The sequence below is a fragment of the Homarus americanus genome, unplaced genomic scaffold (assembly GCF_018991925.1).
Source record: "Homarus americanus isolate GMGI-L3 unplaced genomic scaffold, GMGI_Hamer_2.0 scaffold11022, whole genome shotgun sequence".
Classification (NCBI taxonomy): Eukaryota; Metazoa; Arthropoda; class Malacostraca; order Decapoda; family Nephropidae; genus Homarus; species Homarus americanus.
In genome coordinates, this window is record NW_024737068.1 from 15,872,451 (window position 1) to 16,016,629 (window position 144,179).

Sequence of the window (144,179 nt, forward strand, 5' to 3'; positions counted from 1 at the left end):
GATTTTCATTGTTATATTATAGTGTGGAAATATGTTAAAATGGGTATTTTTAAAATAAACGCTACTTAAAATTTGTGGGTATGAAGAATAGACCCAACCAAACCTACATAACCTCTCCTAACTCCCCCGGTATATTAAACAGACTGAACTGACTATGATATGGTATGGCACTATCTGGGCGAGTGGTGATACAGCCCTGGCGGGTTAGTCCTATATATTAACTTAAAATATTATCACAATAATCGCTAAAACTGTTCTGAAACACGTAGATCACACCTAAAGTATATCCGTGCGTAGTTTAGCAGGGCGGCCTTCAGTTTCACCATATAATAATCCAAATTCTCAACTTTATTAACTTTACGTGTATCAGCGCTGTACTTGATACATAAACAGCGTAAACAATATTTCAACATCAGCAATAAACGTACCATATCAAACACAGTTAGACCACCTTATGTACACTTTAAAAACTGAGTTGTTTTACCTGGTGTGATGTACAAGAGACACCGTCCGGGTGCTTGTGCTGCCCCTTGGTAGGGCTCGACCTGGCTCCAGCCATCTTAGTGGTGCTGCTCTCCACGACGATTCTTGTGCTTCCAAAATGGCTAAGTCTTATTAGCGATGGTATTTTCACTGGCTGCTGATATTATATGTGCGGCTCGAACATATGTACACTTCAGTGCTGGGGACTGTTGAACCTCCACAAGATGGCGTCACTATGACCAGCAGGGTGAACAGCACTCCAAACCTTCCGGAGCACTCGCCACTCTCTCGTCATAAATGAACAAATCTTGAGTTTCTCCCTGTGTTACCGACACCGGCTGTGGAATATGTACACGGCGATTTCTTGCCGAACCCAGTCCAGAACTGTACTACTCAAGCAAACTGCTAGAGCGGCTAAGAGACGTCTCCTCCCTCTCTCCTCTTCCATTGAATCACAACAAAGGTGGAGAGTCGTGTGTGACGTCAGAGGCGGCAGCCAATCACCGCCAACCTTCTGCTACTTTAGATGGAGAGTCGTGTGTGACGTCACTGGCAGCAGCCAATCACCGCCAACCTCCTGCTACTTTCACCCTGAGCCCAACTGACACTCATTTGTTTTCCTCTTTTAAGAATTTACTTATAAATGTATAGTATGTATCTATTTTTTATTAGCATGAAAATATTTATAAATATATGAGAATTACTGCATTAAGTACAATTCTTGCGAAGTTGAGAGCGTTCGTAAATAAATCGCAGTGGTTGTGGTCCCTCGGCACTGGTCGGCTCCGCTCGGCTCCCCTCGGCTGGTGGCGTCTCTGGCGGCCCCCTTGGGTGGCAACAGCTGGATCACGGACCCCTTGACTCCACTGCCTCTAAGTTTGGTTTTAGGACTACGCTATATTTAAGATAACTAAGACTTAAAACATCGCTGAAGTCAGTGAAAACCTTAACTTTGTAAGCTTTGATTGTATGCATATTTCAGTACGATAATTTAAGCAACGTAAATAGCTTTATTTGTATAAAAAAAATCAACGCAGATACGTAACTTATTAAAAAACTTCCATACTTATAAATGAGAGTAGTTAATCTCATGAGGCCAATATGACTTAGTTACTAGGTCGAGGTACGGTACATACGCCGAGGGCCAGGCAAGGCTAAATATAACACCAACAACGCACTTCCCAGACGCTTGGGAGCACCGCGGCGTCATGTTATCAATATGTCCTAAGAATAGTGGTTAGTGGAGGACGTTATGATAATGTACAAGCTAGGGATAACATTGTCAAGGGAGGACAAAGAACTTACCAAGTATCTCTCAAACTAATGGGTGTTGTTCCGTGATGTAAAAAAAATCCACAGCAATATTTATAAAGAAATCTGTATTTGGAATAAAGGGATGATTTATATGAACAAATGCGACAATAAATGTGTACCGACGAACTCAGTAGAGTCAGTTGGCAGCAAGCCAGTAAACCTTGGTTGGTGAAGCTGAAGAAGTTGGCGGTATTTATTTTCGCAATTCCAAAATTAATGAACTACATTATTGATACATACAATCAGAAATAAAAATATCAAATCAGAATATCGTTCTGTACTTAATATACATAATAGTATTATATAATATGTATGCCTATATACAAGAAATGAGAGAAATAACTGTTCAAAAATATTCTCCCTCACCAACCGCGGGTTACCAAACTTGCTACATGTGCAACAATCACAGGCACTATTATATTCAAGAACATATTTATTATGTTGCATCCACATTTTATTTTGTGGTGTTACCATTATGATAAACTAGAAACCATAAACAGTGACGAAAAAAGGCGGCTACATGTTAAACGAAATGCTAACGCGAACTTTAAGGAATATTCCCAATAACCTTCATAGTTAATTTTTTATCTGTGATTCGTAAATTTCGTTACATCACTGTTAAAGCACGCAGTGGAAACTTTCAGCCACAAGGAAACGTACAACTCTGAAGTAATAACATCATACAAGTCATCCCGGGGTTGGGTAATATCTGACTGGGGTCGACCTGGCTTCGACCAGTCAGTCACAGCAGCCAGCGTTTCTCTAACCTAAAGTTAAAAACACACTAGGCCTGGCCACCACCTAATTCGTTATTTACTCTTCAATACTTCTCTCGTAGATAAATATACTGAAGTATTTTGCTGATACCGTATTTTACCGAAAAATATTTATGGATCTCAACTAGTTTTAAAATCTGATACAGGAGGTATTTCATCTCACATCATCACTAAACAGTTGAAAAGAGGTTAATGACATTTTAAGGCTTTGCCAAAGGACTTATGAATTAGCTTTAATTGTTGGATATTTTTCCCCATCCAAGGAAAAAAATTACAAGTTTAACAGTGAACATGGGAATTTATAACTTTTATATTTGTTATCAAACTGGAAGGGTACGGAATTCGGGGAAATGCCCTAGCGTGGATAGAATATTTCTACATGACCGCAAGCAGTGTGTTGTGATTAATGGCACGAAATCGTCATCTGTACCTGTCACAAGTGGGGTACCACAGGGCAGTGTATTGGGCCCACTGTTGTTTGTTTGCTTCATAAATGACATGCCTGTGGTTGTACACTCCTCCACACAAATGTTTGCCGATGACGCCAAGTTATTTCGGGAAATTAAGAACCAAGCGGACTGTGGGCTTCAGGAATGGTCGAAGAAATGGCTGCTGAGATTCAATGTCACGAAGTGTAAGAGGATGCACCTGGGGTGTACCAATGGTAAGGAGGCGTATCATATGTCCCAACAGGAGGAAGAGACTGCACTATTTGAGACTGAATGTGAGAAGGACCTCGGTGTGTATGTTGACAATGAGCTGAAGTTCTCGGGCCATTGCGAGAAGAAGGTAAATCAGTCAAATAAATTATTGGGTCTTATAAGAAGGTCGTTCAGATATCTAGACGGTCCGTCCCTCTCGTAACGATCTTCAGGATTGAAGTGCTTCCCCATCTGGAGTACTGTCACCCCATCTGGTCCCCGAGATATGCTAGGGACTGTCAGTTGGTTGAAAATGTTTAAAGGAGGGCCACCAGACTGGTGCCTGCACTTCGGCACCTCAGCTACCCTGAGAGATTGGAGCGCCTGAACTTGCCCAGCTGATACTGCAGACGGGCAAGGGGGGACCTAGTTGAGGTGTATAAGCATCTCAGAGGGCACTACTCAGTTGAGTATCCTTACTTGGAACTGGCGGACGCTCGCCCCACAAGGGGTCACAGCTCAAGATTGAAGAAGTCGCAAGTCCAGAAAACTGTGAGGGCAAACTTTTTCGGAGTGAGGGTTGTAAACTCTTGGAACAATCTACCAGAGAGTGTTGTGACGGCACCGAGTGTGAGCTCTTTCAAGACAAGATTTGACCAACACTGGAGCGGGTTCAGGTACATTCAGGAGCCGGTGCATGGAGGATAGCAGTGGATATTGCGGGACCTCTGACCCTCTGACCTGACCTGACCACCAACCGTTGTGTGCTATTTAAAGATTAGTAGGGTCATTACCTAATACCTGACCATTGTGGACCTGGTCTCACCCTCCTCTGTAAATATACACCTTGGTTTGTATTTCTCTTTAGTCTGTACTCACCCCTGCAGATGTGAATTACACGAAAGCGCTTGGGAACTTCGTGTTTTCTTCTTTCCTTGTGGTTATCAGCATATACCTAGATCACGCGCACCTACAGTGATTTACTTGCATATATATATATATATATATATATATATATATATATATATATATATATATATATATATATATATATATATATATATATTAATATAACGTAAGTTGGTAGATACTGACACTGATGCATCCAAGGGAGTGTTCTCTTTTGACCTTTATAAATGTAATAGCTTTACATTGTGCTGGAGGCGTAGAATGTACAAAAGTATTCCCAGCATAAATAGTTGTAATAATAGTGGTTCGATACGGAAGACACATAAACTGCACGCGGAAGGAGTATACGTAACCAGCGAGGACACGGAAACGCTTAAGAAAAACTGGCTGATCCCAGATTATGGTGAAGAGCAAACGGCGTGAAAGGCGGACGGCTGCCATAGTAACGTTCAGTTGCCAGACCGAGTTTATAGTATACATGAGTTTGATTTTTTATATTTTCGGCCAGCAACATATAAACGATAAAAAAGTCACCATTTCTATTTAGGGATACTTTCCGTTGCCGAACAGTCTTTTCTTCGTTTTATTAAATATTTCAAAGTTGCCAACGCGTATTCATATAAAGTAGTACACAAAGGTGGGGCGTCAAGCGAGAATATATATATATATATATATATATATATATATATATATATATATATATATATATATATATATATATATATATATATATATATATATATAAAGATGTGGGTAAGCTTTTAACAATGAGATTTTTCTTTGTGCGTATTCATCCTAGGAGTGGGCACCACGCATCTCTCCTTGAGTAAGTCGACTCTCCCTCCCTACCTGCCTTCTACCCCGGATACTGAGGTATTTACCCGGCGCTGGGGCTAATTGGAAATAAAGTCGTCTCAGCCTTCGCCTTCCCCGGCCGACCCCAAGAGTGCAATGTGCACCCGGGCTGGCCCCAGACACACCTCCAAGGCTCCAGGCTGTTCCAGTGAGTGCACTACCCTCGGATGTTGCTGATGCCACCACAACATCCTTTACACTTACAGCACTATCCTTTGATCATGACGATTATCACGAGAGCTCTAAGAGTGAGTTGCTTACGTTATGAATTCATATCCAAATACTGGTCGAATAAGTAATTTAGATGCATATAATCAAGTTTATAAAATCAAGTGACAAGTTATACTGAATACATAGTCTAAGTCTATAAGGTCCTTACTGCTTCTTAATATAATTGTTTTCGACAAGTTAATGTATCTTACAGTCGTATAATTCATTTGGATGTGCACGTTTTGTTACACAAGTAATGCGAATTTATGATGTACGTTCCTCGTTTTGTGATATACAGTAGTGCATTCTTAAAAAGACTATAAACAGTATATTATCCTTGGTACACAGTTACTGTACTATTGAAAAATGAATATCGGTAATTTTCTGGCCAAAATTGTTTTAGTTGACTTAAATAATATACAGACTAATCTTCATTCTGAGAAGTTCGTATCTAAATTTTCTCTTGGTGCTTTGTGTACAGTAGTAGGACAGAGTCACTCGACTGAGGAAATATTTGAAAACAAAACCCAGTTTTTTATACCTGTTGTTTTGATTAAATATTTCTATATACTCGCAGCTACTAGAGCGTACTAGAGGGAACATTATTTTCTGACCACAAGACATATGAATGTTTTGGATTACGAGTCCAATCCTTCTTTGTCTTTAAACGTTTTGAATTTTGTTCTTTTCCCTAATCTTCAATCTATTTTTACTTTTAATTCGCAAAAGAGCTAACAAAAAGATTTATCTTCTGCAGCACAATGTGTCGGGTAAAATGCACGGATGGCTCAGGAATTTAATTAAATTACGAGTATATGTGCGTTCATTTTCTTTCACTTCGTGAAACAAAAGCAAGATATGAACAGTTCACTATACCGATTATAGCAGCACCACCAGCCCGCCCGATTATCACGAAATTGGTTAATTAATGCCTTCCTAAAGAAACCATCAACATGGGACCAGGTTTGTTCCACTCTACGAATTTTTTGCGATTTTTCCACCAAGTTTGATGAAAAACGATTGTGCCGTTCGGCTGCCCAGAACAGACACACACGGCTATTCCTATAGTATATTAGATACACGACCCCCATAAAACAATAACAAAGTTGTGGCCTAACTTAATATAAGCCGTCAGAAGACATCAACGGTTATTAAAAGTGGTCAAGACAGCAGGATACACAGATGGTAAAAGTGGATTAACACGGGAGAGGATTTACCTTCACTTACACGACGCTCCTAACTCACGTCTTCCTCTTGGCATCATAACACCCCCCCCCCACTAGCTTCTTGTATCCTTTCTTGTTGTCCTGTAATAACCTCTTTGTCTTCACTCACACGTCCTGCCCCCTCCCCCCCCCCACCAACCCCAGAAAAACGCCCTCAGGTTATATTCAGGACGAGAGTAAAAACCTGTTCCAGCGCACTCAGAAAGTGAAGTCTCCCACAAAGTGAAGTCTCGCCTGGCCAGCCACTAGTCTCCTCCGTGCTGTAGATGTCATCAATCCTGTACCAATTTCTTAAAGGTTCTTATATGAGTTAAGAAGATGTGTTCTTAAGTCTCTACTTACGAGGAAAATGTACCTTCAGTGAAAGCACAAAACGTTCAGTCCGACAAAGATAATTTAATAATTATGTTAGCACCCAGTATTAACTACAAGTGATCTTGGACCCTTCGTGCCCTGTGGCGAGTCCGGTGGTACAGTTTACCGAGGATGTTATAATCATGGTCGTGGTTGTTAGAATCATGGTCGTGGTTGTTATAATCATGGTCGTGGTTGTTATAATCATGGTCGTGGTTGTTATAATCATGGTCGTGGTTATGATCATGGTCGTGGTTGTTATAATCATGGTCGTGGTTATGATCATAGTCGTGGTTATTATAATCATGGTCGTGGTTATTATAATCATGGTCGTGGTTATTATAATCATGGTCGTGGTTGTTATAATCATGGTCGTGGTTGTTATAATCATGGTCGTGGTTGTTATAATCATAGTCGTGGTTGTTAAGGTACGTGTACACTGTAGATTAAAATCTAGCTAGACTTGGCTTTCTCTAGCGAGACTAATCTAAAGTGTGTGTACACTACACCAAAATTTGCTCTCTCTAGAGCTTTGATAGAGTGGTACTAGATTAAATCTAGCGAAATTGCTCTACCGTTTGTGTACACTGGAGTGTGTTTGACGAGGAAGTCTCAGTCAGACTTGAGATTTGTGTGTGGTGAGATGTCACAATCAAGGCGCCTAGTTGCTGCAGCTGCGACATTAGTTATAATGAAGGATTTGAAGAAAAAGAAGAGAAAGAAAAATGTGTGGGTCAGAAAATGGATAGCCAGAAGAAATGAAGAGGGAGCACATGCAAAACTGTTAAGAGAATTGCTTGATGAGGATGCAGTAATCTATAAGAACTTTCTACGTATGTGTCCTGAAGATTATGATTATTTACTGTAAAAAGTGACCCCTAAAATTAAAAGACAAGATACTCATCTCAGAAAAGCAATCACCCCTTCAGAAAGGCTAATGCTTACACTTCGATTTCTAACATCTGGTAAGTACTATGAATGAATAAAACCCTTGAATATATTTGTAAATTTATTACAAAGCATACATGTACATGAAAGGAAAAAAATATTTTAGTAAATAATGCCAAACATGAATTTATCAGACCTGTAATATTTCTTTCAGGGGACAGTTACCACTCACTGATGTACACGTTCCGCATACCAGTAACAATTATTTCGAAAATAATCCCCGAGGGTTGTAAGGCACTATACGAAGTTCTGAAAGAAGATTATCTTAAGGTAAGAAATAATTGTAAGTCGGTAAAATAGCATTGCAACCCGATATTACTGTCACTACTTTAGGTAGTTGTTCCATGGCCTACATTAGCGTCATAATTACTATAAGATTCAGGAGATGAACATGGGGGAATAGGGGTCGATGTAGATGATGAATATTCGAGGTCTTCCTTTTCTCCCATTTCAATGATAGCTTTCATAATGGTGCGTTTCAGTATTTTCCTATTTTCATCGGAACGTAATTGGCGTAATTCCGAAGCAACATAGTCTCCAAACACTGAGTAGTCGTCTTGTGGTTTATTCAATACATCGATTGCTTTTTTCAATGCAGCCTGTTCTTCCAAATGTTCAACTTTTTTATTTTTACCACTACATTTCTTTTTGTCGTGTTCTATACCAGAAGTAGATGGTGTGACAAAGTCCTGACATTGCTCTGAAGGTTGTGTGAACTCTTCCTTAACTACGTTTTGTGAGAAAGACAGAGCCTGAAAAACAGAACGATAAAATATTGTACAAAACTATATGACAATTAATGGTTAATTAATTAAGTTCCTTAAGATTAATTTGAAATCTAATGCTTTTAAAAACCACAATTCCTAAACTAAAAGCAAGTACAGGTGACTCCCTCGTATCCGGCACCTATGGGACTTAGGCCATGTCGGATATCTGAAAATTCCGGTGAAATGAGAGGTGTACATACATCACACTCCCTCGCTTATGGCAGTACTTTTTTCTGAATGAAAGTTGCCAAACCAGAATCCTTGTAAAATCCTCTTTCAAATGAGTATAAACACCTATGAAAACAGAGAATCTATGAAGAGTTTACTGCCTCAGTTGATGTACAATGTTACAAATAGTACAATATTAATACCCGAATAAAAGAGAAAATTATTAAAAGATTCAAAGTAGAAATTGATTCTTTGAATCTTTTAATAATTATCTTTGAATACCGGATACGAGGGAGTACAGTATACTGTAACAATATTTTTTTTTCTGATTCACATCCAGGATAATATTTGTGAACACGTAATGTTTTTGTTTTTGCAGATTCCCAGTTCGAATGAAGAATGGAACAAAGTGGCCCAAGATTTTGAATTGAAATGGCAGTTTCCTAATTGCATAGGAGCACTCGATGACAAACATGTCGTCATGAAACAGCCACAAAACAGCGAAAGCTTATACTTCATTTACAAGGGTACCAACAGCATTGTGCTATTGGCATTGGTTGATGCAAATTATAAATTCATGTACATTGATGTCGGTTGCAATGGGTGAATATCTGACGGAGGAATATTTATAAATTGCTCATTATCAACAGCTTTAGAGGACAATCTTTTGAATATACCAATTGGACGACGGCTAGATTACACGGATAACGATGACCCTGTACCATTCGTTGTTGCTGACGATGCGTTGCATTGAAGTCATACCTCATGAAACCGTTTCCTTTCACAAATCAACCTGCTCCAAATCGCATTTATAACTACAGATTATCCAGAGCACGCCGAGTAGTGGAAAACGCATTTGGATTGGTATCTGCCCGATTCCGCATCATAAGACGGCCGATGGAGGTGGCCCTAGAAAGAGTGAAGCAAATTGTATTATCCATATGTGCTCTACACAATTTTTTATTCCCTCGAAATAACTCAGCCCGTGTTTATGCTCCCTCTGGAATGTTCGATAAGGAAGATGATGGAATTTGTACTGCAGGAAGTTGGAGACAAGACGGTTTGCCTGCCAGCACTTTGCATTCCTTGCAACGTTCAGTTACTACTAAAAAGTCTACTAGGATGGCTAAAGATATTCGTGATCAGTTTAAACAGTATTTCATGACAGAAAAGGGTGAGGTTCCATGGCAATATAAATATTTCTGAATAAATAGGCTGCATGTGAAATATAAGTAAGTGTTTTTGGTCGTACTTTTGATATGTATGATTAAAATATATGATCATATGATTACAAAATATAGTTTGTTTTACTTACCATATTAGCACTGGTGCTTCCTTGCGGTTTATTACATCCAATCATGAAGTGGAGAGTGTCGAAGAATTCCCATGTACTTTTCAAAACCACATCATCAGCCCCGATGCTCCTTTTCTTCTTTTTTAATTTTCTAATTTCGCTGTTCATTTGGCAGCGCAAATTGTGCCACTTTCGTGTGATTTCTGATTCTGGAATATTTAATATCTTTGCTATTTCTTTTACAGCATTTGCCTTCTTTTCTTTATTGCGGTACTCCATCAACGACACATTCCACAGTTCTGGGAACCTTCCATATTGTTGTATTAATAACATTGTCTTTTCACTATCCCACTTCCATCTTTTATTGGACGACATTTTACTCGCGTGGTAAAGCAGTTCTTTAGATAGAACAAAGAAATCTATTTAAATCAACAAATAGGCCTAGAGCAGTCTCGGCACGTGCTCTCCACCTCGTGTCCACCACAACACTAGCTAGACTACAACAACCCTACGGAGATCGGAGACTAAGTCTAGCTAGAGCGCTCTCACTTCTGTTTACACTATTTAGAGAGCTCTAGCTAGAGCAAATCTAGCTAAAATGTCTACAGTGTACACGTACCTTTACAGCAACAGGCCAGGATCCAGCAACAACAACAACAGCGGGTGACAGGCGTATATAATAATAATAATAATAATAATAATAATAATAATAATAATAATAAATTTTATTTCAACAACAGCGCATACAAAATATTGTTTAGTATTAAAATTTGTAGTACAAACTCGCAATGCAGAGAAATGCAACTCAGAAAAGGTCGTTAACTTTAGTCAGCTTTAAAATATGGAAGAAATCTTTACTGACACATTACTAGGAATAAACCATGACCGGGAAAAATAATGATAAGATGACTGAGGATGGAAATTTTCCTGCAACTCGTGAGTGGTGGGATCACCAAGGATGTAGTGACGTCAGCAGCGTGGTGGCGTGCGGCGGGGAGCCATGGCAACTTACCCCACATCACCAGAACCCTCACCATTTTTTCCTAGGATGAACACACATTGGAAGAAGCGACATCCAAATTTACTTTTATTAGCATCCAGAAATAGAAGGTACTGTACAGTATATCATATTTTCTCTTCTCTCCATTTGAAACATATTAACTTTAATAAGCAATTTCTATGAAGCTGTCTTTAGATGCGCTAAACTATTAAGGAACCCCAATCAGACTTCAGGAAAAAATTATAAATTATTTACAGAGCATTGCTAACTTAAGGCTAAATCTAGAACGGACGACTGTTAATGGAAAAATAAATCTGGTTCTACAAGATCATGCTCTTGTTCGTACTGAAGAAAATAATGGTCCCCGCAACGCTGCCTGACAACAGGTTGGGAGGACGCGACCCTCACAACAAGTGTTGCCACCGCCCACAACACTTATTATACCTACAATTACAGCACAATAATCAATTCAATCCAATTTCAATTGTTTATTCCTTGATAGAGGAAGCGGGATCCTAGTGCTGTCACTAGGTACCCCTGTACAATGACACCGGAAGCATCTGGCTAGTGTGACAAGTATATACAGTATAAATATTATAAAGGGGCTTACTAAAGCCTAAGGAAGGAACACAATAATCTCCACAAACTAGTAGTATCATAATATGCTGCCTCGAGGTGTAATTAGACAGGCTACGTTTGTCTTATTCATATCTGAACAAGAGAGTATTTTGCTTCAAGCTAAATATATATGTATCATTTACATCACCCACGAATGTGCATAACTTTGGAATTAAAATATTTACTGAGAACATCATTGAATATTACTAACTGTATGCAATGAATTGATTACTTGTACTTAATTAAAACTAAATTTGAAAAAGAGAAAAGAGCGAAGATAGTATTTTTAAATAAAGATAAATAAGTATGGGGTATTGATAAACTCAAGTTAGTTTTTAGTTTAACAAATTTATTGGCAAAGCTTGTAGTACAGTTTGCGTATTCTGAGTAATTCAGTCAGGTCTTGACACTGAGGGTGGTATCACTTCTCACTGCCACACAGGACAGAGGTTCATACACAAAGAAATACAACATATTCATTGACAGCTATGTATATAGAGGTCAGATTCATGTGGGTAATGTCACTGTTAATAAAAGGGTTGGCAAACAACGGCTGCCGCTTTAACCTCCTGCATCAGGCTGGACTTTATTACCTCCAGAATAAACAATTAGGGCCGCGTTTTCAACTCATTTGAATTTCTCGCTTTTTTAATTGATTTATAGTTGAGTTTGAGGTACAGTTATTTAATATAATATGTCGAGTGTTAGAAATATCGAATTACACAGTGTTTTATATAAAAAAAAGTGTTTTATTCATATATCAGTAATACTAAATTATGAAATAACTTACATTTTCTCGTCAAAAACGGTCATCCCAACGATTATGAATAAACTCATTTAGAAATGTATCATTGTTCAGGACGAAATCGGACAGATTTGCAACCGCCAATCAGCTGAACTCTTGAGGAGGGGCGGGGCATCTTTTCTCATCAGAGAAAAAACGCACTATAGGCACCTAGGTGACCCTTGGGCTGGCTATCCTTGTACACGAAGGGCAACTATTACATACAGTAATCTAGACTGGGATGTATGTGAAATTTGTACAGTTGAAGGAACACCTTCCAATCTTTGTATTCGATGGTACGCTTTATAAATTTATAGTTCCCAAATCTCGGTTTGTTTTTCTCACTGCTGTCCCCACTTGTTGTGCAGCATTCAGTAAATGATCTACCACAACGCCTCGATATTTCTCCTTATCGACAGTTTCAGTTAAAGAACATTAATATTTTTTCTTATAGAACTTCACCTAGTTCAGGTGAGCACATACAGCTGAGTCACCTCACGCTACACCAATATAGAAGTAAAAATATTCTCCACTAGTAGGCGAAGGAGTGACTTTTTCTCCAGGCAGTTTGACACACACACACACACACACACACACAGCTGGCAGCACGTCTAAAAATATTTTACTGACTTTATAATACAGGTTAGTTTTGAGAGAGAGAGAGAGAGACAGAGGGGGGGGGGGGGCTACCAGCTCTCGCTTGGCCCCATGCCGCCAGTTGGCAGTGTGCTACTGTTGACAAATCTCTCCTCAGGTTCACGTGACCTAAACTCAGCCCCCTTCACTACCACCTACTCCTATACCCCTTCACCACTCTCTCCCTCCTGTGACCCGAGGCGCACCCCTCCCCCTTCACTACCACGACCCCGTGTGATCGTCCAATAAACTAGCTCTCGCACTGCGTAATTTTTGTTTTCTTCAGATTTGTCCTGCGAGGGGATGAGGCAAATATGAAAATCTAAATCTGGCACCATATGCACCATAGCCCACCCCTTCCCCATTCCCTCCCCTTCACCACTCCCTCCCCCTTCATCGTCTCTTTCCCCTCCTGTTCCCCGAGTTCCACCCTTCTCTCTTCACCACCACCTCCCACTGTGCCCCAGGTCCCAGCCCTTTACTTCTGTACCCCGAGACCCACCACCTCCCACTGTGCCCCGGGTCCCAGCCCTTACCTCTGACACCACCCCCTCCCCTATGCCCCAAGTTCAACCTACTCCTCCTGTGTCCCAAGGCTCTCCTCCATGTGTCCCATCCCGTGTTGTCCCATGCCAGGAAAACCCATAAAAATAATAGAGCCCCCCCCCCAGCCTCCACCTGGCCCCGGTTCACCCCGTGTTTGGAGGCCCCCGGGGGCTAGATAGTTGCTTCTCTGCCAAGTTTCTCTGTTCTCTCGTTCTGAGTCCTTCTTTTGCTTGTATAAGTCCATCTTATTCGGAGTCTTTCTTCTGCCGTTATGAGTCCTTCTTCTGTTGTTATGAGTACTTCTGTCATGAGTCCTTCTTCTGCTGTTATGAGCACTTCTGTCATGAGTCCTTCTTCTGCTGTTATGAGTACTTCTGTCATGAGTCCTTCTTCTGCTGTTATGAGTACTTCTGTCATGAGTCCTTCTTCTGTTGTTATGAGTACTTCTGTCATGAGTCCTTCTTCTGTTGTTATGAGTACTTCTGTCATGAGTCCTTCTTCTGTTGTTATGAGTACTTCTGTCATGAGTCCTTCTTCTGCTGTTATGAGTACTTCTGTCATGAGTCCTTCTTCTGTTGTTATGAGTACTTCTGTCATGAGTCCTTCTTCTGCTGTTATGAGTACTTCTGTCATGAGTCCTTCTTCTGTTATGAGTACTTCTGTCATGAGTCCTTCTTCTGTTATTATGAGTACTTCTTCTGCTGTTATAAGTCCCTTTTCTGCTGTTATGAGTCCATCTTGTTCTGTTGTGAGTCCTGCTGTTATGAGTCCATCATCTTTTTTTAGTCCTTCTGCTGTTATGAGTCCTTCTTTTGATATGAGTCCTTCTGCTGTTATAAGTCCTTCTGTTATGAGTCCTTCTTCTGCTGTTATGAGTATTTCTTCTGCCATTATGAGTCCTTCTGTCATGAGTCTTTCTTCTGTTGTTATGAGTACTTCTGTTATGAGTTCTGATTCTGCTGTAATGAGTAATTTTTCTTCTGTTATGAATAATTCTTCTGCTGTTATGATTCCTGTTTTTATGAATCTTTCCTCTTCTATTCTGAGTCTTTCTGCTCTAATGAGTCCTTCTCCTGTTATGAATCTTTTTTTCTGCCTTTATGAGTCCTTCTGCTGTTACTAAGTCGGGGAAGATTTTTGGTTCTTGCCCGGGCCACCCGGGGGTCCTTGGTCAGTAGAATTACCAAGGGACCCATGTATTATGTGTGTAAAGGTTCAGGTCTCTAACTGGTTTCCGATTTGGAGCTATGACTGAAACAGTAAGTGTGTGTGTGTGTATTGTGGATATGTGTGTGGATATGTGTGTGTGTGTGTGTGTGTGTGTGTGTGTGTGTGTGTGTGTGTGTGTGTGTGTGTGTGTGTGCTTCTATTTCTCTTACCTTTTCTTTCTTGCTGTGAAAATATCCTTAAATCTTCCTTCATCCTCTGCACCGCTGGAGCCACTCGACACAGTAACAGGGAAAGACATCTCATAAGTAAGGATGGAAGAAATAATGAAGATAAAACGGCAAATGATAACAATAACAAACGACGTAAGACAATACAAACACCACACACCCTAGGTCACGTGTTTAAGGCGGCCAGTCTTTTTTATATTTTTAACTAAGTAAGTAAGTAAGTAGCTAACTAAATAACTTACTAACTAATTAACTAACTATATATTAATTGTGTTTTAGTGCCAGAGGTGAGTGTTGCCGGGTTACCTGTGTAAAACAAAGGTGTGATCCCTCCAGTCAGTCCTCACACGTAGAGTACTTAATTAGTAACCTCAAGAGTATTATAAAAGTTATTTTCAACAGCCTCGTGTGCTTGTTTGTGTCTGTCTGTGTGTCAACGTATCTCTTTATCTGTGTGTGTGTGTGTGTGTGTGTGTGTGTGTGTGTGTGTGTGTGTGTGTGTAATAATAATAATAATAATAATTAACGGTATATTGAAAGAGCTTGGCAGCCAGAAGGCTGAAAATATACAGTTACATATTTGGGGAATGGGTTACGAATTACAAATAATATACAAGTGACATAAGTGATATAAATAAGATATATAATAACTAGATGGGGAAAAGCTCAAACTACAGTTCATTTCAACATAGTGACAGTGCAAGGAGCAGTGTTTACTGGGAGTGAATACACTGATTTATTACAAGTTATTGATAATTTTTACAATGGTTGGGACTGGGCTGTTCTTATAGCGATCAGTTCGTGCACGTATGGGCTGGATGCGGTTGTGGTGTCGAACAGCAATTCTCGGACAAGGGACACTCACCTGGGTAACGTTCACCTGGGGTGACACTCACCGGGGTAACGGTCACCTGGGGTGACACTCACCGGGGTAACGGTCACCTGGGGTGACACTCTGTAACGTTCACCTGGGGTGACACTCACCTGGGTAACGTTCACCTGGGGTGACACTCACCTGGGTAAAGTTCACCTGGGGTGACACTCACCTGGGTAACGTTCACCAGGGGTGACACTCACCTGGGTAACGTTCACCAGGGGTGACACTCACCTGGGTAACGTTCACCTGGGGTGACACTCACCTGGGTAACGTTCACCTGGGGGTGACACTCACCTGGGTAACGTTCACCTGGGGTGACACTCACCTGGGTAACGTTCACCTGGGGTGACACTCACCTGGGTATATGTGGTAGCTTTTGTCTCCTCTTGATCCCCACCCTCCTCCTTTACCTCCGCCCGTCCCCCGTGACCACCCCACCCCTCTTCCCCTTTATCCTTCTCCCATCTATTATCGGACGATTTGTGGTCTTACTTTAATGTCCTGGCCTGTAAATAACTTCCCACTTTGCCCTCACTGAGAGAGACAGAGAGGTGGGGGGGGAGCTATAAGTTGAAGAGGGTGTAGACGTGTAGATGCACAATGATCACAGGGTGGGATCGCACCAACACGTACAGGGGACAAACAGAGGACACACACACACACACAGCTGCTGATTCAAGTCTCGATAATCCCACATTTACTACGCCAGCTTGATATTATGTACAGTATTTGAACATCAGTGTTATTACCGTTATATATATGGTTTGTAAGTGCGATAAATGTAGTCTCTTGATTACGATCACTTTCCCCCAAGGAATATCCGCGCAAGGTGACTGTAAAGAGATGTCTCTCTTTAATACTCTGTAATTTATATTTTTTATGCTTTCTTTACAAGTATTGAGTCCGATATATCCCCCCCGAGTACAACTATTTGGTCTGCCAGTATGGTGATTTAATCTTTAAGCTCCATACCATCAATTTTGACGAAGGACAATCCCTCTGCACCTCTAGCTTTGGCACGATAACTCCCACCAGAGAACGAATCTTGCCAAACGCATACGAAAAACGCAGAGGTCGGCTTGTGCCAATACCTCACGTGACAAAACTCTATTTCGAGAGTAGCTGCTCCTGAACACCGCTGATATGACTCTCCATCATGCAATAGAAACATCTATTCAATAACCTTCGCGGTTGGGCTCGGCTCATCGGGTTAACGAAGGTCGAATGTTTGATAAACCATTGCTGTTTCTGATGTTTCCTAAATTTAAAATTAATTATATTTTTCTAATAGATATTTGTCACTACACTATTAATAACTTCCTTCTAAAAGCCTTTTGAGTCCTGTTCGAACATACACTTTTATTGATAAATCTATCTACCTTATGAAATATAAAACGGTGGGCCATCTGGTTTAACACTTTTTCTTAAATGAGTTTTTTGTGTCTTTATCAAGTTCATTGTTCACCCCCCCCCCTCCCTCCCTCATACTGTCGTCAGGTCCCAAGCGAAGCTGAAGCTGAAATTTGGGCACACTAGTGACCAAATGTCATACCATGTCATGGTATGACATGGAAGGCAGTGTAGACTGAAGTTACCATTACTGGTTTTTATACATGTGTGTGTAATAATAATAATAATTAACGGTTTATTGAAAAAATTCTGCAGCCCGAAGGCTGAAAATATACATTGGACATAAATGACTTATTACATACATTGGTGGTTTAACAAAAGCCTTAATTAGAGAAAGGTAAAGGAACATACAGTGAACATACAGATTAATGTAGGTGTGTGTGTGTGTGTGTGTGTGTGTGTGTGTGTGTGTATCTCAACGGCTTTGAAGACACTACTTCAGCCAAACCTTAGATCTACTGTATGCTGTTAGTTCAAGAACTTCCAAGTATAAGGTTCTTTGTGTACACCGAGTGAGGTGAACACATGATAGGAGAAGAAATTTTACTGAATAAACGTTACCCTGAGACATAAAGTGTTGGCCACACTTTCTTGTCCTTCACAGTGTCGTGTGGACATTAGGTCATTAATTTTCTTCACTAAGGGAACACAAGTACTGTAGTTCTCCTGATGAAATGTAATAAATGAACACATACAGGGTACAGCGCTGGTGGAACAACACAGTAGAGGACACAGACATTGTCATCAAGTACTGTAATGAAATGTAATAAATGACACTACAGGTGAGCTGGTACAGTAGAGGACACAGTGTCATCAGGTAATAGTGACACTACAGGTGAGCGGGCACAGTAGAGGACACAGTGTCATCAGGTAATAGTGACACTACAGGTGAGCGGGCACAGTAGAGGACACAGTGTCATCAGGTAATAGTGACACTACAGGTGAGCGGGTACAGTAGAGGGCACAGTGTCATCAGGTAATAGTGACACTACAGGTGAGCGGGTACAGTAGAGGGTACAGTGTCATCAGGTAATAATGACACTATAGGTGAGCGGATGTTTAGTAAGGTCACCCTGTGTACTTAAGCTTCTCTCCGCCCATGTAATTCAGTTGCCTCTGAAGATGTCTTGAATAAAGACGAAAGCTAAGGTGCTCCATTGTTTCCCTTTTCCCTGTGTGATTTTATCAATATATATATATATATATATATATATATATATATATATATATATATATATATATATATATATATATATATATATATATAACAAAAATATGTCTGTGTGTGTTTGTGTGTGTGTGTGTCCACGAGAATCTCGGAAATACTTTACCGATCTGTAGTGATGATGGATGGTGTTATAGTAATACCACAACGCGTTGGTGATTAAACTATATAAGTATGTGTGTGTGTGTGTGGGGGTAATATCTTCAATCAGTAACTATACTGCAAATATATAACATGTAATAGTAGTAAATAAGATAGTATGGAGTGACGTCTGTTAACAGGTATGTCTAATGCAAACTATATCATGTTATATTCAAATTAATCACTATCGTATAAGAATTCCAGCAATGTTAATTATATTCTCCAAGGTCAGTTTAGTGACATTTTACAAGAGAAAAACTTAAGGACAGATAAATGAATAAGCACTAGACCTTGGCATCAACTGGTAAACATATCACCTCACCTCACCTCCCTCCTCCATCTTCCCAGCCAGTAAACAGACCATTTAGCTTCCCTTAATTTTAGCTGTGTTGATTTATGAGTGTTTCTTTTAACATAATACTACAAAAAACAATGTTTTGTTTATTCTAGGTGGGCTGAGGTGCATCTGGGTAGATTGTCAGCCTTTTTAGTATTTTGTGTTTCTCTCATGTACCAAACCAAATTATTCCATTGAAACAACACTTCGATTTAGTGCGAATTCGGTTTAAAGCGACCTCTCTTGGAATTGGAATGTATCACGTTATACCTGTATCGACATTCTACTGTACGAGTTTTAGCATTAAGGATAACCAACCACACTGCAGTCTACAGTAATAATTCCTTGGGGCGTCTCATATTCTGGCAGGTTTATACACTTAACTGTGAGTGTGTAATGCTGGGAAGAATTCGTTGTTGTGTGTATGTTGAATTGTGTCCTGTGTGTGTGTGTGTGTGTTTTGTATGAGTGTTTGTCTCTCTGGTAACTGATGATACTTGCCCAACTTCAGTGGAATAGTTCTGAAAGTCTTTTGAATTTTCACTGCTATTTTCTCCAGATGTTGCTAAACTCCTTACCTTTATCTCTAATTGTCGCTAAACTCAAAACTGTTATCCTCAAATGTCACTAAATTGAAAACTGTTATCCTCGGATGCAATGCCTTCATCCGCCTGTGTAGTTGTTGGGTTCCCTTGTTGATCACCTCTTGTGCATATACCACCATTTGGGTATTATTGGAGCTCTGTGAGCATGTCTGCCTGATGCGGGGCTCCACCTCAGCTTTTTCGTTTGGGGTTTACTCCCGTAGCCTTATACCTATCAAAGTTAATCCACAAGGGAGAGGGGCAGTGGTTGGCAGGTGCCATGACGTGTCCACATGCCAGTAGGCCTATGCACCGTCCATCTGGGGCCCACTGCTGTTCCGAGATCCCTTGCTGGTCTACCCTGGGCACAACAGTAGTCTTGATGGTGAAGAAGCTGTGTACTGGCAGGTGAAAACTTGTGCAAGTTGCTTCCCTGTTCACCACGAGGGCTTGCCCCTCCTAAGGGCTGTCTTGCTCTCCAAGGAAAATTGTAATTATATTCCTTTTTCATATAGACAAATTTGGATTTGGTGAGAACATCTCAATGGTATTTTTACCAAGTACTGTATAATTAAACAAAATGATAAGTATTCTTCTATTTTCATTGTTTCCTTTGCCTATCATTTATAAACTGAATAGCAGTAAGGAAGTAAGTCATATTGCTAGCAGCTACACCGGGCAGATGCAAATTGAAAAAATAAAACGTGTTGGAACGTGTTCCGTCTGTTACAGCACTACCCGGTTGCACCACGGTGGAGCAGGATTTTGACCCCTACTCTTTGCATGTAATGGTGTTGCCCCCCCTAAGCAAAAGCTGAAATGACGCCCCTGCCCACAGCCTCATGTTTAAGTGAATTTGGTAGATGTACTGTACTGTATGTTTTATGTATAAGTGAGCTATTTTAGAGATACACAATGTCTTTGAACTTTGGTTTTGGAATGTTTTTTGGTGAGAGGGCAGGGGGGGGGGGTAGAGATCCACCTGCCATATCCCCTATTTCCCCATGTTATAATGGGTTTGCTCTACACGGCATCTTTTGGGAGCGCAACTCATGTGAAGCGAGATGGCAGTGTACTGTATTTGGTAATCTACTGTCTGCCAGATACTGATACAGATACTAAAGTACCGGTATGTATACAGCTCCACCACTGAGTTTATATATGGTTACTCTGTTGTATTTGTTTTGGCGTTTCTTTTGTAAGAATGCATTTACAGTATAATCCACTCTGTGTTCTCATGGTACAGGATGTGCTTTATTAACCATTATTGGGTCGATGAATACCCTAACTATTTAGGGTAAAAGGTCCGACTGTAATCAATTTTATTTTGAAGTTTTGTTGCATTTTATTTTAAACACAGTATGGTGACAACATTTTTGTTTGATTTTCAATGTTTTGGGAAAATAATATACCAACTTAAAATGGACAGATTTAATGGGTATACACAACAATGAAAAAAGTTGTATACAATATATACAGTGCTTGGAAGTATTCACAGTCATGTGAATAACAAGTTTGTAAATCAGACCCACAGTGAAAGAAGGAAACTTTTATTTCAACAAAGATGTTTTGATGGACAGACATTCAATTTCATATACAGTACTGTACAAAGAATAAGGTTATAGAGATATACTGTACAGTATAGAGACAATTTAGTAGAACCAGAAGTAAGGACCGCAAAGATTTTTACAGCTAGCTTGCTTCCCTTTTAGTCTGTTGTTTGATATCGAAAATATGAATGGCTTGCACCTCTAGTTATACAGAACTGTTTCCATATACAGGTACGTATAAGTAACGTTATTTTTCCCTGTAACCTTATTCCTCCATGTTCAGTCAGTAAAATAATACCGACCATCCCGAGGTCGGTGGAATAGAAAATGAACGATAAAAACTAACTGATGCCTGTAACCACAGGTATTTACAGTTATTGCACATTGTTTCATATTGTAATGCATAGCAGGGTGGTCGATACTTTTTTTTTATTGACTGTAAATACTGTACAACTAAAGAGGATGCCACTGAACAATAAGCTATGCTGCTGATAGAGGTCTCCATTTTTTAGTGTGGGTCCGATTTGTATACAAGATTTAGCAACAACAGACATTTTTCCTAGGGTACAAAGTTTACAGCGGCTCGGACTATTACAAAATATTAAACACAAATGGAAGAACTCAAAGGCAAGAAGATCTAAATCCCATGGGATTCCTCAGATCATAGATTCATTTACAGTGAAATACGGATATTAGACTATTTTATTACAGGTGCTCCACTACTTAAGAACGTTCAACTTACAAACTTTCAGAGATACAAACATCATCACTGAGGGGAGTTACCTGCCAGAACAGGTGTTTAATGTGGATGAGACTGGATTATTTTGAAGAAAATTACAGAAAGAACAAACATTACCTAAGAGGAGAAGAGTGAGCCAGGTTTTAAGGCTGTATTAAAGGGTATAGCTGTACTAAATATCCATAATCTTTTCATTTTTTACAATATGTTTGGTATCTACAGGAGTAAAGTTGGACTTAAAAACAAGCCTCACGAAACGTAACTAGTTCGTAAGTAGAGGAGCACCTGTATTATACCCCCCCCCCCTCCCCTATTTACACTTGGGATAGGGCGAAGATGTGTCGGTGGTTGGCTGATACCCCCAGTGGGCTCTAAGGGCAGTGATACCATCAAGGGGTAAATCATGCTTCGAGAGACAATATTGTGTTTTAATTTTGGATTATGTTAAATGACATCACAAATATGTTACATAAAGGAATTAAAGATTATTAATTTGAAAAAAAAGGGGGGGGAGGGGGGGGGAAAGATCAAATTTGGGGGAATTCTCCCCGTCCTATAAAAAAAATAAAATAAAATAAAATAAAAGATTAATGCAATGCAATTCCAAAGATGATTTTCACCTAACCTGACTTCAATTTCTTTTTGTACCCAATTTTTAAATATTAAAGATCATTATGCTTGACTTATAAAAGCAGCTTATTACATCCAGATGAAAAAAGGCCATTTTTCAATTAAAAGGTCCCTTGTAAAATACTAAGCTTATTTTTGAATTGTCATGTAAGTCTGCAAACTCAAAACTACCTGGTACTTTACCTTCACATGTAGTTCTGTTTTTGAATGCCAAATATACATCCAATACATTGTAGACTACAGTTTGATTTATTTGACTTTGGTATAATTTAATTTAGATACCTTTAGTATCCTTAATATGTTCATACAGTACAGGTACTGTAGAGAAAATTCCCATAAATAATACCCTGTATTAATAAAAATTAACATTACTGTACCTATAAAATGTTAACATAAACTACAGCAGTTTTGTTTGTTACTAAGCCACACACTTTATTTAGGCCTCAATTCATTATATTAAAAGTTAAAAGGAATGCTTCATTATATCACTGATTTAGTTTTTGCTATAGTTGTGGTTTGTCGCATGTCTTTCCATGCTTTCCTGTTCAAGTACAGCAAGTTGAAAATCACATTTACAGGAAGAATATAGAGGTTGCAGTTTGATTATTAAAAGACACTGGTCTGGTCAATAGTATATAAGCATACAATGTACACCATCATGGTTTATTGGGAATTAAACACCCAAAATTTAATAAATTATTTTAAAACAAACTATATAATTTCAAGTAACAGTAAACTATATATTAGTGATGACCTTAAATTCACTTAAATGGTACCATTGTCATTTTTTTATTAATCAAATTGAAATACTGTACTGGGTAACAAGAAACAATTTGACAGTGACAAACTATTTCTCAGAAAGAACACCCAGGCCAATTGCAAACAAGTACAATACAGTATATGAAAAATAAACCCTGAAATAACACTACATGATCTAACTTATGCAAACTTTGTAACTGTTCTTACAAAAAAAAATTTTTCTAAGGTTTATTCCCATGATAATTTTTAGTGGAATAAGCAAGATCTTTTAACAGGAAATGCAAGCCTGCATTTGAAGGTCATTTATACCTACAAATGAGACATGTTTTCTTACAAATGTTTGTGGCCTTTCTACAACCACAACATAAAGTTAAACGGAGAATTATAAGACATGGAAGGAACTTGAAATAAAAGGGAAGATATCTCAATATATCTCTGGTGTAGACAAACTTAAAATCCATTTCAGGGAATGGGAAATTTTAGAAACTGAAACTAGTGTAAAATACATATACAGTACAGTACAGTATTTAAATATAGAGTACAGTATATTGTTTTATTACCTTCCAGTGGCCACCATCTGCTGAGGGCTCAGAAGGGTAAGTTATGTACAGTTCCATTCAGAATTTCATGATACACTCACGGCAGAGGGCACATAGCCCACTGTACCCTTCCCTTGGATGGCAGGTCACTATGCCGAACCTTCCAGAGCACACAGAGTGAAACTGGCAATGGAACGGTTTGATTCAAAGAAGACTCATCAAAATAAGATGGGAAGGATATTAATATGAATATCGACCAATGTTACTGCTGATGGACGACGAAGACGTGTTAATACATGTACAGTATCCTGCTTATAAGAAGAAAACCAAAGCAATAGAAGTATCCATTCCAATACAGTCTCAGAACTGAATGGGAAAATCGTATGTGAATCAATGAGCATGATTACTGAACATCATAAAACAGTAAGATTGGTGGACCTAACATTCATTCATACCAATATAACTGGTTGTGCTGTTGTACACCCACACACAAAGGCATGTGTAAGTTTTGTGTGTGTGTGTGACCTATATAGTTATCGGAACTGCTATAATGACGGCACCTTTGGGTGTATACGACAGGGCTCTACAACATCTTGTTTTCTATTTATTATTTCTTTTATTGACCTTATCAAAATTATAAAAGAAAAATGTCAAACATTGTAGATTTAAATTTTAGAGAGTTTACACATTTTACTAATGATGTCAATACTACAGTAATTGTAAAAAGTAGGAGCAATACGATTTCAAAGGTTGCAGTATGTACTATTTTCAGGACAATGGTATGAAAATAAATCGAGATAAAACGTAATTTTTTTGGTGATAAGTGGTAGGGCTGGATATGCAAAGCCATTTGGTAAGAATGGCCTGGTGATTGAACACTGCTGAAGCTACATATTTGGGCTCTCCTTTCACTGTGGAAGCTTGGTGTTGACAGTGGTCAAACTTCATGCTATTAACAAAATGTGTTATGTACTTAAATTTTTATTATTTCTCAGAACGAACAATGCTGTGCCTTTTATTTGTAAACCTACAGCTAGTTAATGCATCACTGAGGTTGGCACATATGTGTGTAAGACTTGGGTGGGTAGGAATTTAAAACCAGTGATAAAGATTTATAGAATTAGAGACATTATAATTAATAGGCATGAGGAGAACAACACTGAACCAGTTGTGTTTTGTTGAGTCAGGTTACCTTTTGGCAAAAGATAACCTAAGTGTGGAAGCGAAAGGCTTTTGCTGCCACACAGTTAAACTCAAACAACATAAATGTTTCTTTCACATGTGGTATGAAAGAACAGTCCTCGCTGAAGGCCCAAGTTTATTTGTAATCACTGTCATAACCAAAACTAATACCTGTACACCAAATGGATTAATACAAGAGACTTGAAAAAATGGAAACATGGATGCGATTACTGCTCGGGAAAATTTTCACATTATCAGATTCTCAAGCAAAATCTGCAAGATGTAATGTGCATGAAGAAGTTAATCTGAGGATGGTAGCACACGATCTCTATCACGATAAACACTTTATAATAAGTTTCAGAGAAATTTGTACATTAGTTTCAGTGTCTGGTTACTTGTTGACGGTCAAGATGGAAAATTAATGGCAGTGCTTGTGAGAAAAAGAAAAAGTGCATACTGTGAGAACTTCTGAAAAAAAGAAAAAAAAAAAAGATATTGAACCTCCCAAAGAGTGGCGTATCAAACTCTGAAGTTGCACGTCAGTTGCCTTAGTATAAAAAAGGGTTTATACATACAAGTACAGTATATTTACAGAGAGGACCTGAATATAAAGTATACAAATTTGCACTTGCGCAGATATCCCAGGAATGTATCCCTCACGTACTCTGAGGCCCTACTAAATAATCATTATTACCCATTAATTATTCCTTACAGCGGGAATGTTGGTGTCCATCAAGCAACTCACAAGAGGCCATGAACAATACTACCCCCAACAACCATCCACATTATTGTGAATAGATTATAAACATTATGGTAATTTCTTCCTCTACACACTGTAGTGTGTTTGTATAAATTGTAGTCTGTGTATTATTGGTTACCAATGTATATTTAGCGATAATAAAACACTCACACTTTAAAAAGACAAATTAAATCCATTTTCCACATCATTTAATACTTCATCCAGCCTATCTGGCATAGAAGACACAAGGTCACAAATAAACTTTGGTCTACACTTACAAAGTTCCCATTGGCATGGACGTGGTTCAGGAGTTGATGGCTGGTCTTCTCGTCTAGTTAAGGAAGGGTGTAATAGGCTATGCGCCCTCCACCACGAGTGTATCACAAAATTCTGAATGGAACTGTATCAAAGTATGAACTCTGTTTATAAACTGAGTGGGGTTTAACACATCTTTTCCTTTATGAACTCTTAATTGGTTATAAAATGGTTCATGCCTAATAAAGGAAGACTGTGCATATAATTTTCACACTGAAACCATGGAGCATATTATACAGTACTGCGTTAGACTCAATATTCGTCCATTTCAGACGGTGTACTCCTGGGTTTAAAATATGCAGCCTTCTTTTATAATGCATGTAACACACTGTACCTCCAAAAATTCTTGTATAAAACATCTTGGCTAACTCATAATTTAATACAGGAGTGGAAGCTCCAATTCCTGGTTAGTTCTAGTTTCTAAAGCTGCTTCAACAGAGTAAAAATATCGTGGGTAGACCAAAAATATTTTAATCCAAAAATCCACAAGTGAACACCTAAAATGCTCACCACAATTTTATGTACTGTACTGTCATAAAATCCTGGGAGCCATACCTGATACTTGTCCAGTTCCCATATAGTATGCAGTATTATTTTAATGCTGTGATATTTGAGTATTACAGCCAAGAAAGAAGTTAAGAAACCACATATCTGAACACAGAGTAAACTTAATAGTATTGAGATTTAATAAAAAGTGCATCTTGGGGACACTGCAGCACCTAACAGGATGCATATATGCCAACAGAAGGAATATTAAACATTGAAGGAATGAACTACAACCTTCACATGTAGCTTAATTTTCCGAGCATGACCTTACAAATATGTCTTTCTGAAACCCACCTTCTTTCAAGTTATTATTTTAATTTTTTTTCTCTATTTGCTCTTCCCATCTCTGTATTTTCCTACTTTCCTACAGTACCTTCTTATGAATAACTTGCTAATAAAATTTCCAATCTTTCCAACATTGTACTGTAATTTATTATTATTATAAGCCAAACATTTTAATTCAGCAAGTATAATTCTTTTTATCAAATGAATCTTCCAACAGGGGTTAGAACACAAGTGGGGTAGTAAACCCATTCTCACTCCCACTCTCCTTCCCTTCCCTTTCTCTTGCACTCACTCTCAAATAAATGTTCCATCATGAGCTACAGCAATGTCTTTAAAACTTTAAATATTGTACATTAGCATTCTGCATAAAGATAATGATTTTAAGACTAATTTAGTATTTCTCTCCTTAAGGCACACACTACATATATTACCATTTGCAAGTAAATGTCTTTCAGCATATCTCACACATCACTTCAACACACAAGTTAACTACAGGACATTACTTAGATTACATATTTAAATGATAGGTAAAGAAGAAACTAGTTTTAGCTGTCAACAATATAAAAGAATTCTGCAAGTAAAAATGAGAACCTAATGTAAATACACCCTTAATGATTTACACAGTCAATGTTGTACCTCCAAGTACTGAAATGTTAAGTACAAAAATTTGGGACAATGCAAGTAGCACTGACAATGATGGCATGTCAAATTCTAACATATAAACACCCATTCACATGAATGATGATATCTTGTAAAGTACTGACTAGTAACTCTAGCTCCTCAGTTGTCACACTGGCCATCTGAGTAAGAATCAACATCCAAATAATTTTCTTTGTTTTTATATCATAAACTAATCTATAATATTAATGACTCAACTAATGTTTATAAGTTTTTACAGCTACAAATGTAAGCAAAAATATTTTGCAAGACAGGTTGTATGCACTTGTCAAATATAGTAAAATATAACTGTTTCACCAAAAATTACAAGTATTGATACTCTTTAATAAAATACAGCACTTACAAAACAATATTCTGCAGTATGTTAATAAAACGGTATGATAATAACTGCTTTAGTTTATGAGAAACAATACTGATGTGTATCTCATTTTAATACCGTAACAGACAGAGGTAGTGGTAATAGTACAGATCCAGTTTCTAATACTGTACAGGTATCCCTCAAGATATGGAAGCTTGAGATTTGGAACTTCACATTAACGTAACTCAAAAGAGTATAAAATGAGTTTTGAGATACAGAAGAAAAATTTGCATTAGTGGTAAATCTTCCTAAAATTTCTTGAGATAAAAAAGGGAGGGAGACATGTATAAATTTTGCCAACTTCAGGTACTTCACTATACCCAAAATAAAATACATAAACTGTACTGTACACATGGACCTAAAACCTATCAGTGATCTTAAATGGCATAAAGTACCAAAGATGTTATAGCTATCTTAACTGACATGGATAGTAAAGGAAGGCTGACACTGCACCATTTCCAATTCTATAAATGACATTTATGGGAAAATAGGTTTTTACCTATATAAATTAGATATATGGATAAATTTTAGTAATAAAACCCTTCTGTATCTCAAGGGATACCTGTACAGGAAGATTTTTCCATTTTGCAGAATACTGTCTCTACATTGTCTTTAGAATTAATGAAATTTTGGGGTTGAATTAAAAGCCAACCAACAGCAGTACTGTATATGATAACCCCTTAGTACAGTACTTCCTAAGCCCCAGATACTTTAATAACTAATGCCCAGGCTACTTTAATACTATTCAACTACAGTTCAGTATACACATACATATTAAACAAAAGAGTTTATCCATCACAGTGCTGTTTATATACTATAGCAAAATATTATTACATCTATTTACTGAAATGGTACAGTACATACCATATCTAGCAACGGTCATGCATTTGATTAATACCTGGTGCAAAGGACTGGCTTCCTTTGTTTTACACTAGCCCTTGCTTACTTTGCAATATATGAGTGCCGTACTCTATTGAGTACGCTTTTCAATGAAGGAAGAATCCTTTGGTTGACTAACATCTTGCTACAGGGGTGGATTAACTCACTAGCTCCTAAATGTTATGAATCGAGATACCAGTATGTGCCCAGCTGCCCTGCATCATAGTAGGAATAAGCTTTTACATATATATATATATATATATATATATATATATATATATATATATATATATATATATATATATATATATATATATATATATATATATATATATATATATATATGCTGTATATATACTGTATATATATGGCATACTGTATATACACAGAAATTTTACATATTGTAATTGGGAAAAAATAATCTAAGACTCCTGGATAAATACTTTCTAAAATTTTGAGGTTGTACTGTACTTATATTAGTAAGAGAATAATTACAGGCCCCCCCCCCATATTTGCGGAGTTTTGTTTCACGGTCCTCTATTATTCGCGGATGACACCCTGGATGTACCCAAGAATGTCTGTGGGCAGTTTTAAAGTTGCCGACATTTTCGCGGCTGGGACAGGGAGCCATTCATTCTAGAGATTGTAATTTCCTTTATCTGTATTGTATATATGTATGTGTGTGAGTGTGTGTGTAGACACACACACACACAAACCACATACAAATAAATAATAATGGGAAAATTCTCTCACAAATAATCAGAAACACATTTATTAATAAAGCACGAAATTGAGGGTAGACTCATATTTATAATAAATTTGTTTCTGATTATTTGTGAGAGAATTTTCCCATTATTATTTATTTGTATGTGGTTTGTGTGTGTGTATGCAATACAGGTGAAAGAAATAATTGTCCTCAGGGCAAACACATAAAGGGAATATAAATTTCTTTGTACACAAGTAAAAATGGACACCCCGGTCAGCAAATTTTATTCGCGGATTTGGCAATTCGCGGCCATTTTGAGAACGTAACCCGTGCGAATTTGGGGGCCCCCCGTATCCCCCAAGAGCACATCACAATCAATAAACAGCTCGTCTACAATGACCAAGTGTTTTGAGAGCAAATTATAACTTTCTTACACAGTAACCCTTTTACCACTTTAAAGTCAATCGAAATATAATGACTATACAGAATTAACCTTTCATGTTTATATTGTATTCCAAGTTGAAGCCAAACAAAAATTTAAATTAATTTTAAAGTACATTTTCAACTACCATGTATACATTATAAAATATATTATCTATTACACATTATAATTCAAGACTGGTGCATTTTACCTTTCATTAATGAGACTATAAATTTTGTGTTCTATCTCTTACTAACCTCACTTTTACCATAAAGAATACTAGGCACAGTTGAAGGACTTCTATATTTTGGTGTAAAAATTATGGAATAATCATGAAACCCCCATTTTGGACCAAAATTGTGAAGAGTGGCTCATGTATAAGCTTAAGTATATGGGTTGGGCACTCAAGGAACCCTAATCTAAAGTAACTATAGCTAATGTGAAGATCTGTCAACTCTCTTATATTAACTCTAGCCCTTAAAACTGTATCTCAGTCGCCACTAAACGCTGACGGGTAGCAACTCAAGAAGCTGCACAGCAATCCACAACCTGTTCTTCACTTGAAAGACCTGGTCACAAAATAAAATTGTAGAATCAACATCACTTCCAGTCAACCTTTTAAGAATTCATGGGATAGGGGGAGGGGTGAGAATTCAGGATCAATCCTTCATTTATGAGAGAGGCAGAAGAAATGATCCAAATGCTGTGACCCACACCACAAAATGAGTACTGTGTAGCTATTACTACTACAATAATAAAGGCTAAGAAGCCAGGCAATAGGAAAAACATTACCTCTTAACATAACATGAAAAACTGTGTACATCAATCTAAAACATTTCCTAAAGCACAACAAAAGAAGCCATAGCATTCACCTTCTTCTTTAAATAGAGATTAAGTCAGAAAACCCACATGTGTTCTGGACTAAAAGGTACTGTTGGAGTTAAGGTGGCTCTATGTTCACTTTGTGGCTGGGGTTATCAAGCAAACAGAGCAAGCTGCACAATGATGAGCAAACTTTTATGAATAACTATTTTCAGCCTTCACAGGTGACTGATTTTTTAAGACACCTTTTTAAGGGCTCAAGTTGCTACAGGGGAGTTGGGGGACCTTCACATTAGCTCCAACCACTTTAGTTTAGGATTCCCTAGGTTCCTAAACATATACAGGAATCAGAATTGAAAGGCATTAGGATATAAAGACATGATCAATGCTCTTGTTGTACTGATGCATTAGATCCAATATCTAACTAAATTCTAGCTTCTAAAATGACTTGCTCTTCTACTTCTCTGGCATAACTTCTTGAACTAATTAACAATATACAATCCATGAGTGCAAAAATTAAAGTACTAAAAATAAGTTTCTGCATTTTAAAAAGCTAGAATTTCACTATACTTTTTTGTAGAATATAATTTGCATTGATAGTACTTGGACCCATTGGTTACCCAGTTCTATTATATGTGTATAAAGCCGTCAGTTTATAACATATTGTAGCCAACAGTTTACTACTCAAGAGATTCATTAAGAATACAAACTACAGATGACTGCAACTGTCCACATGTACACACACACACACACTTAAAAAATAGTTACAGTATTTTCTTGATTTAACTAACTAATTCAAGCCACCCCTTTCCGTTAAATCGAATTTCCGTTATTTTCACTCGATTTAGCAAACTAGTTTACTAAATCGAGAGTAATTCCATTATCGCTCCAAATGCGCCACTTGGCACACAGGGTTTGTTTACATCAACTCAGTCTGTGTCCTGCCACCAACATGTATGTTGTTTACTGCTACCTCTTGGTCAACTAACTACTGTGCTTAGACATCATGCCAAAAGTCTCTCAGAAGTCTTAGAAAGGAAGTGGTGTGGGGGAGAAAGTCAAAAGAGTGCAGCTATCAATTGGAAAAAAAATTGGAAATAATAGAAAAAATTTAAAATAGAAAAATATAGAAAACAAACACTGAACCCCCTAGTTTAAGGTAAGCCATGAATAAAGTTTCTAAGGACTCTAAGTACATATCATGTGTTTGAGGTGTCTCCGTAGGTGTGAGCGTATTAACGGAATTGATCTCGATTTAGCGAACTATTTTACTAAATCAAGCGAAAAATAATGGAAAAAATTCCTTCTGCTAAATCGAGTTTGTTATATTGTATTCTGTTAAATCGAGAGTACAGTATACTGTACTGTAATACAGATGCAGAACATAACTCGAATGATAAAAACAAATTATTACACTAACTTAATGCACAATACATGGTATACATAGATATACAGAATACAGGTATACAATACATTTCTGCTTCCAGCCAAATTATTCAGAAGAAACACGATACAAGAGGAATCTAAATGACTTCTCAAAATAAAGACCATAAATCAGGATAAATAGTTGGCCAATATTATTATAACAATTGTTGTGTGAGGGTAATGAAGCTTGCACTAAAATGTTGCCTTCCATTTGTTAATGCCAATACAAACACAATGAGTATGATGCCAGGATAGGGTTACAACATCTGCAGTTCAGCTAAAAATGAATTGCAGTATTAGGCTACTACTGTATTGCACAATGCTGGTGGGAAAAGTATCCAGTCCCAATAACTAAGAGTAAAAAATTATAGTATTACCCTTATACAACATAATAAAAACATTTACTGGTAACAGTTCAGAAAACAACATTAGCAAATAGCATTGTTTCCAATACTAGTAGAAATGATAGTACTGTACTGTAGTAAGATACAGAGGAATAAAAATAGATATAAAACTTAATAAAAAGATCCCACAAAAATCTGACCACAAAATTCTGGTTATCTCATAGATAGAGGGTATAGAGATGAATACAGGTACAGTATCTATTAAGTAGTATATAGAATGGAGTAATCACAGCACAACAAGGGTAGAAACAGCGCACATAACACACAAAAGAAAAGAATTATTTACTGGACAGTTTTCCAGGAGATATTTTGTCAGCAAGCACTGAACTACTGCACTGTGCAATTTTCTTGACAGTAAAATGTACTCACATTAAAAGAATACAAGTTCCCAACTTCTAAAATCTAAATTACTTGGACGCTCCTAACTTATGACCCTTACTCAACAGATGCCGTTATTACCATCTGTAAGAATCTCTTGTATCACTACTCAAGGAAGTCGTGTATGGCAAATTTAAAAAAGACCTATAAAGAGTACTGTAGTTGTAGTTTGACTACAAGACTGAGACACAGTCTGAACACCAATGACGAAGGCACTCTACTTGAGGCCTAAACCATCCCTATATCACATTATTTGATCGATAGTTAGGAAGATTAATTTTTAAGCAATGGATAATCTTAAACCTAGGTTTCTTTTTGGTTAATTATACATTCTTATTCCCAAATGTGAACACAGTAAGCATCTACCTTCTTATGCAAGGTTCTTCATACAAAATCTTATATTATTGAAGTTAAAAATTATCTCTGTATATTTCCAATTCTGGAAATATGCAACAATAATGCAGCCACCTTGTGTTTTAATTCAACACACTTACAATAGATCACAAAGATATATACTCTGTCCATATCCTAATTAATCATGTCTCATTTTTATCGAGGCAATATAGTAGTATCACAAAATCCTTCTTTCACACACACCTGATGTGTATACAGTACACTTCCACGAGTCTCACATAACAGAAAAATCATACAAAAACACATGAAAAACATGTTTTTACAAAAAATCATTGTACCTTAACCCCGCAAAACTAAATACCCTGTATTATAAGGTTGCTTGCTACCACCATGGTTTACATTGTAGCATCACAAATCTCAGAGAAAATGTTAAACCTGTCCATGGTCACTGCTGATGTCAAACACCTGGTCCTTAAGGATATGTAATTTTAAGCAATTCTCTTGAATTCAAAGGTATTTTTTCTGGGATGTAGGTCTAGGTTTCAGATTACCGGTATATATCTATTTGTTTATACACTATACTGTAGGTGCTTTGTGGTTTTACCAGAATGGGTACCTATTTCCATAATGCATCCTTACATTTGTTTGTTTTAGTTTTTAGATGTGATAAAAAAAATATGACCACAATACAGAGTAACTCCTGTCTTGCAAGGGGTTAAGTTCACCTTTTCAGGGTCACAATTATCCAGTGAATTCCCTAAATCAAGTTTCAATAGGAACTTATGTTTATGACTTTATAAAATTAGAAATGCCAACCAACTGCATTAAAGTATATACGGTACCTCCTGAGACAAAAAATACAACAAACTTAATAAAGAAGTATACAAATATAATCCCCATTGATATTTGCTGTCTGAATTTCTTACCATGTACTGAATATGGAAAATCTCAGCTGGTCTAAGACTTCTGAAATTTCATCTGGACTTACTGCCTAAATACTACCACCATGACCAATACTCTCCACACATACATACATACATTCTCATAAGACAAAAACTACAATATTTTGCATTACTCCGTAGAAAATGGTTCCCGAAGTATGAGGTGTACTTTACAAGAACACTGTTGATGTTATAATACTGAACATGGAAGTTATTTCTTCAGGAGAATTCATGAAATATATTAATATAAAAAAACTAATTCCATACTCTGGAAAACCTAACGCTCAAATGACTGACCTTTTACTGTATTCCTTATATCATATACTCACTCAATTTTCATCTACTGTACTACAATGCCAAACTTGAATAAATCATATTAGATATTCATGTAAAATGCCACTATTTTACTGTAAACCACACCCTGAGAAGCATAGTACAATGAACTTACTCTACACTGCACATGAAATAATTCTTCTTAACATGGTATAGATCAATAGTATTTTAAATATTAATTCCTGCATTAAGAAGGCCTGACCAATCCAAAATATGTAAATATAGCACCTCCACTATAGTAACACTTGATGTGAAATCATGAACAAAATAAACATATCTTCCGTTATTTATAATAAAATAGGGCACATAAATATGCAGCAACTTCTTTTATAAAGATAAGTTAAACATGATACAATAGAATCCCAGCTATCCAGCACATTTGGAGATTGAGAGTTGCCGGATAAACAGTTTTTCTGGCAAGTTGAAAATCCCTCTTAGGATCCCCCAATACACACTGCTACAGACAAACCTCACAAATTAATCTAAGAAAAAAAGGAAGTTTTATCTTACTCAACTCGATATAAACAACGTGACTCGGAAATAAAGAAAATATAATATAATACTATAAAACAAGAAAAATTAAGAGCATGGGCGTGTATGTGTGGGAATTGAACTATGCTGACTCGCCAGCCTAGCTGTTGCATTTACTGTTACATGTATTGAAACTACAAAAGTTGTATGGAAAAATCATTGCAATACAGGTGCTCCTCTACTTAAGAACATTTGACTTACAAACTTTCAGAGATATAATCATCATCATCATTGAGGGGAGTTACCTTCCAGAGCAAGTGTTTAATGTGGATGAGACTGGATTATTTTGAAGAACATTCCAGATAGAACAAACATTACCTTAGAGGAGAAGAGTGAGCCAGGTTTTAAGGCTGTATTGTAGGGTAGAGCTGTACTAAATATCCATTATCTTTTCATTTTTTACTATATGTTTGGTATCTATAGGAGTACAGTTGGATTTACTAATAAGCCTTAGGAACATAACTCGTTTGAAAGTAGAGGAGCACCTGTACTCTTTTTTTTTTCACAGGGAATAGCTCACTCGGGGACTGGTCATCGACCCGCAACAGAGCCTAGGAGGGGCGAAAAAATAAGAGTAAAAAGAAATTAAAAATAGAAGAGAAAAAGATTATATTAATCTACACCACGAAGATGCCAGAAAACCAGCTTTTTGAAGCAAGACAGATTGTAAGAGTATGGAAACACAGGAAGGCAAAGCATTCCACAGTTTGGCTGCGTGAGGAAAGAAGGATGTACTATAATGGGTTATTCTAGTGTGACCGACATCCACAGAGAAACGGTGGGCACTGCGGGCAAGACGAGTGTTATGAGCCCACGGTCTTGCCGGCGGTACACAGGATGCCAAATTCACCTAACATTGCCCGTTAAAGTACCTGTTAAAGAGAGAGAGAGAGAGAGAGTGAGAGAGAGAGAGAGTGAGGGAAGCAACATTGCGGATAAGAGAAAGTGAAGAGAGATTATCAACTAAACGAGGAGAGTTAATAAGACGAAATGCCTTTGATTCCACCCTATCTAACAGTTGGACAGAAGAAGAGCCACCACAGATATGAGAGCCGTACTCCAAGTTAGGACGAATGAATCCTTTATAAACTTGAAGTAACTGCTCAGGAGTGAAGTAGCTACGGCATCTTTACAGCATTCCCAGCTTTTGGGAGGCAGCTTCAGCAATGTTGTGTATGTGTGGCTTCCATGACATATTAGAGGAAATGGTGAGGCTTATAAATAACGAAAATCTAATATAAAACTATTAAATAAGAAAAAATGAAGAGCATAGGTGTGTATTTGTGGGAACTGAGTGTGTACATGTGGTATGACTACTTTACTGACTCACCATCACAGCTACCGTTTTATTGTTAATTGCAAGGAAACTACAAAAGTTGTGGAAAATTTATTACAATATTTTAATGTGGCTTAGAAATAAAGAAAATATAAAATACAACTATAAAACAAGAAAAATTAAGTGTGGGTGAGGATGTGTGTTGAGGTGGAGGGTTATAAATGTGAGGCCACGCTCCCTCCCGATGTGATGTCATGGCATACACATAGCACAGAGCAGCAGCCACACGCCTGTAAGTCAGCTGAGCTGAAGTGGGTCGCGTTGTCCAGAGGATGGTTCGAGTGTGGAAGGAGCTATTTTTGTACATAAAATATGTGCTACTGTACGTTATTTATGCTATGTATTTAATTTATTGTTTATCATAGCAATCAATATGGCAGCTCTCCTCATTGCAAGCGGTATTCAAACTTACTTTACAAGCTGATTTTGGAGGATTTTTTATTTCTATTGTTCATTTTAGTGATGGTTAGTTGAATCTACAGCTTGCCTGGATACTGGATAACTGGGATTCTACTGTACGTACATGCATACCACACCCAAAAATGGGGTAATAGCATGGGTTTTAGTGTGTAATACAGGAGTCAGTTGAGGAGATAAGAGAATTTTGTGAGAAAATTTTTTAACTCTAATAATGAAACTGAAAGTGCTATGCAATGATAGATTTACAACATAAATAGACCTAACTTATGCTATCACCCACTAACTGAGGTGTTGTCTTCTGGACACAAGGGGCTTTGGCAGTCAAAATGACAAGTGAACAACACTTGACACACTAAAATGTGTGATGCTATTGATACTGCCTGACACATGATTTAAAATGCATCCTTGGACTGTCAATGAGCATTGTCCCCACAAAGTGTGGTGTCCCCTACCACTGCAGGAAAACTTGTGTAATGCATATATTAAAATGGAACAATAAAAGTGTTCCAAAGGGATTATAATTAAGACACATGACAAGTAATAGTGGCAAATGTACATCAGCTGCACAATAAATATGACAGATATGAAGGTTTATTAGTAAACCTTCAAAAGTACTTTTAATAATAACTACTGTACCTTTAGAAGTTTCTGAATGCTGGACCCCATAAATCCCTTGCATATTTCATGTGATCTAATAATGTGCTTCCAGTGATATTTTCTACAATATTGTTACTATGTTATGTAACAGTCCGTCCAACATGTCTTTCCTGGAGATTCTCATGTTTGCCCAGTAGTTCATCATCATTGGAGGATGATGACAGGAGGATGTCGAACTCATCTTCGTGATGCACGTCATGGGGCTTGTATCGAACCTGGACAAACATACAGTACAGTATATCAATTGGGAGTAAGATGACCAACACTGATAAAATACCACCAACAGGACAGCTAGCCTTTTATTTATTTATTATTATTTTTTATCAAAGTGGTTAACCCTTAAGCCCCGGGTTAGGGTGCTGCTAGCAGAACACCCCCCCCCCCACTGCTGGGATAAATAGAGAAAAAAATCAACTTAAAAAAAAAAGAAGGGAAAATAGGCGGACGTTCTGGAACATCACCCGGGGCCTAAGGGTTAAGACAAATGTAAACTAATCTAACCTAATGATTCTTGGGTTGTTTTGGTTATGTTTAATTATTGTCAAATGAATAACATACAGCTTAACCCTGAACCAGCGGTTCTCTTTGTATGAGGATGTCTTTACTGCATTTGAGGCAGTTGTACTCATATGAGTATCGAATATTTCCAGCTTCAGACTTGAAATTTGCGGGGGATGTACGGGGCTCATGAGCCCTGAGGGTACCTATGTCGCCACCTCCACAGCATAGTGCATCATTACCAGAAGCCTAGTGTCTCAGTTCCCTCCAGAAAATGGTGGGTTCACACGCATCTACTTACCATCCCCCACCACCACCACCACCACCACCACAGACTAGAAAACGTCTTAGAACTGAAGATTATCTGCCCATGGGTCGATTCTCCTGTTCTTGTACAACAGTTCTACAACTCCTACAATATCGGGTTGGTGTACCTTCCGTAGTGTTTCAAACTCCTCTCTCTTATCAAGGAACGTGTCAGTATTAGTGTACATGACATTCAAGCTAGAATTTGTTCTCGGTAACGTCTCTGCTCTTAGTAGTAACCCCCCCCCCCCATTCTCAGAAGCTGCAGCATTTGCTAAGTACACTGTATTTTGCAGGGTGTGGTTAGAAATGCCATTGTTTACAAGGCGCTCGCCTCCTCCCAGCTGATAGGTGGAACTAGTGCCACCTCACGGGCAGGGGGTAGAGCAGGTGGAGGGTGCGCTGCTGTCCCTTGGCCCCGTGTCGGCACACTTGCTTCCACTACCCTCTCCCTGAATATAACCCATGTACACTTTAGGTTTCATGTTTATTCAAGACATCTTCAGGTTATGAGACCCACTAATCCCCCAGCCAAGAAAGGGTGACCTGACATTCCATCAGAAGGTCAGTAATATGAGACCACTAATCCCCTACCCTACCCGACCTGACATTGCTCCATGCGAGTGGAAAATACCAGTCTTTGCTGTAACACATAACTTCACTCACTCCCATATCATAAAGATTTTTAATTTTCAAATATATTTATTTTATCAAACTTTTAGATAAACTATTCTGGATTATTATAGAAAGGAAATGGAGTTTCTAACTTAATTAGAACTGCATTTACAGACTCCGGTAGTTAGACTCAAGGAAAACATCCCCAGCACCCAGAAACATTCTGGGGAAGTGGGCTAGTGTCTGTGTGTGCAAGATGTCTAGTTTAGACACTCAGAAACTTTTCCCAGTAACCAGAAAAGATTCCGGGTTTGAGAAAGTCGTCTGGTTGGCCGGAAACCTCTCATCCCCGGAAGTGCTTTGCACCAACTGTTCTGGCTAACCGGGATATCAGTGTATTTGCTTTTCTCAGACTTTCACATTTTTCGGACTGGGGTCTGCCGCAATTAGACCGATTTATTGAGGTTCTACTGTAACTTTCATAAAACCATTTAAATGTTAATAAATAAAACTCAAAGCTTGTGTAGAAGGCTGTCTTCCTCCCATATTATCCACTCCTCCCCCCAACACCAAAAAGAAACGGTAAGACCCATCTTATCCCCGGCACTGGGAGAGGTGGTTACACTGAAGATCTCTGAGACTGGGGCATTCCACTAGGAGGTATTGAATAGTCAATGGGATAGGCAGTCACCACAATGAGTCAGCAGTGTGTGGCCAATGCAGAAGCAGGCTAAAGCAGTCTCTCGGCGGCATGACAGTCCCTCATATCCCTAGGCACCCAAAGCAGGGTGGATGTCACGGAGCTTGTTTGCTCTGACAGCATCCCACCTGCATTTCCAACTCCAGCAGATGGCAGCTCTTATTACTGTTTTCATATCAGAGGCAGGTAGAGGATCCAATAACGAGTGAGGATAAAATATTCTTATAATTTTTCCATTATCTATGTCATATTATATGTCCAATCCCAACTTATAAGTTTTATTGGATTATTTTTAAAAATCCTTAAATTTTGGCCTTTGGAGTGTATGGTTCATTGACATATATGCCACCGTGGTTTAGGGTTAAGAACCTTGTTCATGGAACTTTTTTAACATTGTCAATCTTGCTAACAGGGAAAGCATCCAATAATTATATATTTACTGAACCTGAGGTTATGAGGAGCATTTACAATGCTTACAATAACTTTTATCATAAGATATACAAGTTTAAAGATATTGATAGCATTGTGAAGAAGAAAAATAAAATAAACTGACTCTCTCCTCAAAAGATTGAGTGATAATTCTCCAGGTATGAAATTAGAGGCGGTATATTATGACTAGTTGCAATTAACCTAGTAATGTACTATACACAGCTTGAATATTTTGGCCAAAAAATTTCATGGTTAAGCAAATCAGTTTTAAATTTAGCCAAACACAAACTTAACTAAACTTACTATAACCTAACCTAACCACAGGTAGTCATATGATCAGGCTTACTTAACTCAAATTTATTATCTTCTCCACTAAAGGACACTCCTTAAATTCGATTTAGCCATACACTCTTTGACACAAAAACTTAAAATACTACTATGTTGAATATGAATATTATTAGTGTTAAGCCTTAATAAGTTCACCAATGTTCTTTTATGGATATATACAGGTATACTGTAATAAATTGCATACCATTAATACATCAGCTTTCTTTCTTTGTAAATCACAGCATTCTGGGAACTAAAGAGAAGAAGAATGATGGAGAATTCTAAAAGAAAAATAGCAGGATGTTGAAGAGCTCTGGGAATAACAGAGAAGCAGGATGTTGGAGAGTTCTGGGGATAACAGAGAAGCAGGATGTTGGAGAGTTCTGGGAATAACAGAGAAGCAGGATGTTAAAGAGCTCTGGGAATAACAGAGAAGCAGGATGTTGGAGAGTTCTGGGAATAACAGAGAAGCAGGATGTTGGAGAGCTCTGGGAATAACAGAGAAGCAGGATGTTGGAGAGTTCTGGGAATAACAGAGAAGCAGGATGTTGGAGAGCTCTGGGAATAACAGAGAAGCAGGATGTTGAAGAGCTCTGGGAATAACAGAGAAGCAGGATGTTGGAAAGTTCTGGGAGTAACAGAGAAGCAGGATGTTGAAGAGCTCTGGGAATAACAGAGAAGCAGGATGTTGGAGAGCTCTGGGAATAACAGAGAAGCAGGATGTTGGAAAGTTCTGGGAGTAACAGAGAAGCGGGATGAGTTTTAAAGATTCTAATTGAATATTATTGTTCTTTTCATAAATGTCCTTAAGCTTTGAGTATTTATAAGATCTAATTTCAATTTGTTACCTGGTAAATGTTATCTTACCTTGGAATATCCTCTTGAGCCAGACGACCCATCTGATAAGGCATTCTCTTCATCTCTGACTGCTTGTCTTACCTTCAACATCAAGAAGTTGTCGGTCACCCAGAAGATGAGAGCCTAGTCAATAAAATTCAAATTTACTTTCATTGAAGAAGTTGCTTCTTTTAAACAAACCCCACTTTGGAGTACAGTTATAAGCTATTTTCAACTTGCTTTCTGGTGATGAGTGGATGAGTAATGCACTGTAAAATATTCATCAAAAATCTATATTGATATCACCTGGTGTGTCATACAGTGTGAATCATGCACCAGACTTTTCCCAAGTACACTCAGGTCCAAACACACTAGTTTAAATATTTAGTAAAGTCCTTTAAAAACTTACCTTAATTATACAGTATGTTATGTTTTTATAATATAATGATTCTGATCACTGTGCTGGTGGCACATAACATACATGTAGTTTTATTTATTGGTGAGGAAATGACTGCTTTAAAACCATAAATATATAAACATTGGTATATGAAGAACAATAGCAGGAAATTTAAAAAAATCCATAGATACTACTTGCAGCCATCTCCAAACTTACATTATAATGGTGTTTGGTACTTGATTTACCATTTTTAGTATAAACAATATACAGTATAGTAATAGGGAAATGATGGGAATCATTTATAAACAAAATCATAAGACCAACATTAATGTGACACATCAAAAGTGTTTGGCTGGTGACCACTAGTAACACACCCTAGGTCTGAGTTCATTTTGGGGTGGTGATGGACCACAGCCCCAGGATCCCAAGCCCTGGGGTTGTATAACAGAAGTTTTATTGCATCTTCATTCTTTTTTAATTATATGAGCCTCTTTCTTGCCTGGACCCAAAGAAGGAAAATAGAATTCTAGTTTGATTTCTTCTGGGAAGCAATAACTGTCAAAACAAGTAAGACTCACAACATTCCAAAGACACAAAATTAAAAGATATAACACAAGTGGCTTGCACTAAGCACCAAGTTATCTACAGTAAGGTGCTTATTAATCTTTTCAAGTTCTCAGAGATAAAATACAAACATCTACAATTCAGTAATAATGAATAAAATCACTATAAGTGCACAAAATCAGGTACAGAATGCTAAATTAAATCTAAGATTATGAGCAAATATTCAAAAGGAACAGACAAACATACATCTCCCGGGGTGAAACAGGTCTCGACCTGCTGATTGTTTGACTGTATTTTACAATGTAACAATCTATTTCTGTGGGGGAGGGGGTAAATTAAATTTAGGATATATGGATGAATTTCAAAGTTGTCTCCAATCAAAAATGTGGTCACTGACCAACTTAACCTATTCTTGGAATGATTTAACAATTAGTCAGACATGAACATACAGGGGGCCCCCAAATTCGCGGGGGCCAGGTTCTCAAAATGGCCGCGAATCACCAAATCCGCAAATAATTTTTATTCAATTTCGAGTAGTAATCTGCACCTAACCCTATTTTCTCCATAAGCCCTGTTATTTCTATTACGCGAATTTCTATAACACGATGTTTTACAAGAACACAACTATGGCATTATAGCAGAACTGACTTATCCAAAACCAAGTACAAACATTTATTATCAAAGATGAATTGCATCTGTCTGCTGTTGTGGTTTATTTTGGTTCGTTATTACACGAGTGATACATATTAAAAAAAATTAAGAACAAAGGTTTTCCTGCACTACACCTGTATATTTCAGCAGTTTTTTTTTTAGCAAAAGTTTAGTTTAATGAGCACACAAACAAGCCTTAACAGATATCTAACTAAGGATGATTCATTAGAAAATTTGTATAGTTCTCGAGAGAAGGATAAAGATAGTGTAACTTGCTGCAGGAAAATTTGATGGTCAAAGGCCTCCATCCTATATATATAGGTGAGTGCTATGGGACAAGAGTAAAGCTATCTCAGGATGTAAATCAAGTGTACCAAAAATCAATCTTGCTGGGTCTTGAAGCAAGCACAGGGCTAGGATCTTAAACCTATGAACATGGCAGACATTAACATTGAATATTCTAGTGAGTGATCTTAACATCACTCACTGAAAATCAGCAGGTTATATAAATGGTCTATATTTACAAAGACAATTACCAGGTTGACAATCCCTTATCCGAAATTCCGAAAACCTCTGAAAACCAAAAGTTTTTTCGTGGAGCATCACACACCCCCACCCCCCTCCCCCCCATTGTTTTTTATTTATTTATTTATTTATTTTTTTTTACCAGGGATCAGCCCACCTGGGCACAGGTCACTGACCCACATTGGGGCCTGGAGGGAGAAAATGTAGTAATGTAGTAGTAGTAATAATAATAATAATAATATATAATAATAATAATAATAATAATAATAATAATAATAATATATAATAATAATAATAATAATAATAATAATAATAATAAAAAAGAAATGCAAGAATGAAAAAAATATCAAATGTGAGAAACACGACCAGGACCTATGAATTATTATTATTACATTTTCGCCCCCCAGGCCCTGATGTGGGTTGGTGACCTGTGCGCGGGTGGGCTAATCCCTTAAAAAAAAAAAAAAAAAAAAAAAAAACCCTAACCTAACCTAGTCATTCTCAAATCCGAAAACTTCCGAAATCCGAAACACATCTGGCCCCAAGGATTTCGGATATGGGATTGTCAACCTGCTATTACATTAATGTATATTCACTGTACAGCATATTTTTTTAGAAAAAAAAAACTGCTTTTTCCAATGCAAAGTAAAAGAAATGATGTATATAACTGAAAATGGCTGATAAAGAGCATATTAGAAAAATAATCAGTGACTAGGTATAAAATGGAAGACTGAGGTCTAATTATACTTACATTAATAAAGAAAGGAATGACTAGAACAACGATGACTACTCGAACTTGTTGGTCAGTAATAGGAGCCAAGATGAGGTCCCTTATGCTGGACCAAAACTGGAAAGCTAAAAGCCCTGTGATAAGGACCTTCTCCACCACCATGATGCCCACATATAGGGCACACTGATGACCCCATGCTCGCACAGATGGAGGCCGACCTGCAGAGTAATACAACATAAATTTCCATAAATCAGATGTCATTTTCCAAAAACCATCCATTATAAAAGCTTCAACACAGGTATGTACATATAAGGGAAAAAAATATATCCTCAAACATGTCAAAATATCATTAACAGGTTTATAATGAAAATTTTTGGTGTACAGTGAAAGACAAAGTCTGTTCCCGGTTGTGTCCAATGATTACGTAAATCTAGCAAAACATAACGATAGCCTTGACACAACTACATCGTCCCAGTGATGTCTCATATGTATTGAATGGTCCAATAAAGGTTCATGAAACAACATAAAGACAGAATCTAGGGGTACAGTAGGTAAGCTCACGTTAACCACTTCACTGTGGGGATGCCACTTTTAATATTTCATATGGGTAATGCCAGATGATGTTATTCTGTACAGAGAGGACCCCGTACACAACACAACAGTGCGTAACAGAGACGTGACCGTTCGCCAAAGCGGTAACGAGACGATCATTTGGTGAAGAGGATAAAAGAAAGGAAAAATAACAGAGACGTGACCGATTGCCCAAGCGGGTAACAGGCCAATCAGTGGTGAAAGAATAAAAAAAAAAAAAAAAAAAAAATAGTTCAGGCAATCACCCAGCTCAGCAGACTCAGATGTGTGGCGGCAACTGTGGTGAGTGTGTTTGCCATGATACATTTATAGCCCAGTGACCCGCTGCCTCATAGCACATTTACTTCCCACATATACTCTTTATTTTTCTTATTTTATAATTCTATATTATATTCTCCATATTTCTAAGCCACATTAGAGTATTGTAATTAATTTTTTCACAACTTTTATAGTTTTATTACAAGTAACAATATACGAGGCTCCTGAGTTGGTGCGTCAGCCACATAGTTTATTGCCAAAGCCTTGGCTAGAACCGCCTCCATACATGTTCACTTCTCACGCATACATGCCCATGCTCCTCTTGTTTTCTTATTTTATAGTTTTATATTATATTTTCTTTGTTTCTAAGCCACATCGTTTATATAGAGGAGAATAATTGTTAAAGAAGTCAATTTTTCTGAGAGCCGCACCAGTAGTCAGTTGGCTGACATTGTTACATGTAATGAAACTATAAAAGTTGTGGAAAAATCATTTCAATACTCTAATGTGACTTAGAAATAAAGAAAATATAATATAAAACTATAAAAGAAGAAATATGAAGATCATGGGAGTGTATTCTGTGTGGGAGGTGATGGTAAATGAGGAAGCAGTGGGCAGTTTGTCAATAGCGCATCTGGCAACTTGGTTGGTTAGGCCTGTTTCAGTTTAAATGTGCACCACACAACCACCTCTGCTGTAAGTTTACTTTATCCTCTTTGTCACTGATTGTCAAGTTGATTTCAGCAGAGAATATTTATGAAAAATAATGGAAGCATAAAAAAGCTAAAATTATACAGTACAAGATAAGTGCGCACACTATATCGCAGTGGGATGTGTTACCTCTGCCGACCGACCCTTAGCATCTGTTGCTAAGGGTCAGTTGGCAGAGGCACACAACCCAAAGCCCCTCCCCTGCTCAGTACACGTGGTTTACTTACAGACATTATTTTTATTTTTAAATAATTAAAAAACTAACTATTGCAAATATAAAAGCTGGATCCCCGGGTTATGAACGGATTCCGTTCCTGAGGACGTTCTTAAGTTGGAGTTGTACATAAGTCGTAACACATGCAATGTGCGTACCGTACGTACAGAACAATGTTTAAAATCCCACTATATCATAGCCTAAGTCCTTATACTGTATACAGCACATCTAAAATCACCTGATTTAAGACAAAAGAAGAAACAATGACAAAATACAGTAACTTAAAGTAAAAAAATAAGTCATGAGGTAAATACAAAATACCGAAAATTTCAAATTTAACCACGTTCATACCGGCGGGCATTCGTAAGTCGGGGACCACCTGTAGTGTACTGTACTGATGATGATAACCTGAGACAATTAACATCAGTATGGCAGGCACCCAACTCTTCAGAGCTAAGCAGTAACCATTTCTGAACTCTTACAAGCATTACTATCTATTAATGTCATACCTGCAACATTTATTTTTAAATCTACAATTACCTGATATAAATGAAGATTTACAGTTACAGAAACCTTCTTTTTCCATTTGCGTCTGCTAACATCACTGGCGGCATTGTAGCCAAGTTAGACTCGTCACTGTAACCACCGGGCTACTGGGCCAAGCTGTGAGGTGTTAGGGTTGTTTTCCAACTTGTATTTTCGGGTAGATATACATAACTTCATTTATTTATTTTTACACAATTACATGCACACACCATCCTACTACATCCAGTACATATTGTGAAAAAAAAGATATTGGAGGCATATTGTGTTGTCTAATGGTAGACCCTGCTGCCATATGGCACCACAAAAATTGCAGGGTCTCAATTGTTCCTCATACTATTGACAACACAACATACATATATCATTGCTCATTCTGGTTTTTCTTTTTGTATTCATTTATGCCTATTAAAAATTATTATTATTATTATTTTTATTCATTTATAATAATTTTTTTAGGGAGCAGAGTGCAGGGGGAGCATTGCTTGGGAGTGTGAGGAGGTTGAGTCCCTGTTGATCTGTGTTGCAGGAAGTGTATGCAAATGGGGATTGTGTTGAACTTTCATTTACAGTTTTAATAATACAGTACAGTATTTTTTGTTGTAACTTATTTATTGGTATTATTTTTATTTAATCCTTACAAAAGTTTTTCAGAGAGAGAGAGAGAGAGAGAGAGAGAGAGAGAGAGAGAGTTGCCATGTACTGTACTTACCATACTCCCCAAAGATAATGGTGGGGATACCCTGCTTCTGGCCAACATATATACTGAGTCTAATCCCAGCCCAGATGACAACCAAGCCAAGCGTTGAGTCAAGTAAAAAGCTAATGATGTACCTGTAAATAAAACAGAATAATGTAATGTCACATATTTGGAAGTATAACATGAATACATATACATCTTAGAAATCAGACCCACATGAAATGATGGATTGATCTTAAGATCCTATTTTATATCTGAATGGGACTGAGCAAATATTTATCACCTAGCAGGTCTACAGAGTTGAATTACCATGCCCTAAGACCCCAATTTGTTTCGCTGGAATTTAAAATTCAAATAAAAAAACTGTCTTCACCTTTAAACTGGAATACTTTAAGATGTGGGATGATGGCACCTTAAAGAAGGACCTAAGGCTATAAAGGTGTTTTTGTAGAGATTAGAAATTTAAATTCCATTTTATTATTTGTTTGTTATTGGCTATAAGTTGACATCATCATGGTTTCCACTTCAGATCCAGCAAACCTCAGCACCTAAAAAGAAGGGAAGGATGCAGTGCTGCTTGATTATAACTCAACTTTAAAATGGACTCTCCGGACCATCCCACTACCTACAACCTTAAGACAGGATCAGGCAACTCTCTATAATACAGCCAGCTAAAAAAGAGGAATACAAAATACCAATCAGCTCTTCAGTGCTATACTCACCTTCCTATCCCCAATGGTAGTAGTCCAACAAAACCAATTAAAGGACAGAATAAATAATTGCTTGATTGATTGATTTATGGAATTTAGGCTCAAGGCCAAGCACTGGAACCATAAGGCCATTCAGCACTGTTTGACAATTAGTGGATATCCCTTATATAAAAAAACAACCACATCCTACTAAAACAAACTTAAAACAGCTGATGCTTCACCACCCTACAACTAAAGGAGAGGACAAGTCTAACGGAGAGGACAAATGGATTTAAAAAATAAATAAAAAATTAAATAAAAAAAGTCTCACTTTCCACCATGGGACCACCCACCACAGCCAGCCCAAGTCAGTGATAGTGAGGATATGGACTTTGAGGGGTTTCACAAAGAGGCCCTGCAAGCCTGTGTGGTGGATAGTGATACAATTGATACAGGTGAGGGCCAATAATCTGCTCTCTGCCTCGGAACCAACCCCCCATCCCCGTGCGCCCAGCCATCTTTTCTACTTACGTAAGTGTTATAAAACCTAATATTATTGATATTTCTCTTAAATATTAATTGTGTGTGCATACCATCATAAAATTAAGATGTTATTTTTGCTACAACGTACGTACTGTGTCGGGAAAAGTGGAGTTTGGGAGTCGGCCCAGTCTCTATTTCAATTAATCCAATATGTTCTGTTATTTCGTTTATGCGTTTCTCGTTTTAAGCGGACCTCCACGGGTTCAATTGACCGCGTAAATGCAGACTATACTGTATACAAAAAAAAGTATGATTTCAATATTAATATTTATTTTTTCCTTTTAAAGTGGACTTGATATCAATATTGATTATGAACACTTTGGCTGCAGGCCAATTACTTGAAAGTCATCCTCAAATAAAATAATTTTAGCAGAAGCCTTAGAACACAAAAATAATATGGAGGGCAGATATGCTAGAGATAAGAATGACCAAGATGTTATAATTTGTTCACTGCACATGAAACAGACTTACCGGTACATCAATAAAACTAACCAAAAATTGTAAATTAAATTTATACTGCAGTCAGTTCTCCTATACAGTATATTCATATACAGTACATAGCAGGATATTTAACTTACCAAGTACATGGATCCCCTCTGAATGCTTCTGAGAGAAAGACGTTGCAAAAATGAACAATCATGGCTCCTAAACCTTGCTTGGAAGTGTCATAGAACCACACCAGCCACGACCTTCGATGCTTCTTCGGCTCACAGAATCGTTTCACTGAACAAGTACAGTAAAAAAATTTATAAGGTACCGGTATACAAGCTTTGGATATGTTTATGTTATATCAGTCCTTCCTGGTCTCTCTCACACAGCACTTCTCCACTTTCTTTACAAGTCTCTTTACCCTTGATCCATATCACACAAAAGTGGCAGAGGAGGACAAACCATATATACAAACAGATTAATCAAGCGCTGGACAATATTGCACTGTCATTTTAAGTGATGATTTCGTTCAGTTTTGACCAGCCTCTTTTGTCTGTTTGTTCGTTTGTAATAAGCTAATAAACAATAATTCATTGGACAATATTAGTTTAAGTGCAAAATAAAAATCAAGAGAAACCAACTCAAGCTTCTTTTACAGGAGGAATTTGAAATACTGTGCTTGTACACTTCAAACTGTACTGTATTAAGGTAGATCTGGTAACTGATAAGCAGTTACAGTACACTGATATACTGTACCACATAATATCAGATCAAGAGTAAATTTGGAACTTTGTTACCCATTTAACACTGCAGTACTGCTCATTACAACTTATAAAGGCTTTTATATTTAGTGGTTAATAATAATGTATTATAAAACTGGGACCTGTTGTACAGTCTCATTCAAGATTCTTCGAACACTGCTGGAGACAACTGGCAACTCCAGGCCGCTTGTTTACAATAGTACGAAGTATAATATAATACGAAACAGCAAAGTCCAACAATTAATTAAGCAATGGGGAACTAAGTAACCAATCACCGATCACTTTTACATTCATTCATAATTTTTACTACATATTATAGTAAACAAACAGCATTGATTTGCCAGCTGTCCCCAGCAGGGTTCGGAGAATCTTGAACAAGACTGTACAATGAAACCAGTATCAACATGATAAAATTTTAATTAAACAATTGCTAGTAAAGTTCAGTAACAAAACTAAGTAACATTTTTACTTACAAACCAGAAGACCAAATGCTAAAGAAGCTAGCAGTGCTTGCACAAACCAGCCATAACTATTTGTCAATGCATCTTTCCCACAGCCACTAGTATCAATAGTAGTGTTGGTAGACATACTTGAACTGATGTGAACTATAATTAAATCTGTTTCCTCTTCTTTGGCTATAGATTTTCTTTTCTTGAGCAAATTCAGTTAGTTCATGACATGTTGCTCACCTGAAAAATGTAATCATGTATTGCACAACCAAATTATTAACGAAATATATACATTTAGTGCATTAAATAAATCATAATAAAATTTTCAGAAGGAAGGCAAAAGACAGCACTAACCAAGTACAGGTACTCCTCGACTTACGACCACCCGAACATACGACCGCCGCAGTACATACAAAATTTTTTCCAAATTACGTATTTTCGAGTCCCGGCGTAAAAACTCTGAGCGTTTTCTCACCTTCAGTAGCAGCAACAGCCTGAGCGAAGGTCGTATGTAAATAATTCACTTTAAAAGCAGCAATAGCACCTTGATCCATGGATTGGATGATAGAGGTAGTGTTAGGTGGAATGTAGACTACCTTAACAGCAGGGTGCATGTCGTCCAGGTGTGGTGGGTGTCCCGGAGCATTATCCAAAATTAACAAAATCTTGAATGAAATCCCTTGTTGCAGACAATACTCCTTGGTTCGTGGAATGAAACAAGTCATGAACCAATCCTCAAACAGTACTAGGGTCATCCATGTTTTCTTGTTACTGCAATAAAACACTGGCAGTGTGTGTTTGCTGACATGTTTAAAAGCCCTTGGGTTCTCTGAATTATATATCATGAAGGGCTTTATCTTGAAACCAGCTACATTCCCCCCCAACAGAAGTGTGAGTCGGCCCTTGAATGCCTTGAATCCCGGCATTGCTTTTGCCTCTTTGTGGATGTATGTCCATTCAGGCATGCGCTTCCATAATAAGCCAGTTTCATCCACACTGAATATTTGCTCAGGCAAATAATTTCCCTCCACGATGACACGATCTAGCTCCTCCTAAAAAAGCTTCGGCAACACCAACATCAGCACTTGCTGCCTCTCCACTCGCCTTTACACTATGCAAACTGTAGCTTTTCTTAAACCTTTGAAACCACCCATGACTTGCTGTCAAGGTTTGATCGTACTCATCTCCTGCCTGCTCTTTCAGGCTTTCGAGCAGGCTTCTTGCCTTAGCCTGTAAGGTTAGAAGGCTTAAGGGTACACGCTTCTGCATCTGGTCTTCCATCCATATCACAAGTAATTTTTCCATCTCATGAATGGGACCTTGTCTTTTCTTCGATATTATAGTTCCCTTTATAGGTGTTGTTCCTTTCACTACATCACGAATACCTTCCTTGTCCTTCAAAATAGTGGATATGGTCGAGAGCGAGAAGCCTAAGTTGCGTGAAATTGTTGCTACAGTTTTTACATTTTCATGCTGCATTATTATCTTCATTTTCGTCTCAAAAGTAATTGACTGTCTCCTTTTCTTCTGAGCACCACCAGCACTCTCACTTCTACACTTGCCAGTCATTCTAAAGTCAATTAGATTGGCCAAATATTTTAAATAAAAGTTAAAATAACTCAAAAACTATAAATTTCCGACGGAAACATTATAGCATAAATATTTTTTTCTCTATCTCCCCATATATGACTCAATATTCAGTTTGGTGGTGGCAACTTCTAAATATTGACAGTAAGAAAATAGAAATCAAAACAAATAATGCGTCGGCAGGTTACTCGTCAATATTAACCCACGACAGCTTTGTCAGCTATCCTTGGTCAAGTTGCCTTACTGTTTACCATTGTCATTTACCTGCATTGTCTATGCACACAGGAAACTGTACCATATACTCCCACAGCCTACGTGCACTATATACCTAAAACTATAAAAAGTTTAGTTTAACGTGTAGATTAATGCTGCCAACGATTCCAGCAAGTACACACTGCTTTTCCACCATAATTTTTGTTGTTAATTGCGAGTGACGGGGTTCTCATTTGAGGAAGTGTTTATTTTTTATAATTTATATTATAATACCATCGGCGAGCCATGGAAGGGGGAGTGCGTAGTGCGCGGGTTGTCTGAATCGCATTACCATGCTATATAATAGATGACCCTACTCTGAAAATATAGCGTTTCCCCAATAGGAGAATACATTAGGTTAGGTTAGGTTAAATAAGGAAAATATTATTTTTTTTCCTCCTGAAAATAACATCTCCAATAAAAAAAGCAGCAAAAGTCATGCATTAATGATTTTTTTTTCTTGGCGAAATCACTCGCAGCAGTTAAGTATACATTTATCAACGTTTACCTTATTCATGTTTTCGGTGTTTAGTAGGTGATGGCGTTGTTTTTGGTTTCCAGTATGTGTTGTTTTCAGTGTACAGATGAGGAAGGATCCATAAACTCTAAAGTGAGTCTTAAGATTTTTACAAGTTAGGAAACATTAGATCAGGATTTCAAAGGTTTGTTTGGTGTTATTTTTAGTATTTTACCTTACATTTTCCCTCAGCTTTAAACAAGTAATACTGTTGGTAATTTTAGCAAATACAATACTTGAAAAATATAAATTTCCGAAGGAAATGCCATAGAAGAAAAGTATCTTAGAATAGTCGGAACTATGTGAAAAAACATGTTTTAATTAAGAAATTGAGTTGGGCCCACTTATGTAAATTTACCTATAGTATTATTATTACAACAAACATACCTGGCAGTGGTACAGTAAAAGGTGATCTATCACGTGGCTGTGTTCGAGGGTGTGTACAATTCTCTTCCACAATGACAACCAAAGTTCCGATAATAAATATAGAAGAAAAATAAACGGTAAAGGTGTAGACAATGGCTACCACCAGAAGGAATTGTTGGAATTGGTTGAAATGTTTTTTACACACTGATATTATGATATTAATAACAAAAATGGAAAGGACAATACATAGAACCTAATAGAATCTGACCTAACATACCCATAGGTTGGGTGTGTTAGGTCAGGTTTTATTACGTTCTATGCATAATTTTTTTATTAATTATTTTTATATAATTTTACGGCATCTGTGGACATATTCGTAGGATCGCGCATTACATTGAAAGTTGTTGTTTTTCGTAATATGTAAGTCTTCCGCATTTTGGACATTTGCAAGTGCTCTTAATTAACCCATAGTCACAAATGAAAGATATCAAGCGAGATTCATCAAGAACTATGTCTGATAAATCATCAACAGAATAATCACAACCTACGCACTTCATCACAGTGAGGATGTGAGGAGACGCAGTTAATAGAGGATTGTTTCGAGGGTTAATGGTATCCAAAATAATTAGAAGAGAATGGAATCAGTCTAAAAGATCCTGTAAAAGTAAAAATATGACACACTTACATCAATTATTGGTTCTATATAGATATAAAGAGAGAATGCATTAAATAACTAAACAAAAGAACAATAGACCGGTATTAACGTAATGTAAAGTTCATAAATATGCACATTAATTTTATTTAAAGGATCAGGATTAATGGTACAGAATTTATACGGGGTGTCAACAACGATCAATGGAGAAGCAGGAAAATTGTAACGCGGGACTCATTAAAGGTAAGAAAATGATTTTAGTGTTATAATACACCTTGAGACATAATTTTAGTGCCATGACATCAGTGTTCACAGTGTTTTTAACCAGAAATTTCCCACATCCTTCATGCCCTGCCCACTAACAAGGAATTTATGATCATAGAGGTAAATGAAAAAAATTCTTAAAAAATACCTAAGATCATCATATAAAGTTGTCGTTTCTTTTAATATACTTAAAAGCATCAAAACAACAAGGCTAAGAAAAAATAAAGAAAATCAACAAACAACTTCTGGTGGTGACCATTGTCTACACCTTTACCAAATAAACACCTATTTACTTCAGGAGACAACAATGTTACTTCAGGAGACAACAATGTTACTTCAGGAGACAACAATGTTACTTCAGGAGACACCAGGGTCACTCAGCAAGACCTGGCCGTCCATACTTCCTTAGTCTTCTGAAGGTCAAGAGGCTAAAGTAACAGCCAACAGTATGTGACTTACAACATATGGATGGCAAAGAAATGACTCATGATCTACTCACGTCATGATGAAGGTGATCTGTGACCTTAACACTTGACAGTTCCACTCCTCTAACAGCTTTCTATGGTAGTCTGTTCGGTTCTGTGCATTAACTCCTTCTTTCACTTGTAACTCCGTCCTGCTAAACAACTAATGAATGTTTAGATTTGTATATAATAACATACATATTGATACTTTCTGATTTATGGCCCATTCTTCATTTTCATGTGTAATAAACTGATGAGGTTAATATAGTTTAACACAGAGGTTTATGACAGTTGAGACTCAGTGTGTTGGTGTCAGTGGCCGCCATCTGTTGGGCCCAGGGTACACTACACTCACCCTACACCAGTGTTTCTTAATTTAAACCTTTTTTGTGTCAATCCCACGTGAGTCATTTAAAATTTCATTCACCCCGACTTCACCTACTTATGATTGGTTATTGTTTTCCTTTCTCTATATACGACTTGTAATACATGACCCGTCGACGTCACCACCTGGTGCTGGAGAGGGTCCAGGAGTATCAAAAAGAGGGGGGGGGGCAAGAAAATGTGTGCAGTACAGCCAGCCTGTAGTGTGTTGTATGGGGCCAGTTGGCAAATTTCTCTTTGTGTTTAGGCTATTTTCTATTTGTCAGGCTCATGTAGGAGATCTCGCACTAAGGATGGAGGTGACAAGGAAACTCACAATGGCGTATATATATATATATATATATATATATATATATATATATATATATATATATATATATATATATATATATATATATACAAATAAATCACTGTAGGTGCAGTGATCTAGGTATATGCTATATACCAAAAGGAAAGAAGAAAACACGAATATAACTTCGTATATATATATTTATATATATATATATATATATTGTATGTACAATGCAGTGTTAGGGAGTTGCTGTGTGGTGAGAATCTTGTTGAGAGAAGGTCTTTTCTGTTTGAGAGCGTTGAATAGAATAGCCTTCACGAATCGAATCGTCAAGCAGTGTGTAGTGATTAATGGCATGAAATCATCATCCGTTACACAGTGGCGTAGCTAGAGTGTGTGTGCCGCCCGGGGCGGCCCTTGAGTTTGCCCCCCGTGCCCCCACAAAAATACATATTGCACAGTGACTCACTCATATATATATATATATATATATATATATATATATATATATATATATATATATATATATATATATGTATATATATATATATTAAATAGTTTGCGTACCATTATAATATTACTGTACTTTCACATACTCAAATATAGTATGCTTTAAATACACACCAAACATACTTAAACTTTATAAGTTTCCTGAATCCTCAACAGGTTACAGGTTGTGTGTGTGGCGGGGGGCGCATAGCAAGGGTGTAGCTCATGACGTGGCCGTGATGATGTGGGTCAGGTGTTAGGTCAGACACGACAAGGATTAACTTGCCGCCGATACAAAGGGATGGATTAACGTCTCCAGTAGCTGCAGATATGGGTGATGAGCAGACCCAAAAGTGCCGCCCCCAAAGTGCCGCCCGGGGCCCCCCCCTAGCTACGCTAGTGCATCCGTACCTGTTACAAGCGGGTTACCACAGGGCAGTGTGTTGGGCCCGCTGTTGTTTGTTTGTTTCATAAATGACATGCCTGACGTTGTACACTCCTCCATACAAATGTTTGCCGATGACGCCAAGTTATTTCGGGAAATCAAGAACCAAGCAGACTGTGAAGCGCTGCAGAAGGACCTCTGTGGGCTCTAAGAATGGTCGAAGAAATGGCTGCTGAGATTCAATGTCACGAAGTGTAAGAGGATGTACCTGGGCCGCACCAACAGGATGAAGAAACTGCACTATTTGAGACTGAATGTGAGAAGGACCTAGTGTCATGATCGTGATGACGGCTAACCTAAAAACCTTAAGGATTCATATTACGCTCAAACGTCCACAAAACCTTCTGAGTCCCCCAGTGGAAACGTCCCCGTTTTCTCTGTTTCCTTGATGACGTCATCGATAGGCCGTCTTTGTCTAAAGGGAACTTTGAATATAATCCGCGGATTTCGTAGCAAGACGCTGTATGTAAGGCCCTGTTGCCATCCAACCCGTTGTAATCAATTTAATTTTGCTTCTGATAGCTCACGCAGAGCATTGTTAGTGAAGATAATAGTAGGGAATGAAGCTGAGTTCATAGTCTCAGTTTCAACGTCAGAGTGTACAGTAAATTAATTCATCGAAATAGAAGTGGACTCCCTGACCTATTTTGAGTGAAGGTGCCGCGGGCATTTCAACCGTTAGTAAGTGCTCGCCCCTTCACCCATACAGGTCCCTAACGCAGCCTAGGCCGTGTCTGTAGCGTGGATGTTGTATCCACTATGTCTGGGGAGATGTCCGAGGTCCAGAAGGATCAGTTACCTTCGTGAAACCCGACCGTCAGACACTTCAGACTACCTATGGGCCCCATAGCTGGCTCGTCTGACCCTAACGCTCGGCCTGCGAGGTGACCCCGGATCACCAATCACACACCACTACCAGCCCCCATCATTGGTGGCTGAGTGTCTAACTCAGTAGGGCTATTTGTGTGGTGGAGTTATTCCACTGGGATCTTCAGAGTTCGTTGGAAAATACCCCATGGTGGCTGGGCCCCATGGCGGGAGCTTGAGTATCACTCCTGACGACTGAGTGTTGTAGTGGCAGTTGCCCCTGGTCTTAATGGTGCTAAGTTACTGTAAGAGTTTGTGTTATTGAGTATGTCCACCCAGTAGTGGTGTGAGTATGTTGAGCCTGAGGGCATAGTACCAGGTTTCGTCTGTTGGTATATATATTCTTTCCCCTACCTCCATATTAATGTTTAAATAAATTTTGTATTGGTATATTGTGTCTATTATTTACCTACAGTATCTACCGTTATTTCTTCCCTATTACTTGATACTATCATTACATATACCCACGAGCCTCCTCTCGTCACGCTACCAATGGTTGTAAGTATTAAAGTAAAGAAAAATGTTATAAGAGGCACGGCCCTTATACTAGGTGTGTATGTTGATAATGAGCTGAGGTTCTCGGGCCATTGCGAGAAGAAGGTAAATCAGGCCAATAAATTATTGAGTCTTACAAGAAGGTCGTTCATATAACTAGATGGTCCGTCCCTTGTAATGATTTTCAAGAGTGAAGTGCTTCCCCATCTGGAGTACTGTCACCCCGTCTGGTCCCCGAGATATGCTAGGGACTGTCAGTTGGTTGAAAATGCTCAAAGGAGGGCCACCAGACTGGTGCCTGCACTTCGGCACTTCAGCTACCGTGAGAGATTGGAGCGCCTGAACTTGCCTAGCTTATGCTACAGACGGGCAAGGGGTGACCTAGTTGAGGTGTATAAGCATCTCAGGGGGCACTGCTCAGTTGAGTGTCCTTACTTGGAGCTGGCGGACGCTCGCCCCACAAGGGGTCACAGCTCAAGATTGAAGAAGCCGCAAGTCCAGAAAACTGTGAGGGCAAACTTTTTCGGAGTGAGGGTTGTAAACTCTTGGAACAATCTACCAGAGAGTGTTGTGACGGCACCGAGTGTGAGCTCTTTCAAGACAAGACTTGACCAACACTGGAGCGGGTTTAGGTACATTCAGGAGCCGGTGCATGCCCAGTACTTGCCAAGAGCGCGTGACAGAGACGTGACCGATCGCCAGGGCGGCGAGCGAGCCGATCTCTTGGTGAATAGGATAAATGAAAAGGAAAAGTAATCAGAGGCGTGACCGATCGCCCAAGCGGCTAACGAGCCGATCAGTGGCGAAGAGGATAAAAGCAAAAGTAAAGTATATTACGTTCAATAGGCCCCAAAACATATAGCTCTGCCTTTCTTTGAGTCCCCCTGTCTGAGGAGTTCGTTTTCTCATCGCTTCAGGGAGCCTGAGTTCTCCGTTTTCTCTCAATCTTAGATTGCACCCGAGACTTCATTATTCCTTAGTAATGACAGAATTTGAAATTGCAAACTGTGGACAGTTGTAAGGGGGTCCAAAGGCCACACCTGAAGGGCCTCTCAAACCTTAAGACAACCACTGACACCGTACTTACCAGAAAAAAAATAGATTATGTTTGTCACTGCCCAGGGCCGGATTCAGGAGTGGGCAAAGTGGGCAGCTGCCCAGGGGCCTCTACAATCTGGGGGCCTCCACATATAACAATATTTTATTTATTTGTTTATTCATTTGGATTATTTTTATTTTCATTCTGTAAAATTCATGTTTATCTATTCCATCACGTAAAACTATGTTCAGCAAGAAGCGAGATAGAAATTAGGCTAGCTACTCCTTGAAATTCATGAATACCTGGTTTTTCTATGAACCGTATATTTTTAATGAATGCTATTGTTTGTGTTGCTAATAATATATTTATAATTCCACAAACATATATTGATTAAAAATGAACTACATGGAAACATGAAATTGAGATTAAAAAAAACAAATAATATTTTTTTCATTATCACTTCCATTACGAATGCCATCAGGGCGCTGTGTTCTAATGTCCTCAATATAACTGCATATGGCTTCAAAATTCTCCAAAGAAGTGCTCAAATTTCAAAATTTTCCCGGGTGGCTTACAGCGTCCCCCGGGAACTCCCAGATGTTTAGGCTCGCTTCACTCGCCACCCCACCCTCTTGGGTAGTTATAATGAAGGGGGCCTCCACAAAGAGGCTGCCCATGGGCCTCCACAGGTCTAAATACGGCACTGTCACTGCCATTGGTAAAAACAAATATTTAAGAATATTGTGAGGAAGTTGGAAGGAAAGTTAGTTGCCAAGGATTGAGGGATTTATTTGACATGGGTTCAATATCACTTGGAACTTGAGAAATTACACATACTGTATTTGACCACTGTAACCATCAAAAACCGAGTTGTCATATCAATCAAATATATTTCAACCAGTCAAAAGAGCTACCACAGCTGGAACGTTATGCCTCTGATTATTTAACAGACAGCCTAGCCTGCCTAACAGTTACGCGTTACTCCTGATCGTGGCACATACAGTAAATTGTCACAGCTGTTTGTTACTCACACACTCGATGTCTTCTGTGACTCAACACTCGCACCAACCCAACCTATATAAACCGACCTGGACGAGGATTATCCTTTAAGAATCACAGACTTCACAATGACACTACTGCAGTATAATACAGCGGATGAAAGCGTTTAGTGGGGGACAATTTAAAGCAAATATCTAACTGGATCTTTTGTAAGCGTCGTTACCGTGCAATAACAGTTTGGATAAACTACTAGCAATGATTTGTTTTCAATAAAAATACCTCTTTTAAAAAATACTGGAAATGTATTTCCTTTGGATGTTTCGGTAATGTACCACGCTGAACAGAAGGAACACTGGTATGAATTGTGTTGATCTAGACTCTCTTGTCTGCAATGTCAATTGTCTCACAATCAATAGTAAGGAATCATAAATATATATAATTATATATTACAAAAATGATACATATGACAAAAAGCATTCACAATTAAAATGAGGTGGTTTTAACGTATACCATAGTCACAAATAAAAATAATCTTGGACTGTAAAATGGTAATTCGTAAAAGTTTTTAATTTCAAATCTAGTATATCCATTACCACAAATCCCGTTTACAGACAGCGACAATATATAATGCAAACGATAACCAGCAAGGAATCGCGGCAAGAAACTCTTTCCTGGGTCAAAAATACAGAAACCAGAACCAGATTTTGTCCAACACAGATTAGTACCTTACCAAATAGTACAACAAATAATAATTTTGTTTCATTTTTTTTCTGCATCGTCGTCTGTGCGACAGTTGACGTACACACAATCACAAAAGAGGAATGGCCACGACCGCCGTGCCTTCAAACTTTTTTGTTTACACTCTACAGGTTTTGGTGGCGTCGTCAAGGAGGAACTCGTAGTCCCTGATGTGGTGCTGAAGGAGGAGGTGGAAGAGGGGGGCCTTGCTGCTGCTCCTGTCTTAAAGGGTGGCCGAGTTCCCTCTATCAGGGCCACATTTTTGGGTGGTCTTGGTGGAGGTGGTGGGTGACTCCTGCGTCGACGGGGTGGCTTAGGTGGTCCAAATACTGCCTCTATGTTCCTCTGCCTTGTCCAATTGGTTCTGCCTATTACCATTGCCAGCGGCTGTCGGGATAACAAATTAACAATTGCGTAAACGTGTTTGTAAATATGACGATAGATAGAAAATTAGATTACAGTTATCAGTAAATAAATCTATGTACTATACATTGTGCATAGTTGTCGGATGTAGAAGCTCTGCTGATTAACCTCATCCGCTTTACATAAATATTAAATGAGCAAGTATGTCAATTAATACTAAATATGCACACCGAGGACCTCGTAGTACTATGTGCTCATCACATTATGAACATTAACTGATAACCAAAGAAGTGGCAATCACAGTAATGTGATTATTCAAAATAAAGTGTTAATCTAAACTAGAAGGCTACAAAACAAATCTAATATATATCAGACAACATGCAAGTAGCTGTCACCTGTACTTCAGTTAACCTACAAATACTACAAGACAATATCGGTCACACAGATCAAGCATTTTACTGTATTATGAAATGCACAGAAGAAGGTAGATATGTTATTGTACACATATAAATACATATAATGATAGTTAGAAGGTACATAAATAAAACATAGTGTCTGATTTAGTATTTCCCTGGTCATTAAGCTTGCAGGGCAGTCTTGAATGATGATGGGAAAATCTGGCCGACCAAAAGAACTGTACCTGACCTCATGTTTTTAAGATCACCCTGTATATTTAAGCCTCTCTCTGTCCATGTAGTCCAGTTGCCTCTGAAGATGTCTTGAATAAAGACGAAAGCTAAGGTGCTCCGTTGTTTCCATTTTCCCGTGTGATTTTATCAAGATTTATCTTATCCACGTTTTCATTGTGGATTTACATGAAATATATATATATATATATATATATATATATATATATATATATATATATATATATATATATATATATATATATATATATATATATATATATATATATACATATATATATATATATATATATATATATATATATATATATATATATATATATATATATGTGTGTGTGTGTGTGTGTGTGTGTGTGTGTGTACAAATCACTGTAGGTGCGCGTGATCCAGGTATATGCTGATAACCACAAGGAAAAGAAAAACACGAAGTTCCCAAGCGCTTATATATATATATATATATATATATATATATATATATATATATATATATATATATATATATATATATATATATATATATATATATATATATACTAGCAGAATCGTGCTCATCCGCTAGGCCACGGTAGGACGCCACCCTCCGGGAGGCTCCACATTGTCTCACTGTTCAGTCCCCAAAACTTCTTCTTCCATCAATAGTTCATTAACGGTGTATGAAAGTTCCACTACAACGATACAGCAAAGTATATTTTTTTAGCATTAAACTGTTATTAATTTATTGTCTAATCATCACTAAATATAACACCACCCATCATCACTACATATAACATCATCCATCATCACCACATATAACATCATCCATCATCACTACATATAACACCATTCATCATCACTACATATAACACCATCCATCATCACTACATATAACACCACCCATCATCACTACATATAACACCATTCATCATCACTACATATAACACCACCCATCATCACTACATATAACACCATCCATCATCACTACATATAACACCACCCATCATCACTACATAAAACATCATTCATCATCACCACTACATATAACACCACCCATCATCACTACATAAAACATCATTCATCATCACCACTACATATAACACCACCCATCATCACTATAGATCGGTAAAGTAGGTTCCGAGATTCTCGTGTTGCCGCCTGTACCTGTGTTCTTGTGAGGGTGTGTGTTACAGCCTTCCTCGCCGTCATATGTTAACATCGCTGGAGGTTGAACACTTACAAATTTTTTTTCCATGACCTAGGATGAAAGGGAACATGTCACCTCTCAACACCGTGTGACTTCAAATACACCGACCACGTACAGTACAAAGTATGTAAAAAATTCGGAGAGAACGAAATGGATTTTTTTTTTATACGGGATTAGCCCACCTGAGCACAGGTCACTGACCCTCATCGTGGCCTGGGAGGCAAAAGTGTAATAATAATAATAATAATAATAATAATAATAATAATAATAATAATAATAATAATAATAATAATAATAATAATAATAATAATAATAATAATAATAATAATAATAATAATAATAATAATAATAATAATAATAATAATAATAATAATAGTAATAATAATAATAATAATAATAATAATAATAATAATAATAATAAAATAATAATAATAATAATAATAATAATAATAATAATAATAATAGAGATCAATAGTGAGAAACAATATATGTATGTTGTGTTGTTAAAGTAAGAGAAACAATTGAGACCCTGCAATTGTGTGTAAATGAGGCAGAAAGTCAGATCATCAACCTGGGACTTGGTCACATATGGCAGCAGGGTCTACCATAGACAACACAGTGTCTTCACAGCGGTAGTACCTCCCTGTTTGGTAGATAATGTAAACATTCTCAACCACACCAGCAAGAGCAAAAATGACACAGAATATAAACGATGATAGTAAGAGCAATATATGTTGAGAAACAGATGAGAAACTTAAAACAAAATGTTTCATATTTAGTGGCCAGAGTTGAGAAACATATTGGGGAACGAAACAAAACAAACATGCCAAGTAATATAACTAAAGGAGAGAGTGTGTGTGTGTGTGTGTGTGTGTGTGTGTGTGTGTGTGTGTGTGTGTGTGTGTGTGTGTGTAAAGTGAGATAGGCTATAAGATAAATAAGCACGCAAAACACGGGAAACAAATGCAAACCAAGCAAACACAAGCAACAAAAACTTGCAAACAATTCAAGAGGCGGAGGAAATAAATGAAGTTATAGTTAGTGAAAGTAAAAAAAAAAATAGATAATGGGAATGCAAAAGAGTTAATACCGAATGGAGGGAGGAAGAGGGAGGAGGAGGGGGGGGAGTGGGGCAAGCAGGAACTTACGCTGTATGGGAGAATCAGAGAAGGGTGCAAGAGGGTTTGGCCGACACAGATGTCTGTGGAGAGAGAAACAAACATCATGCAGGAGCGTTGAATGAGAAGCGAGGCGGCTCCAGCATAGACTGTTGTGTGACCTAGTGTGACATAATGGTTGTGTGACCTAGTGTGACATAATGGTTGTGTGACCTAGTGTGACATAATGGTTGTGTGACCTAGTGTGACATAATGGTTGTGTGACCTAGTGTGACATAATGGTTGTGTGACCTAGTGTGACATAATGGTTGTGTGACCTAGTGTGACATAATGGTTGTGTGACCTAGTGTGACATAATGGTTGTGTGACCTAGTGTGACATAATGGTTGTGTGACCTAGTGTGACATAATGGTTGTGTGACCTAGTGTGACATAATGGTTGTGTGACCTAGTGTGACATAATGGTTGTGTGACCTAGTGTGACATAATGGTTGTGTGACCTAGTGTGACATAATGGTTGTGTGACTATGGCGATTGAGCTTCAACCTTTGTGAGACAATATGAGTTGCAGTATGAGATTGCATTATTGCAGTGATTGTAACGGAATATATTAGTGTTTGTGTTGTGAGTGTATGGTGTACACAGCTTGTGGTGCAGACTGAGCTTGTAATAAGTGTTTGCTGCACAGTGTAGCTCATGTTATAGTTTGCCGGTACAGTGGTGATGACGTAGGCATATATACATAAAAGTAGTCATGTTGGGAGTTAATATCAGAAAGTTTTATGAGATGTGATTGTTTCTAGCCTCCATCCACCACCATCGTGGACATGGTAAAACTAAAAATGGTCCTTGAAGGGGAGCGTCTGAGACAAGAGTTGCTAACACCAATAGTTCGTGGATAACCTTCAGACACAACACCTTCTGGGCTTATCACCCGGACCGTCGATAATCCTTAATGATCTTTTGGTACATTCTTCTATTTGTTTTACATTTGTCTTTTTCAGTTTTCTTTTTTCTTTACACACACACACACATTTATATATATATATATATATATATATATATATATATATATATATATATATATATATATATATATATATATATATATATATATATATATATATATATATATATATATATATACAGTATATAACGAAGACGGGGTGTAGTTCGCCTCAGTTTCTAGATTTTGACGTAGTTTTTTCCTCACTAGAATAAGGAAAATGAACTGGTTAAAATGGGTCATTGTTTTACACAGGTGATAGAAAGTGCCAGTGAGCCAGTATTGACTACATAATAGCCTCAGTGGACCGTTGGTGGACTCCGTTATATCGGTCAGAACTCTGAATGGCCAGCCTCACCTCTGCGGCCCCAGCCACCAGAGGGGTGACGCTGCTGATAAAAGCACAACACCAAACTTGAAAATACCGAGTGTTGATGACGGTACTGTGCCAGCTGTATCCTGATGCAGTAGATGAGTGAATCTGTATTCTGCTATGACACACTGAGCTGCTTCCTGTTATGTGTTGTTTCGTCACGTGACTACTGTATCTCCGGGTTGTCTTATTTTACCCCAGACTTTTTTTGTAAATCTGGTTGAGAAGTGAATTTTGATACAAACTGGTGTGATAACACACTTATGTCGGTGGTGGAGTTGAATCTAGGTTATCAAGTCATTATGGAGGACCGGAGCGGCAGCCACGATTTAGCAAGGCAGATGTGGTCTGTTTTAGTTTTGCCAGAATATCGTTTTCTAATTCTGTGTGAAAAAAAAAATAAGTTTGGCCAAAAATTTAATATTCACATTGTAATCCTGGTGATGGTGGTGAGAGCTACTTGTTATTTACTCTCAGTTTGTTTTATTCATTTATGGATCTCTACCAAAACATTAAATTTTCCAACATGAATTAGCAGTTCAGACCTAAAATTAGGGAAAGATCCTGCCTCATCGGGACCTGACAGTCAAAGTTAATATGCTAGGATAAATCCCGGCTATCAGAAATTAACAATCGCACCAGAGTGCTATGGTGACCCTGGCTGAGAGAAGTTTTCTCGCCTTCACCTACCTTAGCTTGAACCATATTGCTGCCCTCGACCCACTACCTCCCCCGACCTACGCCCTCTCCCTTCTGACTCCCCATCGCCTCCGGCTGGTTCACCCCACTGTGTTTCCGGCTTGGGTTTGTCACCCACTCCTCACTAGTCACTAAAGCAGCGATAATCAATTCTTCGTTATCTTTGCTGTCTAAGTGCTAGGATGGAGGATACGTCACCTGAGAAAGTTACGCTTGAGAGCCGGGGTGGACTCTATCTTATCAGGAACTAATATTCATATCAGTGAGGTGAGATGATCGCTGACTCACCAGGGATAGCAGTGTCTAGCATCCTCCAAAGTAAAGAAAAAATATGCCTCACCATACAGTAACTTCCACAACTAGATTACACTGCCCTGCCAAGAACCATCGATTATATTATATTTGGGAGTTAGATTGGACCGCGTCTCACTAGGAACTAACAGCCAAGGATTAGGGCTGGGGTGATTATTATTTATAAAAAATAAAAAAAAGTGTACTAAATGGCAGAAAATAATGAAACAGCAAAACATAGCTGAACGCAGTTATAAATGGAGACTAAATGTTGGAAGTACTTGGTGATAAAACCACAATTTTCTCCAAATTTATGAAACAAATACGAAGATTTGTCTTGAAATAAGTCTGGAGAATGAGGAACTGTGTACCAAGACAAAAACAAAATAAAAAAATGGGGTCGAAATCTCTTCGACCTTCAAGGAAATAACACACAAAAGCAAATCCAAAACTCACAAACACTTTCAATGGATGATCAAGAAGGGTGACTTAAATCTGTACTTAGAAGCAAAACAACTAATGTTATATTGCACACTCAACTCTAATACTTACCCCGCCATTAGACCCAAACGCCACAGACGTCTCCTTCACCACCTCCGGGATCTCGTATCTTTCTTCAACTTCAGTTGTCTTTGAGGTTTTAACTTCTTCCCCGGGAACTTCAGGAACCTCGTATCTGTCAGCCTCTGAAGGTGCGGTGTAAGGCTCAGGAGTCTTGTCCTTGACCTGCGTCGTTGTGGGTGTCTGTTTGGGAGGAGGAGGTCTTGGCGGAGGGGCGATGGATGTATCCGGGATTTCATATCTCTCGTCTGACACCGAGCTCTGAACTGAATGTTTTCCTGAAACTTGTTCATGAGTGTCCGATACTGAGGTTTCTGACGGTGCTGGTGTTACTGCCTGCAGTGATGGCTTGGGTGGCAATGATGGCGGCGACTGTGAGGTTTCTGGAGAGATGGGTGGTTGTACATCTGTTGATGTCGGTGAATGTGTGGTCGATGAAGCCACTGATGATATTAACTGAGTAGGTTCTGTTGTTGACATTGTGGTGGCAAGTTGTGACGTTTTCGGTGGTATCGGTGGCGCTTTGTCTTTGTCATCTTCAGCACTTTCAATTTTACTTGTGTCAACATCTTGAGTAGATTTCATGTCGGATGGGGAAGTAGAGGCAAGAGGAGCGCCTGTCATGATTTGGGGCTGTGGGGAGGCGCGGGGAGTGTCAGAAGGGGAAGTATGAGGAGTCTTAGGTGGGGAGGTGTGGGGAGTTTCTGGTGGGGACTCTGGTGGGGGACCAGGCGGTGGAGGAGGAGGACAATCAGGAGGTAGATCGGAATCATCTATGAAGGGAACATTACGCGTTCCTCTGAGCAGTAGGGTTGACTGTCTAATAATCGTTGGGGACAGGGGAGGTATGGTAGCTACTTCGGATTTCCCGTGTTGCTGAGAAGATTGTGCACACTGTTTGGCCTTTGCGTATTTAATTTCATTAGCGTCCATGTAAGGGATGTCATCCAAGTTTTCAATTTTCCCAGTAGGAACTCTTTTGTTTGTCTCTTCTGTATCTAGATGACTTTCTACTTCATTCTTCTTTGGGTCAATAAACATATCTTTTTCACCGGTTATTGGTGTCACGGTGTCGTTAATTTCAGTTAATTTATCTGTAATCGAAGTACTTGTGTCTGAACACTTATATTCCCGTGTTTATGCTGGTCACCACCTTCAGCGACGACTTCTTGCTTTAAGTTATCCTGTTCTGTTGGCAGATATTCACTTTTAGGCAAAGATGCAGGTGACGTGGAGGACACCTTTTTGAGTATCTTAGGTGTAGGTGGGCGCTTTGGTGGGTCTGGTTTGGTTGGGTTTGGAGATGTTGGATGGGTGGGAGGCTCTGGTGTTGACGGGTGTGTGTTTGGTTGTGGAGTGGGAGGTGGCTTAGGAGCTCGACGCTTTGGTCTGACTACAAATGACTCGTCCTGCAGCTCTGAGAGGGAACCCATTGCACACACTGACCCGTCCAATTTGGGAGATGGAAGAGAACGACTAGGCTCGCTCTCTTCATTACATTCTTTCTTATCCTTCAACAGCTGAACGTCCTCATAAAACGGATTCCTCCCAACATAGCCGGCCACTAATGTACTATCTGTAACGAATGGATTACCATCTGAGTCTTTGATGACTGACTGGATCTCAGTTTTCACATCAGAATTCTCATTCAGTTCCTTCACCTTTTTCTTTATAGAATCTATGTCTTCGTAGAATGGATTTAAGGATTTTCTGTATTCAGCCTTTTTCTTCCCGTCCTCTTTGGACTCTCGTATTTCGATTGTCTGCTCAATATTCCCCTGAGATCCGTTCTGATAGTGTTTCCAGTCAGAAGGCATAAACTCTGGAGGCATTGGCACGACGTTTCTTTCTTTTTGCTCCTGTTGACCCACCACGTAGCGAGCCTGGCATGGAGGCGGATGACCACTCCACTTGAGGGTACGTCAGACTTAACCCAGAATCATCCTCGCCGCCCGAGCTAATTTTCTTCTTTGGGGGAAGTGGAGGAGGCGGGGACTCCACGGGTACACTGGAAGCTCTCAGCGCCTGAACCTGTGCGCGAATCAAGTCGATTTCCTCGTATACGTGTTCCTCTGGGTTATCCGTGGCCTCGGGGGCAGGTGAGGTAGTAGGTTTTTGGGTAGTAGGTGCCGTGGTAGTAGGTATTAGGGTAGTAGGTGCCGGGGTAGTAGGTGCTGGGGTAGTAGGTGCCGGGGTAGTAGGTGCTGGGGTAGTAGGTGCTGGGGTAGTAGAAGCTGGAGTAACAGGTGCTGGGGTAGCAACAGGTGTGACGGTCTCGTTGCTACCTGACGTGGCAGACCCGCTGTATCGGGGGCTCTTCTGAGAGATGGAGTCGGCTGATAGACTGGAGGTCCGGTAACCAGACATGTTAGTGTTGATAGTGCTGACAGATAGTCTATCACCAGCAGGCGCGGGAAGTGACACTGTGGAACCCAGATGACCAGTCTCTGTACTGACAGGCAGCGTGCCAGAAGTCAGGGAGAGAACGGCTTCTTCTTTGGGCTGCTCATGGGTGTGTGGCGTGATCTCTGGTTCTTCTGTCTTGATCATAACATTGTTTATAATATCATCTCTTAAGGTCACTTCTTCCTCTGATGTTGAGCCTCGACGAGTCTTCGTGAGAGTCTTTGTCTGCCTGACAGACGCCTGCAAAGTCTCCATGTCGTCATCGGTGACGGACGACGCTTGACTGGCACGTCTGAGGTCAAGGGACGCCTCAGAGTGTGCGGACACAAAACTTCCCGCTGACGAAGGAGGCCTCTGTGGCAATTCAGTAGGCACGGCCGAGGATACTGATGAGAAGAACAGTTCCGAGATGTTGCTGGGGTACTGGTGGGTGCCGGTGAGATAGAGGCGCAGCTCCTCTGCAAGCACTAACATGTCAAGTGTAAGGCGGGCCAGCACCGACACCTCAGTGTTAGAGCGGCGGGGATACCTCAGGACACCACCGTCTTCACGCTCACAGTACCCAAGGGACCGTAGGATCTCCACAGCACCCTGCACGAAGTAAACACACATATAGTGAAACTCGATAGAACAAGGCTTAGTAACAATGATTAGATTTTGATGAGATAAATTGGAATATCTTCATAGGGGTTGGGTGTAAACGGGGCTGTCAAGTATGGGCCAAAATGCCCGCTGCAGTTTCCTCCATTCTTATGATCTTATGATGAAATTTGAGCTATGTATAACCACAAGTATCATTAGACCATAGTTTACTTATATAACAGTTATTGTTACAAACTAACTGAGAAACCGGGCTTTATTTTGAGTGACAGCTCATAGCCTATGTCCATGACTACACTGTCAACTACACTACCATCTACTCTACATCAACTACACAATCATGTACATTACATTATCTACAACATCATCACACTACATCAACTACACTATTATGTACACAGTCACCAGTACTACATCACCTACACTATCACATTTAAGCAAGGCTCCTGCCACTCTTCCCCAAATTTATTTATCTATTTATTTATTTTTTTAAGCCAAATCTATAAAAAGTAACACTGAAGTGCACACGCTCAGTATCTCCTTAGTATGCTTACAAAGTTTCAGGTCTTGAAGATATCACACACACACACACACACACACACACACTACCTTGTTTGCTGTTCAACACCTACATTAATCTGTATGTTCACTATATGTTCCTTTCCTTTCTAATGAAGGCTTTTGTTAAACCACCAATGTGTAATAAGTCATTTATGTCCAATGTATATTTTCAGCCTTCGGGCTGCAGAACTTTTCAATAAACCGTTAATTATTATTATTATTATTATTAATATTATTATTATTATTATTATTATTATTATTAAACACACACACACACACACACACACACACACACACACATTTTATTATTATAGGTTTGCTTACAAATCTTATTCATAAAAAATAATGGCAAGTTTAGTGTATTACTCCTTGAAGTATAATAACCCCCTCGGTGTGATAACAACACTAACCACTCGCCCGACCTCGATAAAGTTAGTACTTGGACAAATTAATTTAAATCTTTCTGAGGCAGATGTTCAAGATAATGGCGAGTTAAGAATTGTGAAATAAGAATCTTTGTTATTATTTATTATTATAAAAACTATCTAGTGAAAGCGGGTGAACGTTCATGTGCCGATCCCGTATCGGCTTCTCGAGTCACCTCAGAGCTCACCAATGAAGGTGCCATCCTTAATGACTCCTTTCATTGTATCCTAGCTGGATGATCGTCATACTTGATTGCGTGTGACAGCAAAGTAGTGGTAGTAGTAGTTGACACTACTGAGTGGTGGGGCACTGTTGACGCTGTGTTTATGAGGAGATTTATATAGAGTTATTAACAGGTGACGAGTTACTAACAGTTGACTAACTGACCTTGACGGGTGCCCAGGGTTGATTGGGGTCGACCTTGATGGATCGCCAGCCGTGTTGCCTGGATCCTTCAGGCTGAAGGAGGGTCTCGCCATACTGTGCCAGGTGTATGAGCGCCACCCTCACCAGCGCCGCCCCCGTCGACGTGTTGGCGGCACAGAGGCAGGGGCGTGCAGCAGCGACAGCTTCAGGTCCAGTGAGCGGGTGGTGAACCAGCAGGTGGAAAGTGGCCCAATCCTGGCGGTCCAGTCCTCTACCCCGACACAGCGACACCACCAGGCGCGCCCGCCATAGACTGCGTTCGACACACACATTTAAGAAACTCATATTATTATGGAAAATGACGTCACTTGAAGATATTTACAATATGTGCATATATTTGTGATAAATCCAAGTAAACCGTCATATTCCATTTATGACCAAAATGTACATACACCCTAAAAACTTCTAGAAATAAAACTGACCATGGCAAGTAGAACGGTTGCAAGTTTACTGCATTTACGTAATAACACACTAGAGAACAGTGCATCTTTACAGCAGAAACTATTTATTAAAAATTATAAAAGGTACATTTTCTTGACAACAATTATCAAAATCTAAATCTAAAATCTAAATCAAGTTTTACAAAGTTTTATCCAGATATAAATATCAGGTGTTGATCCTTATATATATAAAGTAAGGGAGGAAAGGAGAACATATAAAATATTGAAACCTTCCATTGGTGGCATTAACAGTGCAGCCGAGGTATTGTCAGGATCACAAAAGTATTGAAGCTTATTATCAGCCCTGACTTCTCACAATGCTCTTAACTCATATTGGGTCCTTTCCGCCTTCATCTATCCTTATTATACAGAAGCAATACTTGGCAACTTCCTCCTGAACAAAACTCTGTGACTCTACCGCCACCCGTAACCTAACCTAACTGTCATGGGTTGCGTTAGGCTTACCCACGCAACCACCGCCAAAGTTTGTTTTACCAGAGATAAGACACCACGAGGCTAACTGGGACATGTATTAACTAGTGTATGTTAGCCAGCCTTTAGGGGGGGGGGCAGTGAAACAGTGTTGCACTGTTCATCGTTTCACACCCAAAAACCTCATTTTGAGTAGTATCCCTGAGCCATGGGTGTTAAGACGTCCTTCCATCCTCTCCGTCCTGAAGGGGAGGGACACCACACCACACAGAGTCCTCCACCGCCACTCTGTCCTGTGAACCGTCGTCGAAACGAGACTAAGCGTTAACCTAGGTTGTTATCCCCGTGAAAATATCAGTGGAAGCCTGGATGCGACAAAAGCAATCCAGGCTGGTCTATTACACCCAGGTTAATCCAAGTCACGCTTACCAGTTCTCCTTGCCGCGACAACCGTCCACAGTGACTGTCAGTGACGCGAGACTATGTGTAGTAAACCCAAGAGTACCATTTGTTGTTATGCCGGAAAGAAGTTCTAGATGAAGCCTGGTTGCAACAAAGCAATCCAGGCTGGCAGTAAATGTATCACTTGAAGAATTAAGGCTCTGTTAGGTCATACCCACAGTAGAGTAATCACATGTGTCCCCAAGTTGCCTAACCATCCCCCTCCCCATTACAGAGTGTTACTACAGTAACGGGGCTCTACCGGCTGCGTCGGTGTGTTTCCCTTGTACTCTCGTCAAGGATTCCATACTTTAGTCATGACTGGGTAACTGAAAACACTTGAAGAGTATCTTATGCAGGTTTAACTGAAGTCTATCCCGATTAAAAAGCTAAGCATAGGAATATTATGTTTTCCATCACCGTGTCTTTCGGGGTAAGTTTTGGACGGCAACCATTGGTGTGATAATAAATTTAACATTATTTAGAACACAATAACAAGGTATTTAAACCTTCTTCATATTCTCTACATTAATATTCTTTATTGAACACTATGGTAATTATTTTTTGGGGGGTTCTGGCTTCAGTTAACTAATTAGAACCCTTGATGAACACGTCATTCGGGATGTCCCTAATAACTGCTGATAACGGTATGTATACACACCTCACTTCGGCGCGCCAGGCGTTACGTCGTTCGTCCTCGGCTTGGGCTGGTGAAAAGGTCGGGTGTCTCCCCAGGCTGCTGCAGCACCCACTGGTACCCTTCGTCTGGCCCAGGACTCACCGCTGTAGTGGAGTCCGTATGTTCCTCACCCTTGGAGAAATACCCGAAAGTTAGTTCTTGAAAGTGACATACACGCGCTAAAGAGAGACATTGTCATTTAGAGAAATTAATTTTATTATTTACCGAGAGAAAGAGAGAATAATTAGTTACGTCAAAATGTAATCAGCTAGACATTTACATGAGCTTGTCGGGCCTCAATATTCAATTATAAATGGAGATTGTAAACTAATGAAAATATTTTCTTACTCAGAAGACAAAAATTATAATACATTTATTATAATTCTAAAATAGTGTTATATAAACACGGGCTTAAACTCTCCAATCCGTCAAATCTACACTTCGGACAAATTTGAACCCATGAATGTAAGACTTGGGGATCTGAAGCAACAGGCAGAGATTCATTTTTCTGGAAACAATGTGGGGGGGGGGGGTAAGGAGGAATGTTAGGGGAGTGCAGTTATCATGTGTTGTTTCAGTATATTATGGATAGATGGAGATGGAAGAAGGTGATTATGCTTAAGGAAATGGGTTTGCACTTTTATTAAATATATATAATTATTGATTTACTGAAACTGTGTAATGAGTCCAGTCCTATGTAACCATGTAAACCACCAGGCATATACAGTAGCTAGCCCACGTAACCATGCCTTTATATGCCTTGCCAGCTCCCTCCCTAGTCACCAGCCATAAGGAGATGTGTATTTCAGCTTTGTTGGGTGGCGGTGTGCCCTCTATTCCACAACTAACTCACATCTCCAGCCACCCATGACAACACTTTCCCAGTATCACCACGAACTACCACACAAGGTGAATTTAGTAATCCAATATGAACGTAAACAGCCAATTATTTGATATGGAAAAGGAGAGATCTTTTCACGAATGGAGAAAAGCAAAAGGGGTTTTAAAGTGATGTTTTTGCGCAATTGGTGACGTAATAATGTAAATAGACAATAACAATGGACCCGAGGTAATATCAGGAGCCCAGAAGTGATACAGCACGAAACTCAACTAGCTCTGAGTGGTCATAGACATTGTTTATAGTGGATAGATGGGAGTATGGTAGTGAAGGAAACACAACTAAAAGATGGAGCTTTACTCCTGACGTTTTGCCAGAAAACATTTTCAAAGGGATGAACACACAATACAGGTTACTGCTATTTATACAAGTGTAACCTTCGGTACTAGGTAAAGTGGAATGAATTTGAGTATCACACAATACATATAAATACTATGTATGCACTGAAATTTTAAAGCCTTCAAACTGCATTAACTTAATGACAAACACTCTATTCCTGCAAACGTCAAATATTTGGCCGAGGTTCATATTGGAATACTGAATTCACCATGTGTGGTTGTTAATGGTAATTCTGGGTAAATGTTGTAATGGATGGCTGGAGGGAAGCATGACCCGGGGCAAGGTTAGGTGTATAACGTGACATAGGCGGCCCTACTAGATCAGTCATTTAATGAGAGCAAAATGTATACAGCGACGGTAAAGGATCAATGTTGCCAGACAATGTGATTTGTAGATTGATGTCAAGTCTCATGGTGGCCTCACGGTGTAAACCTTACATCTACAGTATATTCATTGGGGCTGAACATTATGATGAGGATTGTTAATTTTGTAATTTGTAAAATTAACTGCATGTAAAATATGCATTACAGTGACAATAAATGAGAGTGTTCTGGTGAGAGCATTTCCTGACATGCCACCCTTGTCCCCACAAACAAGAAGGGATCATCTGCAAACATGTGATTATTTAAATACATTTATTATCCATTCATATTAATCCTATACAGTATATCTTAATACATCTGCATACCCATACATAATCTTAAATCTTAATCACCCTCTTACATCTTCATATATCCATCATATGCTAAAACAATATATGGCAACTACATGCAACACAAAACTCGGTGACCCCCGCACCACCACTGCCCATACCCTCCCCCTCCCCCTTCCATACCTCCCTCCTCCCCCTGCCACACACACACACACACACACACACACACACATTGTTACCAGATAAATGAATCGCTGCCTGTTACTTCAGATTTCCTAGCCCCACATTCATGGGTTTACATTTGTGGGTGAGTGTCTAACGTGGGAATGTCCAGGACTGTACGTGACCAACCCTGGCCCTTGAAACACTAAAGGTTGTGACCTACACCGGGATATGGATAGTAAATATTGCTAACTTTCACTGATTAGGGCAGGACTATGTGTACTGTAGTCCTAACAGTTCAACAGTTACGTGAATGAAGTGGAGTCACAATATAGGTGACTTCAAGGGTGATGGAGGAAGGTACAGGTTCTACTGATAGGGGTGAGGGGTTGAGGGGGTAGACTGTGAGGTGAGTCGACTGGTGTTCCCCGAGGACGTTACTCTGTCTGGTGAGTCAAGAGTACAGTGTATTCACAACTATTAGAGAATGAATTTAAAATTGTGTGTTGTAGGGAAAAATTGGTTCGGTAATAATCCATAATAACTAATTTACTGTACAGAGGTAATTGTTCTTGAAGAAGAGCTAATTTAGACAGGATTAAATTACTTGATACAAATCCTGTTAATCCTGGCTACCTCTCAGGAACATGTTAGACAACTGGTTATCGTTCGTTATTTTTTCCATTCGTTATTCAAGAATGTTTTTTTCACTTGGTGTGAGAAGGTAATACCTTTGTGTTTTAAGAACAACAAATTGAACGACTTTAATGCAATTTAAACACAAATGAATGTGATTGTAAAAATACACAAGCATAAAAAAAAATATATCAGCAGACCTCCAGCAAACCGGTGAGCAGATGATATATTACAGGTGTTGAGCAGATGATATATTACAGGTGTTGAGCAGATGATATATTACAGGTGTTGAGCAGATGATATATTACAGGTGTTGAGCAGATGATATATTACAGGTGTTGAGTATGACTCTGACTAATTATCAGGGAAGTAACATAAGTTACGAAGATAATTATGTGAGAAAATTTAAAACAATAATACAAAAATAAATAAAAAATAAAATAAAAATCTTGTGTTGTAAAGGCACAATAGTGTCAGTTTGAAAAATCTGTTTCTGTAATGAAATGTGTGGTCAGTATTGTTGTGTGGGTCAGAAGCCTCGCAAATGTGGTGTTATATGAGAAAGTTAAGGAATGAATTGCACAGATAGGATAACAAATGAAGAAGTAATGCCAGACCTCAGGGAAGTACTGGAAATTTATTTAATAGGAAAATTAGGTACTTTGGCTGTGTGATCAGGTGGGAAGGTAAAAGGATAGATACCAATGGGCAAAACTGAGGGTATGAGTGTTAGGGGAAGGCAGAGACTGGGAGGAGTGAATAGAATTAAAAGCTGTGATCCAAGAGGGTAGTGGTAGAGACAGGCCGACAACATTTGGAGATGGTCGCCCTACCTGAGGATGCCGCCTAGATTGATCTGGTAAAAACTTTGTGTATGAAGCAAGAGTAAAGGAAGGATACAATATACGGCACTTAAGAACGTAAAAAGGAAAGTCAGAACATTGATCTTATAACGAAATTTAGGATCACAAATTGTGAATTCAAGCTTTCATTTTTGTCTTGTGGATAATTTAAAACAATAGACCTAAAGAAGAATCAGGCAGGAATTTTTTTTTATAAATGGGGATATTGGGGGAGGGGGAGGGTGGGGGCGTACCTCGTCAGCAGTGGTTGCGTCGGTGGTGGGGAATAGGATGTCAGTAGAGTCGGTGTCAACCATCACGGGGTCGTCGGAGGGTCGTAGCGAGAAGAAGGTGCCGCTGCTGGCCCTGGAATCTCGCCCGCCTTCGCTCACTATTGTACTCTCAGTAACACCTGCTCCTGCTGAAGCTCCTGACGGTGTTTCTGTTAATTCTATGGGTTGACTCGCTGAAGATGACTCAGGTACAGGCTGACTGGCCGATGGTGCTGAAATTGTTACAGGCTGATTAGGTGATGGGGCTAGCACAGCCTGAGAAGTGATTGTTTCTGATGTCGTCTCAGGCTGTGTAACTTCTGTTGGTAGTGCAGGTGGAGAGGTGTCGTCTGCAGGTGGTACAGTCATTGTTGTCACATCTGCTGATGTTGTTACTGACTGCGAGTTTACTGCGATGCTCACTTCCTGAGAACCAATAGCAGCTGTGGCTGGGGTGATATTTTGTTCTGCTGGGGTCTGAAGCACGGGAATGTCAGATGCTGGGGGAAGAGGACCTGTTTCTGGTGTAGGACTGAGAGCAGTAGGTTGTGGAACTGTAGGCTGCAGCTGAGGTTCATGAGCTGGGTCAAGCCGAAAGTGAGAAGGTTCGACGTCTCGGGATTCTATTACCACCCGAGGAACAGAGACGTCCACTGTTGGTTCTGTTTTAGCAGATTCCAACGAGGGAAGAGACCAGACAGACCCTGGCGAAAGTGCACATTCAGAAGATTTCGCTGAGGCTTCATGTTGATCTTGGCTCTCAGTTATCTTTTTACTGGTTTTATCTAGGGCAATGGTGATGTCAGAAGGGGGAGGCTCAGTAATGATACCTTCAGTTGGTGTCAATTCACCACTGGAATGAATAATGTCTATAGATGGAGAAGGGGCAGAACTGTGCACTGGCGTAGAATCCACAGAGATTTTTGTCTTGAAAACATCAACTGATTTCTCCAATTTCCTAAAAGCGTAAGTTAGTTCGGAACTCAGTCTTGAGGATTCATCAAATGTCATGTCGGACGCAACACTGTGTCTGTCACTAATATTGTCCAAATCTTTTTGGTCACCCAAATAATCTCTATCACTTAAACTATCAATCTTGACCTTCCGGCGCTTTCTTTTGGGGGGAATCTTTTTGTATACAACGACATCTGAAGGAGCAGTTGTGAAGGACGACTTGTCTGTGACGTCAGAGGCCCCGTCAGCTGTGGTGCCCAGTGCACGATGCATCTCCAATATCCACTCCTGCGTCTTTCCGACGTCACTTGATTTGAATTCCGACGACGCTCGACTTTTCGTGCGGGGAGGGGGAGTGGGCCCTCTGAGAGCTCGCTCTAAGGATGATTCTCTCTTATGACCGCGCACCGACACACTGTCTGAGGGCGCGATGCTGTGGATATCTGTGAGATGAGAAGCGGCAGTTGGGGAGGGTGATCGCTGTGACACGGGCGAGATAGAGTCCCGGGAGGGATGAGAGGCACGGGACTCGAGACGCTGTGAGTCCAGCGTGGCTGGTATAGAGTCTTGCCGGGACGATGTTCTCTCACTCTCGTCGTGTCCACTCCAAGAAGCCGTCGAGGCAGCAGGTGCACCCGACGGCCACATACACCCTCCGAAATAATATGGGTATGGGTACGGATACGGCACGCACGGCATGTACGGATACCACGGGTAGGGCCCCGTCTGCCCGGGCGTTGAAGGCATAACCTGCATCTGTTGTTTCCGTTTGTTTTTTCTTGGCGGAGGTCGTCGCTCGTTGAGAGGGAAGCTGCCCACGGGGACGACGCTCATAGATTCTGGGCCCGCAGGAACGACCCTCATGACTTCTGGGCTTGCAGGGAAGGGGATGGATCCTGCTTCTTGGTGGCGGCGTTGTACCTTCACTCTCTGGATCTCCACTCGTCCGTCGTCGTCGTTATATATCCGTCTTAGGGTGTCTACAGTGTACTCGTCGGAGGGCGCGGCTGCCGTGCTGCTGCTGGTGGTCATGGTGGGAGCGGTCTGTTGGGTGGACCAGGCTGGGGTGGGCGCCGGGTAGCCCATGGGAGGGCTCCAGGCCCACGGGGTTGGGGCTCCCGAGGAGGAGTGAGCGGGGAACCATGGCTGTGGGGGACCCTGGTACCCAACCATCGGGTAGAACTGGGCGGGGTAGGGTTGGGGCACAACGCTTCCCGTCCCCCCACGCCCACCACTCCGCGCTGACCGCCCTTCAGTAGACATCTGCAAATGATGGTAAAGCAACAAAAGATTCCTGACACATAACACTGAAGATTGTGTTACACCCAAAGTCTTCTTCTGTCGCATAACATAGTAACCAACAACAGCAGACCCTCTTGAACTACTTAATACATCTGTAGTTGTAATGTGTCCTTGTCGGACAAATAAATTATGACTACTAATTGGTATTATACAATAGACGGTTTATCTTAGACTAAGAGCAACGATCTCCGCAAAATAGTACCAGAAAAAAGAAGAAAGGCAGCGACACCACTCACCTGTGATCAGTTGGCAGACAGCAATCAAAGTTCACCTATACTTGTTTTTATACATTCTGCGGGCGTGTGCGGGCGTGGGGCTCGTCCGCCCCTACCTCGTGGTGGACGTGTCCTCCAGGAGCCCCAACCCCCATACTCGCTGACCCCCGCCCACCCCCTGACCTCCGGGGGTGATCGAACCTCTGGGGTTGATGGGTTGAAATACACAGTATATCTGTGAATGGTAGTAGAGATTATTTATTAATATACCAATAGTACTTATTAATGTGAAGACAAACACTGAATGGTTAACAGGAACATTGTCTCGTTAACCAGCACGCACACACACACACACACACACACACACACACACACACACACACACACACACACACACACACACACACACACACACACACACACACACACACACACACACACACACACACACACACATATATATATATATATATATATATATATATATATATATATATATATATATATATATATATATATATATATATATATATATATATATATATATATATAGTATACATAATGCTGGGGAGTTGGTGCCAAAGCTCCACTATAGGCGCTAAGGGCTTGTGCCAAACTTTGGGCCAGACCCGCTGAGGTACTTGCCAATTCTTCATCCCAAGCTTCTAAGACCATGTTGCCCAGAACAACTGTGACCACTAGACCACACCTCTCCCATAACCTGAGGCCAACTTGTTAAAAGTTCCGCACATATCTACTGAGACGATGTTGTTAAACTTTCACTTAACACTGTGGAGGTAAGGCAGCACAGACCTCCGTCAGGAAGTATTCAGTTGAGCCTTCTGGACAACTACCGTTACTGATGAGGAAATATTGCTAAGGCCTCCAGTAGTAAGAGGTGGGTTGCTACAGTATGACATACCTGCAACAGCACCAATGTGTCCGTACACAACAGCAGTACCACCCTAGCAGCTATAGATAGGGAACACACGTGTCTCCCGGTACGGGCACACCAAACAACGAACTCCCGGAAGTTAGATTAAGTTAAGACACTGAGCCTTAAGTTAAGTGAATAGATGAATAAAAAAAATAGTTAATCTAATCAGGTATTTATGACAAAAAATAAAAGTTGAATGAGTAATTAAATCGGGAGATAAGATTGGGCGATTTTGTTAATTAGTGTTGTCATATTCCTTTCTGATTCAGTTGTTTCGTCTATTAGAAATTCACAGAACTCATGTGTAAACAGACCACAGGGTCTATGTGCTAGTGGAAGGCATACGTTTATTGACCATATATATGTGACGTCATCGGGAGAGCCTGTCTGTACCTGTAGCCTCGTCCTTAGAGATCCGGTTTCCGCCAAGGGCCTCTGCCAAGTCCTCACCCATGGGAGGTACAGTTCGCCCGTATTGTCATAGATCTGATCACTCTCTGACAACTAACTCAACACATAAGCCACTAAGAGCCAACTTCTCCTCATTGATATAACACCACCGTATCTTATGACTACTTTTTACTAATATTTTGTTATACTAATAAACTTGTGTTTTGTTATACCATTGTACTAACAAATTATTTCAACAATATACTGGTTTGGTATACGTTTGCATTGTCATACTGTATATTAGTAATTTATTACTGCCCTGGTATGTCATTATATCTGTATATTTGACGGCATGATATTATACTGCAGTAGGTATGGTCAATACTGTACAGGTATTAAGGAACTGAGAGGCTGGTGTTGTCAATGGTACAGTACGAGGCATATTGTCGTGCGCTGCTTATACTTACAAACACCAGTTAGTGAAAAAGCTTTATAGTTTTATGCCTTGGTCACTAATTACGTCACGATACATATACTCTACACTATGTGGTGGTGAAGCCGTGTGCACCATGTTGACCAGGCCATATTATAAGGCATCATTAATGAAGTTTTGCTGATTGAGATTTTAGAACAATACTTCAGCGTTTCTGTGAGCATTTTGTATACACACATAAAGGAACACAACACAAAAACATGATTATGAAACGTTTCATTCGATAAAATTACCAGAACGCTGAGAAAATTTATAAAGTTTATTTGTTTTTTTTTAAAGATCTGTATCTCTCTCTCTCTCTCTCTCTCTCTCTCTCTCTCTCTCTCTCTCTCTCTCTCTCTCTCTCTCTCTTTGCAAATTTTCATATATTTTTTCTCCCTCAAAGTAACTGGTCTATGTACTGCACAGGGGCCATTATGTAGACGTTAACAGCACAACTCACGAACAAGCAGCAGCATCTCCAACCTAGCCAATGTGGGTCGTTAAAGTCAGTGTGTGAGGAGCACTTGCCAATCAGCCTTGAGCCACACAGTCATTTTATGGCCAATTACAACATAATATAAAGTCACACAGAACAAGAGGACCTTCATCCTAAGGTGAAGTCATGACCCGGTCTGGTGTATACGAGAGAATTGGTTCGGAATCTCCTGGTCATGTTTCCTGATTAAACGGTGTAGATATTGACCTGAGCTGTGTACAGATATTGACCTGAGCTGTGTACAGATAGATATTGACCTGAGCTGTGTACAGATATTGACCTGAGCTGTGTACAGATATTGACCTGTGTACAGATATTGACCTGAGCTGTGTACAGATATTGACCTGAGCTGTGTACAGATATTGACCTGAGTTGTGTACAGATATTGACCTGAGCTGTGTACAGATATTGACCTGAGCTGTGTACAGATATTGACCTGAGCTGTGTACAGATATTGACCTGAGCTGTGTACAGATATTGACCTGAGCTGTGTACAGATATTGACCTGAGCTGTATACAAATATTGACCAGGGCTGTGTACAGATTGTGTTTTCATTGTTAAGTAATGTAAATGCACCAAATTTTACACACAAGGATATGAGCTTAACATTATCTGTTCATTTTTTTAGTCAAGTCATTATCATGAATATTAGCTAACACCATCCTCACTGCCTCCATTGCACCGTCTGTAGGGACATTGGTAAATAATGCTTTAACATCAGATCACTGGAATTTCTTAGATGTGCGCCACTAATGGATCCAAGCAAGACAACCTCTCTCGGTCCTTGTAATCCAGTTGCCTCTGAAGATGTTTGAATAAAGACGAAAGCTAAGGTGCTCCGTTGTTTCCCTTTTTCCTGTGTGATTTTATCAAGATTTATCTTATCCACGTTTTCAGTGTGGATCTACATGAAATATACAGTATATATATATATATATATATATATATATATATATATATATATATATATATATATATATATATATATATATATATATATATATATATACACACACACAAAGGATAAACGGGCTTTAGTAACTTTACGAAACAGAAAAGACAGTCGGTAGCCGAGATTCAGTTTCGGAGAGCTGACAAGAAGAGAGGGCCTATGTGAGTGCCAATTCCTATCTCCGAAGGCAGTAAACAAAAGTGACGTCACGCAGAGCCAGGAAAAGAGGCCATCTAAGCCACTTCTGGCCGTGTGGACTGGCTCAACTGTCGACTTAAGCCAAGTAAAATAGACTTCAGCTTCTTGCGCAGTCCAAAGCGATCTTAGCTACGAACAAAGGTATGCAAACAATTTGTTGAGCCTGACCAAAAGGGTTAAGTTTACGTAATTTTTTCTGAGTATAAAACGAACTCATATAAGCACATTAAACTTCCAACTGATTTATCTATTTCACTTACCCAGCACTTAGTCGACCTGCCTCTTCTTACTATTTCAGTGTCCACTGTACTGAATTATGCTTTGTCATGGCCATGATTTTCTGCATGTTTGAGGTAGAGGACCATCTTCGTGTCATCTTCTTGATAGTAAAACGGCTCCAAACCCTTCGTGTCACAGGGTAGTTGTGTGAAGACCTTTTCCTCTTGTGCTGTGATGAGTTGCACACCCAGATCTTCCTCAGCTAACCGCTTACTCGGGAGTGTGTGATGAGTTCTGTTTTGCTCTCTGCATTTTTAAGGATGGCACTTCACTCTTTTTGGGTTGATGGGAGTGTTGGAGTATTTGTTTTTCCTTGGACCATCTCCTCGCTTCGCATGAGCTTGGTCTTTCAGGATTCACTCAGAGTAGATATCCCATACCCAGTACATACGACCAACAGTCAGAAGCATGAGATCTTGCAAATGGCACAACAGGTAGATGCTTCTCTATATATCCACAGATCGTGCTGGTGGTCTGGGTGAGTTGGATAGAATAGATTACACCAAGACCATCGAAGATTTTCACTGTTGCATCTCCAGCAAAATTTTCATTGAACTTTTTGAAGCATTTCAGGAGATCGGACTTCATACCAGTTCGCCAACAACCAGCACCAACTAATGATGGGGATTCGTCAATATTTGCATCTGGTCGTGATTGCGGAGATAGGAGCAACTAAGTGACCATAGATGACTTGTGTTTTAGAGCTTGACCTTTTGCAACTTTATGTTTGTCAGGTACCTTTTTTAACGTGTACAATCCATTACGATGGATGGTTTCAGTGATTACCATTGTAGCATCATTGAAGAATATCTTGACGAAATCATTGTACATGGCAGATACGATCTCATGAGCATCTTTTAACAAATTCCAAAGGTCGTAACGTAAGAGCTTGTGCTTGTGTGCTATAGGCGGACGTCAAGTTATTATACTATGTCATGACCCTGATCTTAACCTATCATGTGACCTTGACCTTGAAACATTCCGAAACATAGATTAATTAGGCATCCTCAAAACTATGAGAAACGAGCCCAAGATCATCGAAATCGCCCCAATAGTTCCTAAGATAAGGCAGTTATGGTTTGAGCTGGGGAATCGAGGCGGCCATTTTGAATTTGCTCAAAATGGCCGCCAGATTGAGGCCCAAATGTGTCCCTACCCTGGAAATGTTTCTATATGGCAAAAGGAAACGTCATGCCAAATTTCACACTTTCTTCCACAGCTCTGAACGATTTGGGCGTGTTTTTGTATTAATCCATCCCACTATAAGTCAGTTGTGAATGAAAGATATCGACGGACTGCAAAATTGCAATTGAAGAATGCCGAAATGTTCCTGAAGTTCTTTCAAAATGTAGAATGTATTAAAATTAACTACATTGTCACCTCATTCTCTTCCTGTGCAAGATATACAGAGTTTAGAATGTGAACATATGATTAAGAATAATGTGTGAGTCACAGAGTGCAGGTAGGTGCACGATATTAAAATAATGGTGATTTTAAAATGAACACACTCTAACAGCACAGTGGCGTCACAGGTTCACGTGGTCATAGTATCGCTTTAAAACGGCATCACAAAACTTGCGACATCCTTAGACTTGCTAAAAATTGTAAAATTTCATCGGTGTTTAAAATTCCTAGTTTTAAAATACAAGTACTGTATTTCACAACAGTGTATAGAAGTCACCAAAGATTGTTTCAATTCGTGTTAACACTACTTTATCTTACCACTAATAACGAACCACTATTTATAACAGTCTGTCAGTCATTGTTGTAGCAAGTTGTGATGTATGGACAGTCGGGGTCAAAAGTCTTGAACACTTGACAGTATTTGGCATGTAACTACCAAAGATCTTAGGTATTATAGAGAGCCTTATCCCATTTTGTGGTTCACCACGGCAACCAACCAAATATTACGATGAAATGACACTAAACTTCGCGTATCGGGCAGCACTATCCATCATCAGGCTTCAGGCAATGTATTATGGAGGTATATATTGTAACAACTACAGTCAGGTGTACGGACTTCACACAACTCAACTGTCCTAATCAGCTTCAGCTTATTATAAATATGATACACAATGAACCCTAATGAAGATGTTGCAGTTAAAATATGGAAGGAAATTGCTTTGGTCATAAAGAATAATATAGGAAACATAAATAATTGTATAAAAGTGGAAAATGTATAGATAAATGGGTAAACTCAAGGAGCCCGGGGTAAACTCAAGGAGCCCGGGGTAAACTCAAGGAGCCCGGGGTAAACTCAAGGAGCCCGGGGTAAACTCAAGGAGCCCGGGGTAAACTCAAGGAGCCCGGGGTAAACTCAAGGAGCCCGGGGTAAACTCCAGGAGCCCGGGGTAAACTCGTGTCTATAAGCAGCTTGTGATATCTGCCCTAAAATTAGACATGATCCAGTTCAACACTGAACCAATATACTTATTCTTAAATCCCAAATTTCTGGGAAAAGGATTTGTTAGATCAAGTAATGCTTAAATCTGTTACTGATGCTTCTACTTTTAGGGATAATAAATATGTAAAACAAATCATTGCTGTATACAAAGATTATGAAATGTTAGAGTTGTGGGTAAGTCTAGCCTCGCATCAGGTGTGTGTGTGTGTGTGTGTGGTGACGGTGGTGTCTGGCAGACAGTCTTGTGGTTCGGGTATGGGCCAGGCCCAGGGGGTAGGGACACATGTCCACAATCATCACAGAAGACTTGGCACTCTTGGCCCGGTGCCACCACAGTGCCAGCCCACCTGCAACTCTCTCTTCTGCCTCCACTCTCGGGGAAACTCCCTCACTGAAGGTTTTTGCCGTCGCTGTGGAGAGTGAAGGTGTTGAGTTCCTTGTGACGAGGGATGGCAGTAAACGGCCTTTTAGCTCATTGATCATTTTTCTAACGTTGAATGTTTTACCAGTCTTTTTTTTTTCGAATACAAAGCATTACTCGGCTGGAGTTTTAATTTATAAATAATTTGTTTATTTTAACTGAAACTAATACCCATCATAAACAAAGTTATATCAATACAGGGATTACCCTCCGACTGACGTTATGATAGCGAGTAAAAACTTACAAGAACTGTGAAAGAAGAGTCTAACGTGACAGCCTGTTTGTTTACCTGCCTACAAGATGGGGCTACCCTGGGTAGTTATAACGGAGTCATCTGGGTGCAAAGAGACCTAATAATAGAATAAGACTCAAGGGTATACAGTAGCCTAAGTTTACAAACGTATATGTATTCATCTTTACAGGAGTACGTCGAAATACAAGGACACAAGTTTTAGTTAATGACCTTAATATAAAAGATATACAGATATATCTTCGTACTTTATATTGACAATACTGACGCGGTTAGTGCCACCTCTATGTGCTGTACTTGTATCTATGTAGTTATCAACGTAACTGTGTATGTCCTCAGCATAACTTCAGGACTCATGCTAGGTTTGCACATTCACCAAGACAACGCTTAGAGCTGCCAAGGCTAAATCCCAGCATTGAAAAAGGAATAACACGGCGAATTGACCCTCCCCCCCCCTAAAGTTCAGCCAGGTTTAGATAATATGTTAAAACTACCCAAAACAAAAGTATAAGCTGGCTCAGTTTATAAAGTACTTCTTTGTACTATAATTTATGGACGTTCTCTGGTTACCGTGTACCAGAACTTGTGGACAGAAAATAAAAGAGTAATTTACAAGGTCATGGTGTGTTCTCTAGTCAGCGGTGTGTGTGTGTGTGTGTGTGTGTGTGTGTGATTTGATTTTTTTATTTTGCCGCTTACAGCGGCTACTTTATTGTGCACCCCACACTCATCCTGTGAGCGGTAGCGCAAAAGGATTACAGAATAGAGTTTACAAAGGGTCATAATAATTAGCCCCGGTTGTCAGGATATTATGGCACTGAGAGTTACACAGTATTTCAATTACATTATTTGTTTAGTTCTATACATAAAGGGTAACTTATTCACAAATGCGTGAGTACAGGCGTGTGAGGCAGTATGTCTGGCCTCACACTTTGTTATTCACATTTACGTGAGAAGTATTCAAGCACATTGCGTATTTGGTTCTGTACATGAGAACTGATATAGTTACTAAGTGCAAAAAAGTGGATACAATCTTAATATGTCGGCTATCTTGCCATTAGAGATGAAGTGTTGTGCCATTTCACACACAGTGTGCCACACTGTGTGGTAGGTGTGGGTGTGTTGTGGGTGGTGGTGTATGGGAAGAGTGGGAGGCGTGGGTGGTGGTGGTGTGTGGGAGGTGTGAGTGTCATGTGGGTGGTGGTGGTGTGTGGGAGGTGTGGGTGTGTCATCGTGAAGGTGGGTGGCACGGGTGGGGCGGGAGTGTTGGGGCAGAGTGGGTGTGACACTCGTAATGTTTGGGGTCCAGCAGTTGGTTGGCATGGTGCCATAACTAAGATAATATTATGAAAGTTGAGAGAATTAGTAGTTCCTTTATATGTGACGTAATACACTTAATTAGAATGAACTTTTTCGTGAATAAAAACGAGCAGAGTAAGATATTTATGCTAAGATAGAATAATAAGTTATCAACAACAACATTAATTAAATTAAATGTCAACTTACAGGAAGACGTCCGTACTCCACAAGGTATTTATATATTGGAAGATTTTTTTTATTTATGCTTTATCTTAACGAGGCTGTCGGGGTGGAGGTGAAGGGTTCCGGCTGCGAAGGAGGGATGGTGTGAACGTCCTCGTGTGCCACAAGGTGTTGGCGCCCCTGGTGAGTGTACTCCTTCTGTAGGCGACGAGTGGTCGTCTGCTAGGAGCCAGGCACTGATGTGAGGACTGTGTTGACCTCTCTCTTTATCCACGAAAACACGATGGGGACTTCACCTCTCAGAAAAGGAATGGGGGAATGTAGTGTGGTGGGCTGTAATGTGGTGCATGTGGAGAGTGTGGGAGAGGTGAGGAGGTATTTGGCCGTGTAGGTGAATGGCGTCGATGTGGAGACCAGAGATGTTTAAAACATATCGTGTCGTAGTTGGTGATTGTGACAATTATATGATAAACTGATGAAGTAACTTGTAGGTCAATGGAGAGCTACGCAGCGTGTGCGACCTCGGAAGGAGCGGTTCTCCTCGCAGGGGTCATCAAGGCCTACACTAAATGGTGCCTGCCCTTACGTTTATCGTTAGGTCATCTACATTCTCGCTCTGGTTCTTTGCACGCTGGTCACTTGTACGGTTCCTCACAGCACTAGTCACGATCAGTCATACACAGAGCAGTTCTTTATAATCACAACACAAGTTGATAGAGTCTGAGGGGTTATGAGGGCCGTGTGAAATGCTGGCCCGGCTGGCACCGCCATGGCCCAGGCACTCCCAGCTCACCACACTTATTTTCGGCAACCTGTTCACCGCCATCCTATACATATCATCGAGACCTCGTTGATGCAGTCACTCAACTCGTAAGCAGTTACCAATCACTGGGGCGTGTTAATCCCGACCAAGAGGTAGAAGACGCGAACACATCACCCACCTGAGAGTGGTGTGTGGGACGACAGGAGGGCTCGACGTCGGCAGCTGCGACGGTGTACCAGGTGCGGCACCAAAATATCGCCGGGAGTGAAGAGCCACGGCAGCGGTGCCCTCTGTCGGGACCTGCGCCACCCTCCCTAAAAATGAGCGGCCCGGGCCAAGTGAGGGACCCTCCCTGCCAAACTCGTAACGTCGAAACTCGTTCAAAGTTACGTGGAAGAAATGGACTTACGACGTGAGGTTGGGTGTGATTGTGGCGTGGTGGCACCGCCCAACACGATAAAGGACGTGTCCTGACACGCTTGAACGCCTGCACGTGCCCTGTAGGCCACGCCCACACCTCCACGACCCCAAAACGTATTACGCTATAACAGAACCACATGGACCTAACCTAAAGTGACTTATCCCATGTACCTGTTTTACTAACCACAGCTCCCGGGCTTGTCCCATGTTCAGTCACCTGGGTCATCCTACGCTAAACACCCCGGGCTGACCCCAATCATAACTATAAAACTTTCCCAAGACTCAGTAGTCAACGAGTCAGGTACCATACATCACCTGACACACAGTTACCAGTACTATACATCCACAACACGCCTGTCTATGTTACTTGTTTCTTGTACGTTTCAGTTCCTTAAGCCACCCTTGACATGAGCAACGTGATAATAATAATAATGATAATAATAATAATAATAATAATAATAATAATAATAATATTAATAATAATAATAATAATAATAATAATAATAATAATAATAATAATAATAATAATAACTGACAGTTTAAAAAAGGTGAGACTAAGGTCAGAGAAAAATTGAGATGTGCATATTTATAAATGTCAGTGAAATGCTTTGAAATATAGTAACCTGTTTTTGATAATTTACTTTAATAAGGAAGACGACACCTACTGTAGACTGATGCAGCTTTCATGTACGGAAGAGACTCCTGTGTCCCGTGGTAACACAGGCAGTGTCTGTGGAATTTAAACTTTGTAACGCTCATTGGTGTTGACTATCAAAAGTTAGGCCTTGCAATTACAGAGGCTAAAACGCGCATTATTTCCATTACAAAATGACTGTACTCAGGTACTCTCGCATCATTTATTGTCGTCACTGGTTAGAGAATTAGACAATCAGATGCCAGTATCACAGTGGTCTGAGCCACGCATGGCACGGGTAATGAGGACTTCTCGGCGATTTCTTTCTCTGACAATAATGTAGTCAATGAGATGCCAGTGTTTGGATCGTGTGTGTTGCCACGATCCCTTGAACTTGTCGGCCTGTCTAAACAAGGTATTGGTGATACTGAGGCAGTGAGCAGCATACTTGCTGAGAACGAGTAGGCCATTGGGATTACACTTGCCTAGTTCATTTCTCCCAATGGTTCCCTGCCAAATGTTAGCATCTCTGCCAACTCAGGCATTGAAGTCGCCAATAGCACAACCTTATCTTCTCTGGGGATAGAGGTTAGCACTCTGTCGGGGTCGTCATAAAAGGCCTCCTTGATGTCATCCTCTGCATCCAGTGTTGGGGCGTATGCACTGATGAAGAAGGCGTGACGTGAGTGATTCAGTGGGACTCGCAGCATCATGAGGCGCTCGTTGATCCCAATAGGCATTTCAGTTAGCCTGTGTAGGATGCGTTGACGGATGGCAAAGCCAACTCCATAAATGCGGTTTCTCTCCGCAGCAGGCTTACCCTTCCAGAAGGTGTAGCTAGACCCCCGTTCCGTGAGTTGGCCCTCATCTGGGAGCCGGGACTCACTGATGACTGCTATGTCGATGTTATACCTAGCCAGCTCTTTTGCCACATGGGCAGTTCTTCTTTCAGGATGCCCATTTGTGCCAGTATCCAGAAAGGTCCAAACATTCCATGCAGCGACCATACCCTGTAAGAGGTTGTATGGTTTGTTTTTGTTTGGATCTGTGTTCTATAGTTATCATGTCATTTATAGTTATCTTCTTATCTAAAGTTATCATGTCATCTATAGTTATCATGCCATCTATAGTTATCATATCATCTATAGTTATCATATCATCTATAGTTATTATGTCATCTACACATATCATTTCATCTATAGTTATCATGTTATCTATAGTTATGTCCTCTACAGTTAATATGTTATTATATTTATCAAGTCATATATAGTTATCATGTCATTTATTAGTATCTTGTTATCTATTGTTATCGTACTGTGTTATGTATTGTTATCGTATCATATGTGAATTTCATGTTATTTATTATTATCATGACATATTTTCAGTTTCTTATATTTTGTTATCATGTCATATGCTCAGTTAGTGTTATATATTGCTATCATAATGCTCAGTTAGTGTTATATATTGTTATCATAATGTTCAGTTTGTGGTATATATTGTTATCATATGTTCAGCAGTTTGTCATATATTGCTATCATGCCATATGTTCAGTCTGTGGTATATATTATCATGTGTTCAGCTTGGGTTACATATTGTTATCATGTCTAAATGTTCAGTTTGTTTATATTTAGTAAATTAAGTCGCTCCATATTTTAATCTTTCTCATCTATATTCGTACAATAATTGGCAGGGCGCTGTAAGCCTTTAAATTAGTTGTAAGTGTTTTTATTATTTGTAACTACACATTGTCTTAGTGTTTGTAATTATACATTGTCTACATGCTTGTTGTACACTATTTCCCCTCTGTAAACACCACTAAAGGTAGACACAGCTCGCAGCGGTCATTTTGTTCGTCAGTAAGAACGTGAAAACAATACAATAGCTTCAATTTATACATTCATTCATAATTCAACAAAGAGTGATTTGTATGAGCGGTTTTGTAAAGTAATGCATTATTAATTGAGTACAACGGTGTTATCAGGACAAAATGAACGTTAAATTCAAATGATTTCGTTGGTTTCTCTATATTTCGGTTGTAACATTTTCCCAGCCTGAATAACCTGGTCACTACTCACTTTATATTGGCAACGGATTAATTGTTCGCATAAAAAACAAATGCAAATGAATAAACAAGGGTGATTAAGACCTGGTCATCAACAAGGTCTGGTCGCCGCTAACCAGTTAAAAAAAACCTGTTAATTAGTCAGTCGCGCGTTTAATGTGTGCCTTACAGTCAGATGTCAGTTTTACAGTCAACCTTACAGCCACAGTCAGTCAGTCAGTATAAATGTAATGTGAAAAACGTCATTACATCAAGTATATTGTTATTCAATTCTTTTTCTTCCAGTTTAATGGCATCAGTAATTAATAAGCAAATACCTTGATGAACAGAACTATCAGTAACAGTAACAGTGCCATCAGTAACAGTAACAATAACATCAATAACAGTACCAGCAGTAACCTTGATATCATCAGTAACAGTACTAATAGTAACAGTGCCAATAACATCAGTAACAGTACCATCAGTAACAGTAACAGTACCATCAATATCAGTAACAGTTCCTCAGAATCTGTAACAGTACCAACAGTAACAGAACCAACAGTAACAGTAACCATCAGTAACAAAAACATCAATAACAGTACCAGCAGTAGCAGTATCAATACCACTAGTAAGAGTAGCAGTTCTATCAGTAGCTAACAGTACTATCAGTAACAAAAGTACCATCAGTAGCAGTAACAGTACCCTCAGGAGCAGTAACAGTACACTCAGTAGCAGTAACAGTACACTCAGTAACAGTAACAGTACCATCAGTAACAGTAACAGTACCAATAATAACAGTTACAATAACATTAGTAACAATATCGAAAATAACAGCAACAGTACCATCAGTAACAGCAGCATATCATCAGTAACAATACCATTGGCAACACGCCTCAGCTCACCCTGCACCATTAGTTTAAAGAATTAAGGGCGTCAATAAGGCGCGTCATATTGGTTCTCCCATATACTGTACTACTGTGTATGATCAAGTTATAGACGATATCATGAGGCAGAGTGTGTTAGATCACGTCTGCCAAATGTCTTATTGTTCACACGATGATATTAGTGTAGTAATTTGTTAAAATGTATGTTCATAATAAATCTATTACCAAATAAATATCGCAACAAGGTCAGATATTGCTTTAAAACACAATAATTTGAATTTATATTGGTGGATACCCGACTTTCATTTCACGTGTAATATGGGAAAAAATTAAAGTCAGGTGTACAAATGAAGTAACATCGATAATGACAGAAAACGCAATACATTGAAAGCGGTAACTAAGTTCACTATACAGAAAAGCGCCATTGTAACCTGTATTCCAAACCTTGTTAAAAAATTACATGAATTATAAGTTTATAACAGAGTTGCGAGCCATCCCATTTACAAACAGGCCATAATGGTTTGCTGGCATTAATACACTTTCACTTGTATAGTCATTTGTGTTGTGCCAGCATAGATATATGTTCGCGGGTATAAAGTACAGTCATTTGTGTTGTGCTAACATGGATCTGTTTTCACGGATACAGCGCATAGTCATATGTGTTATTCCAACATTAACACAATTCCACGAGTATAACGTATAACCTCTCGTGTTGTATACCTAACGCTAACGTACTACGTATAATTTCACTAATATAAAGTATTAACATGGACGGTGTGACAACCTACGGCGGTACAAAATCTCAGACAGGAGAGATACTCTGAGAAGACAGATCAAAGGAATGAAAGACGGAGGTAGACAGGCTTATGTACAGGGTCAGTACAAAACTGATAATATGTTACACAAGTTTATTTGTCATTGGTCCAAGGTTAAAAATGCTTTGAACGTATTTGAGGTACAACTAGGATAAATGATTAGTGGGTCTCGTATATTTTTTACCTGGCTTAACATGACTATTTACGTTGCCCTTTCTTATAAGCTCCTCTTGTGTTTGTGGTAGTGTGTGGATTAGTGGAAGTCATGTTTTTGACCTGACCTCCTGTTTTGTAAGGTCACCTTGTGTACATAAGCCTCTCTCAGTCCTTGTAATTCAGTTGTTTGGAAGTGAAGCTCTTGCATACGTCTTTGTTTACATGCTAATAGTATTTTGTTTCCGTGAGGGACTGTCTCTTGTTTTGCCTCAGGTAAGGTTATAGTTGAGGAGAGTACGTGATGAAATACTCGTTTATGTATGTGTGTTTTGGTGTTTCCGAAACAAAGAGAGTTAGTACTCTATTTTTCCCATGCCACGTATTTATTCATTGTTCCTTTATAATCATTTTAACTGTATTTTTCAAAGATTTTTAAGGTCAAATCTTCTTTCGTTCTTTATCTATACTAGATAATACTGATGTGTGCTTCTATCCTCTCTCCTGCCCGCCCACACACAGGGGTGTAGATAGTGTACTGTTTATTACAAGTGTGGGTGGTGTTCGTGGGAGCTTTTGTCTTTGTATTCGACTACTTGTCATTTATCTCTCTCTCTCTCTCTCTCTCTCTATTCTACCTATCTATCTTTTTTCTTTCGTTCTTTCTTTCTTTCGATGTATTTATCTATCTTTCTCTCCCCCTCTTTCTCTCCCCCGTCTCTCTCACACCAACACAACAATAATATTAACAATAACCACAATAATAACCTGCTCCTGCCCCTTTCTCTCCTTCCCTTTTATTATCGCCATCTCCCTCTTCTCCCCTTTCCTCGCCCTGGTTTACGTTATCCTTATTCCCGTATTCTCGCCACCCCCTACACCACACCGAGTACTAATCACCGCTTGTTACTTTGTGAAGGTGGGTGGTTCAACTTAAATGGCCCAGCAGTAATGGTGTGTCAGTACAGGTGGGTGGGTGGGAAAAGAGAGAGTGGATGGGCAGGTGGTTGCGGGTGGAGGTGCAGTGGTTGGATGACACAGGAGTCCCACATTTAATTTTGAAACTCATCGGACTCACCTTAAAGATACTTTTTTGATTGTGTACAAGTTGCCACATAAAGGTGAAAGATCCTCAACAACTAAATTTGAATACAAAATTGTGGACACTGAAATTTAAAGAAAGAATGTGTTTTTGTTTTATTTTTCATTCCATTTTTTTTAAAGGTCTAGGTTTGACTTTTGATTTTCCACAGCTTCCTCTTCCTTCTCGTTAACTTTACAACTGATTTACATAATTTGGTCATTTTGTTTTGTATTTCACCCAGACAGTATAGTTCATCTACTTCAAGTTGCCATAAGTGTTGTCTACATTTCCTAACATTTTTGGTAACATATCTTTTTTGTTGTTCACGTCTTGGACAAACAAATGTCCTGATCACACGAACACAGACTCTCTACAGTGAACTACAGTAAAGTTGTCATGAAAAAAGCTCCTGACTCTTGATGTTTTGAGTGTGATACCATCAGGCACACAGTAGAGCTCTGTGGACAAGGGAAGCAGTCACCACCCTACAATCTTCTGCCAATATTGTGCTCTTGAGGTTTCATGAAGAGTGTACAATTTATGTACTGTATGAAAGGTTAAATTAATCAATAAATACGCTGAGACAGAAGACTGCCATAGCCAAACAATCCAGGGATTTTATATGGTGAACAAACGTCAAGCGAGATTTCCTGATGAGCAAAAATCCCCAAATTTCCTGATCAATTGTAAATTTTCCTGAGTTTTAAGTAACATGTTTTCCCTTGACCATAATAAAACTAAAAAATCACAAACCAAAACAAACAACTGATAAACTAAGAAAAAAGACAACTCAGGCAACCATTTACATCAAACAAAAGAAAATAATAAAAATCACAATTAACAATAAAGACAAAACAGGTGAAAAACAAAACAATTGACGATAAATATGATCAAGAATAAACGATAGAAGGATAACGATGAAGAGGAGAGGAAGGAGGAGCAAGGAACCAAACAAATCATGTCTTTACGCCTGGACGAGCAAGGAAGCGATTACATTAAGGATCAATAAGCCAATCATGCCCCTAATCGGACCATTGTTTTAATGTGCCGATTACCGAGTGGCTGAGCTGCCCGATGTGCGATGAGGTGCATAAATCTACGATATGACCAAATTGGATTATCCTTCACTCATCTGTTAGATCTTAATCGCTGAGCTGAGACCGGGAGCTGAGACGTTGATCACAGATAACGAGCTTGAGAGGATGATCCGAGATGATAATTATGAGACCCTGGGTTGTGGTTTTGAGCCGAGGGTGTTGAGCCGAACGTGGTGAGCCGAGGGTGTTGAGCCGAACGTGGTGAGCCGAGGGTGTGAGCCGAGGGTGTTGAGCCGAACGTGGTGAGCCGAGGGTGTTGGTATTGTGTTACTGTGCATGAAGACCTATGTAAGAGAGAGACCAAATAGCTGTAGTGTCCGATGCCTTTTGATGCTTGTGCTTCAGTAAATGATTAAATATAAGGAGGTTTCGGGTCAACTTTACATACGGGCATTATTATAGGCCAGACTTCAACCCACTTATAATAAATTACATACATTACTTGTTGTTGTCATACATTGAGTACTAACATTACTATAGTTACATGTCTACTGATACAATTGCGGTAACCAGCTCAAATCTTCTCATTACATTGGTGAGCTGAAGGTTCTGAGCCAAGGGTGGTGAGCCGAGGGATGGTGAGCCGAAGGTTCTGAGCCAAGGATGAAAAGCCAAAGGTTCAGAGTTTGCACTGCCTTGTAGGACTGTTCAATGGCCCTATTTTTTTCATAACCGCTTCTGAAACTGCATTAATTCGTTGCCCTAGTTCAGCTACACCTTCGGCGGTTGCCGTACCAAACAAGGTGTTACTTATTAAACCAACAAAATTAGCTAGACCACGTTTTTTACTTCGATGAGAATGTACATTCTTCCCGATGTCTTCAGGAGATATGAGGAGCTTTCCCTCGAAGTGCCTTACGCGGTTGAGTAGACTATTCATACGGTCGTTCTGAAGTGAGATGGTCTGTCGGAGTGTTGTAGAGATGGTAGACTGTTGCTCGAGATCTTGCAGGGTGTGTATAGTTGTTTCAATGTGGACAGCTAGTGGCCTCAGGTGCACAGGGATGCGCACTATGCCATGGAGCTGGTACTTGACAGTTACGACGTCTTCCATTACAAGTACTTTGCCCAGTGGGGCAACTAAAGCTCCGGGTTTGATGATGTCTGCTGGGATGCGGCTGTTGTCAGCGCGCTCCATGCCAACAGGAGCAGCAATATCCAAGCCATGCCTGACAGGGACGAGGCTTCATATACAGGTGTATCCATGAAACTCTACCAACAAATAAGAGACTAAAAATTTTAAACATAAAACAAGATGATAGTTGTGTAAGATGTGGTGAGGTAGAATATCCATTACATGTATTTTACTTCTGTTTCCATAACAAAGAGATAATTAAATGGTTTAAAAATCTCCTGAATACAGTCTGCAATGTCAATAACAAATTATTTCTGCAATTCTTAATGCTTAATATTAACTGTAGTGATAATAAGAATAAGAATACAATGATCATGCTAATGTCAGATTATATTTACTGTATGTGGTTAAGTAAGAAGGAAAATTATAATGTTATGGAGACTATAGCCTTTATTAAAGGCAGGATATATTATAATAAATGAATGATCAAAATGTATTTTAAAAGAAAAGTCATCCAAATATTTCACTGATAAATAAATATGTTAACATGTAATATTTATGTATATATGTAAATTGTAAAATTTTAAATAAAAGATAAAAAAAGGTACCACCCAGAGACGTCTGGATGGTTCTAGAACGTTCTACTCTGATCAAGGCTTGCAATAACAAGTAAATCATAACAAAAATGATGCAATACATTCGAGAATATTCTTACATAATTAGTGCATCAGTATATACATGAAAATTTCACTAAATTTCCTAAAATAACTGCTGCAGGGGACAGAAAACAATCAAAACTCCTAGTTTACAAAATAATAATGCGTAATTATGCCTCAGCATAACAGTATCTTACAGAAGACAATTATTGAAAGTTTAAGGTTGGTGGTTTTATGTTATTAAAGCACTTCAACAACTAAGGTGTTGAAGTGCCTAGGTTAATAATATTTTACTTGTCCATCAACAATTAAAAAATATGAAACAATTCTCTGAAGCGGGTCACGGTACACTGCCTTAACCAATAACTACGCTGTCTACATTTAAACTAGCTAAGATGTACTCTGCAGGACCCACCCACCTCTCGCCCGGCCACCTCACACAACGCATCTAACGTGGGCTGGATTCTCACAGATTTGTACATTAAGTGATTCAAAGTCGCTTTCAAATGTTCAGTTTCAGTGGAGATTTAAGCTCCAGAATAATGATGATGACCAAACTGGCACTGGAATTACTCTGAGGGTTTGCCGTCACGAGAAGTATTTTCTTATCTTCAGTTATGGAAAAGTATCGTACAGATGTGAGAATCCGGACACTAGTTTATCGTGGGGGTGATTCACCACTTCAACACGTGCTATTAAAACAGAAAACGGCTAAATCAACTTGTTTTTGCTTTAGTTGGCTCTCACAACTGTTGTACGTACATTTATGAAATTAAGCTTCCAGATCAGTGAACATGGCCATGTGAGGTGTGCGCTACAGGTCCCTTTATTACATCTATGTATTTAACTTACCAGGTTTTACAGTTTTTCGTAGTTTAATGAATGTGAAGTATACTGTATCACCATCAAACTAGCTTTACAGTTTTTCGTAGTTTAATGAATGTGAAGTATACTGTATCACCATCAAACTAGATTAGAAATGTGACGTAACGGGGATATGAAATAGTTTTTTTCTCCCTTTTTCCAGCAACACAAACATGGAAATCGTGAGATGTAAATGAATACTCAATATCAGTGAAAAACACAACCGTAGTGATGGCATCAGCGGCACCTCTGGACATCATAGTGTGTTGGCCGCACGATAACTCCACCAATTGTATTTTTTTAACCTGTTAATTCTCTAACTGTAAACTAGCGCCATCAAGGTAATATGATATCGCAAGCACCATTATCTTCCAATGACCTTTGAATATTTGCTGTGATTTTTGGTGATAGTAGATTTTTAAGACAAATATAAATTCCACCCTCGTTACAGTGAATGTTATTTCTTTTTAAAATGCATAAGAATAATCGCAATATATTTTCTCTGTGGAATTTTGTGGAGGAAATTTTATTTTGGTTTATGACCGGCGTCGTACGCGGCCCCTCCTCGCATTTATGCCTCAAAGGATCATACATACCTGCCCAGATGCCGCCTCCTACATACCATCTTAATTTTCTAAGTTTCAGTGTGTACTCCACTCTATATTGAGGTACACGAGAACTAGTAATGTTGTCTTACAAAACGTATACTGATGGTCAAAGATAACTAAGCCACGGACACACGAGCCAATGAGGTCAGGCCAGAGTGGCAAGCACTCAGAATGGACAATTTAGAGGCATAGGCTGTTTCACTAGTGTTGCTGCCGCTCTCACGACTTCGGACTTTCTCTTTAGCAATAAAATTGTGACAAGTGCGCCAAATACTAGGTGTGTGTGGCTTCATCTTTCCCCTTGAAACACACACGACCGTCAGTTACAGCACAGCTAGAGGATATAAAAATTGCGGGGTAAACCTTGTGCAGCAACTCGGGTGGTAGCCTAGTCCACCGCGGTGTTCGGTCTGGCTACCAGTTTTACGATTTATTGGCTGTGGTTGAAAGTGGTCCCCGACTTCCTAGACGGGCAGATACCAAGCACAGTATAATGAGGTAGCTGCCTCAGTACCGTGGAGTTTAGGCTTGTTTAGTGGGGCCGGCGACCATGGGGGTTTATGACCTAGCAACACAGTAGAGTTATGGTCATAAAGATATGAATCACATTTTGTCAGTATTATACACTGATTTAGAGCTAAGTTGAAAAGCATCTTGGTAATCTTGATTTTGTTGAAATGCACCATGCACTATTCCGGCCACCACAATCATGCGAACTTCAGGATAGCGAAGGTATTTCTAATATGGCGGTTCACTTCCACGATAATCTAGGTCCTGGTCGTGTTGTCTGGCACTACTGAAGTCGCCGCAACTAAACTGACCACCTCTAACATCCCCGGAGGTTTAAATGTTTAAAAAATCGAAGTTACATAGTATAATAAAGGAGAACAAATATAAAGGTAGAGTCGGTAGACCACCATCTCGTATAGGTGGTGGTAGTCAGCTAAAATATTATTTGTGAAAAATATTTAGTTTAGTTTGTATTACTACGTAATAAGATAGTAATTCTTCAAGAATAAATTGTTATAGGATTAATATACCTTATATTATATACTTATCTAAATACAGTTTTACAAAGAACATAGCCAAGGTACACGAGAACTTGTACACTTTGAGAGCAGGTTGTACAATGACCGTTTATACAAACGACGTTTGTCATTTGACTTTTCTTATATAACATTATAAGTTATTACATAATATTATCAAAATTTGTGAAAAAAAATGGAAAAATACTTGTATCATGATTCATAGTATTCTAGATATTAACTCTAGCCCAGAAAACCCATGGAAAACACACAACCGTATATTATCATAGTTTCGAAGTGGACTGGGATCTGAAATAGTTTAACCACCAGTTTTACAGAGAACATAGCCATCAGGTATACTTAGAGAACATAGCCATCAGGTACACTTGATGAGAACTTAGCCACCAGGTACACTTAGAGAACATAGCCACCAGGTACACTTTGTCGGGATGACGGCGTCTGATTGGTTGATTCCCAACCATAGAAACGCAGGAAAAACATCACAGAGGTATTTTGGTCAATGTGAAATATAATTATGCGCTCAAGAAAAAGTGAATAATTACCTCCAATGCTAAATTCATAAATACAGTAATTATATTTATATGCAAGATAATAAATTATGTATACTGTACTGTACGCTAGCCAAGTAGACTTTTTAATGATCTCTTAGTATTCTTAACAGCGCAAGAGCCAATACCGCACTGTACTTACCACTGAGAGAACTCTACATATGATGAGCTACTGTTTCATTAAGGCTTAGTGCACTTATTTCACTGGAGGTATTAATGACGCTATGTTGGCCGAGAATGACAGTGAACATTTCCTGGCATATATCATGTATTGTATACGGTTCCTGGTCGAGTTAGACCTTTTTGACAGCAATATACATTACATCACCATCAGTAATCTCTACTTGTTATTTACTATTTCACTCTTAAGCTATAAACCAAAGTACCAACTTTTAGTGTTTAATCTACAGAGTATATTACGTACAGTATAGTGTTTTAATACTTGGTCATGTTACCTTTAACTGACATTAACTGTACATTAGGTTTTTATCACTGTCGATATTTATAAAATTTTCACTGGCAAAAGTTAAACCTTAGTTAACCAAATTACTTTTGAACTTAATTTTCACCCTACTGGAAATAAACATCTGATGATTATGTTGCTTATCCTTGGTCATATTGAGTGACTGTTTATCATTGTTTGTATACCTGAACTGTCTACCTCCAACATCATCATCATCATCATCATCATCGACCTCCAGCATCACCAACATCATCATCATCATCTACCTCCAACATCACCATCATCATCTACCCCCCCCAGCATCACCATCATCGTCATCTACCCCCCCCCAGCATCACCATCAACACCATGTACAGTACAGTCATTTTATTGCTGTTTACTAGACATATTAATTCACGATGAGGAAAGTGAAAACCTTCCTGACCCAAACTGACAAATAAAAAAGAACCCGGCACAGACCTGGCCGGCTCCCAGTTCACGCTGATCGTGTTTATATGGTAATACCGCGAGCTGTTGTATGATTTTTAGCGGGTGTGGGTAAAGAGGATGTTTAAAGCTGCCTGTATTAGGGTCAAGGTCGTGGTGACCAAACAATAATCAGAATGTTATGTAACACTGATAAACCGCTCAGCTGGTCACCATCCACACCGGGGCTCCACTTCCTCGTTCAGTTGCCCTCACTACCGAGATAATTTCGCCATTCGATATTATATGTGCCTTTTAAACTTCAGCAATTATCACTTAGATCATTCTTAAAAAGACATTTTACATGTCGAACTTTTTTCCACGTAAGAAAACAAAAGAGGCACTATTATTTGTGTAACTTTTTAAAAACCAATGAAATGGTGAGGAAAAGTTTAGAAAAATAAATACCACCACTCGACAAGCTCCGTGGGAGCCTTTTTAAATTTTTGGCGGGACTCGCTCAGTTTCCTACAGGCGGCTCTAGACGCCGGGTGTGTGGCTGCGCACCGGACATTTAAACTTTGATATAAATTTTATCAGTGTCACAATCACTGAATAATTTAGTGAAATAGTGCTTAATGGTACGGCTTGATGAGTATACTGTACAGTTTCTCAGTGACAATCGTAGTGTTGCGTCTTGCCCTTTTTGTGAAGTTTCCTAAATACTGTACACTTGTTGTAAAGTTTTATATTATGTTTTTGCACTAGCTAACTGTTGAGGTAAGACCTGGTAACACAACATTCTATATCACAGCCACGTGTACAGCGTATTAATTAATATTATAACAATTCGTTGCGCTTCAGATAATAACAATAACCATAACATGATTTCTTATAAACTTGTGAACTTTAGAATTATCCAAACTTTGGCCATGTGAGCGCAATAGTAACATAAGCGCCTCATTTATGTTGTTTGTTAGAAAAGTTGAACCTAGTAAAAAACGAACTGTTTGTTGTGTACCAAAGTGTGAATGGTTGTTAGTCGTGACGCGAGTAATTCACGAGTATTGATAGTTGACGTAGTGCAAAGAACTGTAAGCTGTTCAGAGCAACTATATATTCCAGTACTGGTAAGATGCTGGAGTGTGTTTACGATGGGTTAACACTTGAGTTTCTTGGCGCCATCACTAACGTCTGTCACACAAATTCTGCACATTTTTCATTTAGTACAAGAACCATGGTGAAGTCATTCTAGGAGCATTTTGGAGTATCTTTGAGGGATGATTTTCAGTATATGTTATAACTATGCACCACGCAGCACAAGTGTTGACTCCACACCTTGTAACACTTGGCGGCGTGTTTACAAGGTCCTGGCGTCAACATGCAGGTAGCGAAAAATGTCTAAAGAAACACATAACACACTAGTGTTAATGGGAAATGTATACAGAACAACATTAGATATACAGATAAATATGAAAAATTATGTTCAAGTGAACTGCTGAGTCAGTGAGTGGAGTTTTCCTCCTGTACAAGGCTGCTGTTACGATGACCGCTTGAGGTATTATTGTTTGTTTTCCTTTTTATTGTTTGATATACTGGCAAGAATAATTATTATGATTTTCATTGTTTTTACTTTTTAATATTATTCTTTGAATGTTATCTTTAGTGTTATAGAGCCCGTCTGAGAAGGAAGGCGTTAAGTAGATGCACATGCATTCAACTGTTAGATAGAAGAGTCAGCGGATAACCTTTTTCGTAGTTTTAGTAGTATGGTAGTGGTGAGTGTCGCAGTGCCCTAAACCAGTAACCTTTTTGTGGCCATGACGTCACCAGGTGAATTGATGACGTAATGGATGGGAAAGATTTTAATGTCCACTATTCTTTTTGTTGTTCTTATTTATTTCTTTGTCCATTTCTTGTTTATCTCCTTTATGGTGTTAAATTCACTCACGTTTATCAATGTTTCTCCCATCTCATTCGCTTATCATCACAAGGACATTCTATAGCGAAAAATGTCTAAAGAAACACATAACACACTAGTGTTAATGGGAAATGTATACAGAACAACATTAGATATACAGATAAATATGAAAAATTATGTTCAAGTGAACTGCTGAGTCAGTGAGTGGAGTTTTCCTCCTGTACAAGGCTGCTGTTACGATGACCGCTTGAGGTATTATTGTTTGTTTTCCTTTTTATTGTTTGATATACTGGCAAGAATAATTATTATGATTTTCATTGTTTTTACTTTTTAATATTATTCTTTGAATGTTATCTTTAGTGTTATAATATATTCTGAGAAGGAAGGCGTTAAGTAGATGCACATGCATTCAACTGTTAGATAGAAGAGTCAGCGGATAACCTTTTTCGTAGTTTTAGTAGTATATGGTAGTGGTGAGTGTCGCAGTGCCCCAGGGAATGACCTAAACCAGTAACCTTTTTGTGGCCATGACGTCACCAGGTGAATTGATGACGTAATGGATGGGAAAGATTTTAATGTCCACTAAATTATTTTTGTTGTTCTTATTTATTTCTTTGTCCATTTCTTGTTTATCTCCTTTATGGTGTTAAATTCACTCACGTTTATCAATGTTTCTCCCATCTCATTCGCTTATCATCACGTTTCCCTCACACTTACCTCGATTATTACATCTTCCTCGTTTGTTACTGTTTCTCTCCCACCTTCCTTGTTTATCACCCTCTCCCACCTCCCTTGTTTATCACTCTCTCCCACCTCCCATGTTTATCACTGGTTCTCTCCCACCTCCCATATTTATCACTGTTTCTCTCCCACCTCCGTCGTTTATCCCCTTTCTCCACCTCCTCCTTAGTCTCGTGTCACTCTTTCAAATTAATCGGTTCTTAGTGCAGTTAGGTAAGAGTCGCCCCCAACCATGCCTTCTCCACCATCGTTCTTCATCACCGCGCTTCCTCCACCGTGCCTCCAACTCCACCACCACCGTGCCTCCTCCACCACCTCCTCCTCCACCGTGCCTCCACCACTGTGACTCTCCAACTCCACCACCACCACCATACATCTCCACCACCTGCACCTCCTCCACCACCGCACTCCTCCACCATCCTCCACCACCGCACTCTCCACTACTGCACCTCCACGATTGCGCCTCCATCATCGTACATCCTCCACCACTGCACCCCCTCCACCATCGTACATCCTCCACCACCGCACCTCCTCCACCATCACATCCTCCACTATTGTGCTCACCACGTGCCCACCACCGCACCTCCTCCACTACTGCACCTCCACGATTGCGCCTCCATCATCGTACATCCTCCACCACTGCACCCCCTCCACCATCGTACATCCTCCACCACCGCACCTCCTCCACCACAGCGCCTCCTCCAATCATAGTGCCTCCTCCACCTCCAGCTCAGGATCACGAGAATTAACACCTGGATGACCCCCTCGCCTCCCCCCCAAAAAAAGAATCTAAGGAAATCGCTCAAGAACACGACGCCGGGGTGATTGTACTAATAATGGTGATACAGTACATAATAATAATAATAATCATAGTAATAATATTATTAATAATAATAATAATAATGATGATGATGATGATAATAATAGTAATAATAATGATAATAGTAATAATAATAATAACAATAATAATAATAATTATATTAATTATAATAGTAGTAGTAATAATAATAATAATAATAATAGTTATAATAATAGCTATAATAATAGTAATAATAATGATAATAATAGTAGAGATAATAATAATAACGATAACAGACCAAGGATGATGATAACCCGGACCCGTGAGCAGTTACCATGGCAGGGTGAACACGGTATTAGTGACGTACATTAATAGAATCACCCATAATATTAACATGATATAACTAACGTCGCTAACTGGCCACAGTACAAGCAGTAAATTGTCCGTGGTCCTTTACTACTGCCAATAGTCACTGTTTTTAACTCAGTTTTTCTGTTTTACTATTATAACTATTTTTCTCTTTAACAACTTTATCACCTTCCTATTAGTAAGAGCAATATTTGTAATAAAAAAATAAAAGTACTTAGGGAATAATAATGTTAAATAAAATACTAATATCAATAAAGATAATAACTATAACCTTCATGTTCTTTATGAATTTCCACAGTTTTATAGAGCTGAAATTTGGTAGGGAGGTGCGGATGGCCAAGGAGCTTGGCGTAACACTAATTTTTGTCCCTTCTGGATGGGCGGGTCCACAGTCTTGGAGAGAGAGAGAGAGAGAGAGAGAGCTTAAGTTGGTTATCTATGGGATGGTCGTGCACTATCTCCTGTTCCTCTACCTGGGAGAATCCAGGTATTTCTTCTACTATTACGACTACTACGACTACTTTTTTTTTTACGTGACCTCCAGCCTCCCCCAATAGCCACACCTTCGCCGTCATTTTATTACCTTAATATTAAATATCCTAATACATAAGTAGCTATCGTATCTGTGTTGAATTAGTTGAGCCACAGATCTATGCCGCATTCAGTGACTGTAGCCTCATAGTCAATATCTGCAGCAGTTGTCGGCTTTGGGGCAGAAGGTACTACTACTACTACTACTAATGATAATCTGCAGCAGTTGTCGGCTTTGGGGCAGAAGGTACTACTACTACTACTACTAATGATAATAATTATAATGATAGTAAGCAGACGACCTTCTATCACCACTACCACTACTAACACCATTTTTTTTTTTTTTTTACTACTACCACCACCACTACCACTACTACCACCACCACTACCACTACTACTATTATTAGTGTTTACACTACTACTACTACAACTATTTTATTTTCCATTTATCCACCTCTCTTTCTCCTCCTCTCCCCTCATTTATCCCCCTTGTCTTGTATTCCATCTCCTTGTGGGTGTCCCTTAATAGATGGCAATAATTCTCCAGTGAAAGAGGAAGCTTGAGGGCCAAACTGAAAGGGAAGATAAAGGAAAGCAGGGAGAGGGGAAGAGAAGATGTAAGGGGAGGGAAGAAGGGAGAGAGAAGACAGAAGGGAGAAAGAAAAAGAGGCAAAGGAAGCAGGGCTGAGAGGGGGGGGGCGAGGGAAGAAGAAAGGAGAAGAAAAAGCGAGAACTGGGGTAAGAGAGATGAACGGGGAAGAGAGAGTTGGGTGAACTATGTGATGAGGGAACATATTGAAGAGAGAGATAAGGAAATAAAGGAAGATAGGAGTGTGAGAGAGAGAACAACGAAAAGAAAATGAAGTTGGGTGCAATGTACGTAGGAGAGAGAGAGAGAGAGAGAGAGAGAGAGAGAGAGAGAGAGAGAGAGAGAGAGAGAGAGAGAGAGAGAGAGAGAGAGAGAGAGAGAGAGAGAATAAAGCCCGAAGGAAAGATGAAAAAGACTATATGATATGAAAAGAAAGAAGAAAAACAAAGAGACAAACAATGAAATATATAAAAAATGAGAGATAAACAATGAAAGTGGGAGAAAGAGGGAGAACGGTGTAAACTACGGTACATGAAAGGAACCAAGCTTTAAGAAGTGTAGATAGAAAAGAAAACGTGAGAAGAAAGGTTTAAACTGAGGCAGAAAGAACGTAGACATGACAAGAGCGGGAAGTGAATTGAGGAACGGGAGAGAGGAGAAGAATGGGGAGAAATGGGAGAGAGAGAAGAATAATGGGGGAACGAGAGGGAAGAATAATGGAGGGGAAAGAGAAAGAGAAGAGAATAATGGAGGAGAAAGAGAGGAAAATAAAGGAAGGGCTTAGAGAAAGAGAAGAGAATAATGGAGGGGAAAGAGAAAGAGAGGAGAAAATAAAGGAGGGAAAAGAGAAGAGAATAATGGAGGGAAAGAGAAAGAGAAGAGAATAATGGAGGGGCAAGAGAGGAAAATAAAGGAGGGGCGTAGAGAAAATAGGCGAAGATTGAAGTGGGTCACGTAGGCCGTATATGGTGGCTGTTGGTGTATAGAGGAGGGAGGGAAGAAAGGAAGGATGGAGGGTGAAGAGGGAGGGAAGGAGGGAGAGAGAAAGGGTGGGAGGGTAGGTAGAAGGGAGGGACGGAAGGCCAAGGAATGGAAGGATGGAAGATATAAAGGAGAGGTAAGAGCGTGGGAGGGAAGGGTAGAAGGATGGGTGGGAGGGAGGAAATTGTAGAGAGGGAAAGGGGACTTAGTCGAGGAAGAGAGGCCAGAAGGGAGGACAGAGAGGTAACGGAGGGAGCGAGGAGGTAGTGAGGGAGGAGAGCGGCCATACAGGAAGGGGAAGAGAGCAAACCAAAGAGAACGGGGGACCAGGAGGGAAGGGGAGAAGAGGGACAGGAGGAGGGAAGGGGCACAGAGGAAGGAGGGAAGGGCACAGAGGAGGGAGGGAAGGGAGAAGAGGGACAGGAGGGAGGGAAGGCACAGAGGAGGGAGGGAAGGGCACAGAGGAGGGAGGGAAGGGCACAGAGGAGGAGGGAAGGCACAGAGGAGGGAGGGAAGGCACAGAGGAGGGAGGGAAGGGAGAAGAGGGACAGGAGGGAGGAAGGGGCACAGAGGAGGAGGAAGGGGAGAAGAGGACAGGAGGGAGGAAGGCCAGAGGAGGGAGAGGAAGGGCACAGAGGAGGGAGGAGGCACAGAGAGGGGGAGGGAAGGAGAAGAGGAGGGAGGGGCACAGAGGAGGGAGGGAAGCACAGAGGAGGGAGGAAAGGAAGGGGCACAGAGGAGGGAGGGAAGGGCACAGAGGTGGAGGAGAAAGGAAGGGGCACAGAGAGGGAGGAAGGGGCACAGAGGAGGAGGGAAGGGCACAGAGGAGGGATGGAAGGGGCACAGAGGAGGGATGGAAGGCACAGAGGAGGAGGAAGGGGCACAGAGGAGGGATGAAGGCACAGAGGAGGAGGGAAGGGGCACAGAGGAGGGAAGGAAGGGGCACAGAGGGGGAGGGAAAGACACAGAGGAGGGAGGGGGAAGGGGCCTGAAGGGAGGGAGGGAAGGAGCACAGAGGAGGAGGGAGGGGAAAAGGGGGAGCACAGAGAGAGAGAGGGGAGGAAGGGGAGCTGGAAGGGAGGGAGGAGGGAAGGAAGGGGAGGGAGGATGGAGGGAAGGGGGGCACAGACGAGGGGGAGGGAGGGCAGCATTAGAGGGGTGAAGGACAATTATGAAAGGAGAGTTGAGTGTGTATGATGACTGGCTGTAGCCTCTCCCTGACTAGTTCCTGCTGTAACCACGTCTATTTTCTGCTGTAGCCATAGCTAGTTGCTACTGTAACCATGGCTATTCCTGATTGTTGGCTGGATTCCTACATGGGAACCTGGTTGAAGCTAGCCTTGTCTCTGTGAAAGGGGGCTTAGAGTTTATGGCTGTCTGTGAAGGAGGGTCATGAGTGTCCGTGAGTGTGGTGTGTGAGGTCATGAGTGTCCGTGGTGGTGTGTGAGAGGGTCATGGTGTCCGTGGTGGTGTGTGGGGAAGGTCGTAGTGTCCGTGGTGGTGTGTGAGAGGGTCCTTGTGTCCGTGGTGGTGTGTGAGAGAGAGATCGTAGTGTCCGTGGTGTGGTGTGTGAGAGGGTCCATGCAAGTGTCCGTGGTGGTGTGTAGAGAGAGATCGTAGTGTCCGTGGTGTGGTGTGTGAAAGTCGTACTGTCAAGTAATTGGTGTGTGTGGGGAGACCGTAGTGTCCGTGGTGGTGTGTGAGGTCGTAGTGTCCGTGGTGTGGATATTAATAGGGAGGTCATGTGTAAGTAATTGGTGTGTGCGAGGGTCGTAGTGTCCGTGGTGGTGTGTAGAGAGGGTCGTAGTGTTCAGTAATTGGTGTGTGAGAGGTCGTAGTGTCCGTGGTGGTGTGTGAGAGGTCGTAGTAGTGTCCGTAGTGGTGTGTGAGGAAGGGTCGTAGTGTCCGTGGTGTGGTGTGGGGGAGGAGTCATGGTGTTCGTGGTGTGGTGTGTGAGAGGGTCGTAGTGTTCGTGGTGGTGTGTGAGAGGGTCGTAGTGTCCGTAGCGGGTCCGTCCGTCCGTGGTTCAATACAAAGGTTAGGGCAGGTGCGCTGGCCAAAGCGGGGGAGGGAGGTGTGCAGGTGCTGGTAAGAGAGGGTTGGCAGGTGTTGTAGATGTTGGTGGTGATGGTGGTAGTGCTGGTGATGGTGGTAGTGCAGGTGATGGTGGTAGTGCTGGTGATGGTGGTAGTGCAGGTGATGGTGGTAGTGCAGGTGATGGTGGTAGTGCTGGTGATGGTGGTAGTGCAGGTGAGTGGTGGTGGTGCTGGTGATGGTGTGGTGGTGCTGGTGATGGTGGTAGTGCTGGTGATGGTGGTAGTGCTGGTGATGGTGGTAGTGCTGGTGATGGTGGTAGTGCTGGTGATGGTGTAGTAGGGTAGTAAATGGTAGTGGAGATTATACAAGTGGTAGTGCTGATGTTATAGGTAGTAGTGGTGGTAATGGTGGTAGTAATGGTGGTAATAGTAGTGGTGAGTGATAGCCTGTGGTTGTGGTGGTAGTAGCTATTGATGATGGATATGGTGATAGTGGTTGATGGATATGGTGATAGTGGTTGTCAAGATAATGAGGGTAGTGTAATTTTGGCTGCTGTTAGTAGTGATGATTGTACTAGTAGTCTTGGTGATAATAGTGGTAGTGGTGATGATGAAAGTGATGACTAGTAAGTGGTAGTGGTGGTGGGGGTGGTGGGTGGTGAGGCAGGGTAGTGGTGGTGAGGCACAGGTAGTGGTGGTGGTGAGGCAGGGTAGTGGTGGTGGAGGTACAGGTAGTGGTGGTGGTGAGGCAGGGTAGTGGTGGTGAGGCACGGGTAGTGGTGGTGGTGGAGGCAGGGCAGTGGTGGCGAGGTACGGAAGTAGTGGTGGTGGTAGGCAGGGCAGTGGTAGTGGTGGTGGAGGCAGGGTAGTGGTGGTGGTGTCTGAGGGAAGGCATGGTAGTAGTGGTGGTGGGGGAGGAAGGCATGGAAGCAGGGGTGGTGGGGAGGGAAGGCATGGTAGCAGGGGTGGTGGGGGAGGGAAGGAATGGTAGTAGTGGTGGTGGGAGGGAAGGTATGGTAGCAGGGGTGGTGGGAGGAAGGAATGGTAGTAGTGGTGGTGGGGAGGGAAGGTATGGTAGCAGGGGTGGTGGGAGGGAAGGAATGGTAGTAGTGGTGGTGGGAGGGAAGGAATGGTAGTAGTGGTGGTGGGGAGGGAAGGCATGGTAGCAGGGGTGGTGGGGAGGAAGGCATGGTAGTAGTGGTGGTGGGAGGGGAAGGTATGGTAGTAGTGGTGGGGAGGGAAGGCATGATAGCAGGGGTGGTGGGGAGGGGAAGGCATGGTAGCAGTGGTGGTGGGGAGGGGAGATGGCAGCAGGGGTGGTGGGGAGGGAAGGTATGGTAGTAGGGTGGTGGGGAGGGAAGGCATGGTAGTAGTGGTGGTGGGGAGGGAAGGCATGACAGCAGGGGTGGTGGGGAGGGAAGGCATGGTGTAGTGGTGGTGGGGAGGGAAGGTATGGTAGCAGGGGTGGTGGGGAGGGAAGGAATGGTAGCAGGGGTGGTGGGGAGGGAAGTAGGACATTAAGGTGGAGGGAGGGAGGAGGGAGGAGGGAGGGAACACCACGGTTAATAATGATCATACTCAGGAGCGGGCTGGAGCTGCCCATCCACTTGGCATGGGTGGAGGGTTGCGGGCAGCCGGCGGTCAGGAAGGTACTGAGGGGCGGCCGTCCTGCAGTGGCGAGGTGGGAGAGAGGAGGAGGGCACGGAGGGGACAGCAGGTGGTATGAGGAGGCCAGGGGAGTGGGGGTGATGGAGGAGGGATAGTGGGTGATGGAGGGGAGGGATAGTGGGGTGATGGAGAGGAGGGTAGTGGGGTGATGGAGGGAGGGGTAGTGGGGTGATGGAGGGAGGGATAGTGGGGTGATGGAGGGAGGGGTAGTGGGGTGATGGAGGGAGGGGTAGTGGGGTGATGGAGAGGAGGGGTAGTGGGGTGATGGAGGGAGGGGTAGTGGGGGTGATGGAGAGGAGGTAGTGGGGATGGAGAGGAGGGTAGTGGGTAATGGAGGGGGAGGGGTAGTGGGGTGATGGAGAGGAGGGGTAGTGGGGGTGATGGAGAGGAGGGGTAGTGGGGTGATGGAGGGGAGGGTAGTGGGGTGATGGAGAGGAGGGGTAGTGGGGTGATGGAGAGGAGGGGTAGTGGGATGATGGAGGGGATGCAATTATGATCACTCTTACTATGGTGGCAAACACTCTATGGTGACAGACGCCTTTGTAAAGGTTATTAAACTTATCGTCAACCAAGAGCTTCACCATGACCCTGAAGGTGTGGGGAGGACACACACTACCTATGGTCACGTCCTATATTCCAGTTTCATTTAAATTACTCAGACTCATGTGAAGCGGCTAGTGATACAACTACCTAAAACTAATTTAACACACACACACACACACACACACACACACACACACACACACATAAACCGTGTATATATACAAGTATATATATACAATATATATATGTATGTATGTATGTATGTATGTATGTATGTATGTATGTATGTATGTATGTATGTATGTATGTATGCATATACCCAAGGACGTAGATTACCTTACCATCTACCATATACAGTATGTCCCTCATCTGTTGTCGTTTTCTATGACGCGGGAAGCCACCAAGAACGATAAATGTTAGTTCTTAACCTGTTGTAGAGTGGGGTGAGAGCAGTGCACACTTTACTCCGTGATAAGCTGCGCCAGGATCAGGAGGGATGCAGTGGTGGATACAACCAAACACTGGATATTAACTTCATTATACGTATTTTGTCAGCACAAAATAAAAATAATAATATTCTGGCGTTCATACAATATTTGACTGGATTACTGTTTTAAAGGTTCTGTTAAAACAGTGGAGACCCTGTCCAACGGCCTTCATAAATTGTAAAAACAGTAGAGGCGGTTGGCCTTACCCCCTATACTAGCCTTTATGTGGAAAGGTGTAGCGGGGCTAAAGGGCAAGGGGTGATGGAGGGGGAGGTATAGTGGGTGATGGAAGGGAGGTATAGTGGGGTGATGGAGGGGGAGGTATAGTGGGTGATGGGGGGAGGTATAGTGGGGTGATGAGGGGAGGTATAGTGGGGTGATGGAGGGGGAGGTATAGTGGGTGATGGAGGGGAGGCATAGTGGGTGTGGAGGGGAGGTATAGTAGTGGGATGGAGGGGAGGTATAGTGGGGTGATGGAGGGGAGGTATAGTAAGTGATGGAGGGGAGGTATAGTGGGGTGATGGAGGGGGAGGTATAGTGGGTGATGGAGGGGAGGTATAGTGGGGTGATGGAGGGGGAGGTATAGTGGGGTGATGGAGGGGAGTGGGCTAATGAGGGGAGGTATAGTGGGAATGGAGGGGAGGTATAGGTGGGGTGATGGAGGGGGAGGTATAGTGGGGGTGATGGAGGGGGGGAGGGAGTAGTGGGGATGGAGGGGGAGGTATAGTGGGGTGATGGAGGGGAGGTATAGTGGGGTGATGGAGGGGGGAGGTATAGTGGGTAAGAGGGGGAGGTATAGTGGGGTGATGGAGGGGGAGGTATAGTGGGTGATGGAGGGGGGAGGTATAGTGGGGTGATGGAGGGGAGGTATAGTAAGGGATGGAGGGGGGAGGTATAGTGGGGTGATGGAGGGGGAGGTATAGTGGGGTGATGGAGGGGAGGTATAGTGGGGTGATGGAGGGGAGGGTATAGTAAGTGAAGGGAGAAGGGGACGGGTAGTGTACAGTGATAAAAAAGGAGGGTAGGTGGAGGGCAAGAGGAGGGTAGGTGGAGGGCAGGAGGAGGGTAGGTGGGAGGGAGGCAAGAGGAGGGTAGGTGGAGGGTAAGAGAGGGAAGGTTGGGGGCACCTTACCTCCAGCCGGAGATTGAGGAGATACAGCTACGGTGAGGTGTGGTATGGTGTGGTGGAGGCAGGGATGAGGTGGTGGAGGTAGGGGTGGTGGAGGTAGGGGTGGTGGAGGGAGGTAGGGGTGGTGTGGTGGAGGTAGGATGAGGTGGTAATGGTAATGCGGATGCAAAGAGCCGGCGAGGTGTGGAAGGGTCAGTGGTGTGGTGGGAGGCAGGGATGAGGTGGTGGAGGTAGAGGTGGTGTGGTGGAGGTAGGGGTGGTGGTGGAGGTAGGGATGAGGTGGTGGAGGTAGAGGGAATTTGAATTGTTTAGTTTGCCTCGGACAACAGCTACTTTATTGTGCACCTATACTCATCCTGTGTGTGGTAGGGTATTCTCGACATTGTCATGGCAAAAACCTGCAGAGAGAGAGACCCTCGTCCAGATAGAAGGAATGCACCAGCACTGGTTTGATGAAAATGACCCAGAAATCAATGTACCCGTCGATGATAAACGTTCTGCTTTAACTAACTGGCAGAACAACCTTCAGTCTTGGACCAAAGTTGACACCTTCTGCAAGAAGAAAGCGGCGTGAACTTTGCAATCTTAAGAAAGAATGTTTTAAAATAAAAGCATGTGAAAGCAAAAATTTGCAGATCAACACAAGATGCACGAATTTTTCAATTCCACTGAAGCATTTTATAAGGCACACTATGCAGCAACCCCTCTCATACTCATCCGAGAGTAACTCCCTAATTAAAGGCATCCTTCAGCACTGGAAAGAGCATTACCACTCGCTCCCAACTGAAACACCGATGTGGATGTCCTAACTACCCAGCAGGTCCCTTAACATCCAGAGTTGACCCACCACAGCTGTCCTCTCTCCCTGATAAAGGTAGCTACTGCCATCAAACATGAAAAATAACAAAGCCTCAGGGCCTGATGGAATCCCAGCTGAGGTGTATAAAGCAGGAGGACCTCTACTTACCAGCCGTCTCCACTCTCTCCTGGAGAATGTATGGGAAAATTAGGAAATTCCCCAAGTTCTTAAAGATGCCTCCATCGTCAATATTTATAAGAACAAGGGAGACCGGTCAAACTGTGGCAACTACGTGATCTCTCTGCCTCCTAAACAGACTTCTTCCTGGGGCGGAAAACTTCCTCCCAGAATCTCAATGTGGCTTTAGACCATCACGTGGCACCACTGACATGATCTTTGCTGCCCGCCAGGTACAGGAAACGTGCAGAGAACAGTATCCTGACCTGTACATGGTCTTCATTGACCTAACCAAGGCCTTCGACTCGGTCAACAGGGAAGGCCTCTCGTGGACCCTCAGTTTGTTGGCTGCCCACCAAAATTCATCGCCATTGTGAGGCAACTCAATGATGGCATGAACGGCAGTATCCTGTACAATGGCACCCAGTCTGAGTTCTTCCCCATCCAAACGGGGTTAAAACAAGAATGTAGGCTGGCTTCAACTTTTTTTTTCTTTTTCTTGGCTGCCTTCCTTACTCGTGCCAGTGCCAATTTATCCGGCGGGGTGGACATCCAGTACCAGATGAAGGGTCTTTTCAACATAAAGATGACTTCCGGCAGGAACAAAGGTGTCGGCAACTTCCATTACTGAACTTCATTTTGCAGACGACTTCACCCTTGTCGCTCACACTGAACGCGACTTACAGGAGATCCTGAACACCTACGCAGGTGCGTATGCACACTTCGGCCTTGAGGTGAATGTACTTAAGACTCAGATTCTCTTTCAGCCTGACCCTGGTTCAGCCACACCACCATCATCCATCCAGCTTAAAGGTACTACCCTCTCACTGTTGCCCACTTTCGGTATTTCGGCTCTCACCTGTCCACCGCTGCAGACATCGATGAAGAGATTCAATATCAGATTAGATGTGCTATCAAGCCTTTGGCAGACTCCATACCCGTGTCTTCAGCTTAGGGAGCTGAGCAGTGGTTCTCCCCATCATACTATATGGCGGCGAGACAAGGGTCACATACAGGAGGCACCTGTAGGGACTTGAAAATTCTTCACCAACGTAGTCATGTTCCATCCTCCGAGTTCGACGGAAAGACAAGAGAACAAATGCCAGTATTCTCGCTGACATCAACTGTAAGAGCATTGAACAACTATGTTGGACTGGCCATGTTACCCGCATGGACGACAGTAGACTGCCAAAGCAGCTACTTTACAGTCACATAACGAACGATATATGTAATGCTGGCGGGCAACGGAAAAGGTATTAGTATAGTCTTAAGACAAACCTAAAAAAAGCGCCAAATCGACCCCTTCACCTGGGAGACGATTACTCCACATCGTAACGCTTGGAGGAGCACCACACGAGAAGGTGTCAATGCTTTCGAGTTAGCCCGACTGCCTGCCGAGGCAGACAAACACCAACGCTACAAAGACGCTGTCGGTGCCCCTCCTGCACTAGATGTAGCCCTCCACACGTGCAACATCTGTGGACGACTCTGCTGGTCCCGTATCGGTCTCTAGTCTCCTCAGAGCTCACCAACGAATGTGGCATCCTTAAATAACTTATGTCCTTGTATCGACTGGAAGATCGTCATACTCGATTCCGAGTGATAGCAAAGTAGCAGTAGTTTTTCATCTATCTTGCTATCAGACATAAAGTGCTGTGTCATTGCATACATCTTGTGCTTGGGTCTCTCCCTAAAAGGTTCTATTTTTTCAGTCTAAGGCTCTAAGACGTAGTGTTCGAGTGTGTGGCTATATGTCTGGCCGCACACTTTACATTTAGTTTTGTTCACATTAGCCAGAGGTACTTACAGTATATCCAAACCTTAGTCTAGCTGTTACAACATCTTGTAATCTAGTGATCTTGTTTCTTGCTCCATATGCAGTACATGTTTTACTTGATACATCTCATCATGGTAAACAATGGATTGACTCTTGTCTATTTGTACTTCTCTATTTGCTTCAAATTCATCAACAAGTTCTAGGTGGTAGGGTTAGGGGTGAGTGGTAGGGGAAGGTGGTAACGGAAGTAGTAAGTGTAGGGGAGATGGTAGGGGTAAGGGGGATATGGTAATGGCAGTAGGGGGTGGTAGGGGTAGGGAGGAGAGGGTGAAGAATTGGTAAGTGTAGGGGGTGGTGGTAGGGGTAGGGGGAAATGGTAAGGGTCGGGGGAGGTGGGAGGGGTAGTGGGAGGTGGTAGGGGTATGGGTAGTGTGGTAAGGGCTTATGGGTGCTACACACGCTTGGATCCGTCCCTGCAGGTTCTGTCTCCTCCCAGGATAAGACCAGGTGGTGGTGTGTGGCCATATCTGTGTCCGCACTTCATTCTTTTATGTCTGTGTGCCGTACATGAGGGGCGTGCTGCCAGAGGTACTCATATCCCAGCCTTAGTCCAGCAGTGGTCGACAGATCCTTTTACTTATTCCTTACATTTATTTTATTTGATACATCTCATCAATGGATCGACTGACACCTCTTGACATTCGTTTAACTGTTTCGGATTCGTCAGCTAGTTCTTGTCCGATTACAGGTTTCAGAGTTCAGTTAGAGAATGTAATATTCTGTTGCATCTTCATTAGAAGCGAGTTTAGCTCTGTCGTGCTCACGGCCACCTGCTGTATGTGAGGAGGAGTCCACACCTTGACCTTAACTTCGAGGCCAATAAGGCAGTAAGACGCGCCTTTCAGTGCTGGCACTCTGAACAGAGGGTGTCCAGAATAATTGATGAGAACAGGAAGTTAAGGATGACGATACTGTCATTTGACAGTGACACTTACTACAAGTTTGAGAGAAGTGAGTATGATAAATAGTTCAGCGTGTAGATTCGCTGCCCAGGTGTTGATGTGACTCCCATCTCCAGTGTGTTACCTTTGAAATGAGTCACAGTAACAGCACTGGCAGCTCTCCCACTTAAGGGAGCCATCGTTACAGATGTTATGTTATGTTGTATGTCTGTGGGTTGTGTGTGTGTGTGTTCAAGAGCACAGATGGTGAACTGAAGGTAAGAGTTTTGCATAGTTAGTTGTGTGTAGGTGAGTGTAGAGGTGTGGCAGGGAACAGTTTACCAGGGGTGGGCTCTGGTGAGAATAAGAATATGATCCGCATAGCTAACTGTGATATTTTTGGGGTTGTCTGAGATTAACTCGAGTAGAGCATTCATGAGTACAGTGACTGCGGGCTGCACCTTGAGGAGTGCCAGGCTTTGTATCCTTTTAATGAACCCTTGTAGCCCTGAATTAGTGTTGCGGCCAGTGTAGCAGACGACCTCCTGTTGAATGTCCATTTACTAGTTGGTACAATAGAAACTGCCTGTTACCAACATTAAATGCAGCGTTTAAGTCAAGATGTATTGTGCACCGTTAGGAATGTGGTGATGTACGCCTTGACCATGTGTGAGGCCAGCTAGTGTGTCCTCTTGATACTATAGTGTACCGGAGCCAATTATCAAGTCTTACACAGGTCAGTGATATGGGACACAAGGCATCACTTTGTCTTGGCTTTGGTTTTGGCACAATAATACTGCTAGTTCATGCTGTGGATAGCTGGCCTGTGGCGTGACTCATACGGTGCTAATAAGAGATTATACGGGACACTCCTTGGTAGTCTAATGATGTGTTAGGTGACGCCGTCCTCATCAGGGGCGCTGGCGAGGGCGGCGTGCAGCTCCCACTCAGTATATATGAACCAACATCATGTTAAAGTAATTGTATACCATAAATTATTAAGATAATTTCTTTACTTATATCCCCTGCACAGCCTCCCGAGTTCTGGAGGGAAATGTGGTGTGTTTTAGTGATAATTATGTCATTCTGATGATTTCAATGTTTATAGGAACACTCTTGAACATAATACAGTAACGCTTTCTGAGCATCAGGGAAGTGTAGTTTCATTAAGACAGAAAATTATATCTTAACTGAAATAGTTTTAATGTATATGCATTAATTTCCATGGATTTATCTCATGTAATTAGAAATTAGCTGTCACAGAAGAGTCCATTACGTTTCACTGTACTGTAATGCCTCTCATACTCTTGGCTGTACCGTGTTGACAGGAGCCCGCTGTTACCACCCCATGTTGTTGGTGTGGGCGGCAGATTTCCCCAGCCATTGCTCAATGACATATGATGATTCAGATGATTTATATGTTTTTACCAATCATTTTATCTAAGTTCTTTAGACGTTACCGAGCTACAGCATGGCTAGGTTTTTTTTCTTTGGGAAGGGGGGGTTAACTTTTGGGGTGTTTTAAATCATTTGTACGGATCGTGGCGGTCGAGTGGAAACAGCGCTCACTTCCTGTTCTAGGGGTCGGTGGTTCGATTCCCGAGGGCTCCCAGTTCACCCAGCTGTAAATGGGTACCTAAGTTTTCAACTTGGGGAAGTGAATGCGACCGGTTGCAGTACCGGCCAAGCTGCCTCCTTGTGTACCGACGGCTCAGTACACAGTGGGCTGTATCCACACTGTCCCTGACGGGAAGTCTTGCCTGTAGGACCCACTTTCAATTTTTCACGTTGTTTGCCGCCCTTACCTGTACTCACCTGGCTTAACACCTGTCAATAAACTCTGTAGCCCCACAGAGTATCGCCAATATGGCCATTAGTTATGATATATTTGTGTTTTGTGTATTTTCAGTAGCTACAGTTTTTAATGCCATATATACAAGTCGCTCTTTCTTTCTTTCTCTCAACTCGTTTATTGTCTCTTTAATAACGGTTAACTCCAGGTGCTAGTACCTCAGGTGTGTTGTTGACGACCATTGCCCTCACAGGTTAAGTAACGCCTAATTACAGTACAGGTCACACGGACACGTCACTAACTGTGTACATTGTGTTCACCCTCTTGTGCCGGACCAGATGTGAACACCTTGAACGGCTGGCTCTCTTTATCGTGTGGGTGTGGTAGGAGAGGGTGTGGGTGTGGTAGGAGAGGGTGTGGGTGTGGTAGGAGAGGGTGTGGGTGTGGGTGTGGTAATAGAGGGTGTGGGTGGGTGTGGGTGTGGTAGTAGAGGGTGTGGGTGTGGTAGTAGAGGGTGTGGGTGTGGTAGTAGAGGATGTGGGTATAGATTGAGGGTCCTTCAGTAGCTCCTCGCGGTAGTGGTGGTATGGTGGTGGTGGTGGTGGATGATGGTGTTCGTGGTGGTGGATGATGGTATTAGTAGTGGTGGTGGATGAAGTGATGGTGGGTGATGGTGGTGGTGGTGGTGGTAGCAGTGGTGGTGGATGATGGTTGTAGTGGGGAGGGGGGGTTGATGGTGGTAGTGGTGAATAAAGATGATAGTGGTAAGTGATGGTGGTAGTTGTGAAAATGATGCTATAATGATGAATGGTGATGGTTAGTGGTGATGATGATGTTGGTGGTGGTAGTGGCAGATGATGATGGTGGTAGTGGTGGCTGGTGGGTCGAGTGGGATCAATAGTGAGGTAGGTTTCTTTATGGGAAGAGTGTGGCAGGTTCTGGCCCAGGAGGTTCACACTGCCTGGGTGGTGGTGGAGGATCGGCTCCCTGCCTCCCTCAACACTTTAAACCTGGAGAGAGCAGGGACACCCTGATTGCCCCCCCACCCTGGCCCCCTTGCCCCCTCTGCCCCCTCAAGTTCCCCCGCCCAAGTTATTTCACCCCATGATTAAACACCCCTGACGCTACCCAGGGGGGAGGGGGGAGATAAGCTAGGGGTGTTTGAACCTGCTGATCACCGCCTCCCCTACCACCCTCTCCCACCACCCCTCCCCACCAACCTCTCCTCACCAATCTCCCCACCACTCTTCCCCCACCACCCCTCCCCACCAACCCTCCCCACCACCCCCACCAACCTCTCACCAACCCTCCCCACCACACCTCCCCAACACTCCTCCCCCCACCACCCCCCACCACCTCCCCACCAACCCCCTCCCCCACCACACCCCCACCAACTCTCCCCCACCAACCCCACACCATCTACCACCTCTCACTCACCTTCACTCTCTACCACCTCCTACCACCCCTCCTCTACCACTCCCTCTCTCTACCACCCCTCTACTTCCTCCCCTCTACCACTCCTCCCCTCTACCACCCCTCTGCCTTCCTCCATCATTTCCTCGTCACTTTCCTCACTCCCTTATTATTCCCCTCTCATCGTCGTCTGCTTCTCCCTCTCCCCCCATCATCATGTATTCCCAGTTATTCTCTTCTCCCCTTAAATCACCACGTTTCTCCACAGCTCCCCCTCTTCCTCCCCATTCCTCTCCTATCTTCCTTCGGGGGAGAGGGGAGGAAGAGGAGGAGGAGGAGGAGGAAGACGATGGGAATAAGGAGGAAGAGGAGGAGGAGGGATGGTAGGAATTAGTAGGTAATGGATAAGGGAAGCGGAAGGATAGATGGAGGGAGGGGGAAAGGTGAGAAGATAGGAGGGAGGAAGGGTGAGAAGAAGCAAGAAGGGAGAGAGAGAAAGTAATATTGGAGAGGACGAAAGATTAGAAGGGGGAGACAAGGCAAGAACGATTAGAGAAGATTGGAAAGATGAAGGAAGAGTAGGAAGAAAGATTAGTAAAAAATAAAGGAGAATTAGAACAGGAAGAAAGAGGAAAAGACTGAAGTATTAGAATGGGATGGAATGACGATAGTGTTGAAGGATTAGGATAGGAAAGAATGGAGAAGGAGTGTGACGGGATAGAAAGTTAGGTTAGGTTAGGTTGGGTCAGGATAGGTTAGGTTGGGTCAGGTCAGGATAGGTTAGGTTGGGTCAGGTCAGGATAGGTTAGGTTAGATTAGTTAGGATTAGGTTATGATACGTTACGTTAGGTTAGGTTGGGTCAGGATAGGTTAGGTTGGGTCAGGTCAGGATAGGTTAGGTTGGGTCAGGTCAGGATAGGTTAGGTTAGATTAGTTAGGATTAGGTTATGATACGTTACGTTAGGTTAGGTTGGGAAGAGGAAGTGTACACCTCTGGGTTAATAGTGAGGGAAGAACCCATATTAAGGTTACGGTAGACTAGAGGCGGGTTATGGCCAGGCGAGCTATGGGAGGACCATGGGGGATGAACTATGGTAGGTGTTTCATTCAGGGAGGAGAGGCCTTGGTACGGCTCGTTAGGACTTAAGAAATTCAGGCTAGGGAGGGAGAAGGGGAGAGCTGTTGGTGTAGCTGTGGGAGGGAGAGGGGGAGAGCTGTTGGTGTAGCTGTGGGAGGGAGAAGGGGAGAGCTGTTGGTGTAGCTGTGGGAGGGAGAGGGGAGAGCTGTTGGTGTAGCTGTGGGAGGGAGAGGAGGAGGCCACAGAGCTGTGGGAGGGAGAGGGGAGAGCTGTTGGTGAAGCAGGGGAGGGAGAAGGGGAGAGCTGTTGGTGTAGCTGGGAGTGGGAGAGGGGAGAGCTACAGGAAGGGAGGGAGAGGAGAGCTGTTGGTGGGGGGCTGTGGGAGGGAGAGGGGAGAAGCAGCAGGAAGCTGGGGAGGGAGAGAGGGGAGAGCTGCGGGGAAGTTGTGGGGAGGGGAGAGAGGAGGAGAGCTTGGTAGCTGTGGAGGGAGAGGGGAGAGCTGTTGTGAAGCTGTGGGGAGGGAGAGGAGGAGAGTTGTTGCTGTAGCTGTGGGAGGGAGAGGGGAGAGCTGTTGGTGTAGCTGTGGGAGGGAGAGGGGGAGAGCTGTTGGTGTAGCTGTGGGAGGGAGAGGGGGAGGGGGAGTTTCAGTGGGGTCCGGGGAGTGAAGCCTAGCATGTGGAGGAGAACGGGGCGCCCCGGCAGCCATGAAGGATCTCTGCAACTTTTTCGATCAATAAATTTCCCCTTGGAAGCCCCTCAGTGTTTCCTGTCGCTGTTGCCACCTAGGATATATTTTATCTGAAAATTTCGCCAGAAAGAAGTGGAGGAAAATTATCAATACGTAGACGTAGTTGATATTAAATATTTTGTGGCGAAGTTGGATAAAAAAAAAGACTTGACACGTCAATCGATGGCTCTTCGCCACAGGACAGTGAATGTGTTCCATTTTGCTCATTTGTTGCATTCCTACTCGTTTCTCGCCTCTGTAGCATAAAATATGTATTTGTGAATCAATAATACAATCTTTTGTAATCTACGTGTGTTTGTGTTACGTACAGTATCACACGTGGTAAACGTCGCTCTAATGAATTAAATGGTCGTATTCGCGATTCTTGACAGTTATCAAATGAAAGCACTATGTATTTTACCTTTTATCTCGTTAAACCCCTCTGTGTGCCACCCTTATATAAACCCACTATACCGACTGAACCGTATGCACTAGCATTTAAAAAACCATGGGGCTCTGAAATATGAAAATGCCAGGCCATAGGTATAGAGCGGATGGTTGGTAGAAGGACAGTGCACACTCGACCATTACTGCCCTCCACCATGGCGACACTTGGCATCACGTACCGCCTTTTATATAGCAGCACCTGGTAACTCTACTTCCCCCGCCGGGCTTCAGGTGTTCGAACACATAAAAAATGTAAAATGAATCAAAGCGAATGGTAGGTGGATCGTGCGCGTGTATTTTATATATACAGTAACAGTTTGTGTATGAAGTTTGCTCTTCGGCCACCATGGAAGTGACTCACACGTAGAGAAGAAATGGTTCATGAAGTCTGGGTGTTTACTATGAACACTTCCAAATAACTCATATTTTAACAGCAGTTGATGTTAGGTTATCATCCACGTCTATAGTTGTTTTAAAATAAGTAGTTCAGTTGTGCCAAAACGCTACAAGTGAGTTCACATTTTGTAAACACGGCTGTAAACCTGACAAATAAATAAACAACAATTTAAAAATGTTGATTTATATCTTGTGTTATGACGTTTGTGTTTTATGGTTCGTTTGCCCTTTATTTTAAATGTGTCCAGTATTATGTGTTACCGATGTGTTATATGTATCCGTTACTTGTGTGTCTCTTTGTTCACAGTGTAATGTTTTTATGATAAATTGTTTCATTTGGTAGATTTTTATGATACATTTATGTGTAACTTTATCGCTTGTTCTGATGTGTGTGTGTGTGTGTGTGTGTGTGTGTGAGTGTTTACACGTTTGGTTGTTTACATATAGCTCTCGTTACCATCATGTTGTTACGACACGTTTTTATTTTGTACATGTGTGTTGTGTAATGTGTTTGTTTTGTTGTTATGTTACGGTTATATCAACTTTGGGGGCCGGTTAGGAAGTATTTGTGTGGACATCCGGAGATCCCATCTGGTTAGGTGTCCCAAATTCCTCATAAAATATTATCAACCAACTACTACAAGGAGTCCCATAAACACCCATGAGGATTAATGTACGAACTGGTAAAACTTTTCCTCATAAACTATTTAAGCAATGAATCGTAGACCAAGAGTTAAGACATAAAACGTTGACAGCGAATCTTGGATGACTGAACAATATATAATTAGACATGTCCGCACAGGTATACCCTCATGACGGCACACCTGGAGGTAGAGTATCGTAGGTGAAGGTGGGGAGGCTGAGGGTCTGGCTCCTCCGTGAATTACCTACCACATGTTGATGGCCAGGGGCGACGGGCAGACCGATTATAGGGTCTTACTGAAAGGAAGATCAGGATGACTCAGATAATGGAGGGGGTGGATGATAAGACTGGGATGATGGAGAGGGGGTGGATGATAAGACTGAGATGATGGAGAGGGGGTGGATGATAAGACTGAGATGATGGAGAGGGGGTGGATGATAAGAGTGAGATGATGGAGAGGGGGTGGATGATAAAACTGGGATGATGGAGAGAGATTGGATGATAAGACTGGGATGATGGAGAGGGGGTGGATGATAAGACTGGGATGATGGAGAGGGGGTGGATGATAAGACTGAGATGATGGAGAGGGTGGATGATGGGCTGGGATGATGGAGGGGGTGGATGATAAGACTGGGATGATGGAGAGGGGTGGATGATAAGACTGGGGCTGATGGAGAGGGGTGGATGATAAGAGTGAGATGATGGAGGGGTGGATGATAAGACTGGGATGATGATGGAGGTGGATGATGGAGCCGAGATGATGGAGAGGGTGGATGATAAGACTGAGATGATGGAAGGGGTGGATGATGGAGAGGGTGGATGATAAGACTGGGATGATGGAGAGGAGGTGGATGATAAGACTGAGATGATGGAGAGGGGTGGATGATAAGACTGGGATGATGGAGGGGTGGATGATAAGACTGAAGGATGATGGAGGGGGTGGATGGGGCTGGGATGATGGAGAGGGGGTGGATGAATAAGACTGGGATGATGGAGAGGGGGGGTGGATGATAAGACTGAGATGATGGAGAGGGTGGATGATAAGAGTGAGATGATGGAGAGGGTGGATGATAAGACTGGGATGATGGAGAGGGGGTGGATGATAAGACTGGGATGATGGAGAGGGGGTGGATGATAAGACTGAGATGATGGAGAGGGGGTGGATGATAAGACTGAGATGATGGAGAGGGGGTGGATGATAAGAGTGAGATGATGGAGAGGGGGTGGATGATAAAACTGGGATGATTATCTGAGATTAATTTCCTAAGACATTTTGCAAACTTTAACCTAACCTAACCTAACCAAGTACCCAATTACCGATACAATCTCTTATTAGGAAACAATTATGGTTGAGTGTAATAAACGGGACACATAATGAAGAGAGAAGACGAGGTGGTTTTAAGTATTTTTAGGGCATCCAAGTGTGAGGGTTTATATTAGGACATTCTGTGGTGAGGGTTTATATTAGGACATTCTGTTGTGAGGGTTTATATTAGGACATTCTGGTTTATATTAGGACATTCTGTTGTGAGGGTTTATATTAGGACATTCTGTTGCGAGGGTTTATATTAGGACATTTAATTTTTTAGGACATCCGATTGTGTTTTTTTCCATTCGATTGTGATTTTTTTAGGACATTCCGTTGTGAATATATTTGAGTGTATCTGAATGATTGTAAAAATATTTTAGGTCATCGGAAATGATTACCTTTTATATATCCAGATACCCGGATGGCAGTGTATATATTTATCATTTTAAAAGGTTTATTTAGTGTAAAGTTTGTATTCATATTTGTATTTGTTTTTGTAATATAATTGTTTTTCTATTTAAACCGAGTACCTGTATTTTGTTTATCGTATTCTGTAATTTTTTGTTTACATTATATTTTATCGTGTTGTAGGGGCCAGCATTACATGTTTTCGTATTTTAGTATATGGTGTCGTATTTTACTGTTATTTTCGTAGTTTAGTATTTCGTTTCGTATTTCAGTATTTTTTTCGTATTTTTTTAAAATCTGTTTCGTATATGATCAGTGAACTAATGTTCTTGTTGTTATGTCTTGTTTATTGCCATATTACTTTGATAAATCCGGACGAATTAATGATATCTCTCTTTTTGTCTATCTCCCTCTGTCTGTCTGTCTGTCTGTCTGTTTTTGGTTCTGTCTCTATGCATGTGTCCTTTCTGTCTGTGTATCTCTGCCTTTCCGTCTGTCTTTTTCTTTCAGTCTCTGTCTGTTTGTATGCATCTCTCTCTGTCTCTCTCATGGCACTTCATCTGTTTTGTCTTTAAAACTATTCTCTTCGAGCTTAGGTCTGCCTTCCTGTAGGTCATCTCCCTACACCCATTTTCTTTATTTTTTGTAGAATTCGATTAAAAAATGGAGTTGAGTCACGCCATGTAATTATTGGTCGTGGAGGGGGTCGTGTTGTAGCCCAGGAGAGGAGGGCAGTTACCTATAATGGATCGCCTGAAGATTAGGTACCCCATTTATTTAACCTGGAGAGTTTAGGTAAGGTTACGTTACTTTACGTTAAGCTACGGTCAAACTAACCATATATGTACCTAGACTAGGCAAATTTGAAGCTGGGCTGAGGAAGCCCACCCATCGGAGTGGTCACTGTAAAGAGAACAGCTACCTCAGTCCACAATCAATGGATGAAAACAAAATCGCTGCGATGGATGAGGATCTTGAGAGAGTGACTGTCGACTGACGTTTGTAACAGGTGTGGAAGCTTATAAACAACTAGGAAGGATAAAGGAAAAAAGGAAACCACAGTGGATAAGCCATTCAGCTCTGGTCAAAGAAGCTTCTTTCCAATGTTTTCTCGTTGTAAACTGGTTTTATGTTCCATAATACTTCTGCTTGTCTAACTTGCTCAAGGAGACCGAGTATTGCCTCTTGAGACTAAGAGATTTGTTGCTTCATGATGCAATGCTTCTAGCACAACACAGCTGGCCGCTGGATGAGTTGTTTACCATCGGAGGTCAAACGAGTGTTGGCTGATAAATGCTTTATCAGTAAATTAAACATTGCCTATAATTTTCCATATAAATGTTGATTGCGCCATATATTTATTGTTTTGTCATTCTTTTATTATGATGCAAGTAAAACTGCTATTTGATTTTAACCTTTTCGATGCGATTCCAGCATTACTTCCAATCACCCACTGGTAACTGTCCAGTGAAGACGGTCTAGCCCAAACCTCCCAAATACACGAATACCAGGTGACGGGTGGTCGTAAAACCAGTGCTATCGCTGGACTCAGAGGTTTCAATGACTCGCTGAGTAATCACTAGTGTGACCCCACCTTCAGGTTAGGCTATAAGAAAATGAAAATATAAGAATGGAGGAAACTGCAATGGGGCGCCCTATTGGCCCATACTAGGTAGTCCCATTTACACCCAACCCCTATGGCTCATATATCCGTCTAACCTATATTTGAAGCTACCCAGCGTGTTCGGGTTTATAGTGTTGGATAGGTGAGGTGAAGCTAATTTAGTTTAGCCTAGTTTAAGTTAGATTACTGTAGGTTAGGCTCAATCAAGTTAGGTTAACGATAGGGTTGTTAATCTTCAGGTGAAATAAGCATAGCTGCCTAATCTTCAGGTGATTTTTTTTATTATATCCGTGAGTATTATCTCTCTAAAACGTATTGTGTCAGGTTAATGAGTTCAAGATCAAGGTCATGGAGTCAAAAAGACACATACATGTTGGCTTTAAACTGTTGAACTTGTCCCTGTGGAAGACGACCTTGTTGCCAGGTAGATATAGTCTCACCCAAAAGTTCGTTAACTCTCCCAGCCTGCTGTTGCTGCACTGCCTGCTTCAGATGTTTGAAACTGTCTCAGTACCAACCAGAACATGAAACAGATACGAATGAATCTAAAGGTTTGATGTAACAGACGCAAGTTCATACATCTGAAGCAGGCAGTGCTTGGAGAGTTAGCCAACTTTTGGGTGAGACTGTACTCCTTCACAGCGGACCTTTTTCCAATATCTCGGTTTCAGGTCGTTTGCGAGGGAAACGTCTTAGAAGAAAAGTGTCTTACAATTGTCAAAACTATTTTTTTGCAAAGCTAAAATTCCCGAGATTCGGTTGGTGGCAACATGCAATAATTCCTTTTCTAGTACTTTTCTGATTTTCAACCAACGATATCTCGGTTATGGGTAAAATGTGCCAATAGTGTCAGAAAAAAAATCGTCTTCTTTTTGTCTGAAATAATGATTAGACACAAAAAACTATATTTACTTATGTCCTGTGCTATAAATTGACCGACATAGCAGCAGTTTTTATTTTGATTTGTTTTGCTGCTTACAGAGGCTAGTTTATTGTGCACCCCAAACTCATCCTGTGAGCGTTAACACAAAGGGATTACAGAGCAGAAGCCACAAAGGGTGTGTATAGCAGTGAGTGTGTATGAGGGTGTAACAGTCTGGGTATTATAGTCACGCCCTCACAAGGAAACCAGTTACATATCGAGGTGGTGGGGGAGGAGGTTAAATGAGCCTCGTGAATCCACTACAGCCAGGGTCTCACCCAAGAGTCTTTTATGAAGGAAGATAGAAAGTAAACCACCAGTTGTTGTGACCTGAATTAAAATTTGTTAATTAGATTTTTATTTTCAATTATACAGAACTCAGGAATGTCATCAACTCACAAAACCTGTACAGTACTGTACTGTACTGTACTCTACTCTACTTTACTGTACTATACTGTACATTAGGAATATGGTTTAATATGGGATGCGTCTCTTTTTTAATAATTAATTTATTACAATTCCCTTAATCTGTGGGGAAAAAATAACATACTTTTTTATACAATCACATATGCGTATATTGCACTACTGGCCATAATGCACAGTGTAAACAATAACAACACACGGTGAGGGTCGCCTTTTGCCGGGCCCTCATCAACCCCCGATACTCATAGACTTTAAGCTGTAGCCTTCAAATATTCAGAGAGGATTTTTGCCAATCACGTGGATGAAATATGACCCGGTGCTAAACCCGGGTTTGTCGTGTTGCCTCCCGGATATTGGAACACTGATGTTTTGTGGCAACCGGAAGATGAAGAACGTGTTCCTCATCCGGCTCACCAAATCACGCGGGAAATCAACAGCCATCTGCTCCTTTCCGGGAACTGTAACAGCTCTACCCTGCTGTGACCTGTAACTGTAACAGCTCTACCCTGCTGTGTCCTGTAACTGTAACAGCTCTACCCTGCTGTGTCCTGTAACTGTAACAGCTCTACCCTGCTGTGACCTGTAACTGTAACAGCTCTACCCTGCTGTGTCCTGTAACTGTAACAGCTCTACCCTGCTGTGTCCTGTAACTGTAACAGCTCTACCCTGCTGTGTCCTGTAACTGTAACAGCTCTACCCTGCTGTGACCTGTAACTGTAACAGCTCTACCCTGCTGTGTCCTGTAACTGTAACAGCTCTACCCTGCTGTGTCCTGTAACTGTAACAGCTCTACCCTGCTGTGACCTGTAACTGTAACAGCTCTACCCTGCTGTGTCCTGTAACTGTAACAGCTCTACCCTGCTGTGACCTGTAACTGTAACAGCTCTACCCTGCTGTGTCCTGTAACTGTAACAGCTCTACCCTGCTGTGTCCTGTAACTGTAACAGCTCTACCCTGCTGTGACCTATCATCCTGTTCAGTATTAAATCCTTGGCCTGGTGCACGTTTGTTACAGTACCTGGGGTAGAGAAGGTGGGCCGTCAACTTCCCTCTCTTGCCACACTTGGAGGACCTTCACCACACAAATGTCAGTTTCTCTGTGTGTGTCAGCTGCTGTGAGTGGACCCTGTGGCGTGAACGGGAGCGAGGAAATTATTGTTTTCTATCTGTCAGGAAAGCCATACGTAGAGTTGACTGAATGAACGAAACTCATCATTAGAAAGGGAAATTTTACGGTGGGTTAGATTAGGTTACGTAAGGTTGGTTAGGTCAGATGTGTCGGTCAACTGTGTTAGATTTGGTTAGACTATCTGAATATATTTAGTTCAATCAAGTTTGATCTAATCTGGTTATGAGACGTTTGATTACTCTGGCTAATTTAGGGTACTTAGGTAAAGTGTGTCAGGTGTTGAGCAGTGATTAATGGTGCTCACACACACACAGCTGTAACTGTATATTTTCTACAGTACATTTTGGCTGCCATGTTCTTTAAATAAACTGTTAATTCTTCTTATTATTATTATTATTATTACTATTATTATTATTATTATTATTATTATATTATTATTATTATTATTATTATTATTATTATTATTATTTTAATATTATTATTATTATCATTATTATTATTATGATGATAATTATTAATTATTTTTATTATAATATTATCGTTATTATGATTATCAATATTATTATCATTATTATTATTATTATTATTACACGCCCACACTACAGTACAGTATGTAGTATCCAGGGTGTTTCATAAAGACTTATGGTTGATTCATCATCTCGTGTTCAGTTTCTTTTGGCGAGGAAATGGAAACGAATTTCGTGCGTGACTTGTACAGGATTTACTGCCAGTGCACTTGAGTCTCCAGCCGGGGAGTTTAACACAACGGATGAAATTCACATGTTCTTTAGTTTCCGATTTGGACGGTGTTAAGTCCAGGCGTAGTTCCTCGCCTCGACCACTGTTTGGTTTCCGGTGCCAAGTATATATAGATATATATATATATATATATATATATATATATATATATATATATATATATATATATATATATATACAGTATATTGTAACCCCGTGATCGATTTATACGAAAGTTGACATTACTTTTTACTTCAGGGTTAATGGCATTGTTCAAAAGATCAAAAAGTCAGGAACAAAGTGAGCTAATGGTCGTACGCCCGGCAGCGAAGTGCATTTCCGTCTAACAAAAATGAAAATCTACTGAAAGGCGAGAGGCGGACCGGGGAAAAATTATATATATATATATATATATATATATATATATATATATATATATATATATATATATATATATATATATATATATATATATATATATATATATATATATATATATATATATATATATAGGCGTACAGGTGTAAAATTATACTCTGTACAGATAATGATCTCCAATACGTGGTTGTAAATATACACTGTTCCCGTAGAAATAAGAGTGTTTAATTACCTGTGTCGCTCTTCGTGAGGGAGTGTACGACGGCCACTAACTGGGTAGTTGTAAACCACAGCGTAGGACTTAACTTAAGTACTGTACTGTACAAACATGCATGATGGTCATACATTTGTCAGTTGAGATTATATGAAATATTATAACATAAATAAACTTTATTCCAGAATATTACACAGAACTGAGGCATCGTCAGAACACCTTTTACTTTGTTGATAAAGAAACAGTAAAGTGGTGAAGGCGAAGCGTCATCTATCTGATGTAGTATTTCTCTCTGTCTTCCTCTCAGCGTCACAAGTATTTCAAATATCCAGGAAACGAATTTTCGTAAAGGAAATACAAACCTTGATTCATTAGTGAGATAATTTTTGATCAGATAATTTCATCATACAGTTGTCGCTAACAAGAACATCAGAATAAAGTCTATGATAAAATAATTTAACCAAATCATGTTTCATCAATATTTAAAAGATAAACTTTTGTTCTCGTGCACACAGTTATGCTCACACACTGCCTCGTGCACACAGTTATGCTCACCCTCCCTCGTGCACACAGTTATGCTCACACTGCCTCGTGCACACAGTTATGCTCACCCTCCCTCGTGCACACAGTTATGCTCACCCTCCCTCGTGCACACAGTTATGCTCACACACTGCCTCGTGCACACAGTTATGCTCACCCTCCCTCGTGCACACAGTTATGCTCACACTGCCTCGTGCACACAGTTATGCTCACCCTCCCTCGTGCACACAGTTATGCTCACCCTCCCTCGTGCACAGTTATGCTCACACACTGCCTCGTGCACAGTTATGCTCACCTCCTCGTGCACACAGTTATGCTCACCCTCCCTTGCTGCCTCACACACTGCCTCGTGCACACACAGTTATGCTCACCCTCCTCGTGCACACAGTTATGCTCACACACTGCCTCGTGCACACAGTTGTGCTCACACTCCTCATGCACACAGTTATGCTCACACACACTGCCTCGTGCACACACAGTTATGCTCACACTCCCTCGTGCACACAGTTATGCTCACACACTGCCTCGAGCACACAGTTATGCTCACACTCCCTCGTGCACACAGTTATGCTCACACACTCCCTCGTGCACACAGTTATGCTCACACACTGCCTCGAGCACACAGTTATGCTCACACTCCCTCGTGCACACAGTTATGCTCACACACTCCCTCGTGCACACAGTTATGCTCACACACTCCTCATGCACACACAGTTATGCTCACACACTCCTCATGCACACACAGTTATGCTCACACACTCCTCATGCACACACAGTTATGCTCACACACTCCTCATGCACACACAGTTATGCTCACACACTCCTCATGCACACACAGTTATGCTCACACACTCCTCATGCACACATAGTTATGCTCACATTCCCTCGTGTAACACATTACAAGTAGTCGTATTCGGTGATGCCATAACAAGGTGGCCGGTCGAGCAGAGGTAAACCAAGGAACTGATTCTGATGTTAACTTCCATTGTCTGTCTTGCGTGATGGTGGTGCTGTAGTCTCGGTCTTTGCTCAAGATTAGGATCCCCGGCATTTTTCATCTGATGATTAGACAACCTAACGCTATATGGGGGTTAGGTTAGGATATACTAGTTTAGGGCAGGTTTGGTTAGGTTAGGTTATGCCAGGCTAGGTTGGGCTACAGATTCAGCTAGGTTTGGTTTGATTAGGTTAGGTTATGTTATGCTAGGTTAGTTTTGTTTTGGTTAGGTTATGTTAGGTTAGGTAATGTTTCGTTAGGTTATGCTAGGTTAGGTTAGGTTAGGTTATGTTAGGTTAGGTTATGTTAGGTTAGGTTAGGCTCGTGCCAGGATGTTTAATCTTAAGGTCACAAACTAAAATATCAAAATGTATATCCAGATCCACTTTGTACCTGGTAAAGTTAAGTCGAGTGTATTCATGTAATACAAACTATCAAAAACCCTTCCTGATGATAGCAGTAGAGGGAGCTGGTGAGTGTGTCCGTCAGTCACTGGTGTAGAGGACACTCACGCAGGTCGGTGAAGCCAGAAATGTCAGGTCTCCAGTACTCGGTGTCCCTCACTGCTGAGTCATGAGTAGCCTCGTAAACTTTTGTCTGCTGCTTTTTCTTGTGGATTACATTGTAAAGTGTATACGACTAAGGTTATTAAGTCTTATGTACACTATAAAGCGCAAAGAACTAATTTAGGTCCATTATAAAGTGTAAATGATTAATTAACCCTTTAGAAGGCAGTGTAACCTTTAGATGTTTTATTATGGTTAACGCCAGATGATTTTATTCAGTTGGGAAATCCCCTGCCCCCTAAAGGGTAAAGAAGGTAAAAGAACAAATTACTATACCTGTATAGTACTGTACCTGAACTGTGGAGTTTTAATGGAGAGAAAAGGCGCCTTCACTGTAGCTCACCCTCACCCCCACTGCAAGTTGTAGTAGTGTTGGCGTGGAGGTTTATGTGGTTGGTTTAGTGTTTAGGAGCGTAACTATTGATATATGTAGAGCTAAAGCCCGTGCTATAAGGAAGATCAATACAGTGTGGTTCAAAGGTCCGTAATCAAAGGAATATTTTTATTTCAATATTATTATAGTTATTAGTTAAACTGTGAAACACAATCGTACCAGTTCTTCCTGGACGTTGGTTTCGTTGGACGTTTCTTAACTACAAGAGAGCTCAGGCTCTCAATTAGCTCAGCCAATCAGCAGCCATGTCAATATTGTTATTATTGTCAACTCTGTACTATCTGTATTTTTCTGGCTAGATAAACTGTTTCAATATCAATATGGATGTATTGGCGTGTGAGCGCGGTGGTTCTCAACACGACGCTATATACTGTACACTACTGAACATGCTAAGAATACAATAAGGAACGATAGCGTTAACCAATTCACTACTGGACGCCACTTTTAATATTTTATTTGGCTAACTCCAAGCGATATTATTCAGCACAGACAAACTCCGTACGCAAAGGTTAAAATCGATGCATCAATAATGAGACAACATCCAACAGCGCTTACGTTCATGAAGCTCAAGAACTGTTACAAATGTGTTTATCAGAAGCTCGCAGTTTGACTAATTATTATAATGACATTAAAATTAAAATTTAACTACAGACCAGTGAGTCACCCTGTACACTGGCCGCGAAAACTGTGCTAGTAATAACAAATCAGTGATCTTGGCTCAGTATCGTCCAGGGAAGACTTCACTAGTTTTATCCCGTACAACACTTGGGGTAAACTGCGGCATTTATTTTTACCATACTCACCTTCTGTTTTGCAGTAACCTTGATACTAATTAGGGATAATTGCGGTATGGTGACAATTTCTATTTATTGCTCCTTTTTAATGGGGGGGGGGAGGGTACGGGCGAACAACCACCGGTAACCATGTAGGTGATCATAGAAATGAATAGCTTTATACATAACCTAATTTGACCTAACCTTACCTTACCGACCTAATATAACGTAACCTAACATAAACAACACAACCTATATAATGTGGCCTTGTACCTAATCTACTTTAGGTGTAATTTGTTTAGGTTATAATGGTAAACAAAGTCTTAAATGAAACCAATAAAAATTGACCATATACGAATTAATTACCAATAAACTGTAGCAATAAAACAAAAATATCCTTGTTTGGCAAACACGTCAGTTGGTTTTAAAGCTTAAACGGCAATTATCCCTATTTAATGCACACACACACACACACACACACACACACACACACACACTACTGTATTTAGCCTAAATTTTTCACTGTAAATTTCATGAAAAGTAATACCGTAATCATTTATTTATACATATATTCTTATTAACTTGTATACAGCCACTGTGATGGGCGACCTGACCACCGCGGCACCAGCTGTGTTTGTGTGACTTGTGTTACCCCACGACTAGAGGTTGTGTAGTGTTGTGAACAGGTGGTGTGTGTTGCTCACTATCTACACACACACACACGGGCAGGGTGTTGTTATTATATTATATATTTTATCGTATTAAACACTTACTATCGGCTGTGATACAAAAACCAGATTTTTGAACACCATAACAAATCACCAGCAGGCGAGTGCCCTGTTCCAGCCCCCAATTTGCCTATACGATTTGAAAAATAAATATTAAATGCCCCTATAAATGATTTTTGACTAGAATAAAGGCTTTTATTGTTATTGAGCGTTTACAACGTGACCGAGCGTCAGTCCTGCCCTGCATGTTGCGCTTACCTGCCGCTGTTGATAACGTTACTGGTCTCGTAGTGCTGCTATAGGGTTTTAGTGCTTGTGGACGGTTGTGGTATGTTAGTGTGTTGCCCCGACAAGTGGCTGGGTGTCCCCCTTGTTGGGCCGCAGGGAACAGGATCATGCTGGTATACCGACCTGTCCGCTCTTTTTGATATACATATGTGGAACATTGTTGGTCAGGGGTGGACCTGGGGGTGTGGGGCGGACCTGGGGTGTGGGGAGAACCTGGGAGGTGGGGTGGACCTGTGGGCGGAACCTGGGGGAGGTGGGGTGGACCTGGGGGTGTGGGCGGACCTGGGGATGTGGGGGGGACCTGGGGAGGTGGGAGAACCTGGGGGTGTGGGGCGGACCTGGGGAGGTGGGGTGGACCTGGGGGTGTTGGGTGGACCTGGGGTGGTCGTATGGGGCTGACCTAGAGGTGGGGGTTTGGGGCCAACTTAAGAGGGCTCAGCGGGGGCCAGACTTAATGGGGGAACAGTGTGGGATTAGGGTCGTGAAATTCAACCACTTCATATTCACACCCACCTCACCTACTACCCCACCCACGCCCACACCCATCACCCCACCCACGCCCACACCCATCTCCCCACCCACACCCATCACCTCACCGACGCCCCACCCATCTCACCCACGCCCATCTCCCCACCCACACCCATCACCTCACCGACGCCCATCACCATCCCCGCCCACACCCATCACCCCACCCACGCCCATCACCCCATCCCCGCCCACCCATCACCCCACCCATCACCCACCCCGCCTCACCCCACCCCACCACCCCACCCCCACCCATCCCACCTACGCCCATCACCCCACCCATCACCCCATCCACACCCACGCCCATCACCCAGAGAGAGAGAGAGAGAGAGAGAGAGAGAGAGAGAGAGAGAGAGAGAGAGAATGTGTGTGTGTGTAAGCGTTGACATTTTCTCAATATCTCTCTCTTTCATACTTTTACCTATACTTTTTATCGCTCTCTCCCTATCTCTCCCTTTCATCTCACTCTCCCTCACTCTCCCTCAGTCCCTCCCTCACTCTCCCTCAGTCCCTCCATCACTCACCCTTGGCACACAGCTACAGTTTCATATCATGTATCTGACCCTTTTCCCTACTCGATAGCTTTGTTATATTACTTTAAATTCAGTATTGGTTCTTTAACACTGTCAGGGTCCATACGCCTCTACCACCAGCACCAGGGTCCACACGCACTCTACCACCACCAGCACCAGGGTCCACACGCACTCTACCACCACCAGCACCATGGTCCACACGCACTCTACCAGCACCAGCACCAGGGTCCACACGCACTCTACCACCACCAGCACCTGGTCCCACTCACTCTACCAGCACCAGGGTCCACACGCACTCTACCACCACCAACACCACACACACACACACACACACACACACACACACACACACACACACACACACACACACACACACACACACACACACACACACACACACTAGCATCCACGTGGAATATTCCTGACCAGTGAAGAAATAAGAATGCGTCTGACAGGATTACTTAACCTTAGGCAAAAAAAAAAATAATTACTCCAGACTTGAATATAAAGTTACATTGTAAGTGTACTTTAACTACTTACAGTCACTTAACACCAGGTATAGAAGATCGGGTGAACGTAGAAAATGTTTGGAAAGATTCTAAATGTTAATTATTTGTATCGAGTGAATGTACTAAGTTAAGGTAGAATCTTAGTGTAATTAGGGGGGAATATTTTGGGGCGTGGCTGTGTGTTCCTTGGGTTATGTTAGGTGCGTCCATACAACTTCACTTACAAGGAATATTTACAGTAAGAACCTTGGAGAGAGTGACTCTTCTGCCTTGTTTCCTCCCTTAGAGTGTAAAGTGAGGGTCTGGTGCTCTCATAGGATGCTCTGCCTTCTCCCGTTCTATCTTCTTGTTCTCTATTTATCGGCTATTACAGCATTTCGTTGTTTTGTTCCATTTATGTTTTATTGATTCACATTAACATTTATATCTTCCAGTTCTTCCTTCATTGACTGTTAGTTGCTGTTACCATACTACCTCTGTTATCACCACGTGTCCTGGAGCACCACCTTCGTCAGTATATTCTTCACCTCCGTCGTGTACTGTGTGGCGGGTGTTGGTAGTGTCTCGTGTTATCTCTGTCACTCACCCCCCCTAGTACACCGCCCCTTATCTGTGTCTGTCTGCGTGGAAATGTCGACTAGATATATTTGATATTTATGTTTATTTTATAAGTGAATCGATTTTATACGAATTTTGAACACACACACACACACACACACACACACACACACACACACACACACATACTGTACTAGTACTACTACTACTACTACTTTGCTGTCACTCGGAAACGAGTATGACGATCATCCAGCTATGGTACAATGATATGAGTTATTAAAGATGTCACCTTCGTTCGTGAGCTCTGAGGTGACTCGAGTGTTACAGGGTGGATTGATGGTCTCCAGGTGAGGGGGTCGATTTGGCACTTTTTCGGGTTTGTCTTAAGACTATCCTTATACCTTTTCCATTGCCCGCCAGCATTACGTTTACCATACGTTAGGTGACTCTAAAGTAGCTGCTTTGGCAGTCTACTGTCATCCATGCGGGTAACATGGCCAGTCCAACGTAGTTATTCATGGATAATGGTAACCTCGATGCTCCTACATTTGGTGTGAGCAAGAATGCTGGCATTTGTTCTCTTGTCTTCCCAGCGAACTCGGAAGATAGAACGTAGATTACATTGGTGAATGTTTTCAAGGGCCTTAAGGTGCCTCCTATATGTGACCCATGTCTCGCTGCCATATAGCAGGGTGGGGAGGACCACTGGTCGATGTACGTGCAGCTTTGTAGATAATTTCAACTCCCTACAGCTGAAAATAGGGTAACGGAGTGTGCCATAGGCTGAAGGTGCACATCGGATTTAATGTCGAATCTCTTCATCGATGTCAGCGGTGATGGACAGGTGGGAGCCAAAATATTGAAAGTGGATAGCATTTGAGAGGGTAGTATCATTTACTTGGATGGATGAATGATGGCTGAACCAGTGGCAGGCTGGAAGAGAATCTGAGTCTTAAGTTTATTCACCTCAAGGTCGAAGTGTGCATACGCATCTGCATAGATGTTCAGGATCTCCTGTAGGTCGCGTTCATTGTGAGTGACAAGGGTGAGGTCGTCTGCATACTGAAGTTCAGTGATGGAAGCGGCCGACATCTTTGTTCCTGCCTGGAGTCACCTTATGTTGAAAAGACCCTTCATCCAGTACTGGATGTCCACCCTGCCGACTAAATTGGCACTGGCACGAGTAAGGAAGGCAGCCAGTAAAATGCAAAAGAGAGTTGGTGCCGATGATCTGTGTCACAGCGGTCTGAGCCACTCATGGCGCGGGTGATGAGGACATCTAGGCGATCTCTTTCTCTGACAATAATGTAGTCAATGAGATGACAATGTTTGGATCGTGGTTGTCGGCAAGAACCTTTGAACTTGTATGCCTGGCTAAACAATTTATTGGTGATAGTGAGCTTGTATTCAGTATACTTGCTGAAGAGGAATAGGCCGTTGAGATTTTACTTGCCCACTGTTTCTCCCTGTGGTTCCCCGCCATTAGTCAGCATCTTTCCTAACTCTAGCATTGAAGTCACCAAGGAGCACAACCTTAGCTTCTCTGGGGATAGAGGTTAGCACTCTGTCAAAGTCGGTGTAAAAGGCCTCCTTGATGTCATCCTGTGCATCCAGTGTTGGGGTGTATGCTCTGATGAAGAAGGCGTGACGTGAGTGATTCATTGGGACTCAGAGCATCATGAGGCACTTGTTGACCCCAACGGCCATTTCAGTTAGCCTGTGCAGGATGGATTGGGGGATGGCAAAGCCAATTCCATAAATGGAGTTTCTCTCCACAGCAGGCTTACCCTTCCAGACGAAGGTATAATCGGGCCCCTGTTTCTGTGATTCGACCCTCGTCTGAGCGCCGGGACTCACTAATGGCTGCTGTGTTGATGTTATACCTAGCCAGCTCTTTTGCCACAAGAGATGTTCTTCTTTCAAGACGCTCATTTGTGCCAGTATCGATAATGTAAAGACCATAAGAGGTTGTATAATTTGCATTTGCTTTGATCTATGGTTATTTTTATTTTATTTTAATGCCGGCTATGCTTATGGCATTTTTCTTGCCCCCTCCCCATGTGGGGTGAGCAGAGTGGCTCCTGGAAAGGGCTGCTCAGTCGCACAGACAGGACCGGATTGCACTACTGCCTAGATCCCAGTGCATAAACGACCATCTTATCGATGCCAGCCATGTTCTGAGTTGTGATTAGAGACTCCAGGCAGTCATCTCTGCCTGTCCATCACCACTTGTCCGTCGCCATTGAACTTTTGGGGGTTTAGAGTTTCTGATGATGATGAAAAGTATGATGAGCTGCTCCTGAGTTGTTTAATGTGGTGAGGTGGGAGCGCAGGCAACAACCACACACACAGCTCGGCTCTCCCTTTTCCGTTCCAGTGATGCAGGTAGCTGGAGCAACTAGGGAGAGGGAGAGTTCCAATGGACTGCCGATAGCCCAGTTTGTTGGGTTTTGCCTAAGTAGCCTGTCCATCTTGCATTGCCTTCATCCGCCGGTGTAGTCGCAGGGTTCCCGTGATGGTCACCTCTTCCGGCTAATCCCGCCGTCGGGGTTTTACTGTAGCTCTGTAAGCATGTCTGCCTAATGCGGGGCTTCACCGCAGATTTTTCGTTCGGCATTTACTCCCATAGCCTTATACTTATGAAGGTTAATCCGCAAGGCAGCGGCGGTGGTTGGTAGGCGCCAGGGCGTGTCCACATACCAGTGGGCCTTTGCTCCGTATCTCTGGGGCCCACTGCTACTTCGAGATCCTCTGCTGGTCTAGCCTGGGCCCACGAGGAACCCAGTTACCGTGTGTTGCCACGAGGAGGAACAGCAGGAGTCTTGATGGTGAAGAGGCTGTTTACTGGCAGGGGAAGACTTACGCAATGCTGCTTCCCTGTTCACTACAAGGGTTAGCCGAAAGCGAGAGGAAGCAAGCAGCGCATATACCTTAATACTAACATAATGCTTCCACACTAGGCGCATTCACCATCCTGTGGAGATATGCAGACACACACACACACACACACACACACACACACACACACACACACACACACACACCTTCTATGTCTATTTGTGTTTCATAGGTGTTATTGTGTATATCATCTTTTTATCTGAGGAGCAAATGAATCACTTGCCAGGTAATGCTGTACAGTACAGTTATGATACAACCTTGAGACACGCTGAGTGTAGTGTAGTATAGTGTAGTGTAGTGTAGTGTTTACTGGAGGTAGCAGGTGACCTCGCTAACAGTACTGTACTGACATTATTATTATTATTACTGTTGTTGTCATTGTTTAATTGATATTATTACCAGTATTGTTATAATTATAGTTATATATGATGTTCCATCCCCAGGTACTGTATGTGTGTCATCATGGTGGTGTAGTGTCTTCACCCTGGATGTAAATGGAAGAGTAGGCTAATTAAAGGTGCTCTACTTAAGCCACCAGATCATGCGAGAACACGTAGCAATGGTTTGAAACTCGACTAATTTAGGTTTAGAAAAGAATTAGGTAAACATTGGTTCGGTTGGTGTTGACGTTAAATGTTATTATTGCGCTTCAACAACTAAAGTCTTTAATTGCGTAATTAGGTTGGTAATTACACTTGTCCATCAAAAATTAAAAGTTATGAGAGACAACAACTCTCTCTGGTTGTGGGTGAGTGGAACAAGTTATCAACATTAACTCAAACTGGTTGGGAAGCTTCGAATATAGTCTGGACAGATATATATGAGTGATAATGGTTGAGTGTAAACAGGAGCTGCATCACATGGACCAATAGACCTACTGTAGTGTCTTTTATTCTTATATTGATTATTATTGACCGTCTCCATTATTCTCTTTATTAGCCGTACACTTTATCTACGCGTTCCCCTCTCTCTCTCTGTTCCTCTCGGGTGTTCCTTGGGCTTTAAAAAAAAATTGCAGTACCGTGGTCAAGTGAATTACGGTAGGAATGTTTTTTTTACGCAGTGGCTATTCAGCCGTCACTGGTTGAATAACCTGGTAATCTACGGGGCCGGGACGGTACTTAGACAGACAGGCTATTCAGCCGTGAACCCATAAACATATAAACAACTGTATATCTGTAACTATAACCTTGTGGCCCTGAATTAGCGGAACCTGCCTGCAGTCGTGTTACGACACAAATCATTATTTTACTATATTCGCGTGTGTAAGTTTGTGAAGGTAGATAATGTTTTCTTGTACATTTATTTGCTGCTGTACCTGATAGTTCATGTAGTTTTTAGTTGATACATCTCATAGAAAATGGGAACTGGACAACAACTCTGTGTTGTGAGTCAAGTCCTGGTTTTCAGCGTTATTTCAGCGTTATTTTGTGAGTATTCGTGCACAAGGGAGTCAGTGGCTGAGGTATAAGGACTCCTGGACAGGTTGGAAGCTTTTGGACTGTTGTGAAGTTTAGAACTAAGCCGAATTTAGCAGATAAATATCGCTGGCACGAGACCCACCACGCCTGGCCGGGGGTGAGGCATTCTCTGGGGCTAACTAGGGAAAATCCCTGGTTACCTGACGTCATTCTGGCGTAATAGCCAGTGTTACCACAATAGTCACGTGGTCCCTGGCTGGCTCCACCATGGATATATCAATAGACACTGTGGATCTGATGGCGACCTTCTATACAGAGGTGAATGAGAATGAAGGTAACACTACTAAGACTACTGGAGATGCTGTGGAGACAAAACCGGGGAAACGTGGTACTAAACAGGCCTCTTGGGTTACAACTGTCTCAATTCCGGTAAGCGCGCCGACTCTCACAATTCTGGCAGTGATTCTGGCTCAGACACCCATCACCAACAAGCAAAAATCGTTAAAATCAAAGATAATTCATCAATTGAAAAACAAAGGTAGAAATTACCCCTAAGCCCCTGCCTAGTGGAGCATAAATAAATACAAAAACGATAAAAATAAATCAAGAATGAGAAACATTATATATTATGTACAGTAGGTTGTGTTGTCCAAGTAAGAGAACAATTGAGACCCTGCAATTGTGTGTAAATGAGGCAGAAAGTCAGATCAGCAACCAGGGGCTTGGTCACAATGTTCGTGGTGTCATATGGCAGCAGGGTCTACCATTAGACAACACATTATGCTTCCAATATCTTTCCAGACGGTAGTACCTCCCTGTTTGATAGCTGCCTAGTACCTACTACCTATGTTACGCCTCATTGTATTTCACCAAACATTCTCTTAAGAACATAAGAACACAAGAATGGAGGAAACTGCAGCGGGCCTATTGACCCATACTGGGCAGTCCCATTTACACCCAACCCCTATTGCTCATTATAATCCATCCAACCTTTGTTTGAAGCTATCCAGCGTATTCGAGTTAATGATGATGTTTGGTAACTTGTTCCATTCATCCACCACTCTGTTTCCAAACCAGTGTTTACCTATTTCACGCCTAAATCAAAATTTGTCTAATTTAAAACCATTGTTACGAGTTCGCTCCTGGTTGTTACGAGTTCCCATTCATCCAGTGTTTCTTATCTCTGGGCAGTTATCTCAGTCGTGCTGTTATTGAGATATTTCTTATCTCTATCAGTTTGTCCTCCAACCTGCCCGCTTATCGTGGGTCTGTTTCTTATCGCGTTTATCAGTTGGCTCACCAGGTTCTTATCACTTATCGGTATCTTTATTCTCTCCCTCGTCACTTATTGTCTTTAACAGCGTTTATCGTCACTTTCCTGTTACCATTGCACTGCAGTCTGTTTTTCTTACTTCCTCTTATTGCTACTGACCAACACTACCTCACGTGTTGCTTTTATGTTCCCACTACATTGATTTTGCCACTTACAGCAGCTAGTTTATTGTGCACCCCTTACGCATACTGTGAGCATTACCTTTAGGTTGAGTGACAACAATAGCACTTCCAGCCCTCCCACAGGCGGTGTTGAGAGATCCATCAGTGTAGATGGTCTGTGTGATATTATCATCAGTCTGTAGAGTGTGTATGTGTTCAAGAGCTCTCACTTTGGCAGTGTGTTGGAGATAAATATTTTGTATAATTAATCTTTTAGGCGGATATATCGGTATTGTGGTATAGAAGGGAACTGTCCGCTAGGGTGGAAGGGAGTGCTGCTGTGTCTCAACCTTGTACAGAGGGTCTAGTCTAAATATCTTCATGTGTGTAGCTGTAGTTTGGATCCATTTAGACTCAACAATCCCATGGTTCATACATTCTAGCTATTTTAAGGAAACAATGTTATCAGGATCACCACGCAGAAGCCTCACGATGTGTTATGGTGGAGGTATACGGTATTGATTTACTCTGTCCGTTTCTGTTTGCCTGTCATTCTGTCTTTCTGTCCTTCCGTTTCTCAGTCTCCGTCCGTCCCCCATCTCCCGTTACCGTATAATGACTTATTGCATTATCTCCGTGTTCTCGTGTTGTTCCTTTGTTCACCATCATCATCAATTATCGTTTAGTCTAGACACCATTATCGATTCTGACCTACTCCAGTCTTTTAGCAATACACTGTACACTATATACGCCTTCTGTTGTGTTGTGGTTGATGGTGTTATCTTGGCGTTACATCACCTGTTATCAGAGAAGCACACGCCCACAAGGCCCTCCCTACCCCTCCCTCACTCTCCCCCCTCCTCCCCCTCACCCCCCCCTCACCCCACCCCTCCTCCCCTCACCCCCCACCTCACCTCACCCCTCACCCCCACCCCACCCCCTCACCCCCACCTCACCCCCTCACCCCCACCCCCTCACCCCCTCCTTATCTCTAGCACGTGTCTTCCCTTCCGCTGTTACTCCTGTGTTGACGTGTACTGTCTGCTGTGTTGACGTGTACTGTCTGCTGTGTTGACGTGTACTGTCTGCTGTGTTGACGTGTACTGTCTGCTGCGTTGACATGTACTTTCTGCTGTGTAAGTTTGCTGTGTTCATGTTTGTTGCTGTGTAAGTTTGCTGTGTGTACGTTGCTGTGTAAGTTTGCTGTGTGTACGTTGCTGTGGAAGCTTGCTGTGTGTCCGTTGCTGTGGAAGCTTGCTGTGTGTACGTTGCTGTGGAAGCTTGCTGTGTGTACGCTGCTGTGGAAGCTTGCTGTGTGTACGTTGCTGTGGAAGCTTGCTGTGTGTACGTTGCTGTGGAAGCTTGCTGTGTGTACGTTGCTAGTAAACCTTGGAGGTAGAGAGAGTGACCACGCAATATATTGTTCTCCCAGACAGTCAGTAAGGATTGACCTTCATAGAGCTGACTTACGCAGATAAAACAAACTAAATACCAGTTATATGTCGTCGTTTACGTTCATGTGTCTGTCTGTCTCTGTCTGTCTGTCTGTCTCTGTCTGTCCGTCTGTCTTTTTGCCTGTGCGTCCTTCTATCTCTCTGTCTGTCGCCGTCCAGAATCCTCCAGCCCCTCAGTTCAGATTTTTTAAAGACTTTTAATTGATTCTTAAGCATTTCCTGAAAAGCTTATTGATTCTGGGTCAAGGTAAATCAGGTTACAGGGGTAGAAGGCAGGTCACAGGGTCACATGGTAGTCACAGGGTCACATGGCAGTCTCAGGTCACAGGGTCACATGGCAGTCTCAGGTCACAGGGTCACATCACAGGGTCACAAGGTCACATGACAGTCACAGGTCAAAGGGTCACATGACAGTCACAAGTCACAAAACACTCACAGGTCACAAGACACTCACAGGTCACGTGACAGTCACAAGATCCAGGTACAGTGTGGTTGGTAATGTAAACTTCCTTCACCTCTAGAGACCAAATTGACAAGATACCTTAACTTAACACCACAGAATTAACCTAGAGAATTGCTGGAATAATTCTGTAGGTTCACTTTGTCCGTTAAGGAGGATTCTGTAGGTCATATTTATACTCTAATTAATCTCGCATAATCCTAACTAATTAAGGTAAATTCTCTACATTATAATCACTCTAATTGTGATTTACGTTTTAAGTCAACCAGTTATTTACCGTTGCGGCCAATATTCCCTGAGCACTCCTTCCTCACTCACCTAAATGATTGTCTAGTATTTTACATGCCAAGATACTGAAAAGTGTCCAGGGAATTTTGATCGCAACAGTACATTCATGCGTCCTTTTACCGACACGGGGAATATCTGTGGTAGGAACTTCTCTGGCAGTGGTGGGAGGGGTCAGGTGTAA

At 41.2% G+C, this 144,179-nt stretch overlaps 5 protein-coding genes across 6 annotated transcripts; 1 reads left to right on the forward strand and 4 right to left on the reverse strand.

Moving 5' to 3' along the window:
• The first annotated feature begins 7,162 nt into the window (after window positions 1-7,162).
• LOC121872834 lies at window positions 7,163-9,892 on the forward strand. Its single transcript, XM_042375882.1, has 3 exons — window positions 7,163-7,733; window positions 7,871-7,986; window positions 9,031-9,892. The coding sequence occupies exons 1-3, from the start codon at window positions 7,706-7,708 to the stop codon at window positions 9,256-9,258; spliced, it is 372 nt and encodes a 123-aa protein (XP_042231816.1). The 5' UTR covers window positions 7,163-7,705; the 3' UTR covers window positions 9,259-9,892.
• LOC121872832 lies at window positions 7,832-10,493 on the reverse strand. The gene is made up of 2 exons (XM_042375881.1): window positions 9,967-10,493; window positions 7,832-8,468 (listed from the first exon to the last, which is right to left on the reverse strand). Exons 1-2 carry the CDS (start codon window positions 10,318-10,320, stop codon window positions 8,046-8,048), a joined length of 777 nt encoding a protein of 258 aa, XP_042231815.1. The 5' UTR covers window positions 10,321-10,493; the 3' UTR covers window positions 7,832-8,045.
• A 25,626-nt stretch (window positions 10,494-36,119) lies between these two features.
• LOC121873016 (store-operated calcium entry regulator STIMATE-like) lies at window positions 36,120-54,340 on the reverse strand. Its single transcript, XM_042376273.1, has 7 exons — window positions 54,029-54,340; window positions 49,916-50,131; window positions 48,831-48,975; window positions 47,033-47,154; window positions 44,028-44,224; window positions 41,170-41,283; window positions 36,120-37,642 (listed from the first exon to the last, which is right to left on the reverse strand). The coding sequence occupies exons 2-7, from the start codon at window positions 50,028-50,030 to the stop codon at window positions 37,508-37,510; spliced, it is 828 nt and encodes a 275-aa protein (XP_042232207.1). The 5' UTR covers window positions 50,031-50,131; window positions 54,029-54,340; the 3' UTR covers window positions 36,120-37,507.
• Window positions 54,341-58,772: 4,432 nt separating this feature from the next.
• Window positions 58,773-66,924, reverse strand: LOC121873017 (pollen-specific leucine-rich repeat extensin-like protein 2). Of its 2 annotated transcripts, XM_042376275.1 has the most exons (3): window positions 65,970-66,924; window positions 63,080-63,132; window positions 58,773-60,128 (listed from the first exon to the last, which is right to left on the reverse strand). In XM_042376275.1, exons 1-2 carry the CDS (start codon window positions 66,909-66,911, stop codon window positions 63,094-63,096), a joined length of 981 nt encoding a protein of 326 aa, XP_042232209.1. In that variant the 5' UTR covers window positions 66,912-66,924; the 3' UTR covers window positions 58,773-60,128; window positions 63,080-63,093. The 2 variants fall into 2 exon arrangements, with proteins under 2 accessions (XP_042232209.1, XP_042232208.1); XM_042376274.1 differs by lacking the exon at window positions 63,080-63,132.
• A 22-nt stretch (window positions 66,925-66,946) lies between these two features.
• Window positions 66,947-87,985, reverse strand: LOC121872855 (mucin-5AC-like). Its single transcript, XM_042375905.1, is given in 9 exon segments — window positions 66,947-67,814; window positions 67,816-68,975; window positions 70,359-70,519; window positions 70,522-70,553; window positions 70,555-70,650; window positions 72,397-72,521; window positions 76,173-78,407; window positions 78,683-78,896; window positions 87,888-87,985. Coding segments are annotated over 7 exon segments (4,560 nt in total). The 5' UTR covers window positions 78,683-78,896; window positions 87,888-87,985; the 3' UTR covers window positions 66,947-67,063.
• Window positions 87,986-144,179: the final 56,194 nt, after the last annotated feature.

Coding starts and splice junctions, on each gene's coding strand:
- LOC121872834 (XM_042375882.1), top strand. CDS start 7,706: ATGCTTACACTTCGATTTCTAACATCTG. Junction 7,734..7,870: donor ACTTCGATTTCTAACATCTG/GTAAGTACTATG, acceptor TATTTCTTTCAG/GGGACAGTTACCACTCACTG. Junction 7,987..9,030: donor TGAAAGAAGATTATCTTAAG/GTAAGAAATAAT, acceptor TTGTTTTTGCAG/ATTCCCAGTTCGAATGAAGA.
- LOC121873017 (XM_042376274.1), bottom strand. CDS start 66,911: ATGGACGCTAATGAAATTAAATACGCAAAGGCCAAACAGTGTGCACAA. Junction 60,129..65,969: donor CGTTTGGGTCTAATGGCGGG/GTAAGTATTAGA, acceptor TTATCCCGACAG/CCGCTGGCAATGGTAATAGG.
- LOC121872832 (XM_042375881.1), bottom strand. CDS start 10,320: ATGTCGTCCAATAAAAGATGGAAGTGGGATAGTGAAAAGACAATGTTA. Junction 8,469..9,966: donor GAAGCACCAGTGCTAATATG/GTAAGTAAAACA, acceptor TCTGTTTTTCAG/GCTCTGTCTTTCTCACAAAA.
- LOC121873016 (XM_042376273.1), bottom strand. CDS start 50,030: ATGTCTACCAACACTACTATTGATACTAGTGGCTGTGGGAAAGATGCA. Junction 48,976..49,915: donor AGCATTTGGTCTTCTGGTTT/GTAAGTAAAAAT, acceptor GTACTTGTTCAG/TGAAACGATTCTGTGAGCCG. Junction 47,155..48,830: donor AGAGGGGATCCATGTACTTG/GTAAGTTAAATA, acceptor TTTTATTTACAG/GTACATCATTAGCTTTTTAC.